This window comes from Mus musculus, chromosome X (genome assembly GCF_000001635.26).
Source record: "Mus musculus strain C57BL/6J chromosome X, GRCm38.p6 C57BL/6J".
Taxonomy (NCBI): Eukaryota; Metazoa; Chordata; class Mammalia; order Rodentia; family Muridae; genus Mus; species Mus musculus.
In genome coordinates, this window is record NC_000086.7 from 10,138,892 (window position 1) to 10,248,806 (window position 109,915).

At 39.4% G+C, this 109,915-nt stretch overlaps 1 protein-coding gene across 6 annotated transcripts; it reads right to left on the minus strand.

Annotated features, from left to right (window-relative positions):
* Positions 1-19,324: 19,324 nt before the first annotated feature.
* Positions 19,325-77,904, minus strand: Rpgr (retinitis pigmentosa GTPase regulator). Of its 6 annotated transcripts, none has more exons than NM_001177950.1 (18): positions 77,661-77,904; positions 74,638-74,763; positions 73,834-73,926; positions 72,907-72,969; positions 71,708-71,866; positions 69,782-69,931; positions 67,232-67,390; positions 63,119-63,274; positions 60,020-60,144; positions 57,081-57,263; positions 55,927-56,092; positions 43,064-43,161; positions 39,380-39,445; positions 37,112-37,990; positions 27,185-27,385; positions 25,831-25,888; positions 23,711-23,799; positions 19,325-19,989 (listed from the first exon to the last, which is right to left on the minus strand). In NM_001177950.1, exons 1-18 carry the CDS (start codon positions 77,800-77,802, stop codon positions 19,783-19,785), a joined length of 3,120 nt encoding a protein of 1,039 aa, NP_001171421.1. In that variant the 5' UTR covers positions 77,803-77,904; the 3' UTR covers positions 19,325-19,782. The 6 variants fall into 6 exon arrangements, with proteins under 6 accessions (NP_001171421.1, NP_035415.1, NP_001171423.1 ...); NM_001177951.1 differs by lacking the exon at positions 19,325-19,989 and adding an exon at positions 21,718-21,889; NM_011285.2 differs by lacking the exon at positions 37,112-37,990.
* Positions 77,905-109,915: the final 32,011 nt, after the last annotated feature.

Below are 109,915 nucleotides of genomic sequence, written 5' to 3' on the forward strand. Positions count from 1 at the left end.
GGAAAAATGCTTTTCCCTTCCAATGATCCTGAAATGTTATGGCTATTTCTCTGCATGCTCAGATTAGAGCTGACACAAAAAGGAGGAGAATGAAGATAGCTGCAAAGTAAACAGAAGCAGAGGCCATGCACAGGGTGCCTAAAAGCCTCACTAAGGCCCTGGACACCTTCATAGATGTAGCTGTGTTTCTACATAGATCTGGTTAGTTTGGCTTTGTTCTCTTAGTTGCCTTTCAACAGCCTAGCTAGGGCATCAGCCAAATATGACCTAGCTTAGAAAACATACAAACACTGAGGGGAAGAAAGAAAAAGTGCAAAAAACCATTGCAGTGACCTCAGCCAAATCTAGTTGGTGGCAGGAATATGGGGCGCAATGGTGGTGTCTTTGCCCCAACCTTACTTGTACTTGGAACTGCCAAAGAAAATGAACAATAGGTTCATTCGTCTGAAAACTATTTTAAGTGATTGCTGTGACAGATGTGTACTCTGTCATAGTCATGTGCCTATTTCAAATGTGTCCCAATTCTTTTTAGGAAACCGTTTATATATATATATATATATATATATATATATATATATATATATATATATATATATACATACAGAGAGAGAGAGAGAGAGAGAGAGAGAGGGGGGGAGGGAGAGAGAAAGAGGGGGGCAAGTGGGAGCTCAAATTTCTTCCTCTCCAAATTGTAGCCCCAAAGAATAAGGATTTTCAGAAAGGTGGCACACATCTGATTTTTTTTCTTATTTTTTCCTATACAATGTAAGATTTTCTTGGCTACTGGACATAGAATCTATGCTCAAAACCAAGAAATGACATGTGGTTATGACTTTAACTCATATAGCAGCATCCCAATTATGTCCATAGAGCTTACATACATATGCCCCTCCCACCACAATGTCCCCTTTTTGCTTATACCAACCCCCCTCCCGCTTTCCTACCAACACAGAACTCTCCTGCAACCCTACCCCCTTCACTAATATCCACGCTTCCTTTCTCTAGTTATATAACTAACTCATTTGTTTTAGCCAGGTTTCTCAACTCAGGATGATATTTCATACTTCTTTGAAATTTGATGTGCTCATGAGACTAAATTTAGTTCACTTCAGGTAAGCAAAAATATGCTGTTTTCAAGGTATCACTCCACAAAGGTAGTTCATGTGTGTGTTTCTGAGAGTTTGCCTTCATTCTTGGCTGGAGCACAATGCTGATAGACAGTTGTCTTGAAAACAGAAAGAGATGCCATACTTTGAGGATCTTGGAGTAGCTTGACTAGGCTTATACTATACATTTTTTGAATGATTTGATACAGAAAAAGGGCATCTTCAATAAGCAAATAAACAGAGTGTGTGGTTAGGTTTTTGTCAACCTGACACAAGTTAGTCGCTTGGGATAAGATAACTTCCATTGAGAAAATGCCTCCATAAAATTGGTTGGTAGGCAAGCCCATAGGGCATTTTCTTGATTCATGATTGAAGTGGCAGAGTCCAGCTAATTGCGGGTGGTGCTACCTCTGGGCACTTGCTCCTGGGTGTATATGTAAGCAAACTATCAAGTGAAGGGGAGCAAGCCAGTGAGCGGTATTCCTCCATAGCCTCTGCATCAGTTCCTGCCTCCAGATTCTTGCCTTGAGTTCCTGCCCCGACTTCCTTGAGTGATGGAGTGTGAGCTAGGAACTGTAAGATGAAATAAATGCTTTCCTCCCTAAGTTGCTTTTTGTCATGGTGTTATCACAGCTGCTGGTATTCTGTCTGGACTCTACCCCTACAGTTACCCTGCAACAGCCAAGTATTCTCCTCCCCACAGTTACCTGGCAACAGCCTGGTAGGCCTGGCCCACTATAAAAGGGGCTGCTTGCCCCCTCTTCTCTCTCTTACTTTTGTTCTCTTGCCTCTCTCTCTTGCCTCTTGCCCTCTTGTTCCCCTGCTCTCCTCATTCCGTTTCCCCCCTCTCTCCACATGGTCATGGCCTGCCTCTATTTCTCTACTCTCTCCCTCTCTCTTCCTTTCTCTGCCTCTACTACCCTCTTAACTCCCATCCCCATGTTATGAATAAACTCTATTCTATACTATACTATAGTATGGCTGGTCCCTCAGGGGGAAGGGATGCCTTGGCATAGGCCTACTGAGATATCCCCTTCCCCCACACCTCTCCACACCCCCGTAAATCATATTCTTATACCCCTTTATCTTTTTATAATCACAACATTGGTGCTATGACTGAGATCTAGAAACTCTGCAGGTTTGCGTCACACCTCAGCCATCACAAGAGATTCATGCTCTCTGGTAAGCCCCCAGCCCCAGAGCAACTGTCCCTGACCCTCATTTTAGGACTCTTTCTCTTGGGTGAGATTTCCCTCTCCTTGGAGACAGTTTCTTTCCTGCGGCTGAGAATTCCAGGCCTGGACAACTAACTGCAGCAGCACCAGCTCTGAGCCTTAGACTTTAGCCCCGATGCATCTCACCCTTGGGTCAGTCTGCTATCATAGCTTAGACCTTCCCCTCCCCCCCCCCCTCTCATTTGCAGCCTGCTGATTCAGCGAGTTTGCCTGAGATGCAGGTTTGGCTCTGCCCCCTGCTCGAGATCCTACTTGTTGCCCTTCCCGCTCTGCAGTTAGGAAAAGTGGGTCCCACACCTTGTGTCCTGCCAGAGGTCCTGTCTGTTAGAACAGACTTTCCCACGTGTGCGACCACCTGCACACTCTCTCGCATGCACGCAGGAGCTCTCGAAGGGTTTGGCTGCCCGCCCCCGAGAGCTCCCCGGAGCTGCTGCCACCCAGCCTCTGCTGTGTGGGCTATGCAGTTGAAAGGGCCCAAATGCTTACCTTTCCATGCTCCCACACCCCTGGCCTGGTCTCATCACCTGCAATGCTCAGTTTGTGTCACAGGACAAACTCATTTTCTGTCACCACGATCTTATGCCATTGCTGCCAGCTTTCTTATTTTGGTCCTAGCCATATGTCTCTTTGCTAAAACAACAATATACTTTTCTCTACCTACACAACCTGTCAAAGTTATCTAAGGTTTTCATCCTTACCCTGTCTGAATATGATTTTTACTACTGTCATTAAGTTCTATTCGGTTATAACCAATCTATATAGTGCTCAATCTTGTTAGAAGTTTGTTAACTATTAAGTTTATGACAGACAGAATTCCCAAAATCCTCTAACAGTTTCTCCCATGAGATCTCAGAAGATGTGGACACAGCTACAGGATGCTGCCTGCATTGTGATATGATAATCACTGAAATACGCAGTGGAAAAAACTGGATACTCTATGTCAAATGACTTGGCTAAAATAAAAGTAAGCCATTTCTCATGACACACGTATCCATTCCACAGAAAAAGCCCTGTGTCTTCTGCACTTGAAAGCCAGAATGACTCTGCCCAAGTTGCCACAGAGACTTCAGGAACTGTTGGCTAGTGGAGTCTGTCATTTTAAAAATAATATAACTGCTAAATTATTGTTTATTTCCCAGACTTCTGACTACATTGACAGCTAAGACAGCAGCTGGAAAAAACTTTCACAGATGTAATCTGTTATCTCCTTACCTAAACTCAGTTTCCATTAATTAAATGCTTCATATTTCCTCTTCTTGCTATGCCACTGTCCTAACATTATCGGAGTTCCTATAAATTTGCCTAACTCTAATAAAATATTCCACTATACGATCCAACTTTTTAATCTTGTTCCTTCTGCCCCACAAAAGGCTCCTCTTAAAGACTGCTCGTGTTGTTAACTCGTGTTATCTCTTTTATAAACTTATAAGGTACAGGAAACCTACTCAGATCTACCTCTCACGGACCAAATAGGCTCCATCCAGATAAATAGATCTGACTAATCTATTCCAGAGGGTGGGATCCCTCTGAGTTTCAATTGTACATCCTAAGAAAAAATTTTCTTTCTCCCAAACATACTTAACCTTATTCTCTATCGATAATTATGTTTCAACATCTTGTCAAGTCCAGGCGCTTGCTACATCCAGGACAGCTCCAGAGAAGCAAACTTCAGATGCTCCAATCTCCTCTCACAGACATAGACGCTCCTACCAGACCTGGTCCTTCTGACCTGTCCTCAGATGGCTCCACAGACCCTGGACAGCAGGAAACAGCCAACTCTCCTCAGACTGGACAAACATCCCCCATATCCATCCTTCTAGCTTCCTTGGAGACACATTGCTCTCAATGCCAGCATGAAGCAGCAAGATGTCATGACAACCGTATTCGTGCTTCACCATCACCTCTTTCTAATTTTTTTCCTTTTTTAACTAAACCAAAATGGGGAAATGTTGGTATTCTGTCTGGACTCCACCCCCACAGTTACCTGGCAACAGCCAGGTAGGCCTGGCCCACTATAAAAGGGGCTGCTTGACCCCTCCTCCCTCTCTTACTCTTTTGCCTCTCTTATCTCTCTCTTTTGCCCCTTGCTCCCCCTCTATCCCCATTCTCTTCCCCCCTCCACGTACTCATGGCTGTTCTTTACTTCTCTACTCTCTCCCTCTCTCTTCCTTTCTTTGCCTCTACTACCCTCTTAACTCCCCTCCCCATGCCCTGAATAAACTCTATACTACACTATACTATACTATACTATACTATACTATACTATACTATACTATTGTGTGACTGGTTCCTTCATACTTCACCACACCCCATATAACATATCTTAATATTTCTTTATCTTTTTATAATCATAATAGCAAGAGAAACCTAGTCAAGACACAGTGGATCCCGTTTGCTGCACATACCATATACTTGAGAATATGAACTGAGTATTGGAAACTGAGATGACAGTTTCCAATAAAAATCTCAGTCATGAACAAATAAAGGTATCTGGCATGAGTGATAAATTAATATTAATAACATAAAATATTAATAAAATTTAAACATCTCTGGGATTTTTTGTAAGTCAAATATTGGTAGATAGGAAATATTTTAACAGTTCTGTAGTCAAGAGAAACTGACACAGACACTGGAATATTTATAGTGGAAGACAGGAAGAATCATGGTATTTGTGTTTCCATAAGATGGAGGAAACATTTTCATCTTGGATCCACTCTAGAGTAATTCTCCTGCCAAAGCCAAACTTGGATAAAATCCTTTACAAATGTCAAGCAGAAGCCATAGGAGTAGAAAATTAAGTTTCCATTGAACAGAGTCATAATTCTGAGATAATATTTTCAGACTTGCATGATAAAAGCAGTGGCTTTTTGGCAGTGTCTTGAAGGGGACAAACAAATATAACAATGTAACTGCTAAGCCATCAGAGCTTTCAGCAATTTCTAATGTGTGCATAACTTTCTATACATTTTCAGAAAGACCTGTGTTCCTTTTAAAAATTCCTTAAATTGTTCATGTATGCATGAGTGTGATGCATTCACACATATGTATTCAAGGTATGTTTGAATCTACATTCATGAAGAGGACATAAGGGGATATTGGGCACCAAACTCCATCACTCCCAGCCTTGATCATTTAAGGCAGGGTTTCTTTCACTGATTTTTCACACTGATGATACAGATTTGAATTCAGGTCTTCGTACTTGTATCATAAGTACTCTTACCAGCTGACTCAGATACTTATGAAATCCAGACCCAACTGGAATTATACTTATCATCAAAGGAAGAGTTTGTATTCTCACCAATTTTTTTTAAGAGTAAGTCTCTGTTCATTCTTATTTCTGATAAGATAGTTTAGCAAGCTAAGCCAAGAAGGAAACATCAGTCCAGAAAAGATAAAAGACCCTTCAAGGGGTTGACAGTTAATACCATATTTGAAGATAAAAATCATTGTCTGTTGTACTGGTTAGATTTTTGTCAACTCAACACAAACTAGAGTCACTTTGGAAGAAAAAACATATATTGAAAATTTATCACCATCAAATTGGTTTGTAAGCATGTCTGTGGGTCATTTTCTTGGTTAATCATTAATGTAATTGCCACTGTGGGCAATGGTATCCCTGGGCATGCATAAGAAAGCAGGCTGACCAAGCCATGATGAGCAAGCCAGTAAATAGCACTCCTCTGTGTTCTCTGCCTCAGCTTTTGCCTCTTGGCTCCTGACCTGAATTCTCTTCATGAAAAACAATAAGCTGTGACATGCATTTTCCTATTTACAATGAATAAAGTGTAAATACTAAATATGGCTCAAATGAAGTACTAAATATTTAGGAGTACTAAATATGACTCAAATGAAATCCTCATATACTGCTAGGGAAAATGGCAAATGACATAGATAAAAGATCTAGGTGGTTTCCTAAAAAGTTAATACATCTGTTTATCATGGGATCCAGTCATTCTACTCACAATAGTTTTGAATGAATGAAGTTGCACAAAAAGGGGTACATGTCTGAGCCCATTTACATGTCGTGGTGGCTTGAATATGCTTGGCCCATGGGAAATGGCATTATTAGGACGTGTGGCCTTGTTGGTGTATGTGTGGCCTTGTTGGAGGAAATGCATCACTGTGGGGTGGGCCTTAAGGTCTGTCTCCTAGTGCTCAAGCTCTTCAGACCCTCCTGGCTGCCTTTAGATGGAGATATAGAACTCTTGGCTCCTCCAGTACATCTGCCTGCATATTGCTAGGCTTCCAACAATGATAATAATGGACTGAACCTCTGAAAGTGTGAACTAGCCATAATTAAATGTTTGCCTTTATAATAGTGGCCATGGTGATGGTGTCTCTTCATAGCAGTAAAACCCTAACAAAGACCCACGTATTCTAGAATCTGCAAATGAATCTATACTCAGAGAACATTTTAGTGATTGCTAAGGGGGGATGAAGAGGTGTAGGTAAAATTTGAGGAGTGATGCATAAAGTATGGACAAGGTATAAACGTGCAGAAATTTGATTAAAATGTGTATTTCAAGTACTTCTGATATATTTATTCGAATTGCACTTCAATAAAGCATCCCTCTTAAATACTGTAAGGTTCAGGATAAGAGTGGAGGTATCAGCAAACCTTCTTACATCTATAAAACTACTTGGGAAAATATGAATGTTGTTATGGCCTTCTTTATCCCTTCTTGTCTTCTTCAGCATTGCGTATATGCAAAGAGGGATATTGTGCATCCACATTCATGATGAGAGGGATAATATCCACTCATTATGTATGAAGAAAGAAAGAAACGAAACCAGCAAAACATGTGCCAAATCTCTAAACTATATCTAAAATAACCACAAACATGGCCATTCATTATAGTCATGTATCATTCCAAGTGTAATTGTATTTTACCACAGTTTTGAACATGTGTGCATTCATGTTTATGTGTTCTGGTGTGAATGTGTATGTGTGTATTTGTACTTGTGTGTGGGGATAGAGGTCAAGCTCACATGTCCATCCTCAGGAACCTCCAGCTTTTTTTTTTTTTTAAACACTGGGTCTTTCACTTGGTTGGAGCTCACCAACTAGTCTTGGGTGACTGGCCAGCATGTCTCATGGAACTTCTTGTCTCCATTCGCTTCACCAGAGCTAGGACTGTATGTGCATAATACAGACTGAACTATATCCACAGCCCTAATATGCTTATATTTTGACATTTGCCAAATAGCATTTACGTTAAAAACTGTAAAACCAATACACTTTCATCATCCCCAAAGGAAATACTATAACAATTAGTGGCCATTTCTCATTTTTTTTCCTTGTCATACCTCCCCAATCACAATTTATGGTGCTTGAGAGATGGCTCAGTGGTTAAGAGCACACACTGGTCTATCAAAGTATCTTTCTAGTTTTGATTCCTAGCACAGACATCAGGCATCTAAAAACAAAAAACAAAATCACTACCATCACCACCACCACCACCACCACCACCACCACCACCACCACAACAACAACAACAACAACAACAAATGTACTCCAAGTAATCTGACATTTCTGGCATTTGTAGGCATCTACATTGTGTGTGTGTGTGTGTGTGTGTATACATGAGAACACACAAAAAATTTAACATAATAAAAATAAAATTACTGTACATTTTCTTTGTGTTTGTGTATTCTGATATAAATAGGACTACACAATCTTAGAACAGTGGCATTGGACTTGTGTCATGTAACATGTTTCTCAGCCTAGTCCACCCTGTAGCAAGTGTTACAATTTCCTTCTGCTTTGGACGAATAATCTTCCATTACAAGAATACAATGGCTTTTGCTTATTCATCTGTTCACTTATCTGCTTCATAAATGCTATTTTTATTTTATGTGCATGAGAGTTTTGCTTATATGTATATATATGTGTGTACTGTGTACATTTCTTGTGCCCATAGAGATCAGAAGAGGAGGGTACCAGATGCCCTGGAACTGGAGTCACAGACAGCTCTAAGCTGCTATTCAGATACTGGGGAATCAAACACTGGTCCTCTGCAATAGCATCAAGTACTAGGAACTGCTGAGCCATTTGTCCCACCCCACTACTAGCCACTTAAGAGTTGCATACCAGGAGAGCAGTCATAATTCTGGGTAAAACAAATGAAACAGTAAAAAAAAAAATTCTTTCACTATTTAAGACTTAATAGCTATCTTGAAACTGTATAATTTTTTCTTTCAAACATATGTATACATACAAAAATATATACATTTAACACTACTTTTGATTACCCAATTTTCAAAAATAAAGCAGAAAAACCTACACATATGGAAAGAGGACATATATGTCCTTCAATAACTTAACCTAGGCATGACAAAGAGCAAAATAGAAAAGAAAGAACTGCTTAAAGGGAGATCTGAGGACTGTAAAGATGAGTGAGTAAAAGGATTTCCCTTGATGTTAGGGCCTGATTCAGAATTTTCTTCATTTAAAACAAAACTGCAGGGTAGAATTTTGGAAGTGCTGTATCAGATGACTACTTCTGTTCCTTTTCCTTTCCAAGTAGGGAAAATGTTTACTGTCACCATCATTTTACGTATGGGATGGAGAGGAAAGCCAGTTAAAGTCTTTTTCTCCTTTGCTCTCTGAACCAAGAAAAAACAAGGAATGGCTCTGCTGTAAAGACACCCATACATCATTGAGATTTAAAAAAAAAATACGAGCCAGATTCATTTAGTAGATGGTACTTAGTGTATTAAATTAGGGAATGGGAGAAGGCAGTTCATATGTGGGAATGTTTCAGATCAGGTTTTATGGAAATAGTATCTAATATTCTTTTTTTTTTTCAAATTATTTACTGTTTTTTTCTCTGAAGAAAGGAATTTAAAGAGTGATCATCAGTCAGGAAGATCTCAATGGTAAATGTGGTGTTACACAGAATAGCTTTAGTTTTGAATGTATAATAATTCTGGATTAGTTGTCTGAACTTTACAGCAAAGGAGATGACTTACAGAACCCCATGTCATTCCATCACTAATGGAAGTTCACCCCTCAAGGGATACAAACATCATCTTCTGTTCACTTTGGCTAAAAGGCAACATTCCATGAGCAGAGTCTTCTCTGGACCACTTCTCAATATGTACTGTGCCTAAGAGTTGTGTGCACCTGTTCAATAAAAGGCATGAAGATAAACCACCAAAAGCATATACTACAAGGAAATGAGAAGCCAAGGGATTCTGGGAGAAATATGAACTGCAGCAGAGGCATCTACTCTTCATTGAATTTTCATGTTCCCCTATGTTCTAAGTACTCTTTATAGGCAAATGCTCAAAGAATTCAAAGAAGTAATGTCATTTTCCTTTAGGGGAGGAGTCTTTTGTGTATATTCACGAAAACCATACCTGATTTTTTTTTTTTTGTGGATTCTTAGGATTTGAATTTGGTTTCTTATGCTTACTCAGCAAATGGTCTGTCTGAGACATCTTTCTAATCCTTAAGCAACTTTTTATTTATTTATTTATTTTTTGGTGTTTTGAGACAGGGTCCCACTATGTAGCTCCTGACTGGCTTGAACTTACATAGATAGACTATGCTGGCCTCGAACTCACAGAAGTCCTCCTGCCTTTGCTTCTCAAGTGTTGGAATTAAAGGCATGTGCCACCATGTGGTATTGAGAGGTTTTGACAAGGAAGTAGGCTCAGGGAAGAATATTAGAAACAGTGGCCATGGGGCTTTGCTTACGACTTTACTTGGTTACTTTCTTGTGTGATCTCTTTGTTTACTACTTTGCTTGATTCCTTTGTCTTTGACCTAAGAACTTACCATGTCTTTTGGATATACCTAGAATAATGTAAATGCAGGCTGGAGAGAAATAAAACTGCTTCAGTCAATGTACTGACTGGAGTCATGTTCTAATTTTGTCCAATTGTTCTTCATTTTCAATCTCCCCTCCCTTGAGACCCTGTTTACTGACTGAGCTGGCTTGGTCAATGTGGGGCTGTCCCACATCAACAAAGTAAGCTAGTATATCAGGAGTAATACAGCCTGCAGCATTGCCTAGCACCTTATACTGATGTTTAGAAAATAGTGATGGTTTATATGTATCTGTGTGTGTGTGTGTGTGTGTGTGTGTGTATGTGTGTGTGTGTGTGTGTGTGTGTGTGTGTATGTGTGTGTGTGTAGCAATACTAATTAAAGAATAAGAGGTTGTAAGTTTGAGGAGGAGTTGGAGTGACATGGGGAGCAGTTGGAGGAAGGAGAAATAATGTAAATACAGTAGTCACGTCAAATTCTCAAAAAAAAAAAAAAGAAATTTTATAATTGGAAGCTGGATTGTTCAGAGACCTAGGTAGAACCAAATATGGCTGACAAAAATAAAAGTCAGTGAACTAATTCCTAATGCCATTCTGCTATATTCATAGGTTGGTGCCTAGCCCAATTGTCATCAGAGAGCCTTCCTTGGACAGCTGATGAAAGCAGATGCAGAGACCCACAGCTAAACATTGGATGGACTTAGGAGAACCCCTCAGAAAAGGGAAAGGAAGGATTGTAGGTGCCCGGGGTGGGGTGTAAAGAACACCAGGAGAACATGACCCACAGAACCAACTTAGCAGAGTTCATATAGGGGTTCATAGAGACTGATGTGACAATCACAGCCTGTACGGGTCTTACCTGGTATGGTTGTGTAGTTTGGTGTTCTTATGGAACTTCTAACAGTGGTAGTTGGGGTGTCTCTGACTCTTTTGCCTGCTCCTGGGTTGCCTTGTCCAGTCTTTATACAAAGGCTTGTGCCTACTCTTATTGCATCTCGTTATGCTATGTTTGGCTGATATCCCTGGGAGGCCTGATCTTTTCTGAAGGGAAACAGAGGAGGAGTGGGAGACAGGGGGTGGGGGGAGGCATGGATGGAAGGGGAGGCTGCGGTCAGGATGTATTGTATGAGAGAATAAATTTAAAAAAAAAAGAAAAAAAGAAGGAAAAAGTGGAAGTTCTGTAAGTTATTTGAAGATTTGTGGTCAGTTTCTTGTCTCAGATAACAGAAACATTTCTAGATCCCAAGTTTCAGCCAATCACAAAATGCTTAGCCAGTCTTTAGCAACTGAGGTTGACTATCAGCTTCGGTTATGTTGATGAAGTTTGTTTCTGGGGTTGGTAGCCCAGTTAGAGCAACTTCTCGTCTACAGTCCTGAAAGGTGGTGTCCCTCAAGACATGGGTCCTTCTGTTAGAGCTTTGGGCAGATATGCACTTCCAATGGAGCACAGCTCAGCCAGCTGTGCAGAAGCCTTCCCATTGCCACCCACTCTGCATACAAATATGTCACTGACACAGGATTCCTGAGCTAGATAAAAGATGTGCTCACATCTGTGAATACTTAGAGAAAAAACCAAAACAGCTTAGAGGACAAAACAAAACAATTAAGTCTTCTAACTTCTTCCACAGGACTGGCTCCCTGGTAAAGCATGCATCTAGCATTTACTAGGTCTTAGGTTCAATTCTAACTACAATTATGAAAATAAAACAAAGCCTTTTGTCCATGTAGAATACATAAAACCAAAGTACTCAGCACGTATGACAAGTGTGGTGTGCTTTATCAGACTTAGGTCTAGATTTGGGGTTTTCACAAGAGAGAGAGAGAGAGAGAGAGAGAGAGAGAGAGAGAGAGAGAGAGAGAGAGAGAGAGAGAGAGAGAGAACACAGAGATAGAACAGAGACACACACAGAGGTGCATTTGTGTATAATCAAATGTTTAGAATCAGAGTTTATATTTGGTAGATTTTTACAACCAACTTGGCCAAGTGTATTTCCTTTAATGCATTCAGTGTTTTTGTTAGAACTACAGAGCCACAATTGGCAAGACCAAAGGTTTTATAGGGCCTTCTCCCTTTCATTAGCATAGATATGGCTAGATCTTTCCTGTTTCTTTTATCAACTATAAGAGAAGTCTGGTGATATATTCAAAATCAGAAGGCTGCATCTGTCGAGTGTGCATGTAGGGTGCCTTTAGTATCTGATATCCATGGATCCCACCATTCACCAGTTGTTTGAAAGGAGATCTCATTTCTAGTGTGCCCTGTAGGAAAAATATTTCTCCTCCCTTGCTCTTTAACTTTTCAGCTTAAATCAGACCAATGAGGATTTTTTTCAGTGTCTTGACGTACGATCCAGATGTTTGTTTTGCACTAACAATCCAGCCTCAGTATCCACTGTGCTGGAATAACAGGTGTGGATCACCATGCACATCTGTGTATTTTTTTAAAGCTGAAATATCAGTAAAACGAAGACTTTTGTTTAATGACCAAGTCTTAAGGGGTTGCCAGTGTAGCTCAGTGGTGGAGTACATGAACAAGCAATGGCATTGATTTCCAGTACTAATTCTTTGGTTTTTAATTAAGGATATTGCATCCAAGACACAAAGACTACACTGTTTGGCTCCCATTGTAGAAATGTAAGCATATTCTTGTGAATGAGAAATGTTGGAATCCGTTTTCCCACATTTGGAGAAAGTTGATAAAGGGATAGAGCAAATTGGGGGTGGATCAGGATTTTTTCAAGTTTCTTTTCATCCTGGAATATAGGTATAACATGTTTTCTTTTTTATTTTATTTTTATTAGATATTTTCTTCATTTACATTTCAAATGCTATCCCAAAAGTCCCTTATACCCTCCCCCGCCCTGCTCCCCTACCCACTCACTCCCACTTCTTGGCCCTGACTTTCCCCTGTACTGGGCCATCTTCTGCTAAAACATGTTTTTAAATCAGTGTGACTGCTGTCTGTTAAAGCCAAGGGAAGCCACGAGATGTGCTGATTATCAAAGAATAGACAAGTCACATTACCCTGCTTCCTCCTTGGTAGAGCCTAGTCAATTCCATGATTCTCTTTCTTCATTTTCTCACCACTGCTCCCAACATGCTTTTCACAATGTCAAATAACTGTTTTTATAGTGTTCAGTGGAGAGTGCGTATGTAAAGTATTTTCTTGGAATATCACCGAGATGCTCTTGCATATAACTACATTCAATTTATGGTATGCACTACAACATATGGTTCATGTTTTGTGTTAGGGATATTTCCACATGGTATAATGATATGTACTGAGTAGATTTTTTTGTTGTTTTTAGCGTGGGAGGCAGAAAGAGTGGAAACACTTCTGTTTAGATAGTCATTGACTAGCCTGCAGCAAAACAGCTGGAAAAGCAAGGAAGCAAGCAAACAAATAACCCTTCTGAGTAAAAGATGTCACTTGAGTCCTAGGAAATAATCGAGGGTTATGCTAGTAGGCTTCAGAGCTCACAATCTCAACATAGTTTCCAGTCTTCTACCTCAGCTAGTTTCTCGTGGTAGCTCACCAAGATATCTGCCTTCCACAGCTGTTGTTTAAATGATTCTCCATGTGACAGCTAGAAGCAGCTGTGGAATGGCTCTACTGACTCACTTACCCTACAAGATACTATGCAGATAGGGTTCAGGAAATCAGCTCAGCCACTGTGGGACTCCAAAGAATTTAAGTCTACTGACCCTGAACCACCCCATCACATTCTCTGCGGAAAAGCTGCTTTGGTGATAATGTCCTAGACCTCAGTAAAGAGCATGGTCCTGAAGTTCCTTTGTCTCTTTCTCTCTCCCCCTCATTGCTGGCAAAACACACATGCTTTGGATGCCCCATCACCATTGTCATGGTGAATGTACTGCCCTCTTCTCTGTAGGGTCTGTAAGTGATGCACTGTGTACTCTGTCATATTGCCTTTTCTGTGCCTCACCAGGCCACACACCTTATCCCAACTCTTCCTAGGTCAAGGCTCTCACAGAGCCTTGCTACAGAGTGGCTTTCTTGCTACAGGTAAGACACAGGTCAGACAAGATCCTCACATATATCTGCCAGTAGAAACAAGCTTCTGGGAGAATAACAAATGGTCAAGTTTGAATACTTGGACAATATTGTCCACCAGGATCAGGAAGTATCTCGTAAAAGACTCACTGTAAACAACCATAGCCATCTTCAATGTAGACCATCAAGCTGTGACTAAGTCTACAGCCATTCTCCAGAGAGATCTCATAACCAAATTAGAGGAAAACTCTAATACAAATATGCTTTGGAAATTAACTGTTTTTTTTTTAATGTTTAGTCATTTAAAATGAAGCTTGTATCATATATAAAATGAGAATTCTGTACTACTTTTTTCAGCTTATTGTTAAAACACATGGATTCACTTCCTTGGCACCTGGAGTAAGAATATTTAATTCTGACAATTGTCTTGCCTTCCTGAACTCACAAACAAACCTACGCTTTCTGATTTTTCTTGCAGAATATTAGGCACATGCCCATGGACTGTGGGCAAAAAGTATACATGCTACTCTCAGGCTTGTAGATTAAGATCTTTGAAAATGCCAAGGTTACTGGATGCTCAGAGTTCAGGTTCCTGAATGATACGGCCATGCTCTTACCTTTGGTCAATTATGACATCCCCACAGTTTCAATATTTCAAGGCAAAATGACTCGGATTGAGAAAGATTGTGTCACAGCATACAAGCAATAAACATTAATGCAACAATTTGTTTTTTGTGGACAACAAGGTGGACATCTTGTTAATTATTAGTAGGAGTCAGCTTGTGAGATACATCATGGAATTTCATGATTCCTATTCAAACTGCTGCATCATAAGATGCTAATGTAAAGAACACAGTCTCCAAAGTGGCTTTATTTGACCTCCTGGACTGGAATCAAGCAAGGCATCGTTGTTGTCACTTGAGTTTTATGACTTGCAGCTCATTGCTTTGGATCCATTTGATTTAAATGTATTGATCTGAGTTAAGATTTGTCTTCTAACCAACGCGTGGATATTTCGTTCCTTCTTAGAACAGGGAACAAAATACCCATGGAAGGAGTTACAGAGAGAAAAAGTTTGGAGCTCAGATGAAAGGATGGACCATCCAGAGACTGCCCCACCCAGGGATCCATCCCATAATCAGCCACCAAATGCAGACACTATTGCATATGCCAGCAAAATTCTGCTGAAAGGACCCTGGTATAGCTGTCTCTTGTGAGGCTATGCTGGGGCCTGGCAAATACAGAAGTGGATGCTCACAATCATCTATAGGATGGAACACAGGGCCCCCAATGGAGGAGCTAAAGAAAGCACCCAAGGAGCTGAAGGGGTATGCAACCCTATAGGTGGAACAACAATATTAACTAATCAGTATACCCAGAGCTTGTGTGTTTAGCTGCATATGTATCAGAGGATGGCCTAGTTGGCCGTCAATGGGAGAAGAGGCCCTTGGTCTTGCAAACTTTATATGCCCCAATACAGGGGAACACCAGGGCCAAGAAGTGGGAATGGGTGATTAGGGGAGCAGGGTGGGGAGAGGGTATAGGGGACTTTAGGGATAGCATTTGAAATGTAAATGAAGAAAATATCTAATACAGGGCCTCCAATGGAGGAGCTAGAGAGTGTAACCAAGGAGCTAAAGGGATCTGCAACCCTATAGGCGGAACAACAATATGAACTACCCAGTACCCCCCAGAGCTCGTGTCTCTAGCTGCATATGTATCAGAAGATGGCCTAGTTGGCCATCAGTGGAAAGAGAGGCCCATTTGTCATGCAAACGTTATCTACCTTAGTACAGGGGAACGCCAGGGCCAAGAAGTGGGAGTGGGTGGGTGGGGGACTGGGTAGGGGAGCGGGTGGGGGACTTTTGGGATAGCATTGGAAATGTAAATGCAATAAATACCTAATTAAAAAAAGAAAAAAAAGAAAAAAAATTTGTCTTCTATATGTTAAAATCAACATGCAATCCAGTACACCAGTTTAGCTTTAGAGCTTTATCAACTGTTTACAGTTTCAAACAGTAAGCACCCGGGTGAGAATAGAGAAAGGTTTCAGGGAAATACTATCCAGGGCTCTTTGAAGTCCCATCATCAGCTCTCCAGGACCATTGATTTGTTTGCCATTGTTGCAGTTTTGGATTTAGGTTAATGCCACAGACACAGAAATAGCCAGTAACGAGGGGAGACAAGTTGCTTTAGCCCCGCATACTTTTCAGATTCACTTGAATTGGAGACTATATCAAGGGTGTGTATCTTTTAAAATTTTTTTAATTTATTTTTTATATTTATTTACATTTCAAATGTCCTACTTCGCAGTCCCCTCTCCACGATGGCCCCTTCTCCTCTCCCCTTTGCTTCTAAGACGGCATGACCCTACCCACCCACTCACCCCCACCTTACCCCTCTAGCACCCCTTTTCTTTGGGGCATCAAGTCTCCGCAAGCCTAAGCACATCCCCTCCCACTGAGGCGAGACAAGGCGGTCCTCTACTAATGAATTCTTTTCTTCTATGGGCAGCCTCATTTTACTTTCCATTCACTGTTGATGATTACTGGGTTCTTTCTGGGTCTGGGCATTATGAACGAAGCGAGTATAAAATATTTCAATGCTTTGTGTGCGAACCTAACTCGTTTTCACTAGGACAGGTCATTTTAAATGCCAGTATTATTGACGTTTTGGAGAGAACTGTGTTCTGCAGGAGCATCTTCCTCCTCTGTCTCCTTGAATTGTGACAACCAAAAGCCTCTCCAGATATTGCTAAATGTCCTCTGGGGAAGGGGAGTGGTCTTCCTGATTCAGAGCTACTGTGTTAGGAGCACGATAATATTTATTGACACTTTAGTGTAAACTTGGTATAGACATAACTTATCTCTTTATTGAAATGCCTCTATTCACATTTATGAAGGAAATTCTCTGCCTATAAAAATTCTAATTTGGAAGTTGTTTTAGTACATTACCTTATTTTTGGGTCTTTTAAAATATATTTTTTCAGATGATAGTTCAATTACATTTCTTCCTACCCTTTCCTCCCTCTAATCCCTCACATATATCCGTCCCCACTCTCCAAATTCATGGTCTCTTTTTTTCACTACTTGCTATTGCATGCACTTGTGTGTATGAATATACATACACATTCCTAAATATAATCTGCTCAGTCTGTATAATGTTACTTGTATGTATATTTTCAGGGTAGACCATTTGGCACTGATCAAGCAATTGGTCTGCTCTTCCTTAGGAAAGGTCACCTCTCCTGTTCGTAGCTTTTGTCAGTTGCCTATAGTTCTTTGTGTAGGGCAGAGGCCTCATAGACTAACCCCCCATACACACACCATGCAGTCTGGCATATTCATGGGTGCCATCTTTGTTGACCTCACATTTGGGCCATCATGTTTGTGAGAATTTATGGGTATAGCTTCTACATTTGCTTTTTGGTTTGTTTATTTGTTTGGTCTGGTCTGGAAGCAGGCTCTCACTATATAGCCCTGACTGTCCTGGAACTCACAATGTATGTATGCACTGAAAAATCTGAAATTATTGCAGATGAATCATACTTTTTCTAGTGAGTTTTAAAGCTATCAATTCCTTATTCAAATTTAATGTCAAATTAGTGATTATTATAGCCAAGATAAATCTAAGGTCTACATATTTCAACATGTTTTCCTTATAAACTTAATTTCTCTTACCAAAACAATGCACTCACTTAAAACAGAGAAGGGGAAGGAAGAGGAGGAGGAGGAGGAGAAGGAGGAGGAGGAGGACAAAGAGGAGGAGAAGAAATAACAGGAGGAGGAGGAGGAGGAATAAGAGACAGCAACTTCATTGATCAAATTTGGTATGTGACTATGGTTTAGTGCTAAGTTTAAGCACACACATACAGAGAGAGAGAGAGAGAGGAGAGAGAGAGATGTTAAAGAGAATCACTATACACTGTGCAGATGGAAAGTCCCTCCATGTAGCCATGGTTTCAGGAGATTTGAAGGGCAGGCATATGAGCACTGCTCCACTGGGTCTTCTGCTCAATTTGCTCAAAAGACTGAATCAATGCCAGCCAGGGCTATGATCTACTCTGCAGACTGTGTTCCTCTCCTGGGCTTTCCTCTCCTGGACTCACTGGTTTTGGGTAGAATTCAGTTCCTAACAGTTGCAGAATGATAAGCCCTCAGATTGGCAAGGCTGTCCTATACTCTCTGGTATAACATGTTTTCCCATTACATCTGCAAAATCTTTCTAAGAGACTCAGGTAACACAAGCAGGGGCGTGGCATCCTACCACAGTCATTGGTATCACCCATACTCAGAGGGAAGGGATTAGTCAAGTCCTGTGGCACCAAGACTAATCTTAGGGCCACCTTACTATTCCATCTACCACCAGTAGCATGTTTCGTTATCATTTTTGAGTTTGACTCCCACTCAGCTCTTAGAGCTTCTGCTTTATATTTATATTTATATTTATAATATTATCCTGGTACTGAGGTTTCAACAATGCAAGTTTTGAAAGTGTATTTACCTTTAATAAAAATAAGAAATCTACTAAGTGTAATATCCATTCAGAAAATTACCTTTTTAAGATTTCAAAACCATATCCACTTTGGATTAACATATTTTTTTAACCTGTAGGTAAAAATAAAAAGATGGGGTTCTGTTTTCTTTGTTTAAATGGGGCAATGGTCACTGCAACTGAAAAGTGACATGTCTCACTGACAAGGGAAGACAGAGGAAGTGAGTATGCTTCAGTTTTCTAAAGCCACAGTGTGAGCAAGCAGGCAGGGCTTCCATCAAAGCAGAATAACAGTTCTCGCATTGCTTTTCGAGTCATGAGGTAGCACACGTCATTGCTAGAGACAGCTAATATGAGCAAGTCTGATTGTTTTGAGGTTTCTTATGATGGCAGGGTTAAATTTTCTAGATGATTCATATATTTGATAAGTGATAAGGATATTTTGTACATTTTAATTCAAACATGTTTAGATTTATTATTTATTTATTCTCAGTATTTTGCCTATAGGTATGTCTGTGAACCATGTGTCTGCCTCATACCTGCAGAGACTAAAAATGGGCACCTGATCCCCTGGACCTGTTGTTACAGGCAGCTGTTAGCCCCTGGGTGCTGGGAAGCAAGCTCAATGCCTCTGCAAGAGAATCAAATGATCCATCTCCTTTCTGCCCCTTATTGATCAATAAATACTTCCAAGCACATATCCATTTTGACAGCAGAACCAACCAGACATAGTTTATTAAAATAAGTTCATTACAATGGTCCCTGTTTTTAAATGTTGTAAATATACTCAAAACTGTTCCAGTGTCGTAATATTGTGAACATTGTCTTAGGAAATTACAAAGTACAATAACTGTGTTGGCAAAACTATGAAATAGCTTCATTCGTCTTTCAAATATAAAAATAGATTGTTTTATGCAACACTGAGCAGTTGTAAGGCCAGAACACTTCAAAGAGAGTTGGAGGTACACATACTTTGGAAACTGTTAAGAATATTAACATAAATAAATATTAAAACTGTTCATATTGTTCAAACCAAGCCAAACATACTAATTTATACCTTTTTAAACAGTGTTGTCAGGGGATTTTCTTCAGAAGTCACACCATTTTTCAAGTATGAAGAACAAATGTGCTCGGTGACCATTGAAACATAAACATGCATTTATAGAATTGTACAGGATTTGGACTTTCCCTCCATATTTGGTGTTGTCGAATCCTGAAGATTTTGACCCATGTGGTTCTGGTTGGCATCTTTCTTATCACTTTGTAAGGCTATCTGATCTCCTATTGGCTTTATCTCTGGGAGTGGATCATTAGTATTCTGCATCAGTTTCTGACCTGTCAATGACATCCGATTAAAGAAGGAAATCTAGCAAAAACACACAAACAAAAAGATTTCATTTCAGTAAGCAAAATATTCAGAAAGTATGCAGGGATGTAATGCTTTAACAGGCATGGGCACAAATCACATCACATTTTGGTGTACGTATATGTACAACAATGTGTCCTTAACTACCTAACAGATTTTTATCCTGTTTATAAGAATGTGGTCATAACTAAAGTAAGACCAGCTTTCAGCAATACCTTTATCATCATGGTATTTCACAGGTGAAAATTAAGATTTCATTGTTTTGTCTTGTAAGAGGAACAAATGAAAACTGGAAAATCACTCACTTATTGTCACCATTTAAATGTAAGAGGACTGGGTCATTTGGGGGAGACTTTTTCTGGTACCACTAGTGTACCTCAACTACAGATCATTTCTGTCATGACACTCTAGAAAAGGAGGACATACCTCAACATCATGACATCAGAAATTCTGAAAAAAAATGCTCCAGTTGGCAAATGACAGCCATGCAGGACTTGTGGGTCAGAGTCAGTAATGGGGAGATGGAGGGGCCATGCTGAGAGACCAGCACTGTGAGCGTGCAGGAGAGATAACAGATGGAAGGAGCCGGGATCCCTGGCACACTCTGAAGAGAGCTGAAGAACGAAGGACGGCTAATGAGGAGCCATGAGTGAGAGTCAGGCACATGTGGCAAGGCATTCCTGAGGACTGAGGTTTGTAAGGACAAAACTGGAAAAAGAAAGCAGCTCGGAAGTCAGGGAAGGAAAACGTACTAGGAAGAATATGGCCAACAAGGCCATGTGCAGGAGACAGCAGCTAAGATCATCATCTTACAACAAAGGTCTCATCTGACTTAAGACCTTTGAAGACTTATCTAGGGAGAAATTAGTGTCCTTCAATGAGCTATTTTACAAGAAATGCTTCTGATGAGATGTCAGAACCAGGAAAAACACAGGAAATGAAAAGTTCATGAGGATGTGGCTGTTTCAGAAGTCAAAATGGAGCTAACAACAACAACAACAACAACAACAACAACAACAACAATTCCTCTTTAACCATAAGATAGAAGCAACATAACCTATAAAGACTTCTAGCAAGAGTTTATAGATTAAAATGGAAGTGATCCTTGACTTGTAACACTGGAGGGTCCACATCTTGAAAACCTGTTCCACTATAAAACAGCAAGCCCCTCCTCATTAAGTTAGAAGTGTAACTTTCTAATATGCAGGTAATTTCTCAAGAATGTAAACTAAAGGGAACTGCAACCCTATAGGTGGAACAACAATATGAACTAACCAGTACCCGGGAGCTCTTTAGCTGCATATGTATCAAAAGATGGCCTAGTCGGCCATCACTGCAAAGAGAGGCCCATTGGACTTGCAAACTTTATATGCCCCAGTACAGGGGAACACCAGGGCCAAAAAGGGGGAGTGGGTGGGTAGGGGGGTGGGGGGGTGGGTATGGGGGACCTTTGGGATAGCATTGAAAATGTAAACGAGGAAAATACCTAATAATAATAATAATAATAATAAAAAGATAGTCCCTGTGTGAGGAAGAAACATGCTTCAGGGATGATCACCAAAAACCAGCATGTGCACACCTTGGAACCTAAACGCTGTGGCTTTAAGAAATCTGAGTTTACAAACCGTAGGGAACTGGACTGAGTCAACCCATAAACTACGTGGGGTTCCGTGAGGGACCGTGTACTCTCTGTAAGTCCACACATAAATACCAGGAGACAAGTGAATAGCATGTGCCACTTGAGCTTTAATGAAGAAGAGGCATGCTGTAGAGGGAGCTGACGTTCCTATGAGCAGTGTGGACAGGCAAGCCTTAACAGAGACCCTGAGCAGCAGCCGCTTCAGACCTAAGCGAGAGTCCAGGAAGCGTTTTCTAGGCATAGACTGACGCTTACCTAGGACTAAGAGGAGGGTTCACATGTAAATGTCCTGCTTGAACATGAATTTAATCCACATCTTAAAACATATACAGAGACAAAGCACTATTACTAGGAAGTGAGCCAAGGCAACTTATAGATTAGTAAAAAGATAGAAAATAAGTATGGTTAAGTTATTTAAAGCAGAAGTCATTATACGAACTTTAAAACAGTAAAAGTTCACTTAAAATGCAAGGGGGAAAGGCTGTAAAGATGGTGTAGTGAACATGTATTGCTCTTGCACAGAACCCAAGTTTGGGTCTCAGTAGCTATATGGCAGCTAACAGTCTACAAGTCTAGTTCCAGGGTTGGTGATGCCATGTTCTGGTGCCTGTACACAACTGGTGTACACCTTCAGAGGACCTAGGTTCAGTCCGCAGCACCCACCCATTGGCTCACTGATACCATGGTAATTCCAGTTTCAGAGTGCTATGCCCTCTTCTAGCCTCCCTGAGCATTGCATGCATGTGATACCAGTTAAACATTCACACACAGAAAATACAAACAAGGCTTTTTTAAATGCAAAAAAATCATTGAAATTCAAACTCAATAGGTATGCTAAAAAGCAGAACAGTTTCAGCAAAAAAGATAATATAAGATCAAGAAAAACCTGGAAATTACCCAAAAGTATCAAGGGACATAGGGAATACTAAACTGATATTAAAAACATGAACAACAGAAACAAAATATTTATGTCATAATCTGAAACAGAGATACAATGTTCAAATACATAATAGATAACACATTTTAAAAATATAAATTGAATGGCTTCTCAGATTCAAGGGTCATATGTTTCAATTAAGTTTAAATTAGAGATACAAATTTAACACTAAAGCACATATAAAATGACAAATCTCCCAACAAGTATATGACAGCAATGTTTGTTTTACAGTGCTGGGGAGGGAACCCAGAGTTTCAAGCACACTAGGCAATTGGTCTACTGAGTAAACCTCTAGTCTATTTCTAAAGTAAAATTCTTAAGAGCAACAACTGTAACAGATACAATACTAGCCAAGTAGCTGTACTATTTGTCAGTGAAAAACTCTGATTACATAGAAATGTATTCAAGTGTATTCACGCCAAATGAAATGCAAGCTGTGAACCACCAAACGACACCTATGAAAAGAATTTGTCTAGGATTTCTTTGGGGAGAACAAGAACCCAGAAAGAACAACGGCACAGTAAAAAGTAATAGTGAGCAGAGCGTATGGTATCAGAGACAAGTAACAACTTGGTTCATGACATCAATAAAATTAAAACAATGGGCACAGCAATTTGTAAAACGGGAAAGAAGGGATAGCAAAGCAGAACTTTCTTTTTTCGAGACAGGGTTTCTCTGTTAGCCCTGGCTGTCTTGGAACTCACTTTGTAGACCAGGCTGGTCTCAAACTCAGAAATCCACTTGCCTCTGCCTCCCAAGTGCTGGGATTAAAGGCATGTGCCACCACTGCCTGGCAGCAAAGCAGAACTTTATTTAAGATTCTATGATTATTTGAGAAAAAGATATGAGCACAATGGTCAGTTCTGGGCATTAGGTATGCACATAAAACATGCAAAGTCAAAATCCAGCTGTCTAGGATATTTACAATGTACCTATTTAAAGTGCATGTTAAAATAAGGAGTTTAATATCTCTACCAGGCAAATGATAACAGAAGAAAGCTAGCTTATTAAAAACATGAACCACCACCTTAAACCTTTTATATACTTTGGGGTTATACAGTTACTATAAGGGACTAACAGGAAAAGTAGAATGTGAATTCAATACTTTGGTCTTAATACCAAAATGAAAAATTCACTTCACTTACTTTTTTAGCTTTTTTTATGTCTTTACTTGTTGGATCATTACCTCCCAGAATTTCTGAAGAGCTGCTCTTTACACGATCATACATGTGTCCTACAAATGGATACATGCCAAAATATTATTCTAACTAAAGAGAAAGAAATTCTCGATGCTTTCAGGGAAACTATCACCTCCGAGTTGTAGGATAGTGCACAGAGTTCACTACAGGACAAGTAGGTGATGTCATACCACACAGTTCTTGAAAAACGGAGTCAGTTACGTTAAGATGCTGGATGACTTAACCAATGCAAAAGTATTTGGATTATGACTATCCAAATATTTCCTATTATGAACAGTAAGCAGGAAATGCAATAGAAGACACGTGAAAACATACATTATTTTAAAAGATTTCTCCTTTTCTCTTCTCTTATCTCCCTTTATCCCTCTCCTCTTTGTGTCTCTCTGTGTCTCTCCATGTCTCTGTCTCTATCTCTGTCTCTTCCTCCCTCTCCCTCTCCCTCTCCCTTTGTCTCTCTGTCTCTCTCTCTGTCTCTCTCTCTCTCTGTGTGTGTGTGTGTATGTGTGTGTGTGTGTGTGTGTGTGTGTGTGTGTGTGTGTGTGTGTAGGCCAGAGGGCAATGATGGATGTTTCCCTTTATGGTCTCCACCTTAGGTTTTGAGACAGGGTTTCCCATTGAACCTGGAGTTCACTGACTGGGCAATGTTATTCGGCAGAGAGTCTGAGAGCCCCTCTTGTACCTGCTTCCCCAGCACTAGGAGTACTGGAGTATGCTGGGAACACAGATTCAGGTCTTCATGATTCCATGGCAGGGCCATTTTCCTGGCCCCTACATCACTTACAACTCCTCACTATTTCTGTGAAACTTATAAGGACAAACTAATCAAGGAAACTATTTCTTCTTCTGTTTAGTTCATACCAGTCAGATATCCAGTCCAATGAATAGTTTATTTCTGAGGTACTGGGGACCAAACCAAACCAAGAGTCTTGACTATGTTAGGCATGTGTTCTACCACTGGGCTACATCCCAAGCTCACAAACAGTTGCTTTTTTTTTTCCTTAATGAAAACACAGTAGAATGTGTATATAGAGCGATGATGGAAAGACATAATGGATAAGGCTTACAGCACAAGCACAGCTGGTTTGCATCTAAAACAAAGTGCACTCACAGTCTCCTGTATTTTGTGGCACCCGCTGCTACACTAACACACTTCAGATACTTTTTCCGTGCCTGCAGTGACATTAGAGACACAAGTGAAGGTCCTGGAGGAAATACCGAGGCTCGAGGATAGTTTTCCTCCAGGACCTTCAATCATATTCACTTGTACCAAGAAGACCCTAGTAGTTGATAAGGATTAAGTTGGGACTTGAGGCAAAGGTTCAAGATACTACTGGTTGGGTAGGAGGGAAGAAGGGGTAGATCTAGTCCTAAATCCTTGAGCAGTGACACATAAACAACCATGGCTAGTAAGTGTAGAGTGCATTTGAAGAAGCGGAGAAGGTAAAGGTGAACATGGAGAAGCCAATTTAAAGGGTCATGTGAAAATAAACCTGAGAATCTCACGCCTTATGATCTTGTGAGCTACTGCTCTCATTCTGTGTATACTGTGGCTTATTTAAGACAATGGCAGTTTCTCTCTACATGTTCACTCAAATGCCCTGGCCCAGTAAGACTATCCCTGTGGACTTCTACCACAAGCCTGGCCCGTACCATTTCTCCTACACTCCATTTCACATGACTAGCTCATGGATCTCCCTATTTCAAGGTTTTCCAGGAATATAGAAAACAAATATAATATAGGAACACCACTTTTGTCCACATCATATATCTGATTGATGATAAAATAGTGATTCTTAAGCAGGTTGCGGGGCTGGAAAGATGGGCCAGCAATTAAGAGTATAGATATATGCTTGGGATGCAGTTAAGAGTATATACTGCTTGGCATTCAGACTCAGCTCCCTCCATCCACAGCAAACAACTTACAGCCCATTTAAAGCTCTGGGTCAAGGAGATTTACAGTGTTTTCTCCTGAACTCATATGCACATACCGATACAGACACAGACATATACATAATTAAAAATAAACTAAATTTAAAATACCATTTTGAAATCAAATGAGCTTATACCTTTTGGATTTTCATTGTACTCACGAAGGGCCCGTTGCAGAAGGCTGGCACTGTCTTCCTATAACCAATAAAGAAACAGTATGGTAAAACACAAACAAAAAGGAACTTTCTTCCCATATTTGTGCTGTTAGAAAACCTAGTTTTGGTTTCAAAACTTGGTTCTAGAGCCTGCATCTAGTGAATGATTCAGGCAAGTGATAATTCACTTTGCTGGGCTTCTGTGCTATGGGAAACCTCAGATGTTCAGTGATTGCTAATGTCCTCAGTGACCATAAACCAGGCACACTGGCACATGCCTGTAAGTCCAGGAAGCAGAAGCAGGTAGTTTCCATGACTCAGGGACAGGGTGGTCTATATAACAAGTTTGATGATGGTTAGGTCTATATAGCGAGACTTTGTCTTTTAAAAATACAACGAACACAAATTGTATGAACTTGTGGAAACTGTATGATCCCATCGTCTATAAGATGACTGAGGAATGGCAAACAATTTCTCTCAAAAATGTATAACAGGAAATGGGTATTTAGTGTTTTCTGTGTTAAAACATTTTACTGGCCACCAAAAACTGGAGTTAATAAAAATTTTCACAAACAGGATTTTTTTCTGTAAGAAAACAATAATTGCCAGAACAATTTTTTTCCTCAATGAAAATAAAGTCTTGAGAAAAACAGAAACCAAGAAAACCTGACCTCTACATGACAATCATCTCTTAAATTAAAATTGACAAGCACATAGTTTGAACGTATCCTTAATACTGGCACTACACATTCAAATATAAGGTCAGTTATGTTTTGGTAGTTGTTTATGTTTGGAGAAAGAATCAATTTCAAAACTAGAGTCTTTTCTAGAGCAGGCATGAGGATATTTCATTAGCTAGAAACCATGGCTACCTTAGTGTTTTGTGTAAGTGTTCTGGAAGGGGAAAATGAGCACAAACCATTCCACTTGGGATACAGCATCTTAACTGCATCTATGACAAACATACATTAGGAACTCAAATATTGCTGTGGCTGTATGCATTTACATGTATGTATGTGTGAATATATGCACATAACACACATCATTTCTGTCACCAGTACTAAGTTCCCAAGTTTAATCTTAAGCATTCCAGCTTTCTGGTTCATTTCCCAAGAGTATACTACCTGGAGCCATTTCCAGTCATATAGGAATAAAATACTACCAAGCAGTGTGAAAAGTGTGCTAGATAGAAGGCTTGCTTAATTCCTAGACTGCACCAAAATCCTTTCACCTTATGATAAAGTGATACATAGATATATCTACTCCCACAGGAAGCTACAATGCACCCTCCCCTTCTTCTCAGGTGCCACCTCAGGACATAACCTTGTCGCGATACCTCTTTAAGGACTTCATCTAGCTTCTCATCAGTAATATCAATAGTTTCTGAGCCTTCTGTTTCAGGTATACTTCCTTCTTCTACAATCTCCTTCTCTCCTTCCTTCCTTTCTTCTTCTACAGTGTCTTCTACATTCAGGATACTAATTTCCTCATCCATTTCCCCTTCTTCTGGTTTCACAGTTTCTGAAAGTTGAGGAGCCTATGACAAAAGTGATCACAAAACATTTTCTTTTTAATGAACAAATGTGTTCTTTTTAAAAATTCCATAGATATAAGTTGCTCTCAGTGAACATGTACATTATAAAAATCATATTTAAAAGCTAAAGACATAAAATAGTGTAGAGCCTATGCTGAACATGAAGATACTGCATCAGTAAGGACTTCATGTCTATTGTTCTGTGTATGTCTGCTGCTGTGTGGCCATGCCTAGTGTTCCTAAAAATTGGTTAGTACATTTTCTTACCTTTCTCTAAAGAGTGATCTTAAGCTTGAAAGAAATTAAGAAGTTTCTTCCTTATTATAGCATGGTAATATAATTATACCTATGTATTATGCTCATTTTTTAAAACATAGTTTCTTCCTTATTATAGCATGGTAATATAATTATACCTACGCATTATGCTCATTTCTTAAAACATAGGGATTTAGAGTTCTCCCCCAACTTTACAATTCATTTACAAGAGAAAGTATAACTATTTATAACTCAGAAAAAGATAAAGAACACAATGCTATTAAATAATGGTATTTTATTTTATTACTAAAAGACATTAACTGTAGCACTTTGAACTTAACCACATTTAAAATCATGAAAATACATCTGGACAACTACTATAAACCACAGAAAACACTTACCTTGACAACTGAGATAATTTAGGAGATATTGGCAGAATACTGGCATTTTATAAAAAAGAAAGGCAAAGTTTCAGTACAGTCTTAAAATGATAGTCTGGAATGGTCACTCTGTAAATGTCCTGTGCTAAGACTATGTTGAAGAAGTGAATGGGCCAACTGGATCATCATTTCATTGGTCACACACCACAGTGAGCTATGGTCTTTGGTTTGGCTCAACACATACTTTGTATGTCTTAGGAGAGATATCAATGTTCCTTGTGATGGTACAGTTTGCCACTGTACTTTGTCTACGTTCATCTCCAAAATCCTTATTCTAGAGTAGTACCCTGGTTCCTAGGAGAGGCAAGGAGAAGGCTCTCCTGTGCCTACCAGAAACTTCTATGGGACCACAGTTATTGCTGAAGACAAAGAACCCTTGGCTAAAGCTTTAGGCCAAGGGAGCCCTAGACTTTAGTGTTCAATGATGCTGAGGCCCTCCAAGAAAAGGCTTATTAGAGAGGTAAATACATAAGGAGAGAAGAGGTTAATTGCCTGGAAAAAACTAAAGAAACTATCTAAAAGAATCTACAATACATGCAATTCTGTATGTAAATATACATATACAGATTAAATGTAAATTTCTCATTTAGGCTAGAATTGTCCCTCTAGAGTCAAAGACTAACAAGAATCCCAATACCACATAGGAAAATCCCTCCTTTAAGTTGTTGGTCAGAGGTGCCCAAGGGACTCCCAGAGGTAGAAGGTTTAAGACCCCATTGCTGAAAACACTATGCACTTCAGAAACAAGGCATAGAGGCCTCAGCAATGGAACCGACTTGAATGTCCCCTCCATGAGGTTGAGCTTCCATAGTACCAGAAAGTACCATGCAAGCTTCTAATATAGGGAAACCAATATTCCTACCCAGCTATGATGCCTATGAACCACAACAATGATCAGCATGACACCACACCCCAAGGGTGCTATAGTGGCATGCATACCTTGGCAGTAAGTAATAGCTTTCTAATAGGACTTAAGACCTGTTCAACAGGGAGGAAACAATGACTGGTACTGAACTCTTAGCTAACTACTCAGTGCTAGTGAAGTCATGGATACTGGAGAATAACCATTACTTTACTAAACTAGCATAATAACTAATAACAATATAGACTTTTGTCCTTATACCCACAGATACGTGTAATCCTCACCATTTATCAAATAAACTTCTTTTTGCAACAGATGGAGACCATTACAAAAATATATATATAGCCAATCAAAATCCAGGGTTGTGGAGTCCAGTTCCAACTGACACATCTGTAATAAACTCTTGTACCTAAGGCTCAGGGAACATTTTGGAAAGGAGGATTAAAAAAACCAAAGAGACAAAAGGATCAGGGAGGTTGCTTTGAGACTGTATCTCTTAGTAGTGTGAGAAGTGACACCCAAAGTCTCACCAACATGACAGCCTAAACATGAGCTAGGCAAAGATACCAATAGATATCCCAAAGAGGGCAGGGAAAAGCTCCCAAGGACTCAACCCTACACAAAGAACTCAAGGTACACTCAAAGTGGAAGAAAGAGCCTTCCCAATGGAAGTGCACAGCAGTTGGTTATCCAATACCAGATGGTCAGCTCTGAAATCATACATATTTTATGTCATGCATAGACTAGGTTTGGTTATATTTAGGAATATATATGTATATAAATACACACATATGCATAGAATAATAATGAAAAAGGAAGCCATGAGATTGAAAGGGGGCAAAGGGTAGTATATGGGAAAGTTTGGGGGAAGGAAGGGGAAGAGAAAAATGTGACTATTTAAATCTAAAGAAAAAAAACCCACTCAATTCTATAAAAATATTTTTAAACATTTTCGGCAAAGTTATGGGGTTTCTTTTAAAGCTTTTAATACGCTAGCACAAGTAGACATTTTTCTTTACAAGTAGACTTTTTGGAGTGTAACTAAAGATTTTTTTGAATGAAATAGGTTCATTTTGTTTTTTAAATTCACCATTGGGTGATCTGATGCTTAATGTAACAAATGAGATCTTGAAGAAAAGTATCTAATTGTTTATATTAAATTCTGTATTTTGGCGCTTTAGAGATGTCTCAGTGGTTAAGAGCACTGACTGCTCGTCCACAAAGGTCCTGAGTTCAAATCCCAGCAACCACATGGTGGCTCACAACCATCCATAATGAGATCTGACGCCCTCTTCTGGTGTTTCTGAAGACAGCTACAGTGTACTTATGTATAATAAATCTTTCTTTAAAAATCTGTATTTTAATGAAAAAAAATTAGAGTTCCTGTGGCTTTCCATCCTTGCCAGTATTTAATATGATGTGTTCTCACCACAAGCATCAGTAACATTTCATTGTTGCTGTGCATAGTACTTCAGTGAGCCAAATCAAATATTTATTTTAATTGATTAGCTATTTTTACTCAGTTGATCTATAGGGCTTTGTTTTAAAAATAATTTGGCCTGCTTTATTATATTTTATTTGAAAGCAAGCCATATGTGTGTGTGTGTGTGTGTGTGTGTGTGTATGTATATATATATATACATATACACACACACACACACACACACACTTGTAGTATTTAAAGCACAGAGAAATTGATCCCACTCATACACACACGCACGAGCGCGCACACACACAAACACACATTCTGTGTTTATGTTTAAATACTGACAATTTCAATGAAAAGAAATTATTTGCACAGAAAGCAAAAATAAAGTCTAGAGGCCAGAGTAGGCCTACAAGCTGCCAGTTTGATGTCTGCATTCTTATCTTCTTATGACACCACTTCATTTAAAGTCTTCCTCCTTTGTATGCATGATTCTGTATGTCATTCCTACCCCATTACTATAACTACTGTATACATTCCAGTTTGAGAAGCAAGACTACAAATGTAAATGCAATATTCTGGGAACTGTACACTGGGGTGGTAGGCATTTTTATTCTCAGTTTTACATTTATTCTATACCATTCTCATGTTTTCTGTGGACAATCTATTTCCTTTCTGTAGGCATACATTTGAGGCTAACCGTATGCATGGGATCAATTTCTCTGTGCTGTAAATGCTACAATTAAAGCTCTTTCCCAGCATCTGCAAGGGTAATCAGTGGAGGGCTGGGATCTGAGTCCAGGACTGTTGGACTACAGGGGCTCTGCTCTTCCTCAAGATCATTAGAGCCATGTTTCCCCTACACACTGACGTTCCAAACATTGAAGGTTATTCTATTTCCTAAATTCCCAACAAGGACATCCTGGTCTGGGGTGTCACTGTTTGCATAAACTGCAAATTCACTCAGCAAGTTTTATCCAAAGAATGCAAGCCTCTGCACTGTACATCTCCCTCCCTAACCTGAGAGCCATGCCAGCAGTTGCCTGATAATTATGAGTGTAAAATGAAGTTCAGATCCTGCTTTTGAGCAAGGCAGACTCCTTGGAGCTCTGTTGCAGTTTTCACGTCAGGGTTAGCTCTGGGCTTCAATCAGCCCACCCACAAGATGCTCCTTTGCTGCCATCAATTCTTCCTCCTTGAAACCCCTTTTTTGCTTGGGTAGCATTTTCTCCTTTCCTAGAATATAGCCCCCAATATTTTCTCTAAGTTTTGTTCCTCAACTTTGTTACTATTCTCTTACTCTAACCTAGTGGTTCTCAGCCTTCCTAATGCTGACACCCTTTAACATAGCTCCTTCTGTTGTGGTGGCCTCCCAGACATAAAATTGTTTCTTTGCTATTTCATAACCACAATTTTGCTACTGTTGTGAATCATACTGTAAATATGTGATATACAGGAAAAATACGCGAAGGGGTTAGGACCCACAAGTTGAGAGCCACCATATCCCACTCCCCGATGTTTCCCCCGATCCCATCTGAAAAGCTCTATTCACAGGAGGGATGCTTTCACTAGCTCCAGAAAGGACAAGGACATGTTACTGATCCCAATGACTTCTACTGAGCTCCAGACAGAGAAGCTGGTCGCCATGGTGAACATCTTCTGGAAACTACTGGCAACTTGCAAACGTGGGTCTCCCTGGACTGACTGCTCCTATGCCCTTGTTTGCAGTCACTGTGAACAGCACTGTTTCCACTCAGTTTTCTAGGCCAAAAGAAAGGTGTCACTTTTCCCTTCCCTCCCAACTACATGCAACTCTGATACATATCCCCATGTCTTCATCCCATGTCCAGTTCATTCTTTACCTGGTCTACTATAACTGGCTCCTCACTGCCATGCCTGACTTTATTCATGCCTGCTTGGAATCATTCTTCATATTGCTACCAGAATAACCTTACAAAACCTCAAGTGTAGTCAATGTATCCTTTTCCCTGCAACATCTTGTATGAGTATATAACGCCCTTTGCTGGTTAAGTTCTACTTAACAAGATTTATTTCAAAGTTTCCCTACTCACTAGTGGCAAGCTCATTTTGAACCTTTCCATATAGAAGCCGAAGTCACTCTGCTAACATACTCTGCTGCAATGATGGATTTCCTGTTGGCTTATAGAGTCCTCTGAAACAAGGGGCCCTGTCTTATGTCTTGCCTATCTAAGACACATATTTTTTTTCTTCTCTTTAATTAGTCTGTTTTTAAAAAGCAAGGTATACATGTAATTTGGAGCTTAATTTTCATCTTAGTGCAGCTTTGGATAAAGATACAGGAGTAGAAAAACAAACAGCACTGTTAAGTTATGCATATAATTAACAAGAAAGAATGATTTAAAAAAGAAAAGAAAAGAAAAGAAAAGAAAAGAAAAGAAAAGAAAAGAAAAGAAAAGAAAAGAACAAGTCGTGGCTGAAGTACATCGGGGTTTCAAGTGTTCTTTGGAGAAACATTTTTAGTCCTCCTGACAGTTAAGACAGAGGAAGAGTGGGCTGGGCCATGGGTGGTAGATTAATTAATACCTGGCTTTCCTTTTAAAGGCATCCTCCTCTGACTGGAGGAAGAGCACTCTTTTGGGGGGACAGGATATATAAATACGTGATTTAATAATATGTACCAGTTATTAAGCTCTATGTTAGGAACTAATCATAACACAGAACATTGAATTTTCACAATGAAAAGAATGAAGAAAAATATGACAATGCCTTCCCTTACTGAAGCATTGGTTGGAGAGAGCACACACGCATGTAAACTCATCTCTACAGTCAATCATTATCAATCAACACACACTTTAGCACTACTCACCTTGAGGGCTGTTGTTGAACAGCCAGAGATGCTCTGCAGAAATCCTTTGCAGCTTACCTGAAGGTCCCTTTCTGACAGAGTCCACATTAGGAAACAGTAACTTAAGAGATTCTACAGGGTTAATGCCTCACTTTTACCCCAGTAATGACCAGTAAACTAAAGCAAGTACTTGAGCACCTAGCAGATTTACCATGCCTGTAATCCCAGCACTGGAGAGGTAGCAACTGAAGTCTCAGAAGCTCAAGGCCATCCTTGGCTACATAGTAAGCCTAGGCTATGAGAGACCGTCTCAGAAACAAACAAGGAAGGACGAACTACTGAGATCTACATAACCAGCTCCCAAGTCAGGAGGGGCCAAGTGGTCTTATTCTTCACTTACGTTTCTAATTCTCTAATGAGATGTATACAAAAATAACCTCTACTTATGAAAGTTTGTGTTCTTTTATACCCTGTCTCAATGTATCACTAACCACCAACAAACTCCTCACCATAAACTTTTGAGTGTATTGGGCCTGCCACAATGTGTGATTTACTAAGTGTTCACTGAACACTGGGCAGAGAAAGTTAGCATGTTAGGGCTAGTGCTCACTTCCATAGAACTGCTTGAAGACTAGGTGATTCTTGTGACTAAACTTAAGGCTTCTGTCTTAAATTAAGGAGTAGGGATAGCAAGAATTATAGTGTGATAAAGCTCTAACAATGCTCTTCCTACGGAATTCCTTAGGTCTCACATCCTAATTCTGTACATTCCTAGAAAACAAAACCAAAACCAACCAAACACACACCAAAACAGACATCGACAAAGCCAAAGAAGCTGGTGTGACTTCATAACAGCCTGAAAGCACAATTTGTCAGTAGGGCCCTGGAGGCAAAATGACTACATAAATGCTCTTTTGACTGTACCTTGTAGGAACTATTACTTCAAAAGGACACCACACGTTTTGGAGCAGGGAAATGTCATGAAACTGGTCAGAAATGCTGCTTCAAAGTGGCTATCTCTATCAGTTCAAACAGTGAAGCAGATGTACTTTTAGAATATAACTTCAGTACTCCTGGGCTAGTCTCTTCAAGGAAAACCTATGCTCCCCCACCCCCACCTTTGACATGACTGGAAGTTTAGCTTCTTATCCTTCCGGCATTCTCTTATGAATTTCCTTTATGCACTTCATGCCTGCCACCCCCTTTATTTAATCATTTCAAAACTATTCTTAAATGATCACCTTTGGTGCACACACCTTATCATACTGCTAATTCTACTCTACAAACAGTAGAATGTGGTCGACTTGGCCAAGGGCTGCAGTGTCAAATCAGTGTAGTCCGATACTCAGGGATACTACCTGCAGGTTCTAATTACAGACTGCTCTAGGAAATGCTACTTCATTGGATTCCTGGCCATCTCATGCTCCTTCTTAGAGAGAATCAGATGTATGGAGTTCAAGCACACAACATTTACAATGAAGGTATGGAACAGGCTGAGAAAGAAAAGCAACTGAAAAAAAGGTGAAAATACACAACCAAAATAGCTACATTATATAGATCTAATCAAATGTGACTTTTAGAAATTTACTATCTAGTTTAGACAGTTTTTCTTCCACAAGCAATACCGAGTGCATACATTTAATCTTTATTTTACCTGAAACATTCTGATAAGCAACAGAATTACAGAAGTCAGTGAAAATCCATTGAGGCTGCATAACACACAATGAGAATGGAAGCTCTGATGGCAAAGTTAGTACAGAAATCACTTGAATTCAGAAATTTCAAATTACAGAAGACAGGAGACATTGAAATTATTACTTTTAAGAGCAGACAAATGAGCATAGGTGCTTAGTTTTATTTCTTGAAACGCCTAAACTTCTATGAGCCCTATTTTATGTGTTTCAGCTACTCAATTCATAAGCTATTTTGTCACATGCCTAGACAGCAATCAAAAGAGATCACATCATTAAGTCTCTAAGACCTGAACATAGCTGTCACGTTATAGATTTCTATCAAAGGGTACAAAAAAGGGAAAGGGACAAATGTCATTTTTTAAAATACCAATTTTCTACCTTAGTTTTAAACTATCATCACTTCTTACAAAAATATTTTCAGTCATAGAGACGGAAAAGGGGTACTAAAATATTTATTAAAAATCAGAAGTTTTGATAGCCCTTAAATATCTGTACTTTTTAAACAGACTGGAATGAATATATATATGTGTGTGTGTGTGTGTGTGTGTGTGTGTATGTGTATATATGTGTGTGTGTATATGTATATATATTACTTATAGTAGGCTTCTAGTATATAAACCATTAATGAGGAATATAAATGTTTATTATAACAAAATGCCTTTTAATAATATTTTAGTTACGGATTAGTAATTTGGGGACAGAACACAAGATATGAGCTGAGGAGGAATCAAGACTTAACACTGTCTCCTGTTGCCTTTGACACCTTAGTACAAATGTCATCAGTTGTCTGTTTTTTCAACCACATTCTATAGTAACAGATGAGTTGAATGAAATGTAATGTCTACCTATTACGCATCAGGCATGGAGATGACTTCCCTGTTACTTCAATTCCAGATAAAGTGGTAAAACATCACTCCAGAATCGTTCGGAGCCTAGGAGGCCATTCTCTACAAGTTGTCTGGACTCCATTGGCATTTTAGACGGCTGTGTTTTCCCTAGGTTAGTAATGGGCTTTTCTGAGTATGTGCCATGTCTGCCATATTTCATAGACCCATTTATTTTACTTACTTTTGGGGATTGTTTTCTGTCTTCCTGACTTTCATTATCAGCAACTTTTCCAATTGCCTTCTTGTATTCCCCTTCTTCCCTGTCATATGTTTTATCTTCCTCCACATCATCCTCACAACTTCCGTGTTCTTCCCTTTCTCTTTCATCCCCTTCTTGTCCCTCTTCCTCCTCCTCTTCTTCCTCTGTAATATCTCCTTTCTTCTTTTCTAGCTCCTCTCCTTCATCATCTTCCCCACCTTCTTCCTCTCCCTCCCCTTCTTCCTCTCCCTCCCCTTCTTCCTCTCCCTCCCCTTCTTCCTCTCCCTCCCCTCCTCTTCTCCCTCCCCCTCCCCTTCTTCCTCTCCTTCCCCTTCTTCCTCTCCCTCCCCTTCTTCCTCTCCCTCCCCTTCTTCCTCTCCCTCCCCATCTTCCTCTCCCTCCCCATCTTCCTCTCCCTCCCCTTCTTCCTCTCCCTCCCCTTCTTCCTCTCCCTCCCCCTCTTCCTCTCCCTCCCCTTCTTCCTCTCCCTCCCCCTCTTCCTCTCCCTCCCCTTCTTCCTCTCCCTCCCCCTCTTCCTCTCCCTCCCCTTCTTCCTCTCTCTCCCCCTCGCCTTCCCCCTCTTCCTCTCCCCCTTCTTCCTCTCCTTCCCTCTCTTCCTCTTCACCTTCCTCTATTTCCTCCTCCTGTTCTTGCTCCTCTCCTTCCTTCCACCCTTCTCTCCCATCTTCTTGCCTTCCCTTCCCCTCCCTTCTCCCTTCTTTCTCTTGCCTATCTCCTTCATCCTCCCTACTTTGATCCTCTGATGTGCCTTCTTCTTCCTCTCCTCCTTCCTCTTTTTCCCCCTCTTCTGGCTCTTCTTCCTCCCCTTCCTCTTCTTCACTTCTTTCATCTCCTGCATCTCTTTCTTCCATCTCTTTCTTCCTTTTCTCTTGGTTTCCTTCATCCCTCTTCATTTTGTCTCCTCCTTCACTCCCTTTCTCCCATCCTTTATCCTCTTCTCTCTCTTTCATATCCAGGATGCACCTTGCTCTTTTATCCTTACCTTTCTTCCTCTCTTGTTTTCCCTGTGCCCTTTGTAAATGCTCTGTTTCTAAACTCACCTTCTCACAGATTTGATCCCCGTCACCCTCAGATCCGTCCTCTCTCTCCCCCCCTGACTCTCTCTCACTTTCACTCACCTCTTTTTCTGTAATGACATCTGATGGGGCTTCTGCTTTTGCCTCCTTTCTGTCTCCTTCAAATTCCAAATTTTCCTTTTGTGCCTGTACTACTTGCTCCACTACTACATTTCCTTCTGAATCCTCTGGTCCTTCCTGCTCCTCTGGTATCCCTGACAAATGATCATGCTTAAGATCGAACTTTGGGAAAAATCTGGTTGCTCTGAATACATTCTCAGTTTCTTGCTCAGTACAGTTCCTGTCGTACCATAAGTTCTCAGTCTCCACTTCATCGTCATCTTTCTCATCTTTCTCATCTTTCTCTTCGCTACTATATTCTACTAGCTTGGGCTGCTCCAACTCCTCAGCACTGTCTTGCTCACTGTGCCTCTCACATTCCATGTAACTGTCTGGTTCTTCTACCAATTCTGTTTCACTGTCAAAGGTCATATTCTGCTCACTGCTTCTCCTTTCCTCAGCAATATCTTTATTGTCTTCACTCTCAGAATTCATGGTTTTATCTGGTAAGTCATCAAAAAGTGAATCTGATTTTGAGTTCTCTTCACTTTCTCTAATCTTTTTCACATCTGCCACTTCCATCACCTCAGTTTTCTTCTCAGAGACTATTTCTTCATCACTTTCCTTTCCTACTTGCTTGCTTTGTAAGCCCTTTCCATCAGTGAAGACCCGCGGCTCCTCCACCTGGTCTAGGCCATTACCCACTTCCTCATCTGAAAATGCTTCCAGAATCTCGGCTGGTCGTATCATGTAGATCCCTTTTGCTAAATATTGTTTGTACACTGTCACTTCTTTTATTTTTGACATTTCTTCATATTCATAACTATCCTCATTTTCAGTGCACGGTGTACTTTCCATCACTTTCTCAAATGTGTCTTGATTCTGTAAAGTTTTTGAAGTAACCATCATACTATTATTAGTTGACAAAGGCATCATAGTTATATAAATTACTGCAAAGATTTTAATCTACAAGCTTATGCATTGAAAGCTCATTAATTCAAACTTTAGAAACTGGGAAACATGCTACATCTAGTGGTTCATAGTATTTGCCAAATAAATTCTTAGAAACAGGAGTTAGGAATTAACAAGCTAATATTCAAAAACAGTATAACAAATGCAATCTTTTTACTCATTAAAGTAGGCCTGACAGCATCTAATATAAAAGATTTGAAATATGGACAATACATCAGTTTTCTTAAAAAAGGATTTCCATTTCTACTGTTTCTAGAAACGTTTTAATTTGAAAGTTGTTTTTATAATCCTAAGGCAGTCAGGCCCAGCTGCTAGAACTTATTTCTAAATGTAGCTACCTTTCTTTTCCAAGCAACTCAGCGAAACTCTGTCTAGCATCTCCTAGAAACTAAGGCCCTGCTTGCGGCAGAGTAAGCCACCAAGACATGGAGTGCTCGCCCATGGTGAAAAGCATGCTATTCCTCACTGTGCCTCTCACCTTTCGAGGGCTGGCTATGCATTTTTATAGTTAAGCAGGATCTTCCTGCATTTTGTAGGATCTGTCTTTAAGAATTTTTAAACAAACAAGGTAGCAAAGGCAGTAGAAAACAGAAATTACACGATTCCCTAAGCCAGAGTCAACTGCTTATTTTATTAACTGCCAAACACCTCTTATTTTTGTTTCATTGGCCCCTAAAGTCATTAAGAGCAAAAAGGCTGCCCAGCATGCCTTCATTTATCTAAGTTGGGAAAATCACAGACTGACTTTTTGTTACTAACACTGTTACTAACTAAACTCTCTTTCTTACCTATTTATAGCCTCTCACTAATTTCCAATTTCATTTTATTCTGTTTTATGCTAATCCTTCCCTATTACAAAATGATTATCAACTAGTGAACACAAAGAAACAATGTGAATATTCTCCAGATAAGTCAGCATAGTGACTCAGGCCAAGTCATTCACAAGCAAATTCTGAGGTCCATTCTGAAAACTACTAACCTCTTCCCCAAAGCAAGAGCTAAGATGACTGAGGATCTAGTGCTCAGTTGAGAAGAATCATTATCATAGGGCAGGTAACTAACTGGAAGAGCAAATTGTAGCAGTTAAAATCTATGAGGAAATAGCTATGAATAAAAGAAACCAAATAGGAATCATCTACGTCGCAATCCTGCCCTTTAAATTTCAATATAAGTCTTCTTTCCAAAAAGTTTTTAAAGAAATAATAAAAAGTTTTTAAAGAAATAATAAAACATTCTTACCCACAACAATAACAGTAATATAACAACAACAACAACAACAATAACAGCTATGTGTTATACCTGTTGTTTTTGAATTGGTGAAAAATCTAATAACTTCTCATTGGAACTCGTAGTCATCATATGTGTCTGAAATAAATAAGAATATGTCTTCTAGGTAAATGGAAAACTACAAATGAATAACGAATGTAAAGAAATCCAGGCATTAATGCAATCTATCCACACTACCATACTAATGATATTAGGAGAGAAAAGCTACTTAGAACATCATGAATAGACTTAATATGCAAAATAGAGCTTAAAGCAAGCCAGTGCCTTTCAACTTTTCCATATTAGAAGCAAGAGAGGAGCCTTTCCTAGTTCTTTAGGAGGATGAAGAAAGGCGGATGGTGGAATGTAATATTGTAGTGACAGACTCTTAGAGGTGGGTTGGGTGGTTGCTCTGGGAGGGTAACAGGGAAAGACAAAATGCCCTGGTGAACACCACTGGGCCAGACTCTGGAACTCAGGGATATGGAACTGCCTAGCAGGAGCTAACAGATTTCTGGTTTCACTCTTTATAGGCCTAGATGTAAAAGGATAAAACTGTTTCCCAATTCAAGAAAATACTATGTCTCCTCATGGCATTCCCATGCATGAACAATGTGTGCTTCAGCCACACACATCCTTCTACCACCTTCGCATGCCCCTGCCCCTGCCCCCTAAAGAGTCCTCTTGCCACTTTCATGTCATCTTTCTCTTTTCAGTCAGGAATCCATGCATGAGAGAAAACAATGAGTCATGTGTGTTCCTGAGCCTAGGAGCTTATATTTGTTTCTTCCTAAGTCTTAATGAGCTTCTCTACAAGTTGGAATGCTTTGATTGGAAGGAAATTGCTACACAACATGGTTGCGAAGATAGAAAAATATAGGAGGCTTTAATTCCTAGAGCTGTTGATCTTAGTAAACCATCCCAAGATGGTTCTCCAGTTACAGCACCTGAGAATAATCTTGGAAATATGGAGAAATTCTTCAGAGAGAGCTTTCTGTGCTAATTTTAAGAGTCTTGACTAGCTAGACTGTGTGTCTTCCCTAGCCCATGAGTGTAATTTCTTATAGTTCTGAAGATGACTGGTGAATAGTAATTAGTGCCACAGCTGAAACAAATCACAAGCCTCAAGGAGTCAGTGAAACTTGTGAGATTCCCCCAATCCCTCCTTCCAGGTTGCATAAGCAGTAAGGACGACTGGTAAGAGGAGGCTCTCTGGCCTGCTGAGCTACCTTTAAGTTATCAAGGGGGTTCTAGAGAGGCAATTGTTGGGCAGCATCACACACACACCCTGAGATGGGATTTTCAGTCATAGCATCTTCATAGACGACCTTGGAGTCATCTATGCATGTGTACTTAACCCCTCACCCTCATTCTTGTAAGTAACCCACAATAAACTCATTGGGTCTCCAAGTGGGACATTGGTAGTACTGTTACTTTAGTCTGTTGTTAGTTCCCTGTATGTAATGAATACATGTCTGTTCATGTCTCCCCAGCAAAAGCTGCACAATAGTTGTCAGGCAATATTGTACTAGCTCAGTGGGCATTAGCCTAGAGTCAGGCTGGCCAGGAAGAAGACATATTGACGCAATGCCCCGAGAATTCTGTGCAGGGGGGAAGTAGAATACAATGTTGAGCTGAAAGGAAAGAGGTTTCCTTGAAAATAGAAATCTTTAGAGCCCAACTGTCAGAAGCTTGAGAAGGAGAATTGTGTAAGATTCTGTGTGATGGCGTTGTGTGACTGCACAGAGAGTGTGTGGGTTTACCAGACTGACACTACACACATCAGGTCAAAAACTGATCACTGCCAGATGTTCTACAAGCTCTTTATACTAAGAAGTTCAATTGCACTTGAAATCAACACTAACAACAAACTGAGACCTCCAGTTATACCGTAAGACTAGGTGTGCTTACTAAGGAGGGTCTCACATAATAGTGTAAGACACAGCCACTCCAACAAATGTGTAGACCTCCATATAAAAACATGTTATGAAGGCTGTGGCCTTTAGGCCATCATAAGTTCAAGGCCAACATGGACTAGAGTGTGAATTCTCAAACAAAATGGCTACAGAATGGGACCCCCACCTCAAAATCAACCACCAACAAACAAGCTATGAGAGAGGCACTCAGTTTTATTTAAAGGCAAATCAATTAGAATAAGATAAAATTTATCAGCAGGACCTAAAGACTAGGGAGAATGGAATGATAATATATTTCATTGCATTAATAAAAAAATAACTGCCAATCAAAATTACCACACCTAGTGTATTGGCTAGTTTCATGTCAACTTGACATAACCTAAAGTCATCTGAGCGAAGGGAACCCCAATCAAGGAAATGTCCCCATAAGATTAGACTATAGGCAAGCCTGTAAGGCATTTTCTCAATAATTGATGTGGGAGGGCCCAGCACATTGTGGCAACTAATCCTGGCTTCTACAAGAAAAGCAGGCTGAACAGGTCGGGGAGCAAGCTAGTAAGCAGCACTCCTTCATGGCCTCTGCATCAGCTCCTGTCTCCAGGGTCCTGCCCTGCTTAAATTCCTGCCCTCAATGCTTTTGATGATGAGCTGATGTAGAGAACTGTGAGTGAAATGTGAAGTAAAATCCCTTTCCTTCCTAAGTGCCAAATACTGAAGCACTCACTTCTTTTTTAATAAAATTGGCTCTAACACAATAATAGTGGTGACTTCAGTAGTACATTCTTATGCAAGCAAACAATCAACACAGTAATGTTATTGATAAATTATATTATAGAATAAGTGGATTTAACAAATATTTCAACAGATGTAGAGTGTACATTTGTTGACATCAGCATACAGAATTTATTCTAAAATAGACCATATATAAGGTCAAAGAAAACTGTACAAAATTCAAAAACATTTTAATGTATGATATCTTATCAGACCATATGGAGTAAAATAGAAAATAATATAAATCAGTAGCAAGGAAATACATGAAAGCTAAATAATAGTTCTCAAAGACTATCAAATCACTACACAACTTCAAGGGAAGGTGAAGGAAGTAGTATTGGCTCAGGACTCCAAGAGCAAGTTCTCAGCACAAAGGAGATGTGTTTGCTTCAGAGAGACAAAGGGAAGGGATAAGAGAGAAAGGCAGGAGGTAGAGGATGAGGGAGAAGAGGAAGGGAACAAGGGAGAAGGAGGAGGGCTATTTGTTGTGGAAGACAAAACATTGAGTCCGGATAGAGGCGACACATACGGCACACAGGAAAAGGGCAGGTTTTAAAGGTACAAGGAGAAAGCTGTGTTAGGATAATTGATTGGGCAGGTTAATTAAGGTAGCCAAAGGGGGCTTTCGATTGCAGAGGAAGAAGCAGCTAAATAAGGGAATAGACCTTGGCTTTAGGAATATAATCTAACAATTTTAAGCAAGGCAGAGGGAATGGGGAGAAGGGCAAGGCCATGTTTGCCATGTTCACTTTGGCTAGAGTCCCTTCAGAGACTGTTAAGTGAAGGATATGGGGTAGCTGAAAGGAACTAGAGTAGGGCAACATGGTGAAAAGGAGGGTACACATGATCAAAGGTTGATTTACGCAGGGATGGAAATAACACAGTGAAATTCACTAATATTAATATGTACTATTAAATAGTAACGAAGTCAGCTTTTAACACATAAAAGATATAAAGAGTATATATACACACCAGTTCACAAGTAATTAAAATTCACATAACTCATATCTAATAGCCAGGAAATAATTACCATATTTAAGATATCATTAGTTTCACCAAAGTTTTCTGAATCCACTGCTGAAGAATTTTCTGTCTCTGTGTCTTTGTTCATTTTATCTTCAAAATAATCTGAATGAGTAGAAGGGAAAAGTCAAACTCAGATCTTAACAGAAGTGAGAAAGGCAAATGAACAAATCTGCATTCTATAATACACCATGGGGTGTAACCGCAGCCAAGGCGCTTTAGTCTTGTGGCTGGAGATGAATGGTAGTCATCCTTAGTAGTAGCAGATTCTCAAATCTCATCTTGAAAGTTAATTACTTTGTTGCCAAGTATGTAGCACCAATTTCATTCACAAGGACAAGCAAACACTATTCCTCTGGAATAAATACTTCTCAGCTTAGCTGTATCAAGTAATGCCAGATAGCCTTAAGACAGCTCCAGTGACCCCAATGCCTCCGGTATTCTTTCCTCAGTGTACTTCTTCATGTGTAAGATATAGGGTTGAATTCCATGGATATGGTCAAGCCAGTAAAATGGACAATGCACAATAACTGACGTCACTCTAATTTCTTGGTCACTGATGTGTGCTTATTTTTCTCTTTGCTCTAGGAGAAGCCATATTGTGAGCATTTCTAAGAAGTCTATATAGTAAGTTTGCGTGATGCCCGCACATGAGTGAGCCAGAAGTCCAGTCAAGCTTCCCAATGCTACCATCTCATCTAACAGCTCAAGTCCAGAAAAAGCCTGAGTCTGAGACACTCAGCCAAGCTCCTCCTGAATTCCTGACTCTCAGAAGTTGTGCCAAATAATAAATAGGTTAATCTGACCAGTTACATTTTGAAATTTTTTATGTAGCAATGAAAAACCAGTGCAAGCACTTCGAATTTCTCAAAATATTAGTTATATCACAAAATATTATAAAGCAGAAAATTCCAAAATGATTAGCTCTGCTTGAACCTTTGTCCATTTGTCACCCTGCCCCTTTGATGACCTGACCATCTATGGGGTACTTCCTGAGGAAATTTCCATTAAAATTGTCAGTACACACTCAATGCTCCCTTTTATTTATCTTTTAATTAGGTATTTATTTCATTTACATTTCCAATGCTATCCCAAAAGTCCCCCATACCCTCCCCCACCCACTGCCACTTCTTGGCCCTGGCTTTCCCCTGTACTGAGGCAGATAAAGTTTGCATGACAATGGGCCTCTCTTTCCACTGATGGCCAACTAGGCCATCTTCTGATACATATGCAGCTAGAAACACGAGCTCCAGGGGGTACTGGGTAGTTCATATTGTTGTTCTACCTATAGGGTTGCAGATCCCTTTAGCTCCTTGGGTACTTTCTCTAGCTCCTCCATTGGGGGCCCTGTGATGCATCCAATAGCTGACTGTGAGCAACCACTTCTGTGTTTGCTAGGCCCCAGCATAGTCTCAAAAGAGACAGCTCTATCTGGGTGGGTCCTTTCAGCAAAATCTTGCTAGTGTATGCAATGGTGTCAGCGTTTGGAAGCTGATTATGGGATGGATCCCTGGATATGGCAGTTTCTAGATAGTCCATCCTTTCGTCTCAGCTCCAAACTTTGTAACTCCTTCCATGGGTGTTTTGTTCCCAATTCTAAGAAGGGGCAAAGTGTCCACACTTTGGTCTTTGTTCTTCTTGAGTTTCATGTGTTTTGCAAATTGTATCTTATATCTTGGGTATTCTAAGTTTCTGGGATAATAGCCACTTATCAGTGAGTACATATTGTATGAGTTCTTTTGTGATTGGGTTACCTCACTCAGGATGATGCCCATCCATTTGTCTAGGAATTTCATAAATTCATTCTTTTTAATAGCTGAGTAGTACTCCATTGTGTAAATGTACCACATTTTCTGTATCCATTCCTCTGTTGAGGGACATCTGGGTTCTTTCCAGCTTCTGGCTATTATAAATAAGGCTGCTATGAACATAGTGGAGCATGTGTCCTTCTTACCGGTTGGAACTTCTTCTGGATATATGCCCAGGAGAGGTATTGCGGGATCCTCCGGTAGTACTATGTCCAATTTTCTGAGGCTTCAATTGAATGATGTATTTAAGGTATAAAACAGATGGTGTGTGTGTGTGTTCACTAAGAAGTAGTAATGTAACTGCTAATTCTTAATGAACTCATATTCTATAAGGGATGAAGAACATAGGATAATGGGTAAAGAAAAAACTCACATATAGATATTGGGAATAAGCAAAGTTTTCACTTGAGTAATACATGAAAGGATTAGGGAGGTAGGGATATAGGGTAAAAGGGAACAGAGCAAAAAACTAATAAAGCAAAAGAGCAGAGAGAAAGATACAAGAAGGTTGAAGATTTCCCATGTATCAGAAGCATATACTTTAGCCCATGTTAGGCTAATCCCATGTTATGGTTTGTATATGCTTAGCCCAGGAAGTGGCACTATTAGAAGGTGTGGCCTTGTTGGAATCAGTGTGTCTCTGTGGGTGTGGGCTTTAAGACCCTCATCCTAGCTGCCTGGAAGCCAGTCTTCTGCTAGCTGCCTTCAGATGAAGATGTAGAAATCTCAGCTCTGTGTGCACCATGCCTGCCTAAAAGCTGCCATTCTCCCACCTTGATGATAATGGACTAAACCTCTGAACCTATAAGCCAGCCCTAAATACATGTTGTCCTTTACAAGACTTGTCTTGGTCATGGTGTCTGTTCACAACAGTTAAACCCTGACTAATGCACCCAATGACAATGAGAAGAAAGCAGACTTTGATGACCTGTCTCAATTCCATCTGAATATAGCCCATGCTCTTTTCGGTAAGTTAAACTGAACCACTCATTTTGATTAATACCAAGGCACCAAGACAATAGAGTTAACATCTGAGGATTTTTTTTTTGAAAGTTTCTTATATTTAGTAAGGACAAGGTCTGTAGGGCTGTCCTTAATATCTGAAACTTTCAAAGATATTATATTACTCTTAGTGTATATGCGTGTGTGTGTGTGTGTGTGTGCGTGTGTGTGTGACAGAGAGAGATACAGACAGAGACAGACACACAGATATATACAGAGACAGAGAAATATGGGGGGGGGGGGAGCAGCTAGAATAGGTTATTTGATTCCCTGCTGCAGAGGACCTAAAAAGCAAGTGCTCTTAACTGCTTGCCTTTCTCTCCATTTGACATTTTAGCATGGAAAGTAGTTACTTACAATATACAAAAGAACTAGGATGGCTGGATTTTCTTACATTTTCACTTATAAAAATAAAATACCAGCTAGATTTAGCTCATGGGCCATAGTTTGCTGTCTCCTAACTCAGATGAATAAGGAAATGTTATTGAGAGATAAAACAAGAAGAGCAGATGGGACATATATGGGAAATTTTACACTTTCATAAAAATCAGGAATCTTCAATGGACAAAGAACAGATAGGCATTAAACTGCACGACAGAAAGACTGATGTGGAAACTATCACAGAAGGATAGATTGTCATATAGAGAATATAGGTTTGGAAAAGATAGCAGCTTATATAGACTGATAGGACCTTGCCTCTGGATTGATTGAGAAAATGTAAAGATGACAAACCATGTCTATTTTGTCCTCTCACCTACCCGCCCCCTGCCAAACACTTCTTCTCATTTTCCTACCAACATGTATCTTCCCTGCCACCACAGGCTGTTCTGCGTGCCAGCCTCTCAAGTGTTACCATGCTCTCCTGTACCACTGGCTCACCTCCGCTTATCCGCTTTTGGTTTGAGCTCTGACCACTGATATTTGGCATTCAAAATACCACTGTCTCAGATACTAATTTCCTGAGATCATTGTTACCGACGAATATTAGTCCTTCCAAATTTACCTTCTAAATTGCACATGTTCTTCCTACTTATAGTCTGACTTCCCAACAATCCACAATGACCCAGAAATGATTACCTTAAAGGGTCAACTGGACTGGAACATATCAGGTAAAAACCCATTAGACCAAAGAAAAATATTCACTGCAAATATATCTCTTCTAACCTATAAAATGAATATTTTTCTTCCCATGCCTTTCTCCAATAACAAATGCATGTGAATTCCTCCCACCCCCACCTCCACATCTTCTATTCATACAGTGGTTGCCTTTTCTTTTCCAAATCTTTGTCTCTACTATGTTCTTAGCCTGGAATATGTATATTCTGTCTCTTTGTGTGGCTGACTCTTTAAGTACTTTTTTTATTAAATTTAGTCATAAAGGTTTAATTTAAACTTTAAATTTAATTCTTATTTACTTCAAGCTACAAAAGTATAAAATTATATATCATTCCATATTGAAGTCTCTTGAAGTGTGAAATAACTTTCCCGAACTATAAACTTGCCTTTTCTCTGTGCACACTGCTTGGCAGAATATGCTACTACTTTGAACACTTTTAAATGCTTCTAAAGTTTTTATTTTTGAGAAATTCAAATATGTATGCAATGAAATATGACCATCTCTGCCCCACACACTCCTCCTCTAATTCTTCCCATGCTACCTCACACCTTCAAATCTTTTCATGTCTAAGGTTAAAAAGCACCATCTGATGTTCATTCTTATTTCAAAGTGAACCTTATGGGAGGTGCATGTCAGACACAGCTCATCATTGGCATCCTGCTTATGCTGACTATCCCATGATCTGCTTTTGGTGGGTTCCTGGCCCTTTATCAATTCCTCAAAGATATAAAAAGTCATTCATCTTTGCCATGCTTTATCCCCAACTTTTAGGTTTTATTTTCAACATTATTGGTTAGTGTGTGTGTGTATGGGTGCTTATATGATATAGCATAGGGTCGGTCAGAAGACTAGTTTGTGAAGTCAGTTCTCTCCTTCTACCTTTATGTGAAAACCAGGAATGAACCTCAGGTCACCAAGTCTTCACATTAAATACTTTTAACCCCTGAGCCACCTCACCTTTGGTTTCATATTTTAATTCCCAGACCACTGTTTCTCTAATCTCTTGGTCATGAGGTTATAGTCAAGTGTACCTTTGCAGTAACAGATGAATTTTCCTGAAAGACACTCAATGTCTACAAATAAAATTATGTAGGAGAGGCACATAATAGAGAAGGGTTAAGAATTTATATGATCTGAGAGCTGATCCCGTGTCACAGAGCTCCATACACAAATAGTGGCCAGAGAGAGTGAGCCTCCGAGGAGTGTGGACAAGCCTATGAGTATAGGTAAGACCACCACTTCTGCACAGAGGGACCTGCCTCAAACCCTCAGGACACAGGAACCAACAAGCAGCCTGGGTGGATAGGAGCCTTCCTGTTTCCCTCTGCGCCCGGGGCTAATCCTATGCCAGAGTGTCCAGAGCTGATTCTGTGCCACAGCACTATATACCCAAATACCAGCAAGAGAGAGCTGGTCTCCCAGGAGTAAGCACAGGTAAGACCACCACTTTGGTTTAAATTCCTGGCCTAATAGAGACTCTAGCAGAACTACCAGGACAATGGAACCAAGGAACAGCAGGGGACAGGATCCTTCTGGTTTCTATCTACATGCCAGAGCTGATCCTATGCCACAGCTCTCCATACCCAAATTCCTCCCAGAGAAAACTGGTCTCCCAGTAATACTGACACACAGGCTTGCAGGAGGGACAAGCCACAGACAGAGACAGCAAGACCAGGTAACAACAGAGATAACCAGATGGCGAGAGGCAAGGGCAAGAACATAAGCAACAGAAACCAAGGGTACTTGGCATCATCAGAACCCAGTTCTCCCACAACAGCAAGCCCTGGCCACACCAACATACTGCAAAAGCAAGACTCTGATTTAAAATCACATCTCATGATGGTGATAGAGGACTTTAAGAAGGACATAAATAACTCCCTTAAAGAAATACAGAAGAACACAGGTAAACAGGTAGAATCCCTTAAAGAGGAAACACAAAAATCCTTTAAAGAATTACAGGAAAGGGAAAACACAACCAAACAGGTAAAAAAAATTGAACAAAACCATCCAGGATCTAAAACTGGAAATAGAAACACTAAAGAACCTGACAGAGTTGTCTCTTGTGAGACTATGCCGGGGCCTAGCACACACAGAAGTGGATGCTCACAGTCAGCTATTGAATGGTTCACAGGGCCCCCAATGGAGGAGCTAGAGAAAGTACCCAAGGAGCTAAAGGGGTCTGCAACCCTATAGGTGGAACAACAATATGAACTAACCAGTACCCCGGAGCTCTTGTCTCTAGCTGCATATGTATCAAAAGATGGCCTAGTTGGCCATCAGTGGAAAGAGAGGCCCATTGGTCGTGCAAACTTTATATGCCTCAGTACAGGGGAACGTCAGGGCCAAGAAGTGGGAGTGGGTGGGTAGGGGATTGGGGGGGAGGGTATGGAGGACTTTTGGGATAGCATTGGAAATGTAAATGAGGAAAATACCTAATAAAAAATAATGAAATGTTAAAAAAAAAAAGAAACACTAAAGAAATCACAAAGGGATACAACCCAGGAGATAGAAACCCTAGGAAAGAGATCAGGAGTCATAGATGCAAGCAAGCATCATCAACAGAATACAAGACATAGAAGAGAGAATCTCAGGGGCAGAAGATACTATAGAAAACATTGACAAAACAACAGTCAAAGAAAATGCAAAAAGCAAAAAGCTCCTAACCCAAAACATCCAGGAAATCCAGGACACAACGAGAAGACCAAACAAAAGGATAATAGATATAGAAGAGAGCAAAGATTCCCAACTTAAAGGGCCAGTAAATATCTTCAGCTAAATTATAGAAGAAATCTTCCCTAACTTAAAGAAAGAGATGGCCATAAACATACAAGAAGCCTACAGAACTGTAAACAGTTTGGACCAGAAAAAATTCCTTCTGTCACATTATAGTCAAAACACCAAAAGCAAAAAACAACAACAACAAAAAGAATATTAAAAGCAGTAAGGGAAAAAGGTCAAATAACATATAAAGGCAGGCCTACCAGAATTACACCAGACTTCTAACCAGAGGCTATAAAAGCCAGAAGATCCTGGGCAGATGTCATACCCTAAGAGAACACAAATTCCAGCCCAGATTACTATACTCAGCAGAACTCTCAAGTACCATAGATGGAGAAATCAAGATATTCCATGACAAACCAAATTTACACAATATCTTTCCACAAATCCAGCCCTACAAAGGATAATAGATGGAAAACACCAACACAAGGAGGGAAGCTACACCCTAGGAAAAGCAAGAAAGTAATCTTCTTTCAACAAATCCAAAAGAAGATAGCCAGACAAACATAGAAAGTAACACCAAAAATAACAGGAAGCAAAAATCACTATTCCTTAATATATCTTAACATCGATGGACTTAATTCCCCAATAAAAAAGACATAGACTAACAGACTGGATACATAAACAGGACCCAGGATTTTGCTGCATTCAGGAAAATGCACCTAAGTGTCAAAGACAAACCCTATCTCAGAGTAAAGGGTTGGAAAACAATTTTCCAAGCAAATGGTCCCTGGAGTAGCCATTCTACTATTGGATAAAATCGACTTTCAACCAAAAGTTATCAAAAAGGATAAGGACACTTCATATTCACCAAAGGAAAAATCTACCAAGAACTCTCAATTCTAAACATCTATGCTCCAAATGCAAGGGCACCCGCATTCATAAAAGAAACTTTACTAAAGCTCAAAGCACACATTGCACCTCACACAATAATAGGAGAGTTCACCATCCCACTCTCAGCAATGGACAGATCATGGAAACACAAACTAAACAGAAACACAGTGAAACTAATAGAAGTTGTGGACCAAATGGATCTAACAGATATCTATAATCATTTCATCCTAAAACAAAGGAAGATACTTTCTTCTCAGTACCTCATGGTACCTTCTCCAAAACTGACCACACAACAGACTTCAACTGAAATAATCCCATGCATCCTATCAGATCACTACATATTAAGGATGGTCTTCAATAGCAACAAAAAACAACAGAAAGCCTATACACACATGGAAGCTGAACAACACTCGACTCAATGATAACTTGGACAAGGAAGAAATAAGAAAATAAATTAAAGATTTTTTAGAATTTAATGAAAATTAAGGTACAACATATCCAAACTTATGGGATACAATGAAAGCAGTGCTAAGAGGAAAACTCATAGCTCTGAGTGCCTCCAAAAAGAAACTGGAGAGAGCCTACTAGTGTTAAATAGCAGTTTAACAGTACACCCAAAAGCACCTAGAAGAAAAAGAAGCAAATACACCCAAGAGGATTAGATGACAGGATAAGCAAACTCAGGGCTGAATCAACCAAGTAGAAGCAAAATGAACTATACAAAGAATCAACAAAACCAGGAGCTGGTTCTTTGAGAAAATTAATAAGGTAGATAAATCCTTAGCGAGATTAACCAGAGGGCAAAGACAGAGTATCCAAATTAACAAAATCAGAAATGAAAAAGGGAGATATAACTACAGAAACAGAGGAAATTCAAAAAGTCATCAGATCCTACTACAAAAGCCTATATTCAACACAACTGGAAAATCTGGATGAAATGGACAATTTTCTAGACAGATACCAAATACCAAAGTTAAATCAGGATTAGATAAACTATCTAAACAGTCCCATAACTTCTAAAGAAATAGAAGCAGTCATTAAAAGTTTCCCAACCAAAAAAATCCCAGGATGAGTTGGATTTAGTATAGAATTTTATTAGACCTTCAAAGAAGACCTAATAGCAATAATACTCTTCAAACTATTCCACAAACTAGAAACAGAAGGAACACTAGCCAATTCGTTCTATGAAGCCACAGTTATGCTGATACCAAAACCTCACAAAGACCCAACAAAGAAAGAGAACTTCAGACCAATTTCCCTTATGAATACTGATGCAAAAATACTCAATAAAATTCTCACAAACTGAATCCAAGAACACATCAAAACAACCATTCACCAGGATCAAATAGGCTTCATCTCAGGGATGCAAGGATGGTTCAATATATGGAAATCCACCAATGTGATCCACTACATAAATAAACTAAAACAAAAAAAAAAACCAATAAAACACATGATCATTTTATTAGATGCTGAAAAAGCATTTGACAAAATTCAACACCCCTTCATGGTAAAAGTCTTGGAAAGATCAGGAATTCAAGGCCCATACCTAAACATAGTAAAAGCAATATACAGCAAACCAGTAGCCATCATCAAACTAAATGGAGAGAAACTTGAAGCAATCACACTAAAATCAGGGACTAGACAAGGCTGCCCTCTCTATCCATTCAATATAATACTTGAAGTTCTAGCCAGAGTAATTAGACAAGAAAGGAGGTCAAATGGATACAAATTAGAAAGGAAGAAGTCAAAAATATCTAATTTGTATCCATTTGATACAAATTAGAAAGAAGTCAAAAAATATTTTTTGCAGGTGACATGAAAGTGACCACTAAAATTCCACCAGAGAACTCCTAAATCTGATAAACAACTTCAGCAAAGTGGCTGGATATAAAATTAACTAAAACAAATCAGTAGCCTTCCACTACTCAAAGGATAAACAGGCTAAGAAAGAAATTAGGGAATTGACACCATTCACAATAGGCACAAACAATATAAAATACCTTGGTGTGACTCTAACCAAGCAAGTGAAAGATCTGTATGACAAGAACTTCAAATATCTGAAGAAAGAAACTGAAGAAATCTCAGAAGATGGAAAGATCTCCCATGCTTATGGATTGGCAGGATTAATATAGTAAAAATGGCTATCTTACTGAAAGCAATCTACAGATTCAATGTATTCCCCATCAAAATTCCAAATCAATTCTTCACCAAGTTAGAAAGGGCAATTTGCAAATTCATGGGGAATAACAAAAAACCCAGGATAAAAACTCTTCTCAACAATAAAAGAACCTTTGGTGGAATCACCATGCCTGACCTCAAGCTGTACTACAGAGCAATTGTGATAAAAACTGCATGGTATTGGTACAGTGACAGGCAGGAAGATCAATGGAATAGAACTGAAGACCCAGAAATGAACCCACAGATCTATGGTCATTTGATGTTTGACAAAGGAGCTTAAACCACCCAGGGAAAAAGGCAGCATTTTCAGCAAATGGTGCTGGCTCAACTGGTGGTCAACATGTAGAAGAGTGGAAATCGATCCATTCTTATCTCCCTGTTCAAAGCTCAAGTCCAAGTGGATCAAGGATCTCCATATAAAACCAAATACATTGAATCTAATATAAGAGAAAGAAGAGAAAATATCAAACACGTGGGCACAGGGAAAAAGTTCTTGAACAGAACACCAACGGCTTGTGCTATAAGATCAAGAGTCAAATGTGTCCTCATAAAACTGCAAAACTTCTGTAAGGCAAAGGACACTGTCAATAAGACAAAAAGGCCACCAACAGATTGGGAAAAGATCTTTACCAATCCTACATCCCATAGAGGTCTAGTATCTATATACAAAGAACTCAAGAAGTTAGGACTCCAGAGAACTAAATAACTCTACTAAAAATGGGGAACAGAGCTAAACAGTTCCCAACTGAGGAAATTCATATGGCTGAGAAGCACCTAAAAAATGTTCAACATCCTTAGTCATCAGGGAAATGCAAATCAAAACAACCCTAAGATTCACCTCATACCAGTCAGAATGGCTAAGATCAAAAACTCAGGTGACAGCAGATGCTGGCAAGTATGCAGAGAAAGAGGAACACTCCTCCATTGCTGGTGGGATTGCAAGCTGGTACAACCCCTCTGGAAATCAGTCTGGTGGTTCCTCACAAAATTGGACATAGTACTACCTGAGGACCAAGCTATACCATTCCTTGGCATATACCTAGAAGATGTTCCAACATGTAATAAGGGCACATGTTCCACTATGTTCATAGCAGCCTTATTTATAATAGCCAGAACCTGGAAACAATCCAGATGTCCCTCAACAGAGGAATGGATACAGAAAATGTGGTACATTTACACAATGGAATGCTACTCAGCTTTTAAAAACAACAACTTCATGAAATTTGCAGGCAAATGAATGGAACTTGAAAATATCATCCTGAGTAAGGTACCTCAGTCACAAAAGAACACACATGGTATGTACTCACTGATAAGTAGATATTAGACAAAAAGTTCAGAATACCCAAATTTCAATTCATAGACCATATAAAGCCTAAGAAGAAGGAAGACCAAAATGTGGATGCTTCAGTGCTTCTTAGAAGTGTGAACAAAATACTCACAGGAGGAAATATGGAGACAATTTGTGGAGCAGAGACTGAAGGAAAAGCCATCCAGAGACTGCCCCACCTGGGGATCCATCCCACATACAACCACCAAACCTAGATGCTATTTTGGATGCCAGGAACTGCTTGCTGATGGAAGACTGATATGGCTGTCTTCTGAGAGGCTCTGCCAGAGCCTGACAAATACAGAGGATGAAGCTTGCAGCCAACAATTGGACTTAGTGTGGGGGCCACCGATTCAGAAGTTGGAGAAGGGACTGAAGGAGCTGAGGGGGTTTGCAACCCCACAGAGGGAGCAACAATGTCAAAAGGCCAGATTCCCTGCCCCCTGGAGCTCCCAGGGACTGGACCACAAACCAAAGAATATGCATGGAGGGACCCATGGCGCTGTCCACATATGTGTCTGAGGATAGCCTTGTTGGACATCAGTGAGAGGAGGCACTTGGGCCTGATGGTGCTTGATGCCCCAGTGTAGAGGACTGCCAGGGCCAGAAGATGTGGGTGGGTGGGTGGGTGAGGGAGCACCTTCATAGAGGCTGGGGGAGGGAGGATGAGATAGGGGGTTTGCAAAGGTGAGACCTGAAAGGGGAAAACATTTGAAATGTAAATAAAGGAAAATATCCAATAAAAAGAATATCAATAATGAATATCAATAATAATAAAAATAATAATCAAATTCATATAAAAAAGGATTTATATGATCTGAAGAGAAAGTAGAGTATAAGAGATATACACTAGTAAAAGAGCTGAAGTTGTAATTTCAATAATAACACCTGTAGGTTATACGGAATGAGGTTAAGTGTATATAGGAAGCGTTTATAGAGGTGCTGAATACGTTACCATGTATTTTTCATGCTGGATCTCTTAACTCATACAACTTCTCTCTTAATTGTGTACTTATTAAAATTTTTTTGAATTATGATTATTAGGTATGCACAGCATATGATATACAGTGTGTCACAGGAGACAATTTTATGCAGTCAATCAGTTTTCTCTTTGGACCTCTATGTGGTTCTACAGATCAAAAGGAGGTTGTCAGTCATACATAGGAAGGACCTTTAGCTTCTGTGATTCTTTCCCAGACATTTACTTTAGTATTATTAAACCCATTTCAAAAATAAAGAAACTGAAGCTTTGGGAAATTACGTCGGTCCCATAGTTTAGAAGTACCCAACCAAGCATGCCACTTAGATCAACTGAAGTGCATAAGCCCTGGTAAGCACAGAACCACTGTGATGCGTTGCAGCTGCATTATAGAATCTCCATCTGCATCCTGTCCACTACATTCATAAGCTCAATGATCACATGAAAGCTACTCCATCTCTTTGAGCCTCGCTTCACTTACCAAGAAAATAAAGACTATCATCCCCATCCACTTCATGAAATACGCAGGCCTAAAATGACTATGTATAGTACCCATTGCTCCAGAGTTGCTGTGCTGAGGGCTGGATGGTACATCTAGATTTTGGCTCCAATTAGAGATGTCAGATTCTATCTAGGAACAGGATAGTATAACAAAGCGGGGGGGGGGGGTCCACATGCTTCATTAATTTCCTAGGACCCTAGGACTCAATCCTAGGGTCTAACCTACATTACACAAGTACTATATTATACCACTAACCTATGTCCCTGGCCCAGGAGAAAACATCTCAAGAAAAGCATGAAAATGGCAGGTGCAGGGCTCGTGTCCTTTGAAAGCAGCCAACATTACCTGAGTCCAGTGGCTCCATTGATTCAGAGGGGCTTTTCTCTGGGTAGTTATTCACAGACAAATGGAAGGGGGGTGAACTGGGGTAAAAATAAGCTGAAGTGGAGGCAGAAGTCCCCTCTAATGGAGGCAGTGTTCCCACCATTGAAGCTGAGCATGGGGGTCTCTCCTTTAAAATAATTTAAACAGACTGTCAAATGCCATTCTATGTAACATCTGCACACACTTTCTTGCACTTACTGAAAATAATTAAAAGAAAGCTTCGAACTCTGCCAATGTCCCTTCTGTTCTTTGTCTTTATATCTTAGATGGTGTGCTAGGAAGTGTGTTTGTGTTTCATCTCTCTACTCCGAGAAACAAAAATTTGCTCATAAGAAACAAACTTGCCACAGACTGGGGACAGTTTTCAGTATTTCCATACATACTTTTCCATAATAAAATATAGACTTGACCTTTTCCCTTCAAAAGGAACATATTTTAGAACTTAAAATAATTTCAAAGATTTTAAGTATTAATATTTTCTTTCAAAAGATGTGCGCCTTATATAGCAATTATAAAGAACAGCAAGAGGGTCTCTAAATGTAACTAGTAGGAAGCCTTTCTTGTCGCCAAGTAAATGGCTTATTTCTTTGTTTTCCGTGGTTCATCATTTAAGTCTATAACTTCTACTGCTCAGGAAGCTTACCACAAAAGGCAGCAGTGTTACACCAAATGATTAAGTCCTCCGTATCTGCTGTATAATAGTACACTGCATCTTTCATGCTAATACTGTACTCTACATTCTAAAAGCTGTGTTACATGGATAGGAATGTTCTTACCACAGTATCAGAACAAAACATGGAACAATCAATCGACATACAGCTTAAAAACAATCAAGAGACCACTCTGAGATAAGGAAGATCTATAAAAATATGCTGTGTGCTTGATAATGATCTATAAACAAAGGCTATCCATGATAATCATTTGTATTGTTTAATAGCTTAACTTTGAACTTCAAAGCCTTTATCTCTGACCATTTTATTACCACTTTCATCTTGAAAGACCCTCCTTTGACTTAAAAAGTAAACAGGATTGTTCCTGCTTCTTTTGCAGTGGTAGATAAGACTATACCCGCTGTACCCGCTAATGCTATCATACAGAATGCAGCCACACTGTACCCGCTCTCTTCGCCGCAGACGTGCTGATAAAGATCTATTCAGTGAACTTCTTGGGGAGAGGTCATTGATGGAAAAAGAACCTGTACTTATATAAGGCTCATATACGTCTTCAAATTTAGGTTCATCTATTGTACCAAGTCGTGGAGTGGCAAAAACTAGCATATGACATCCACCACAGGCAATCTGCAAGCATAAGTCCACAAAAGAATTCCTCAATGTTAACACCAAACACAAATGGGCTAACACTTACCAGATTAGCACCAAGACATTTTCTTAGAAGCAAAATTCAGAGACTGACTGATTCACAGCTTTTCTCTATCACTCTCCAAATTTTATATATATATATATATATATATATATATATATATATATATGTGTGTGTGTGTGTGTGTGTGTGTGTGTGTATAGATACATACACGCACACATACATACACACACATAAACATACACACATGTACATGAATTAAACAAATATTCCTTAAACACTGGCTGAAAATTAAAATCAGTTTGATCCACCATTTACTTTCAATTTAATATAGAGAAAATGCCCTTGTCACAGGTATCTCATAACTTTGAAAATGTTACGTTTGATCTTGGAAGAACATTAAAGTCACAAATATCCAAAGAATAATTAGTAGGGAAATTACTTAGGAATAACTATGTGTCTGACCATTATAATAAATATATAGCAGTTATACATATCTGTAAAACGTCTGCATAAGAGTAGGCCCTTCCACATGTGGTTAAGGAAGAGGGAGAGGTATCCATGAACTCCCACCCTGTTCTAAGGAACTATTAGCACATAATGGTTCCTGAGGGAGAGGGAGACATTCGCGTAAGTGATGTCGCCACTTAAGAAACACTTAAGTAGTGTGTTGGTCATGTTCTAGCAAACAGCCTCTCATCATGCTTATGTAAACAACCCTAAATTCAGTGAACCAAAAAAAAAAAAGGCATGAGAGCAAGAGATGTACTAGTTGAGAGGAAAGCATTAAGAAGGAGAAGGAAGGAGGAGGAAGAGAATATGACAGAGTAATGAGATGAATGCAATCATAACATATATATGCATATATATATATAATATATATAATTGTCAAAAAGAAATAAAAAGAAAAGATTATGTCTCCAAGCCTTTTCCTTTATGAGAACACTTTCTAAATTAAAGGCTTATAAGTCTTTAGAGTAAAATACAAACACATTGGGGGAAATAATAAAAAATATAACCACCAATGAGTTTTAAGAAATAAATCTTTTTATAAAAATGTTGCAAAAACCCTATACTAATAACTGCAGGGAGAAAGAGAATTAGTCGTCTTTAGAAATGAGCCCTCTGATTGCTTATCCAATGCCAAGGAGCCAACCCTACACTATGTACATGCAGGCAACATAGAATAACTCAGCAAGTTATACCTACATATGCATTTGTGCATATATAAGACTAAAGAAGGAGAGGATAGGAATTTTGAAGAAAGGGGGTGTGGTTGGATAAAGGAGAAGTGATATAATTATATTTTTATTAATGTTTTAACTACAAATCTATCTCAATAATAATTCTAAATGTAAATGGTCTTAACTTGTTAATAGAAGTCACACTCAGATTCAAGCCACTTTGCAGGGCTCTTCCTGGTGACAGAAGAACTGCATACCTTCAAAGCATCCTCTCCATAAAGGTCACCAAATTAGCAGTTGGTATTTTGTTCATCACTGAGTAACTTGCATTCCTAATATTTACACCAATATCTTATACACAGTAGGCTTTCATTAAATGGTTATTATCTTATTTTCTCTTCCTGTTCTTGGGATAAAATACCCTGAAAAAAGCAACTTAGGGGAGAAAGGGTTTATTTTCACTCTTGGTTGCAGATTCAGGCCCACCAAAGCAAGCAGGTCCCAGGGACAGGAGCTTCGGGGAGGTAAGCCAGGAGCAGAGAGCATCCATGCCAGTTAGGGCCCAGCCAGCAAACAGCTGCTGCAGGTCAGGATGTGGCTTCAGAGGACAAAGAACCTAGTTTAAATTCCTCAGAGGCAAGCCTGCAGGCCAACTTAATGTAGACAATCTCCAAGTGAGGCTCCCTCCCCAGGTGATTCTAGATTGTGTCAAGCTGGCAACTAAAACTATCCCAGTTATGAAATGAAAAAGAGAGGTACCACAGCGTGAGGCACGATGTCTTTGGAGAGGCAATAAGAGTACCACCAAGTAACAAGAGCTTACATGTCCACTGTTCTTTTTTTTTTTAATTATTTGATATGTAGAGATGTTTTGATGCACATATGCCAGTGTCCTGTCACACATATATTCCAGTGTCACATCCCCTGGAACTGGATTTGCAGAAAGTTGTGGGCTGCTATGTGATTGCTGGGAATTGAGCCTGGGTCCTCTGGAAGAACAGCCAGTGCTCTTAACCACTCAACCATCTCTCCAGCCCACGTCTATAGTTCTTAACTTGCAAAAATACTAGAAACAATAAAACAGAAAGACTGATGGTGATGTTCCTGTGGCACTGAAAAGAGTAATTCTTATCTCAGTGTTCAACCAATATGCAACATTCTTCATTTAGTATCAAGTCTCTTCTTGGGCTGGGTTGGAGAGTGTTCAACCAGTGACATTTCATTTGCCCTGTAGTTACTGTGAGCCCTACTGGTGCTTGCTACATGAGATACGAAGCTTACAGACATGGCACAGTCCTAGTTTCCAAGAAAAGTTAAAAGGAAGCAGAAAACTCAAATTTGTAGAAAAATGTTGTTAAAGGAAGAAAATTAGAAAAGGAGAGTTTTTTTTTTCCAGAGGAATACAATGTCTAACACTTGGCTCTTACAGTTATTATGAGCTGTACCTAGGAAACCCTCACACAAAGATAAAAATACGCATTTTCTATGAAATAACCAGAGTCTCAAATCTAGAAGTATAAAATATACAAGAGGGGATATGAAACCCTTACCAATTGAACTGCAAATCTCAAAAAGTTAGAGCACAAGGTAGGAAAGAACTGATTGGTGAAATTCTCCATCCCAAGTCCTAACTTTCCATGTCGGCCGTCTCCAAAAGTATACAGGAGGCCTAGTTCTAAAATGCAAACAAAACTGATGTTACACAAGGTCCATTTCTACTTAGAGACAAATACATTAAGTTCTACTACAATTATAACCTTGTCATAGAATTGTAAATTAAATTCACTCTGGTCTACTGAGCCAAGCAGTGTATCGTGTTTATGGTTCTACATACAACAGTAGGTAATCGAACTGAGAATAGACCACTACATCTTAGTGGACAAAGTATCCTTGTGTGTCTGCCCTATGCCTTGCCGTCTATTTAGCACCATTACTATCCTCTGTCCACTACTTGTCAGTAGAATAACTCCTTTCTCCAGCAATGAAAATCAGAAATGTCCCTAGACATCATTTATGTCTCCTAGGGGTGCAAATTTGTCGCTGGTGGAGAGCTATGTCACTTAGAATGGGGCTGTCTCTTTCATTAGGTTAGCTCTTGGGCTGTGGAATGCTGCCCAAGCAATGTCAGAGGTGAACCAACCATTCTGACTAATTCCCACATCAGTATCTGGGTTCCATCCTGGTGGGCATACAATGATAAGCAATCCTAGCACTTCTAACTAACCCTGTCACATATTGGCCCAGCAGTTACATTTAACTTTTGCACTTCTTCGCTAGCCCCTCCAGCATATCCTACATTTAATGGGTGTGGGGCAAATGCCATGGAAGCAGAAGCCCATCAGGGCACAGAGAAGGGGAATTTCACTCTAGTCAGGGGAATAGAGAAGGCTGTCACAGTGAATCATAAAAGATAGAATTTCACTATAAGAAAGGAAGAAAGGAAGAAAGGAAGAAAGGAAGAAAGAAAGGAAGAAAGGAAGGGAGAGAGAGAGAGAGACAGACAGAGAGACAGAGAGACAGAGAGAAAGCATCCTCCAGGCAGAGTCAGTACTACATGGGAAGGTTTGTATAATAGAGACCACAGATTAGACAAGAAGCTAAAAGATAATCAGCAAGCCAAATGAATAGAACTGTTAGAGATTCGGGGTCTAAAGCAGGTAGACCCACACTAGGGATAGGAGAATTTGTTTAAATTATACCTTTTTGTATTATATTTGGAGAGTGGTTAGCTTTTTTAAAAAAAGTATAGAGCTTCAAGCTGGGGAACAACCAGCACACTACACATATCTCATTGTATGAGAGAACAAAATCTGTAACACTTGTTCCCTGGGGAGGATGCACGAGCAAAACGGTGAACAAACTTAAAATGCAGTTATTTGTGCCAGACTCTTTTCATCAGGGAAGAAAAGTACTCTGCAAACTTAACTAAATAACCTATAGTGAGACACATGATTCATACAAAGTACAGTGCCCATCAGTGATAATTTAGTCAATGAAAAATGGCACTAGGACAGAGCAGCTATCATTAGGGCACCACTGTTAAGGAGCGCCTATCAACAGCTCCTACAGGAAGGACAATGAATGGATGATACATTTTTTATATACTACATAGTGTTGCTACATGCTAGGCAAAGGAGATCATCAATACTTGATAAGGGGCAGGTCATTTTTCTTGAAGAGTTCTGTGAGAAAGAACGCTTTATGGTAGTAAAACTACCATAAGAACTATTTATGGTAGTAGTTCATGTTTTCCAATTTCTACTTTTTAAAACACTGTTTCATGAGCTCTGCTCTTTTTGGAGAAGGTTTGGATAGAAGGAAAGAAGACAGGAATGCCAGAGTCTGGATTATTCAAATATACTAGAACTATTTCTGACTTTTTCATGTTTTACTTTGTTTTTAGATAAAAAAGTTGAGTAATAGGTCCTTTTGTTACAAAGTGCTAGGTCATTTCAAGGGAGATTTTTTTTTAATTTTTTTATTAGGTATTTTCCTCATTTACATTTCCAATGCTATCCCAAAAGTCCCCCATACCCTCCCCTCCACTCCCCTACCCACCCATTCCCACTTCTTGGCCCTGGCGTTCCCCTGTACTGAGACATATAAAGTTTGCATGACCAATGGGCCTCTCTTTCCACTGATGGCCGACTAGGCCATCTTCTGATACATATGCAGCTAGAGTCAAGAGCTCCGGGGGGCACTGGTTAGTTCATATTGTTGTTCCACCTATAGGGTTGCAGATCCCTTTAGCTCCTTGGGTACTTTCTCTAGCTCCTCCATTGGGGGCCCTGTGTTCCATCCAATAGCTGACTGTGAGCATTCACTTCTGTATTTGCCAGGCCCCGGCAGAGTCTCACAAGAGACAGCTATATCAGGGTTCAAGGGAGATTTTTATTGAGTTCCACATTATCAACAGCATCTAGTTTATGACACTGAGAAGTAAGCAGGCCAAAGGAACATCTCCTTTGGTAACAGAGAAAACAACAAAGAGGAGATGTATCTGCTCAGTAGTTTTTGCAGTGCTCTTCTCCCTACTACTTTGCCAAGAAAGGAAAGGAGTCAGTGTACAACGCCCCTTGGTGGTCACTGCAATGCCCTTCTCTGTCTACTACTTTCCAAAGAGAAGGAAAGAGTCAATCCTGAAACGCCCCCTAGTGGTCAAAGCAACCTAAACTCTCACTGGACATGACTACAGCTTTTCTCTACTGAGGAGATAGAAAAATAAGCTTTTCTTGTATGATTTTTCTCTCTGGCTTGAGAGAATTTTGGAAAAGTTAAGAGTTTTTAAGCAAATACAATTTTAAAAGGATTTTATGGTCTTACTCTTGAGCAAAGGTCTACTTTAAGGTTCTAAATGTGGGTAATTTTTTGGGGGGTGCTGGAGATTGAGCTTAAGGCCTCATAAAGCTAAGAACATGTGATCCCACTGAGCTATACTACAGCATCCATATTCATTGTAATCTGAATTATACCTTAATTTATTTTTAAACTTATTTATAACCTTATATTTAAAATATCAATAACATAATTCCATTTTCTCAGGCAAAAATTCCCTAAGAAGTTAGATACACTCATTCCCACATTATCATTCATATTATGATAAACTATATCCAATTCTAGAAACAAAAATAAGAAAAATTATCCCATACCTGTCATCAAAGCTGTATGGTTTTCTCCACAGGAAATATGACATATTTTCTGATCCTTAATACGCTCAATAATTTTGGGTTCTGATGTTTCAAAGAGAAAAGTGCCAAGGCCCAGTTGTCCAAACTGCCCCAGCCCAAAGGCATACACAACTTTCTCTGAGAGGAAGTGAACACATACATAAAAAGAGTTGCATGGAAGTACATCATATCTGAAATAACTGGCATTCGAACTTTTAGAATGGACATAAAGTGCCTGCAAAAGAACTGTTCATAAAAATACTGATATGAAGTAGAAGTTTTCAATGATGAAGGAGAAGAAAAATAAGTTATAAAATAATGATGTGGGTCTGATTTAGTCTTTTATGAATTACCATAAAAGGAATTATTGTAATCATCAGGTATCTTATAAGATAGATAATTCAGAGAATAACCTAAAATGCATTTATAATTACATCAGTTCAGAAACTCTCCTCTGATATTAAACTATTTCCTTTCACTGCCACAAATTAGAAAACGAGAAATTTCCTACACAGATAATCCCTTACTTGTAAAAGTGGGTTAATAAAATTCCAGGAAACACAACTTGTGAGCTGGAGGTAGAACACATGCCTAGCATACACAAAGCCACAGGTTTGACCTGTTGAACACAGCATGCATGTGCAAACCGACACACATGAACACACACAGACACACATGAACATGGACACACATACATGAACATGTGTGCATGCACACCCAGGCACACACAATATCAGAAAATTATTTGATGAAGAATTAAAATGTACAGTAGATATGCTAGATGTATGTATTCATAAGCAAATTTTCTTTACAATACAGGAGGGGAAAATCTTTCTCTATATTGCTGCTATACTGAGGCAACAGCAAATGTCCTTCAGTATTTCAGTAAATTGAGCTCACTTATCATCTAGAGATGGGAAGTACAAAACAGGATATGTGACTGATGACGAAAGTTACTGATGAAACAATCTCACCAGTCAATGTTCGGAGAAACATGATGGTCATGTTACTTTCTTATGCGGACTCTCATAGAAAGGAGAGCAGAAATGAATCCCTCACTAAAGCCAGAAGCAAATATTCTTATTGCTAGCTGCAGCCAGTGGGCAAGTTCCTCAGATCATCTGATGTTAAAACCCTAGCTAATAAATCCTATAAAAAATCTATCCAGGTAAGTTTTAAAATATTCAGTTGTAAAGAATTATTATTTTGCAAAATATCTAATCAGCTCCTCTGAGAACGAGGGCTACTGATGAACACGTAATAATAATTCTCTCCAATAAGAATGCTGGAAATATAGAGATAAAACTCCTTACAGAAACTACATTCATAACAAGGATATAAAGGCATATTGAGGCAATGACAAGAGATTCTTATTTTAATATAGCTGATCTCCTAATTAGTAGGTTATATATCATATTGCCTGTTCTAAGTGTACTAGTTTTATCTACACTTTTCCTGTATCACAATATCTTCTCCTGTACCTCCCCATTCAATCTTGCCTGCCACAGCCAGACACATAGGAAATGGCTAATTAAGGAGTTATAGAGACAAAGTTTGGAGCTGAGATGAAAGGATGGCCATCTAGAGACTGTTGCACCTGGGGATCCATCCCATAATCAGCCTCCAAACATAGACACCATTGCATACGCCAGCAAGATTTTGCTGAAAGGACCCTGATATAGCTGTCTCTTGTGAGACTATGCTGGGGCCTAGCAAACACAGAAGTGGATGCTCACAGTCAGCTATTGGATATATCACAGGGACCCCAATGGAGGATCTAGAGAAAGTAACCAAGGAGCTAAAGGGATCTGCAACCCTATAGCTGGAACAACAATATGAACTAACCAGTACTCCCCAGAGCTTGTGTCTCTAGCTGTATATGTGGTCGAAGATGGCCTAGTCGGCCATCATTGGGAAGAGAAGCCCCTTGGTCTTGCAAACTTTATATGCCCCAGTACAGGGGAATGCCAGGGCCAAGAAGTGGGAGTGGGTGGGTAGGAGAGCAGGGCCGGGGGGGGGGGGTATAGGGAACTTTTGGGATAACATTGGAAATGTAAATGAAGAAAATACCTAATTAAAAATTTTTTTTCGAGAGCATTTCCAATTCTGGGTTGCTGCAGATTAAGCAATGACTATGTGTGCTTGTGCACCATATGCATGCGGGTGTCTCCAGGGGCCAGAGAGTGTACTAGATACCCTGGAACTGGAGCTACAGGCACTAATGAGATGTCCAATGTGTGTGCTCAGAACGGTACCCCGGTCCTCTGTAAGAGCAGCAAGTGCTCTTAACCACTTAGCCATCTCTCCAGCTCTTATTAGTTTTTTAATTTAAAAATCCATAATAAAAATGTATTATCTAAATATATTACTACAATACTACTTATGTAAATTAAATCTGATGCTTAACAAATTTGGAGACAACTATTTGGTTTTCATATTATAAATTGCTGAGAATAATTTAACATATTGACTAGAAACCCAAATAACCTAGCATATCACACTAAATAAGAAACACACGGAGAGACTCATGTCTCTAGCTGCATATGTAGCAGAAGACGGCCTAGTTGGTCACCAATGGGAGGAAGAGGCCCTTGGTCCTATGAAGATTCAATGCCCCAGTATAGAGGAATGCCAGGCCCAGGAAGCAGGAGTGGGTGGGTTGGGGATCAGAGGGAGGGAGAGTGGATAGGGGATTTTCAGAGGGGAAACTAGGAAAGGGGATAATATTTGAATGTAAATAAAGAAAATTCTAATTAAAAAAAAGAGAAATTCACAAGTCAAATTGACACTATTTTGAAGGTTTCAAATTTCTTTTTCACCTGTAATATAAAACTTAACCTCGGGGTGGTGGTGGTGCACACCTTTAATCCCAGCACTTGGGAGGCAGTGGCAGGCGGATTTCTGAGTTTGAGGCCAGCCTGGTCTACAGAGTGAGTTCCAGGAAAGCCAGGGCTACACAGAGAAACCCTGTCTCGAAAAACCAAAACCAAACCAAAACAAAACAAAACAAACCCACACTTTTTAATGAATTATTATTATAACAGAGGAACAACAATATCAACTAATCAGATGCCCCCAGAGCTCCCAGGGACTAAACCACCAACCAAAGACCTCACATGAAGTGACCCATGGCTCCAACTGCATATATAGCAGAGGATGGCCTTGTCAGGCATTGGTCCTAGGAAGGCTCTATGCCCCAGTGGAGGGGAATGCCAGGGGGTGAGGCAAGAGTGGGTGGGTGGGTGGGTGGATGGGGGAGAACCCTCATAGAAGCAAGGGGAGGGGAATAGGGGTTTTTGGAGGGGAAACCAGGAATGGGGATAACATTTGAAATGTAAATAAAGAAAATATCTAATAAAAAATTTTTAAAAAACACAAAGAATTATTTAAGTTTACACATTATAAATATATAAAACATTATTAACATCAGAAAATAGTATGAAGACAGCTTCTTCAAATCAAATTATTTTAGGAAAAATATTAATTTTAGATGAATATAATTCAGCAGAATTCAGCTTTTCCTACTTAAAAAGGTCTTCCCTGAGCCAGAAGTATGTATAATCTATATAAATGAAAGGCAAGGATCATAACCAAAAGCCATTCAAGCCTGCTTCCATACAGGATCTACAGGAGTCAAAGTCGTGGAGAATGGTAGTTCCCAGCAGCCAAGAAGTGCATGAGGATGCACTGGACAGCAGGCGCCTGTCTGTTATATCTAAGCAAGGTTTCAAAAAAACAGCATCAGATATAGAGATAAAGATCCTACATTACACTTTAAAAGCTCTTTAGAAGTTATAGCTCATGTTAAATTCTCCTCTTTTTAGACTTACCTTATGATTTATGTGTTGTGTGTGGAGGTGCCCACTGAGACCAAAAGAGGGTGTTGGGTCCTTTAGAGCTGGAATTACACAGCCATTTGTGAGCTGCCCAACTCCAGTGGTGGAGTCCAACTCAGGACTCATGATAGAAGAACAAGTGCTCTTAATCACTGGGCCGTCTCTCCAGCCCTGAGTGTTCGTATCTTGGCACAGTAAAAAGGATCATTAAAATGTCCTTACTTAATACAGGGAATGGAGCAGCACGTTCCCCACATACCTGTGAGAACCACAGTGTGCCCTCCACCACAGGCCACTTGAATGACCCTCTCAGGAATGCCCAGCACACGCTGGGGTGATCTGTGATTCATCAGCAGCTCATTGGGAAGGCCCAACTTCCCATTCTCGGGTTCTCCAAATGTGTAGAGCTCCCCATCCACTGTTGGAGGAGAAGCACAATGATTAATGGGGACACATAGAGAAACAGAATACAGATGCTCTGCCACATGTTCTCAGGCTCCATAAAACGTTACCCAGTAATTAAGAAAATCTGATCTTTCCTAAGATGTCTGCCATTGCAAGGTTAAAAAAAAAAAAGACTGGATTGTTTTCCTCTTTACTCCTAGTTATTTTAATCTAGTACCTTTCATAAAGAATTCATTACTATAAAGAATTAGAAAATCATTTTTGCTTTTTCAGAAAACATAGCAAAGACTACCTTACATATTCCCTATACCTTTGTGTGTGTGTGTGTGTGAGAGAGAGAGAGAGAGAGAGAGAGAGATATGGATGGTGGTTCTGGGGATTAATGCCTCACACGTTAGTCCAGAGCTGGAGTGCAAGTTCAAGGCCCAGCACCTCTATACATTTCAAGTTTTGAGAGTGGGTTTTAGTAGGTTGACCAGGCTGCCCTTGAACTCACTCTTGTAGCATGCCTTGAACTTGGAATCCTTATCCCTTAGCTTCCTAAGTAGCTACAACTATAGATCTTTGCAGCCAGGTCAAGATTGTTTGCCTTTGTTTTTTAATGATACTTGCTCTAGAAAGCTTGGCTATGTATGAAATGCATACATCAAATCACTATGACGATTACATTGTATCAGATAGCAAGACCAACTATTTCCACCTTGTCCACAGCAACACTACTTTCTTTCCTTTGCATTAGTTACCCACATGAGTGTGAGCTTCTTGAAAGCAGGGACTTTCTTATTCTCTTACTTCTGAAATCCTCTAACTTCCTCTCTGAGTCCACTAGTAATCACTGATGTTCTGAGATCAGAAGAAAAGAGCCCACATCATGGAGTTGCTGTTTCATACAGAGAAACAAAATAGAGACTAGAGAAGTACTGAGGAGATCTTGGCAGTGCCTAGTCATTCAGTCATTGCTGCTGCTGCTGCGTCTTCCACTTCCTTGTGTATGTCAGGAAACCCCACGCTGAGAGAAACCACGCGGTCTATAAACTGTAAAGGGCGCAGCATCACCTTGACTCTAGCTGATATATGAAACGACAGACGGCACAAGTCTCACACAAAGTTGTTGGGAGAGTCAATAAAATATCTTTGGAGTCTTAAATGCCTTCTAGATGGACAAACATTATATATTTTGTAGCTATAAACCTCTAAATGGTAAGTACTATGCTTTTATCAACTTAATTTTCTACAAAACACTTGAAACTTGATTCTTACTCTTGACAGTTACATGCCTGTATAACCCTCTCTCATCCCCCTCCACCAAGGCCTTTCTCCCATTTCCACCCCTGTGCTCATTTCTTCTGTTTGTTTGTTGATCCACTAACTGGGGATTCTTGCATGAGCACTGGTAAAGGCTTGTTTCCTGGAACACTGGCCACCTACTAGTGGCTACTCCATTGAGAATAACTGACTTCCCCTCTGGCTGTAACCATGAAATTGCTGAGAAGGGATGGTGCCTCATCAGGTCCCCCAATCCATGATGGGCACCCCACCTTCTGCAGATCTTGTATGTCAGTAACCACAGCACACACATGCAGTGCTACATCATGTCCAGAAGACGGCATTTCATACACTCCTCCTATCTTCCAGCTCTTCCATTTTCTCTTCCTAAGCTTTTGAGGCAGTGATTTAGGGCTGGGTACCTGCCAATCACTTAGTCTCAGCACTTTTTTCAGTTATGAGTCTCTGAATTAACTACTGTTCTAAAAAAATTCACTGAACTGTTTCATCTGGGCATCTGATTATTAAGAAACGATTGGTCAGAAGGCAATCCACAATCCTCCTTCCATTGTTAACTAGTACAGCTATGAATGTAGATGTCAACATAGAATTAGACTCTAACAGCTCAACACTTCCAAGCAGAGACTATGAATAGACCCAGGAATGAGAAAAAGCTGCAGATATGGAGAAATGTATTACCAAAGGATCAAGGCCACATCCTTCTCCATCAAATCTTCATTCTGGTTCTCACAAGAATACTCTATGGCTCACTTATTTGAAACAATAAAAGAAGTTAGCAGGACAGGACAAATAGAGCAGGTCAAAGTACAGAAGTGAATCCAGGGGAAAATGGCTCGTGAGTCTTGTTCTTAACACCATACAAGGCTATGAAAGTTGAGAACCAACATTTAGAAAGGTTTCTAAAATAGCAATTTAAAATTTTTATAATAGGCCTAGTATTCACTTTCTAAGAAGTTGGCATGTCAGAGAACATTTGAAATTATAAATTGTCAATACAGAAACAGAGAAATGGTTTTCATTAAAACACATATTACTTCAGTAGTTGAACAATTTGTGAACTGTAAATAATTTTATTAGCAGTAATAACTTGGAAATGAATCAAAACTGTTCATCTTACTTGTTACAAAAGCTGAATGGTAATATCCACAAGAGATCCAGGAAATTGGCTTTCCAACAGTCACTTCATGAGGGATACATACATTACTTTTATCTTCTAGACCAATCTGCCCTTCAGAATTGTCACCCCACATAAAAAGTTTTCCATCCTCTATGAAGAAAGCATAAAGGGAGAAAAGTCTTTAAAGGGCTAGCCAGCTCCCAAGCTATAACATTTCCTACAGACTATCATTTGCCTTCTGGATTATATTTTTTAGTCTTATTTTAGTCTTTATTAATATATAATAACTACAGAATGTTTATGGAATACAATATGATGATACTTCAATGTATGTATATGTGTGTGTGTGTATGTGTGTGTGTAATGGTCATATCAGGGTCATTTGTATAGTATTATTCTTTCCTTGGGTTGAAAACACTCAAAATCCTCTGGCAGTAACTCTGAAAAAAACAATACAGCCAGGTGTATCAGCTCACGTCTCTAATACCAGAGCTCAAGGGCCTGTGACAGGAGGATGGCAGTGAATTTAAAGCCAGTCAGAGCTATGTGAGACATACCAAGCCAGCTAGATTTACAAAGTAAGACTGTCTCAAAATAAACAAAAAGAGAAAAAATAATCCACACTACATTATTATTTTGCTCCTCCTTTGAAACATTAACTCAGTACTGGAAATGATATGTCATAAAAGTCCCAAGACATTTACACTAGCTTGTGACCTGGGAGTTTAATTTCTAATGTCATATGCTCTACAAGGAGAAAAAGCCGAGAAGGATGCTAAATCACTTTAGTTACCATATTTTTCTCAATATTAAAAACAGGACGTCATTTCCTTTGCATCCTTTTAATGTCATCACACAGAAACAATCACCTCTGCTAGGTAGTCTGCCTGCCACTGAACTGAGAGACAACAGAAAGCACCTCCATGTCTCCAGGGCAGAGGAGCGAGTGCCCAGCTTGACAAGCGTGCTCTTCAGCCACAATGGACACAGTGACTCTCCCTAACCTGTTTCCTAATGACTGTATGTCTGAAATACAGCTTCTCCGGCTTCAGCGAATGAGCTATATTAGCATGTAACAGCTTAACATCTTAACTCCTGTCCTGTTGATGAGGTTTCAGTGTGGTGAATAGTTCTGCTAAATGGAGGAGAAGCATTTTTAGGGATTATCAATACTTGTTTACTTCTATTGGTTTTTGAAACAGCATCTTACTTTGTAGCACGAGCTAGCCATGAAGTAGTGATGACCATCATGCCTCTGACCTTGAAGTTAAAGAGACTAATACTGCAACAATACTCAGCAAGTTCATTTGAGTTAAAACGTGGATCCTCAAGCTGATTTAATGATAAGCCAAAATTAAAACTAGAAATAAAAACTGAAGGAGTAAGACTGAATAGTAAATTATTACAGTTGGTGAATCAAATAGAACTGGTTTTCCCAGTGGCCCAAACCCACAGCAGATCTGCAGAGAATCTCCTGCTTGAAGAGCACTGCAAGGCAGCAGCTTCCTCAGGTCACATGGGTCCTGGCTCGGAATCTGAAAGACAAGTTCTTATCTCTCCTTTAGAAAAGGAGAACGCAGGGGTGTGATGACCGTGCCAAGCCACACTTTAACAACATACATCCCAACTGATTCCAATCAGTAGTTCTCATCCTAGGTTCAGCGAATGCCTGAATATGCAATGATGATAACGTTTAATAATATCAAAAAGAATAATGAATAGCTAGCAGAGCTGAGAACTTATTTATCAATCACCTTCTACATGTGCATTTATCTCCCTCTCAAAATATACATATAGCTCTAACAGTGCACTTTTAGTCTTTTGGATGTACACAGAGAGCTGGCACTGTCATGTATTTACTGAGTTGCTGCATCCTATTTGAAAGAAAAGATGTGTCCAGCCAGCAACACAGCAAGTCTTACTCACCAGTAAGAGCAGCGGATGTATTGGCGCCAGCAGAGAGCTGTTTAATGGTATCAGCAGGTGTAAAGAAGACAATTTGATGAAAGGTGTCTCTATCGTCAGTGTCACCAAGCCCCAGTTGACCTTCATTATTTCCACCAGCTGCATATACGCCACCAGTATCTGCACATATGGAAGAAATATTAATTAATACTGTAGCCACCCTGCTTCTGAGACACACTACTAAACAGCACATATCTCCTGTATTAATAGTTAAAAGCATATAAGCAATGGTAAGAGAGGTATAGAGAAGCTACAGCAAAGAGAGTAGCTAGGTAAGGGAGGTATAGAGAAGCTACAGCAAAGAGAGTAGCTAGGTAAGAGAGGTATAGAGAAGCTACAGCAAAGAGAGTAGCTAGGTAAGAGAGGTATAGAGAAGCTACAGCAAAGAGACTAGCTAGGTAAGAGAGGTATAGAGAAGCTACAGCAGAGACTAGCTAGGAGACAGAAGAAAAGCGAGGAAGCCGGGGAGCAGAGGGGACAGTGAATAAGGCACTCCTGTCCTCAGCAGCATGGCCTCCACGCAACTGTCCTCAAACATTAGTTAGAAATCAACTCTTGCGGCTACAGCTTAGGAGGCGAGAACCTAAAAGCAGAAATTCGTCAGAAATCTGTGTTGGCTTGCTTCTCAACACTACTGTGCTGCATTCCACTTTATCTAATCTCCCTCAGTACTGCATTTTCATAGCCATTGTGGCTTTATGACAGAGACTGAATTCAGAATACTGTTAGCCCCAAATTTTGTTGTTTTTGGAAATTGTTTTGACTAGTGTGTCTCTCCTTTGATTTTCTATACAAATTTATGAATCACTTTATCAACTTCTAGATACATTATACTGCCTAGTTAGATTTTGATTAAAACGGAGATGACTGCTATCAGTAGAATTTCCTATGGCTTCCACAAAACACGTCACAGAGAAGGAACAAGAGCAAGACACAAGAGGAAACAATGCACTACTGCTACCCCTTGATCTTTAGGTACTCAGCACTTCTTTGTATGTTTGCGAAGGCAAGCGCATGTACTAAACACCTACATTGTTAAAACTCTAGTCTACCTACCAACAAAGTATCACATGCATCCATTTTGCAGGACCACACGTCCTACCAAAGGGAGACCTCAGTCCTCAAGGCTGGAGAGAAACTGTACAGGGTAAATACTGTACCTGTTGAAACTAAGGTGTGGTTCCTTCCACAGGCAGCAAGTTTCACCTTCTCAGGCTTAAGAGCTAGACACGAGAATATGACAATTACAATATTTTATGGATATGAAAATGATAAGTACTCCTGGTCAAATGATAAGTAACTGGTAAAACTGAGATTCATTCATTTATTGTACTTCCAGGGATGGAACCCAAAGCTTGGAGGATGCTATACACACTCAGAAACTTAACTATATCTGTAACCTACAACTGAACTTTAAAACCCTACATATGTGACTCTAAATCAGTGTTCTTCACTACTAATCCAGGTTTATCCACAGTTTATTGCACATCATAAAATTAATGCACCAAGGTCCAGTCCATTCTCCTGTGTTGCTTCTCACCAGCTGGCCCACTTCACAAAGGGCATAAGATTAACAATCATAGGCACGCACTTGAGTCCAAGTTGCTCATCTACATATTTTTAAACATTTACAAATATCGCCTAATTAATTGGTTGACTAATTGTCTCTATGGTCATGGATCTCACAGTCTGCAGTAATGTTCTACTAGGTATTTCTAAGTCCATGGTGTTTAGTCGTCTGTGCCCAGCTACATGCTTTCTAACCATAACATTAACAGTCCAATAATAATCATATAAATAGCATTGGTTAGGATAAGTTCACACCAACATTTTAAGCTGAAATTGAAATTTGGGCCCTGAAGATAAAGAAGACTATTCTGACCACACCGGCAGAACTCTCCACCGCCTACTAAATGTAGGTGCTAGCAACATTCAAGTAAAACTTACAAAATAAAAACATTAAAGATGTTTCATTTATGAAAATAAAGAGTCAAAGAATCAGTACTAAAGTTACTTCTTGTAATCTGGAAGATATTTTTTAAAAGAATATAAATAATACAATATAAAGAAAAAAAAAAGACCCAAACCTTTGATACATGTTGGCTTGATGATAGCAGCTTTTGATCCTAATCCTAACTGACCCCAGTTGTTACTGCCGAACATGTACAATTTATTATTTCCTAGTGGGAGGGGAAAAGAAACAACAAATTAAAGCAATCCTCACATAGATAACAAGAAATGAATGAATCACAAGGAAATAAGAAAATACACTTAAATATATCAAAGGACAAAAATAAGTGTCTCTTATTTTTAAAAAACAAATCTTGTCTCTATATGGGCACATTCAATTCAGTATAGAGTTTTTAAGACTTATGTTAACAATTTTCTCTTGTAATGAAATAGATTCCAAGAAAGATATGCATGGAGAAAAGCCATTTAACTATACAAAAGTAGTTTAAAGGTGAAAAGCCTCTTGAATCAATTTATAAAGAATTCTCTGACAAGTACAAAACCACATTCTATATACGTATAATATGTTTAACACAGGGTAAATCCTCTTCTCTACATATACAATAACAGTAACGTTTAAGTCATTTTAAAAGTAAAAATATAGTCAAGTGAAATGGTAGACCATCACCTTCTTTGGGGTTCCTGGGTTTCAAATCAGTGATATTTTTTAGACATAAAACTAGAAGTAAGAGAAAAAAAATCAGACTTTTCAAACGTATCTTTCTGTGTTGAAGCACGTTACTTTGTCCTTCTATGTATGAGCTGACTCTGTTAAGTGTAAAAGTTCCTAACATTAGGCAGAAAATTTTATTAAACACAACTCTAGTAATAATTAGGTTTCTCTAAGAATTACTGTCTCCATTTAAGATTATAATACTAACCTGTAACAATAGCAGTATGTTCATCTCCACATGAAAGACATATGGGTATGTCATTTTTAAACCAGAATTTGCTAGGAATATTTTCGGCAAATTTAGTTTTTCCAAACGTAAACACAGCACCTGTATCTACAAATGTAAGACAGTTTTTACTTCACAACTTGAACCACGATGTCTGTTATTAAAACATTTCCAATTACACACATATAAATGCTTTCTTCCCTGACAGCTTTGAATCTGTCTAAACAGTTTAAACCTTCATTCTTTCACCTTAATTCAGTTCTAATTCTCAGACTTCATTTTAGTTTCATCTATGACATCTGTTAATTTGAATATGTGCTATTCCTTGAGTGATATGACGTAAATATATACAATGACAAGATAAGCATCATCCATTACTAATTGTTCTGCTGACACTCGATGGACAGCCAACTCCCGAATGAGCTGATATTTTTTAGACATAAAACTAGAAGTAAGAGAAAAAAATCAGACTTTTCAAATGTATCTTTCTGTGTTGAAGCACGTTACTTTGTCCTTCTATGTATGAGCTGACTCTGTTAAGTGTAAAAGTTCCTAACATTAGGCAGAAAAGAATTTTATTAAACACAACTCTACTCACTCTGGTTAAGACCCCACAGTCTGGTCCCTGACTAAGGACATTTTCCCCACACTCAGAACTGAAACAGTATCACATTTTTTCGTTAATACCACAGGAAATTCATGGGAAGGGTCTAAGTGAGTTTGGAATTTCTTTACCCCTTCCAAGGGATTGCCAGTGTTTGCATACAAGGGAGGGATGTTACTACAAATGCCAAACTCTTACTGACAATGCTTGCGACTGTCCATTAAAGCTAGGTGCAGGGCAGACATAAGCATATTATTACATACTGTTTCACTTGCACTATGGGAACCTATACAAGGCTTTAAAAGTCAATAGACCACAATCAGAGTATGAGCCCCAGCACCCATATAAGAATGAAAAGACTCCCAGAAATTTGGCACACACAGTGAGATAAGGGAGAGAGAAAATGTTTTAAAATGGGAGGGTAATCATGTATTCAAATTCCTAATCTAATACTTAATACAATACTCAATGGGTTACTTTACCCAACCTTAACTTCCTCCTTTAATCATTATGGTTATTTCTAAATGGTGTTTAAAATACCAATACACATTCTTATGCCTTGAATTTAACACAGGTACGAAAAGGTTTGTTGTACACAATCTATTTACAATATTGTAAACACAGGGTTGTATTCTCTCTTTTATAATAAGGAATCTAGTACAGAATCTGTAATCTCCAATGTATTAACTGATGGCTACCTCTGTAAAGTCCTATTACAAACATTGGAAATTACTGGTTTCTCAGAATCTTGCAATGAATAGAGGCCATATGGCAATTAATTATGCTCTACACAGCAATCTCTCTAATTGATTCGCTACCAAAATATTTATTGATAAGTATTTTATTTGCTCAACTGTATTACTGATAGTGTAGGTTTTCCTTGCTACTTATACCCATTGCACAAGACGTTCCTCTAGGAAATATCAGTTACACTGAAGTTTGTGCTAAGTTTCAAACAGAAAACTTCCCTTCTACACTATTTATCACTCTACCACCATTTTCACATCACTAGAATGCTGAGTAGGAAATCAAACACAGCTTTCAATACTTTCAGTGTGAAAGATAGCATATTACCCAGGTTTTACTACGGAAACACCTCGGGTATTCCTGTTCCCATTGAGAAGAAATGAGAGTTCAAGCTACGGATCAGTCCATGGGGATTGGAGATGGAGGCTGAGATTTGACATTCTTCAACTGCCATTGTCTGATCTGAGGAATATTCACAGACTTGGACCAGTATCATTTTCAAAAGACTAAATATCCATTAACATTTCCAAGTAACTATTTAAACACACACACACACACACACACACACCACTCAAATAGAAAGTCAGACCCAGTTTGGGGGAAATTTCCAGAGAAAGCATACTGAATGTAAATATTAATAATATATATCAATGTGCACGGGACTAAACCACTTGAGAACAAGCTTGAAGCAAGCCAGTTCGACTCAAGTCACTGAGCCTTGGGAGGCAAGGACCTCGAAATGATTCAAGGCTTCCCTACAAGGAATTATTTAACGGTGTTTACTCTGGCTCCCCAGAATCTCTCTTCAGACACTCCCCTAACCCAAAAACCAAGGTTGGGTGGTTCCTTTCTGTCCTCTGCCAACTAATGTCAAGCCTATTGTAACTATTTTCTTGCACCCTCACTAAGGTATGAGCTCCAAGTGGTGTAGAATCAAATTCTGTTTGAGCCAAGACCACAGCAGAAAGTGCAATACATATTTAAATGTCCAATTCTGCTCAAATATAGTGGTTATTTTTCATAATGCTAGTAACAGCCCATTAGAGTATATGCAAAAACCAGTTCAGTAGATTATGACCACCATTTTAGCTGAACAACTCTATAACTCTACGCTTATAATAAATGCTGCTCCAGGAAATGTCTACCTGGGCTACCCGGTACGGAAGCCGTACGGAGTCATAATTTTAAAAGACTTCACGACAGTCAGTCTTAAAAAAAAAAAAAAATTCACCGAAGGCCCTCCTCTCTTTATCCAGTTCGTTTCTTCCATTCTTTTTAACCTTTCACCCCGCATTCCACTCGTTACTGAATTCTGTACCTAACCGGGTCCTGGGGACATCCGCTTGCTCAAATGTTTAGAGACCCTGGGATGCTTCGCGAGAGAATAATGGCTGCCGCCGCCTCCAAGAAAAGCCATTATTTCAGCTTGCTAATAACACACACAGGGTCCCTCATGTCCCTGTCCCTTCCTCCAGCCCGACAAAGGGAATTTATTTATTCCCAAACGCAAATCTAAGGCGGTTGACTGAGGCTCAGGTTGCGGCCTGTACCACTACGGGGCCGGCTCGGAGGCGGGGCCTGGCCTGTCGCCCGCCCGCCCGCCCGCGGACCCTCCCTCCAGGCCAGCCGCCACGACTGGGGGCGCGCGACTCACCGGGCACCAGTGACTCAGATTCCGCCATGCCGAAGCCTGCGAACGGAATCTGTGCCTGCTTCGGAAAGATAGCAGGGGCGACTCGATTGAGCCTAAGGTGCTGCCCTACCCCCTGGGACCCCCATCGCGACCCTCTTGGCATAGACCACTACTGTGCTCCCGGAAGTCAACAAACAGACGCTAGGGGCAACGGAGGCGGAGCCTTGCGGGGCGGGGAGGGGCGAAAGGCTTTTGGAAGGAGGCTGGCGGAAGCTGTGTCAGTGAGGCGCAAGCGCAGATGCCATGGTCGCGGCGGTAAGCGACCGCACACCCTCTAGCGGTCGCGATTGGAAGCGGCCATGCTGCAGACTCTGGAGCGCATCTACTTCTGAAGGGATCCTGGCCATGCAGGGACCTAGAGGGGATATGGTGACAACATCATGTCTCACATAGCCCTAACTTCTGTGACTCATGCAAACGTCAACGCACAGCTTTGACAACACACTAGGACTAACAATCTGTAACACAGCAAGGTACTAGGCGGTTTACATCCCAAATGTCATTTGCAATCCTAGGAACAAAACAAATATACTCGATGCACACATTAGATCCTTATTGAATAAATGGTCGTAATAAATGTTATTACAATCATGCAAGTTGAATAATGCCATTCCTGTTTGCGGATATGCCAATTAAACATAGGAAGAGAAGCACAGTTCAGGTTGTTTAGCCTGAGGTCTAAACAGTCCGCCTGCATCTCCTATAAAACTAAAGGGCCAAGATCTATACAATTTCCTCTGAAATATTATATTTTTCTGGATAAACCTTGGTTTTCCACCCATAATAGTTGGCCACAATAAAATAAATAGGAAGAAAATCTTCCAGGATGAGTCCATTTGTATACCTGAGGTAGTTGGGTCTCAATCAAGCACAACTGAATTTAAGGCTCCCAGAATTCGAGAGTTATTACCTACACTTACTCAGGGCACTTTTATTAGGAAGGAAAGAGGGAATAGAATCCAATCACTTGTGTACAAACTAAAGTTGAGGATGAGATTCTAGTAAAGATGCTTAGCAAGGAGCACCGACCTGGGAACAGGGATTTAAGAAAGACAAAAGCTTGTCTGATGACGACAAAGTCAGGAAGGTCTGAAGCCAAAGAAACTGAATGAAATTAAAGAAGTCTGGACATAGTTAACTGTATGCAAAGACTGATAAAGTGATCAGTTCCTCCCAGGACCTTGCTGAGGCTGGTTCGAGGTGAGATGGCATGTCCACAGAATCGGACGCTTTATCCTAAAGACTATGGAAAGTCATGGAGGAGCTTTAAGCTCAGAAGTGATAGGAAAGGACCAGTTATGCATGTTCTTGAAGTGATTCTACCTGTTTGGGCTGCTTTTCTGACAAGCAGTTTGAGCACTGAGAGGCAATTCAAAGGCTATTACAGGTATTTAGGTACAAAAGTGGTCAGGCTGCCCGAAGTTCAGTATTTTGGCACACAGGAAATGGTGTCTAGTTGTCAACTCTTGGAAAATGCTGACCTATCATATAACTTACATCAGCAGAAAGGAACAAAAAAGGTAACTTAACTTATTTTGAGGAGAACTTAATACTCATGTCTAAAGGCTCATAACAATCATGATGAGAAAAATCAGAATATTTAAAGACTTTCTTTGCTTATCCTGTTATTTCATTGACTTCTAAAAATAAATTTCAGAGCATAAGTCAGTGCTGAGCACTTCCACGCTGGTTTCTCACATAAGTATCTAGGCAAGGGTGGTGCCGTTTACAGAGATGGGAAGTGCTATGCAAGGAGCAGAGGAGGTTAGAGTTAGGTCAGTAAGGTAATGGAAGAGATAGTGAGCTCAGCCCTTGAACACATAGGAAAGTCAGGTGGAGTTGCTGAGCACAGCAAGCAACTGATGCACAGAAGGTCCAGATGGAGCCAGACACTTATGGAACTCCTGGATCAACGCTATCATGGCAGTCTCGGGAACAGGTGAAAGAAGGAAAGGGAAGGACAAAGGAATCTAAGGTGAATCGTGAAGAATGCCGAAGTATGATATCCTAGCAATGGGTTATAAGGCTTAAAAGGTGATGAGAGAGAGAGAGAGAGAGAGAGAGAGAGAGAGAGAGAGACTGGAAAATACTGCACCAAACAAGAGTATAATCAAATTGTCCACATAATGTGTACAAATTAAATGACACCGAATTACCTTCTGAAGTTAGAAATATGGTGATCATTCTCTGTGTTATAAAAAGAGCGGTTTGCTGGGGCAATGGAAGAGGAAACAGTATTGGAGTAGGAAGTTGGAGACGCTGAGGGAAAAGCATCCCTTGAGCATCAGCATTCGAGACAGTAAGTGCAGAGGGACCCAGGAAGAGAGGAAGCAGCATTTGAGCCGGGAAGAGGGGTGAAAGGAGGGCTTCTGTTAAACTAAGCAATGTATGATACCACTGGGAGGTCCAATTGAATAGATGCGGAGAGAATCCTTCTTCAGAAAAGTAATAGAATAGAAATCCTGGAAGACAGCAAGGCCTTGCATCCAGAGAATATGGTGGAGACGCTGGCATTAGCTCAGACACACAGCTTTCTAGCAGAGAAGAAGAGAAGAATAAAATTCCCCTTACAATATAATATTGATACTTTTGATTCATCTAATATTTATAATCTAAGGGTGCCACACACACATACAGCTATGATGGCACCTTAGATCATTTATATTATATATTATCTGTTCATATGCTCTATCTCAGGAAATGTCTTAGACATCCGAGGTAATGAATGTCTAGCTTCTATCTTAGTGCCCAGAATACAGTAGCACTTAATACCAGTAGGTATTAGAAACAAGGCAAAGTTGGCTATGCTCACTGTACTGGAAGGCAAAGCCAGGCCATGTGTGCCACGATGGAAATAGCACTCAAATCTTGGCAACGGCTCAAAAGTGTCATTTTTATTCCTGCAGCATGCCTAGCAAGGCTCAGTGGTTTCAGCGGGTCCCATGGGCGCCTGGGATACTGATGGAAGTATAAGCATGCTTTAGCTGCATTGTAAGCGTGACCTCCTTGGTTACCTCATGAAGGCAACAGAATGAGGCTAGAAATTCTGTGTTTTAGATCAGAATAGATGTGTTTTTCCAGTTTTGTGTGCATTGCAAGGGGACTGGAAATTAAAGGAGAGCCACTGGCCCTTCAAAAACAATAAGGGCCTCTCCCACAATCCTGACAGTTGGAGAGCATGAAGTGTCTAAGTTGCAGCTTTCCAAACTGTCATTTGTACTATTTATCCTATGTTGTCATGAAACTGAATATGGAGGGCCACAAAATGTTTGCCAACAGTGGAAGGTTTTGGAACACATAATGACCAAAAGATAAATTTAGAATCAAATGTGTAATGAGCTGAGGGGTTTCTGGCCATCAATCACCTGTGTTGTCTCCTGTGACTTTCCTACAGCCTCACTCCTAAACACAGGACCTGTGCACTTTGAACTGTGTGTGCTCTCATAAACATGCAGTGTGAGCAAACTGCTGCTGTTCTTCAGCTTAGAGGTATTGTTATATGTTTGTTGTATATACAAGAACATGATGCTTTAATTAAAAAAACACGTTTTATATTTTCTTAGTGTCATTTCTTAGCTAGTAATCATCAAATTGTTATATGGATTATAGTGCCTTAGAATACTTGATTTTTAAAACTCACTATTTTAATTGCAGACTGAAATTTCATTTAAAAAAAGTCATTAAATGAAATTTGGTGTGGGATTAGGACAGATTTTTTTCCAAGAATTTTTCAAACAGTTTCAAGATATTTCTACTGTTTTTAATTGTATATTTATGCAAAATAGCATTCTTGGCATTGGTGATTCTAAAATCAAAACATTGATTAATTTTGAAAAAAAAAATGAAGATGCCATGTCCTGAAGTATGAACTATTAGGTCAAAAAGGAATTCTTTATGTAAAAATAAAAGAGCATGGCCGTTTTACTAGGATGGAAATTTGCATGCTTTTTTTAAATAAATGGTAAAAAAAAATCTCTGCTTTTAGGTATATTCATGTCACATATGTATTGTATTCCCTTCTGATGCACACACAGCCAAAAACTCAGATAATCCTTGGGAAATTGTGTTGGTTCTCATGAATTTTACATATCTGGGAAAAAAAAAGTAGAAGTCTTGGCTATTGACTGTATTACATCTAGCTGGGAGTAATTTCTGAGGATGTTTTTGTCAACTAAAAATAAAAGCATGTACGAATAAGAAAGACATTTGATGGGCTGTGTTTCCTCCCTGAACTTCATTTCTTATTTGCCAGCATTGAAGAAACTCTTCCAGGATTTGAATTTTGTGCCACATTACAATGCAACTGCCTTCACTGTTCCTCAAGTTGCAGGAACATAAGCAGGTGTGTCGGTACTTCAAAAAAAAAAAAATACGTTGGGAGATCCCTAAACAGCAGAGCTCACTGAGAGCTTCTGTACTGGCTAGTTTTTGGGTCAACTTGACACCGGCTGGAGTTATCACAGAGAAAGGAGCTTCAGTTGGGGAAATGCCTCCACGAGATCCAGCTGTAAGGCATTTTCTCAATTAGTGATCAAGGGGGAAAGGCCCCTTGTGGGTGGGACCATCTCTGGGTAGTCTTGGGTTCTATAAGAGAGCAGGCTGAGCAAGCCAGGGGAAGCAAGCCAGTAAAGAACATCCCTCCATGGCCTCTGCATCAGCTCCTGCTTTCTGACCTGCTTGAGTTCCAGTCCTGACTTCCTTGGTGATGAACAGCAATGTGGAAGTATAAGCTGAATAAACCCTTTCTTCCCCAACTGCTTCTTGGTCATGATGTTTGTGCAGGAATAGAAACCCTGCCTAAGACAGCTTCTAATGATATATTGGATTTTTGAAATGTTTTAATAATTAAATAAAATATTATAAGATAAAAAAAAAAACCCGAACCCACTGGAATTAGACAGAACCAAAAAACAAAAGGAAAAGAGCCCAAGAGCAGGCACAAGAAACAGAGACCCAGTTGTTCACACACTTAGGAATCCCATAGAAATACTAACCTGGAAGCCATAATGTATATGAAAAGGACCTGTGCAGGCCCTGCACATGCTACTTCAGTCTCTGTACATTCTTATATGATACCTCTAGCAGCTCTTTTATTATTCGGGATAGTTTTATCTATCTTGGACTTTCTGTGGTTTTTATGAAGCTAAAAATTGTCTTTTCAAAATCTGCAAAGAATTGTATTAGAATTTTGATGGGGATTGCCTGGAATCTATAGGTTGCTTTTACTAGGGTGGCCATTTTTGCTGTTGATCCTATAGCCATGAGCATGGGAAATCTTTCCATCTTCTGATATCTTCTTCAAATTTTTCAATGTCTTAATTTTTATCCTATAAATCTTTTACTTACTTGTTAGAGTTACTCCAGGATAGGTTATATTATTTGAGGATATTTAGAAAGATGTTGTTTCCCTGATTTCTTTCTCAGTCCATTTGTCATTTGTTTATAGGATGGCTACTGCATTTTGTTCCAGCTGCTTGCTGAAAGTTTCAGCTATAGGAGTTTCCTTGTAGAACTCTTAGAGTCACTTACCATATCATTTGCAAATAAAGATTGTTTGACTTCATCATTTCCAATTTGAATATCTTTGATCTCCTTCATTTGTCTTATTGTTCTGTGTAAGACTTCAAGTATTATATTGAATAGGTATGAAGAGAGTGGACAATCTTGTCTTGTTCCTGATTTTAGTGAATTGCTTTGAGTTACTCTGCACTTATTTGGCTATGGGATTGCTATAAACTGCCTTTATTATGTTGAAGCATATCCCTTGTATCCTTAGTCTCTCCAGGATAGTTCTTGTATTTTATTAATGGCCTTTTCTGCATCTGATGAGATACACCTGTGGTTTTGTCTTTCAGTCTGTTTAGATGGTGAATTACATTAGTAGATTTACATATGTTGAAACAATCCTGCAACTCTGGGATGAAGACTACTTGATAATGGTGGATGATATTTTTGTTGTGTTCTTGGATTTGGTTTTCAAGTATTTTATTGAGAATATTTTCATCTGTGCTCATAGGGGAAATTGATCTCTAATCCTTTATTTGTTACTGCTTTATGTGGTTTGGGCATCAGGGTAACTGTTGCCTCATAAAACAAATTGGACAAGGTTTTTTCTGTTTCTATTTTGTGGAATAATTTGAGGAGTATTGGCATTAACTCTTCATTGAAAGTCTGGTAGAATTCTGTGCTAACAACATCTGGCACAGGACTTTTCTTGGTTGGGAAATTTTAAGGATTGTGTCTCTTTCACTTGGTTTTATAAGTCTATTTTAATTGCTTATCTGATCTTGATTTAACTTTGGTAAGTGTTGTGTATCTAGAAAATTATCCCTTTTTTTGGTTTTCCAATTTATTGGAGTTCAGGTTTGGTGTTCAAGCAGCTGGAAAAAAATACAGTAGCCATCCTATAAACAAATGACAAATGGACTGAGAAAGAAATCAGGGAAACAACATCTTTCTAAATATCCTCAAATAATATAACCTATCCTGGAGTAACTCTAACAAGTAAGTAAAAGATTTATAGGATAAAAAAATTAAGACATTGAAAAATTTGAAGAAGATATCAGAAGATGGAAAGATTTCCCATGCTCATGGCTCTATAGGATCAACGTCCTTATGATTGTCTGGATTTCCCTAGTGTCTATTATTCTGCCCCCTTTCATCTCTAATTTTGTTAATTTTGGTATTCTCTCTGCCTTTCAGTAAATTTGGATGGTGATTTATCATTCTTCTTGATTTTCTTAAAGAACACTTTGTTACATCGAGTCTTCATTTTTGTTTCTATTCTGTTTATTTCAGCCATGAGGTTGTTTCTTATTTCTTGTCATCTACTCCTTTTGGGTGAATTTTTTTCCTTTTGGCTCTAGGATTTTCAGGTGTACTGTTAAGTTATTTATACAAGGCCTCTCCAGTTTTTTTATGTAGGGACTTAGTGCTATGAACCAGATCCACTGTGTTACAAAAATATAGGGGTGTTGTCTATTCATTTTCATTCAATTCTAGAAAGTATTTTATTTCTTAAGTATTGTATTTCTTAAATGCAACAGAAGGATGGATCTTGTTTTCTCATTCATACTGTAACTCTTTGTTTTTTCAGTGGAGAATTAAGACTAATGATTTTGAGATATATCAACTTGTTATCTCCTCCTGTGTTTGTTGATTCCTGTTATTTGGCTGTTAATGGTGATTTTGTGTGTGTGTGTGTGTGTGTGTGTGTTCACGCACGCGTGCACGAGCACACGTACTTCCCCTCTTTTGATTTGTTAATCTGGAATTACTTATTCCTTGTGCTTTCTTGGGTATACTTAAGCTGTCTTTGGATTAGAGCTTTCCTTAGAACACCTTCTGTAGGGCTGGATTTGTAGACAGCGCTTCAATCTGTTTTTTTTTTGTTTGTTTGTTTGTTTGCTTGTTTGTTTGTTGAATGTCATTTTTTTTCACCATCTTTTATGATTGAAACTTTTGCTGGGCATAATAGTCTGGGGTCGCATCTCTGGTTCCTTAGAGTCTATAGAACATCTTCCCAGGACCTTTTGACTTTTAGAGAATCCTTGTTGAGAATTCGGGTGTTATTCTAATAGGTCTGATTATATTTCACTTGGGCCTTTTCCCTTGCAGCTTTTAATAGTCTTTCTTTGTATCTGTATGCTTAGTGTTTTGATTATTATGTGACAAAAGGACTTTCTTTTCTGGTCCAATCTATTTGGTGCTCTGTGTGCTTCTTATACCTTTATAGGCATCTCCTTCTTTAGGTGAGGGAAATTTTCTTCTATGATTTTGTTGAAAGCAATTTTTGTAATTTTGACATGGATTTCTTCCCCTACATCTATTCCTATTATTCTTAGATTTGATCTTTTTATAGTGTCCCAGATTTCCTGGACATTTTGAGCCAGGCGTTTTTTAGATATAACATTTTCTTTGACCAAGGTATTCATTTCTTCTATTATGTCTTAAATGTCTGAGATTCTCTTATATTCTGTTTAGTAAGGCTTGCCTCTGAGGTACCTGTTTGAGTTTCTAAAGGTTTCATTTCCAGGTTTCCTTCTGTTTGGGCTTTCTTTATTGATTCTATTTCCACTTTCAGGTCTTAAACAGTTTTATTCATTTCCCCCTCTGTGTTTTCATAGATTTCTTCAAGGAATTTATTTATGTCTTCTTTAATAACAACTATCATTTCTAAAGGCTATTTTAAGGTCTTATTTTTGTGCATCAGCTATGTTGTGATACTCTAAGCCTACTACAGTAGGGATGCTGATTGCTACAGGAGTCATATTATTCTGTCTGTTATTGATTTTGTTTTTACTCTGGCATCTGGGATTGGAAAGATGCTACACCAGCTTTTGTCTTTGTTGGGTGAGTGTTTTGTTCCTTGATTTTTGTTGCCCTTTCTGGTTCTTAGGGAAGTGCGGTGGCTATGGAGGCACTGAGCATTCCGGGTCAAATATATTTCTAGGTATTGGGAGCTGACATGTGGGCTTCACATGTACCTTGGCTGGAACTACCAGGTATCTAAATGGATTTAAGACCTGCTCAACAATAAGGAAAATACTTGGTACTGGAAACCTAGCCAACTACCCAGGGCTAGTGACATCATGAAACTTGGAGGAAAACATACAGTCAACAGGTTATTAAATGAGAATAATCCTAAATTACATTCTAAATATTTTTCCTTATACCCACCGATAAGTATCATCTTCATCCTTCGCTGTAGAGAATACATACCAAATTGCATGGATGTATCAATGGTCAATTACAAAGCCTATGGCCTACAAGAAAGGGTAGAATAAAATGTGGGACATCTGGCAAGCAGAAAGAACTCTGGGATAGAGCCAGATGGAAGAACTTCACCCAGGAAGATGTGATGAGACAGACACATGGTAGCTGAGCACAGGTAACCAGCCACATGGCAGAATGTAGGTTAAAAGAAGAGCCTAGCTATATACCCAAGGTATTTGTAAATATATTTTGAGTCTGAGTCTTATTTCTTGGAGCATAGGGCTGAGAGGAAGAACCAGACCTAACTTCTACCTCACCAAGGAAGCTTTTCTTTGCAACAGATGAGAAAACTGCAGAAAACCACAACCTATCAAAGTGTGAAGTTGTGAAGCCCAGCCCAAATGACAACTACAAAACAACACTTGTACCTGAGGCTCAGGAAATATTGCAAAAGAGAGAGTAGAAAAATTGTAAAGACCTAAAGAGCAGAGGAGTTGCTGGGAGACAGTGTCACCTAGAAATTTCAGAAGCTACACACATAAACTCTTACCAGCATGAGCCATGAGTTGAACAAGTACAAAAAGAGATATACTAACGTAGATGGGAGAAAGCTCAGGAGGCCTCAACCCTAGATAAAGACATACAGGCAATGAAAGAGTGCTTAGAACAGAACAAATAGTCTTCCCCAAAGAAGAGCACACCCATTAATTATCCATTATCAAAGGGTCAGCCTTGAAAACATGCATATAAGTAACATTAGACAAACTGAGCAGGTTATGTTGAGGGATATATAGGTATACACATAACACAAGTGTATATAACAACAATTAATGAAAAAGAGAGGCTATGAATGTGCCAGAAAGCAAGGAGAGGTATACAGGAGGGTTTGGATAGGGAAAGGGAAAATAATGTAATTATATTATAATTTCAAAAATAAATACAATAATTTTTTAAAAAGAAAGAAAGAGAAGGCAGCTAGGATTTAATGAACTACTACCCCAGAGGGGAAATCTTGCATTTTTGTTTCTTTTGTATTTGATATACTATTTACCTTTAATTTGAATACAAACCATTTAGTGATTTTTAAATGCAGATTCTGATTCCACACATCTAAATTAGGTTCAATTTACCTGGGAGTTCAAGAAGTCCCAAGGGATTGCTCCTGGTTCAAAGAGCATACTTAGCATTCTCTGTGGAAAGACATATGAACTAGTTTGTAGAAGCCAGAAAAGAAAAGACTGTAAAGACTGTTTGACAAATTGATTATATACTTAAACAGAGGGAGGATGTAGTATGAAGAAGAATATATATTGAACATCAAAGATCTATTAGAAAAAGGCAAAAGGGTAGGGAATTTTAAAATGGGTAAAAGATATTGCTTTTACAGAGGTAAAAAATCCAAATAACAAAATTGTGAAAGGATGTTTGACTCTACTTGAAATAAGAGAAATGCAAATAAATAATAACAAGATAAAATGATAAATTCAGAAAGTTGGCATTGAATATAACATAACAATACAAATAATTTTATGTGCTTTTGAGAACTCATATAGATAGTAATCTTTGCAGGGGATTATTGATGAAGTTAGTATAACCACATTGGAAAAATAATTCACACAACCAGGAAAATTGCAAAGATAATGTGTATCCAAAGAGACATAAATGAAGATCCTCATCATGGTATTTGTCCTGTAAAAATTTGGAAACAACAGGTTAGGTTGAGGTAACTGTCTTCCAAAGGCTTTTGTGTTAAGGTTTGGATGTCATCTTTAACTACTATCAGGAGGTGGTAGAAACTTTAGAAGTTAAGGCTTAGTAGCATGAAGCTTGATTATTTGGAATGTGTCATTGAAAGTTTTTTGGGGGGGAGGTTCTTAGTCTCTTCTTGGCATTCTCTGGAGCAGATTCCTCTGCCACATGCTTCTGCTTTGATGGTAGGAACTACCATGCCTTGCCACAGGTTCTCATGCAATAGTCAACCAGACATAGACTGAGCTCTCTGAAACTGCAAGTGAAAACATTTCTTCCATACAAGCTTCTTAGCTCAGATATTTTGATACAGTAACAGAAAATTGACTAAAAATATAACAATTTATGCATCAGTAAAGGAATATGGATAGACTTTATTTACATAGCAGAATATTAGATAGTATTTAAAATTAAAAAAAAAAACTAGCTCCTTACTCATGAGCAGGAAGAATTGCAAAAATGTAATGTTAATAAAAAACAAATTACAAAATGATGTGCATTATATGGTATGTAAAAATTATCTAAATGAATAGGAAGGTAACTCATTCTTGTTGCTTTTTTAGAGGACCAGAATTATCTTAGTTAGGGTTACTACTGCTGTAATAAAACACCATGGCCAGAGCAAATTGGGGAGGAAAGGATTTATTTGACTTACACTTCCACAGTGTTGTTCATCACTGAAGGAATTCAGGATGGGAACTCAAACAGGGAAGGAACCTGTAGGCAGGAGCTGATGCAGAGGCCATGGGGGCGGGGAGTGCTGCTTACTGGCTTGCTTCCCATGGCTTGCTCTGTCTGCTTTCTTATAGAACCCAGGACCACTAGTGTAGAGATGGCACCACCCAGGATGGGCTGAGTCCTCCCACATTAATCACTAATTTTAAAAATGCCTTACAGGTTTGCCTATAGCCAAAGCATTTTTTTAACTGAGGCCCCCTCCTCTCAAAGGACTCTAGCTAGTATCAAGTTGATTTAAAACTATCCAGTTTAGTTTTAGAACAGAACAAGGTTCAGTTCTCAGCACCCACAAAGCAACTTACTGTTATTTGTAATTCAACTTCAGGAAGGCCAGCGCCCTTTTCTAGCCACTGTGGGCACCAGGCTTGCACACCATACAAACATACATATACATACATACATACATACATACATACACACATACATACAGGAAAACACTCACATACATAAAATACAAGATTTTGCCGAAAGGACCCTAATATTGCTGTCTTGTGAGACTATGCCGGGGCCTAGCAAACACAGAAGTGAATGCTCACAGTCAGCTATTGGATGGATCACAGTACCCCCAACAGAGGAGCTAGAGAAAATACCCAAGGAGCTAAAGGGATCTGCAACCCTATAGGTGGAACAACAATATGAACTAACCAGTACCCCCTGGAGCTCATGTCTCTAGCTGCATATGTATCAGACGATGGCCTAGTCGGCCATCATTGGAAAGAGAGGCCCATCGGTCTTGCAAACTTTATATGCCCCAGTACAGGGGAACGCCAGGGCCAAGAAGTGGGAGTGGGTGGGTAGGGGAGTGGGGGGGGGTACAGGGGACTTTTGGGATAGCATTGGAAATGTAAATGAAGAAAATACCTGATAAAAAAGATTAAAAAAAGAACTATGTCTTAAAAACGAACTCAAAATCTAAGTTATGAGAATGTGCATGCACACACACACACACACACCACCACCACCACCTGAAGTAATCATTCATGCGATTCATTCTGGAATAAGAAGGCAAGAAGAAGACTGAGCAGTGAAACTTGATGCATATCTACAATTGAAGATGAGAGATCTAAAACAAATATGGTGAGATGTTGTTAACTTTTTAATTAAAAAGAAGGCTATGTGTTAATCTCTATATTTTAATATGCATCTGAAATGTTTTACTATGTCAGGGGACAGAAGAGCTGGCCCTGCCTACTCACTGGCTGTGGCAATCAGGAAAGCAGGCCTTACACCTCAAAACGGTGGCCCTGTTGGCAAAGGTGCAGCTGAGCCACCCCCAAGGATGTGAGAGCAGAAGAGCTAGCCCTGCCCCTCACAGGCTGCAGTACTTGGACTGCAAAAGTGGACACTGCACCTTGACTGGTCAGCACAGTGGAGCTTGCTCTGGAGGTGTGAATGTGGAGGACCTCCAGAGCAAGCTGATGAAGGCATTGGATGGCCTAGCCAGAGGAGTGTTGGAGAGCTCCCTGTGGTGGTGCAAATAAGGGAGATCCCAAAGGCTGACCAGCTCAATGGCCACCCAGGCCAAGATCCAGGGATCTGAGTTGGCTCACCCTAAAATTAATATCATCTGCAAAATGTTAGGGTGCTTGAAAGGGCCAGTGCTACAGATCCAAAGCTGCAGACTCTCCGTGACATTGTGCAGCAACAGAATGACTCAGGGGAGTCCCAGTGAGGGTCCAATTTTGGTGGCATCACAGAAGCCTCCCTCCCAGCTCGCATATATGTAGCAGATGTGCAGCTTGGTCTTCATGTGAGTCCTGAACACCTGGAATGGGGATTATCCCAAAAGTTGTTGCCTATACATGGCATACGTTCTAACTGGGCTGCCTTGTCTGCCCTCAGTGAGAGAGAAAGCACCTAGCCTCACAGAGACTTGAAGTGCCAGGGTGGAGAGATACCCAGGGGCCCCCCACATCTGCTCAGAGGAGAAGGGAGAAGGGGAGAAGGAATGTGGGAGGGAGTAACCAGGAGGGGGCAGTGAGCAGGATATGAAGTGAATAACAACAACAACAACAATAATAATAATATAAAAATATCTATATAAATAAAAAATTATGAAATGGTAAGGTAGAATCTGGATTATTGTATTACCTTTTAAAAAACTTTTTCTTCCAAATTCATATTCTTTTATGATTACAGAGAAGCCAGACAGATATTTTAAGATAGAAACTAAGTCATGTATTTCCCTGCCTAACAGTCTTTAAGAGTCTCCCATTTCATATTTTAAAAAGTTCTAAACACCTTTCTTTTGTATTCACATACCCAAGATTTAATTCTATTTCAAATAAACTGCATCACTACTGTGCCTTTGGATGTACGCTGAGGAGTCTATTTTGTTACAGGTTTCCTGGCCTTGTACTTTTCTTGAATGCTTATTTGCTCAGTTGCAAATCGGCAATAAATCTCAGCAAGCAATGTAACCCAACCCAGCCCAGCATGGCTCACGGCCAGTCTTAGCACTAGGGAGGCATCAGTAGGTGGATCTGCAAGGTGGAGGCCAGCACGATCTACAGATACAGAGAGAGTTCCAAAACAGTCAGGGTTATGCAGAGAAACCTTGTCTCAAAAACCAAACAATGAAGGTGATTGGTTTTTTTTTGGGGGGGGGGGATTTGGAGGGGGAGGGGGGTTGCCTTTTAAGTTGGCAAACTAGGTATAGTGATGCATGCCGTTAATTCCAGCACTAGGGAGACAAGGGCAGGTGGATCTCTGTGGGTTCAAGGGCAGCCTGGCCTACATAATGAGTTCCAGGCCAGCCAGGGCTACACAGTGAGATCCTGTCTTAAAAAACAAAAGAAGAGAAATGATTCTCTGCATCAGGATTAGGGCTAGTGAATCTAACTTTTCTGACCTTTCCAAAACAAAATTTGACAATAAAATTATAGTTTTTAAAAATCTTTATAATGTGTACTGAGCATAATTACTTCTTTAGCATAACTCCCTCTCAGCTGTCAAGAAAACAAAATTATGACATTTTCAGGTAAATTAATCTAATTATAAATATTATGATATGTGAGGTGATTCAGTGTCACGATGACATGTGGCTCACATTTTCTCAGATGGAGATGTTGACTTTTAATATGTGCATGTCTTTAAATAAGGAGCAGTGAGAATGGCACAGTATCTGAAACTAAATAGACCAAGCAGGGGCAACAAGTATCTGGAATTAGGGACAAGGGTGTAAAAGGTCACATGAGACAAAAAAGTAGAAAGGATGCTGCTAGGCACAGGCGACACAAAGAGGATGGGAAAAAAGATCATGGGATGGAGAGACAACATTTTTTTTAAACAAAATGTCTTTGTTAGCAAATAATCTTTTTAATAATATGTATTTAAAAGTATATTGTTGGTAGAAAAATATTACAGATATCTAAACCAAAATAGTTCAAGTTCCTCTTCTCTTCTCTTCTCTTCTCTTCTCTTCTCTTCTCTTCTCTTCTCTTCTCTTCTCTTCTCTTCTCTTCTCTTCTCTTCTCTTCCCTTCCCTTCCCTTCCCTTCCCTTCCCTTCCCTTCCCTTCCCTTCCCTTCCCTTCCCTTCCCTTCCCTTCCCTTCCCTTTCTTTTCTTTCTTTCTCTCTCTCTCTCTCTCTTTCTCTCTCTCTCTTTCTTTCTCTCTTTCTTTCTTCCCTTTTTTGTAGTAGGGGGTTGTGGTCCCCGGAATGAAGGCTGGGTCCTGGAACGGAGACTAGGAAAGCGCTCTGTGTCTGAGCTGCTCCACAGCCTTCATTTTCCCTTTCATGGGGGGTGTGGTGGGGGAGGCAATGTCTAACCAGGTCAGCCAAGCAAGGCTTGAATTTGCAATCTTCCTACCTCAGCCTCCCAAGTAACTGAGATTACAGGCTTGCACCACCTGGCGTGACTTAATAAATATGTCCTAGGAACTATTAAATCACTTTCTAGAGGTTAGTGATCTGTAAGTGATTCTATTAGAAAATATTGGCCCATGATTCAGTCCTAGTTTTATTAGACATGGATCACTGAACCCCTTCCATTACACCATGCTCTAATAAAACGGTGCCATTTTTGCAGTACCTGGAGCATTATTTTCTTATAGGCATAACTTATGCATCCAAATGAGACATTAACTGTCTTTTAGTAGGTCACACAGCGTAGCAGGGCTCTGATTGCTAAGAATGTTTTGACTCTTCATTTTAAACGGTTGCTGGAATATGAGATGTGTTCTGATACATTACAAAAAGCTGTAGGTATATAGCAGTGGTTCTCAACCTGTGGGTTGTGACTCTCTGAGGAGGGGGTGTCAAATAACCCTTTCACAGGGGTCACCTAAGAGGATTGGAAAACACAGATATTTACATTGAAATTCATAACAGTAACAACAATAAAATTAACTTACTGTTGGGGGTCACTACAACATGAGGAACTGTGTTAAAGGGTCACAGCATCAGGAAGGCTGAGAACTACTGGGGTAGGAAACACTTAGTCTTCCCATTTAAACACTGTTTTGAAAATAGAATTACTTTATTTAAAGTTTAGAAAACAAGGTTACTTTGAAGAATAATTTGAAGTTGAAGGTGAAGCTGATGGACACTTAAAACACTGTCATGAAGAAGCGAAGAATTGTGGTTTTGGTTAGGTGTTTTGTTTTTTGTTTTGTTTTGTTTTGTTTTTCAACTTGACACAAGCTTGAATCATCCAAGAAGGAGGAATCACAGCTAGGAAAACACATCTATCAGATTAGACTACAGGCAAGCTTGTGGGGGCATTTTATTATTATGGGGGGGGGCACCATTCCTGGGCAGGTAGTCCCGAGTATATATATAAAAAAAAGCAAGTTGAGCAAGCCAGAGGGAGCAAGCCAGTAAACATAGTTTCTCTATGGTCTCTCCTTCAGTTCCTGCCTCCAACTTCTTGCCCTGACTTCCCTGGGTGATGAAGTGTTATCAGGATTAGTAAGCCAAATCAACCCGCTCCTCCCCACATTGGTTTTGCATATGGTGTTTATCACAGTAATGGACAGAAAACTAGGACAGTAAGTAGGCATAGCTAAATGTTCTATTATTTGCTTTCTTCAACCAATGTAGACTGACTTGAACACTTCCCAGGGGAGTCGTCCCTCCCTGCAATGCTCATATAAGAGAACAAGTCTGATAGAAGCCAAGCTTTCCATTCATGCTTTGTTGTTATTTTCTGCCTTAGTATCCCAGGTGAGTTGTTTCTTCACTACTTCTTATTCTACATCTGTTTAATCTGGATCCAAACTTCTAATTTGCAAGACTGTGTGCTTTCAAATGAGAGGGTGTGAACAAATCTCGTACAGTGCCTGGCTTTCAGCAAGCTCTTTACATATTACTTACCTTGCTGCATGTCTTTCATTCCCATTACTTGGGTCTCATGGCCTGGTTTTCTAAAATCGCATGGCTTGTACAAGCTTTCATAATCAAATGGAGGCAGCCCTGCAGTTAAACTTGGCACATCTAGATGGAGCCAGATTAATAGCTTTCTCATGCTGCATCATTCCAAATACAGCACAGCTTTTCTTTTAGACAGCAAAGAACACTGGAGAGGAGACATCTGGAAAAACCTATGTGCTTTTTAAGCAGCATCATAGGATCAGGGAGGGGGAACCTAATGACTGTCAGACTTTTCAAAATAAATGTCCCAACTGTTGACCAACTGTATGTTTGTGAACACAAACCTCCTCTTGTATTAGCTATTAGTCATTGTCATTTATGACTGGAAATCAGGCTTTTAAAGCTTCTAAGTGTCAATTGAACTATTTTCAACTATGCTTTTGAGTGGCGTTTTTATTAACATATATTCAGTGAAATGACAGGTTTCATAAATGATGCTTTCATCCAAGTACATGATACACTTTGACCATATTCATGCCTCATTACTCTCTCTGCTCCCTTCCTCTCCTCTTGGCCACTGACGGCTTTTGCCCAAAAGGGTCCCTCAGATACATTCATTTTCATTTATAACCATTTACTTGAAATTTCACCTTTCATATTAATTCTGAGGTTTTGTTCCTTCTTGGTCCTCTTCCTAGGATGCTGTCTGCTGTGTTTCTTTATGGCAATATTAACCAAGAAAGGATGCACTCACATGAGCAATTTTAGATAATTTTTGAAAAAAAATTACTTAGAAATAGTTTCTTTTGAAGTTGGTTAGAACAAACAGAAAGCAATGGTGCTAGAACTCAGACTACTATCAGTGGGGCTGTTACTGCCATGTAGCCCAGAGCAATGAAGGAAGAGAGCATTGGTTGGAACCCAAAAGGAGAGATCCAAGGTGGGGCAATCTTGAAGAAAACAGTGCATCTGTATTAAGAATAGGTCAAACCAAGGTGTCAAGCAAAGAGTGGAAGAATCAGTTAGAATGTGTAGCTCCACTCCACTCTATTCTTCCATTCCCCTTCTATGACCCCTCCAGTGGCCAACCCCAACCAGAAGCTGGAAGGCATGACAAGTCACTGATCTATGGCATGTGCATGAGTTTCACAGGCACTGTATGTACCCAGATTAAATGAGAAGGCCAGGCTCAGAAAAAGAAAGGACAGGGATCTAGAACAGCAATGTAGCAGGACCAAACTGGATAGGACACCAGTGCCAGGTGCGGCAATTGCTTTCAACATACTGCTAATGTCACTGTCCCATTACATTTTGCTCAAGAACAAAATCCTGAGTGAGAATATCCATTTGGGTGAGGTCAGTCACCCTGCCTTCATCTTTGCTGAGGAATAGAGAGACAGTATCAATCACCACAGAGTGCCCTAGTGGAAACCCATGTGCTTTCTTCTTTAAATATTCATATTTTTTTAAAATCTCATATAACGAGATTTCTAGATATTAAAAAAAAATGAGTTCAGGGATGGGGCTACAACTCAGTGGAAAAGCACTTCTTAGGTATGTATGGGTGCTGGGTTCAAGCCTCAGTAAATAAACGAAATCCAGAAAGAATGTTCTGTCCCTTCTTGAAAAGGAAGCTGTCACTAGTAAATGACCTCTGAAGTCTTTATCAATCTATGGCAGCAAGACAATTGGGAATGCAGTGGGCTGGGGTTTGTATTTGCAATTTTACATCGTCTCTCTCATTTCCTTCCTTCCTCCATTTCCTGTGCTCAAGAATGCCCCTTCCACCTTTATCGTTCTAGATCTTTATACAATAAGGCAGGGAGGGCTAAGTTACATCTAGGTTAAGAGTTCAAAATGTGGGCAGTTGAAATACATATGCAAGCTTACTCAGCTCTTGGGAGTGCTGCTTTCTTCTAAACTTCGATGAACATGACTTTCAATATAATCTTAGGGCTTTTTTTTTTTTTAGCCACAATTTGCACATGAGACATTTCTAAAACGTTTACATACTTAAAATGCAATGTGACATTTGTAAGAGTCAGAGTAGTTTATTTTAGAAATATAGAGTAATAGATAAGGCAGCCTTAAGATTCCTCCATTTGGTATGTCTTCCAATGAACCTTCACAGGACCATCAACAGTCTTAATTTAGGAAAGTCTGTTTCCATCCTTGTGAAAACCTTTTTGCCACCAATCCTTAAATGTATTTATTCCCCTATCCCTACCTCTCTGGAACCATTAACCACTACAAATGAAGATGCATGGATAAGTGGCTCAGCCCTTCTCTCCCTCTAAGGGACATACCCCGTGGGAAGCTTTGCTCACTGGATCCCTCGCCTTCTGTACACCTGGATTTGGAATACCTGCCCAGTCTACAAGGAATTTTGAGGTGTGTTCGATCCACACTGATCTAAGATTGCGTTTCTCAGCCTTGACTAAGCATCCTCGTAGTCTCCATGTGTACTTCTCAGCATACACACTTCTCTGTGCACATACTTTCCCATGTACACTTTCGAGATTTTTTTTTTCAAAAAAAAAAAAATAGAAATCTAGAAATGTGTTGGCTTTCCTCGGCTTTTGACTTTGTTAGTACCTCTTCCCATCTGGGGCATGTTAAATCTGACAGCTGGTAGGGAAGTGAGGTGGGGAAGAGAACCCACTTCACATGGCAGGGCAACTCCCAGGTGAAATACTAGCTTCAAGCAAGGTAACAACAGTTTCATCAGGCAAGGTAGGAGAGCTTTCTTAATCTGGCAAGGGAGATTGGATGAGAATTAAGGATTCAGCCTTCACAGGGCCTACTAAAATCCTCTCATATATTTCTGTGTCAATGCCTCAGCTTTCAAATTAAATCAGATAATACCCCAATATGCACCTCTAAAATCTGTCAGGACTGGAAATGTCACCAATATTATAATTCATCAGCACACTGGATCAAAGTCTGAATTTCTATTTGGCCATCTCAGTTCAACCGAGGCAAATAACTTTTTTATACTATAAAGCTATTTATTATAAAGAACAGCTACCTCATTAGCTGTCACTGAATTCCTCAGGCCCTTCATAGTATTCTATCTGAATCGGATACATGATGGGCATTGCAGGTTACTATTGGCAACTGATAAGCTAGTTTGTAGCTATGTTCCTGAAGAGGGCTGTTAGTGCCTGTCAACCAATTCTGATTTTTATCAAGGTTTTCTGCAGCTTAGTTTATGATAGCAATTTCTGAGTCAGTCAGAGTTCTTGAAAGAAATAAGATTTAGTAAGAAAACACAAGGTAAAGCAAAATTAACAGGAATTCTGAAGAGAAGTGACTGAGTGAGAGTAGTAAACAGGGAAGAGAAGAGCAGGTCTGAATACAATTGATGCCTTAGTGTAGTCTAGAGGAACCTTGGTCTTGCTTGCCAAGACAAGACCAGGCTGAGAACTTGACAAAATCAGCACTGCTCGTTGTTTACAATACTACATCTCATCTCAACAGTACAACATTTTCAATGATCCAAGTTTCAGAGTCCGAGGTGGGAGCATTCACTGGGTCCTCTGTATTGTACAACTTGGCTTTTTCCCCTCTGGGGTATAGAGAAGCATGAAGATAATACAGTAAGTCCCAGGATGGAACCTGGGTATGAGGGTCTGCTGCTACATATTAAAAACTCCTTTTCGCCCAGTCCATGATGGAAGAGCTTTTATTAGGAACCCCAAAGTCAGTTTTGATTGTTCACTTTCTCCCCACCTTTCCTACTTTGGAGAATGCCGCTGTACTTTTCTAGTGTTTCTGGAAAGTAGAATTGGAGTAAGATATCCAGGACCCATCAATGGACACACTATGATTGCAGGCAGCTCCTGGCTGCCCCTTGGAAGATTCTATGCTCATTATTAAGAATATAAGAAATACACCACGTAAGATTTCCCTTCTTTATACAATGGATTGTCTTAAAGGATCATGTTAAGACAGCTCCTCTTTGAATATGAGACTTTTATACATGCTAGATTCTATGTATTTATTGAATTTCTCTATAATATTAAATAAGAAGCATTTTTCTTTACTTGCTTCTTAACACTTTCTTATTGATTTTAGTAGTTTCCTTACTAACCTATCTCCTCACTATCTATATATCATGCATATACAAATCAAGGTGAATCTAACAGAGGTCAACGATAAAGGAAGTTGGCATTTCCGGAGGCCTTAAGGTCTTATCAAGGTTGAGGAATCAGTTTTACTTTAAATCTCTTATCTATCTAATTATTTCACCGCTTTGATTAACTAAAGGTAAAATTGGTATTGACGAAAAGACAGAGCACAATCAGACAAGCAGATAAGCAAATAATTGAACACAAATAACTTTTAATTATACTTACTTAGTAGAGTTAAGGAACAATGTCAGGTGCCAACTTCACTTTAGCAAAACAAAGGCAGTCTCAGGATGGAGACAAGAAAACAACCGAGGATTTGGTTAGTTTCAAAATTGTGAAATACAAAAAAGAGAGAGAGAAAGAGAGAGAGACAGAGAGAAAGAGAGAGAGACAGAGACAGAGAGAGAGAGATGAAAAAAATTGTGAAATACTTTTACATCAATTTGGTCCCAGAGTAGCTCTAAAATAGGAGTGAAGGACATGTTCAAGCCCTTCAGTGAAAACACAAGTTTTTTTTCCCTCTTTTTCATCCTTTCATGCTATGATACACTTCAAATGAAAGCAGGACAACTAGCAAATAGTTTCCGCTTGAGGATATCATATGCTTTCATTTAAACTGAATATTGCTCTTACCCTTTTGTCCCCTTCCTAAACCAAGATCGCATGGATTAGTTATCCCATCTGTCCAGGGTTCATATAAGGAAAGAAAAATACATGGTAGTGAGATCTGTCTTAGCTTGTGATTTATAACTTCACAGTGATATGAAATAATACACATTTAACAGAAAATGAACATGCAATCTAATTTTAAAACCCTTTTTCATTCTAATATCATAAGTCTGATAAGCTCCTGTGTTAGACACTAAGATCAAGCCTTAGAGCCCATTCAACTGCATGATCACAAAGGAAGACAACTAACAGTTTACCGTGCTATGTTGCTAAGCTACGAGTTTCTGCACAGTAGGTATAATTGGATGCATAAGTTTATATGGGCATAACCCCATTATAGATGAGGAGCATTTGATAACTGACCAATACATGCAAAAGAGATGTAAGCAGCACATTCATTAATTACAGAAAAGGACTCCACTCCAGGTTAGGTGATTCAGTGACATGATCAGAACTTGAAGGTGATCTTAATAAATTACTGTCTTCTGATCTTGATGGGGGGAAGCCTACTTTAGAAAAGGACTGAAATGCTTTCATGTTTCTTATTGCTTTGAATAAGTAGGCTTTAATTGCAAATTTTAACTGGAAAAATAGGGCTATGGGCATAGTAGTGAAGCAATTTTGTGACCCATGTTTAATATACTTCTACTTTACAGTGGAAGGCGAGAAAACAATGTACTAGGCATTATACGATGCTTTGTAGTTTTTGAAGCACTTCACAATCATTAAGTACATTATCTCCTTTCTATCTCAAATGAGATAGGTTGATCAGCATGGCAGGGTTATGTTAGAACAATAAGAGATTAAAAACTTGGAATGTTAGGCAGTTGATGTACTGAGTGGGAACAACATTCTTTGTTTTCATATCAGTTATGAAAAAAGGAATGCTGAGAAGACGTCACTTCTCACTGAGAAATGTTGAATTTGTTCCGTTTTCATTTTTCGCTAGTTTAGAGGATGGTAATTTGATTTAAAAGTGACCATTTTAGGGAAGAAATTGAGACTTTAGAGAGACTGAATAATTCATACACAACAAGACTCTCGCCAACCTATAACTGGCTCCAACACCTTTGAGTCAGTTCTCTTTATAGTGATTCCCATGTGACCTGACCTGAATGTTCCTTTATGGCAGTACGCTGTGTAAAAATCCAGGGTGACTAAATATCCATGAACTACTTGATTCCCTCGAAGAAACTTTCCAGCTGAGCTCCACTGAAGAACTGTGAAGGATTAAAATCAGTGATGGTGAATATCTAAATCCAATAAGCAAGCCTTGACCAAATTCTATGCAAACTTTCATATTGGATACAAAAAGTTTTCATAAAATCTATCTTCAAGCTGTGTCTAGGTCCCATTTTACACACAGCACAGTAGTTAGCAGTGGAACAACCTTAAGAAAAGATGCACCAAACCAATAGCTTAAAGCAAGGAAACACCTTTGTTGTGTGGCAGATATTGATCCGAGACAACCCAGAGCAGAGGAAAAAGAGTTCACAAGTAGGTGTTAGTGTCAACCAGAAAGATGACTACAGGATTGTCAAGAACTAGAATTGGGAAAGGGGTCATTCACCAAGCAATGGCCTTTGAGGGTGTTCAAGGACATGTGACCTGCCTGCCCTCCAAGAGTGAAATTCTTATACAGACCGTGCTTTTATACTAAGCACTTGTCAACAGGAGACAACGCCAAAGTTCTCACAGGGCCTCCAATCTCCTGGCCATGGAAGTGTCTGTTAGTGGCTTAGCTGTTAGATGAACTTTAAACCTTTGTGATTTCCTTGTTTGCTTAATGCCTGATAGCCTTTGGTGTGCTAATAAATCTCCTTTATGCACAGGTTGACCTCTGAACTTCTAAGGGGTGGGATAGGAACCAGCCTATGGGAAAGGAGATGGCTCTAGAATTCTCAGTGGGATCATGAACAAACAAAAGGTATCCTGGAAGAGAATTGGCCCTTTTCATCTCGCCTGCCTCAGATACAAACTTGGATCACTGACCGTACTTATTTGCCTTTTTCCAATCTCATTAATTGTGCCGTGCATTTCATAATCTTATCTGCTTTACCAGATCACAAAATAAAAAGCATCTGGAAACAGTTGAGATTTTTCTATCACTTTCTAAACACAGAAAAATTCATAGCTATGCTCAAAATCAAGAACTGGCAGGGTAAGTGATAAAGGGAGATTGACTTCAGTGGTAATGTGCTCTACTAGAAATATTAGAATTAAATCCCTTGATCAGCATTTCACATTGTTCAGAATTTTGGTCTTCCAATGTTTCAGTTGAAAGCGTATGGTGAGAAAGGGGGTGGAAAAAAATCTTTACTGATTTCACAGTTTTCCCTAAGGCTTGCCTATTTAAATAAATATTTTGCAATGACGTAGAAAGAAAACATCCCTGAGTCAATATTTTTAGTTAAAGTCCCATTACCATCTGTTAATTGAACAGTAATTTTCAGATTTTCTATAAATCATGAGCTACTTGGATAACATATTTATACATGAAAAGAAAAATATAGCCAGATGATAGGTAATTTGGTTTTTCACTATCTTGATTCAATTTCATTTCCTATTGCCAGTTCTCATGAACATTCAAGCTCCATTCCAGCTGCTTACGAAGCACTGCCAGATACTAAGAAGTACTAAATTCTCCAGCATGTGGTTTTGACCTAGGACACAGAATTTGAACAAATTACATTTATTTATTTATTTATTTATGATTTATGACCTCTCTTGAGAATTTAAAAAAGCTACATCCAATAAAGGTCTTGTACCAAGAAAACACACATACACACTCGCACATGCACACACACATGCACAAAAAGGTGCAAGTGCACGCATGCACACAAGCAGTAGGTGCTAAGAAAACAAACAAATCAATTTTTGACAGCAGGCAAAAGATTTAACCTATATTTCACAAAAGGAGATATAATAGATAACAACTAATCACAGGAAATTTTTCTTGACATTGTTGGTTTTTAGAGAAATGCAAAATATTACCAATTAGAATGACAACCATGAAAAACTAATGACATTATCATATGTTGACAAGGATGTGTAGCAACTAGACCTTTGTTGTACTCCTTATGATACTAGAAAATCATGCAGTCATCCTAGAAATCACCAACAGTTCCTTCAAAAGTTTAGCCTATATCTACTGCTTGATGAAGTCGTTCTTTGGTAAGTATTTACTTTAGACAAATAATATTTATATTGTTTGCAAAATCTATATATAGATGTTTGCAGAAGATATGCTGACAAGCTCCTTAAACAAGAGATAAATGATATGTTCCTTAATGTAAGAAACTGGAAAATAAATTGATATATCCACACACTACCACTTAACAATAAAAATGAAAACAGTAGTGACAGTACAATAATATGGATACATGATAAATCTCTAAGATGTTATGCTGACTGAAAGAAGCCAGTCTTAAAAGATTATATACTGTATAGTTCTGTTTGCATTATGTTATGGGAAAAAAGCAAAAGTATAGGGAAGAGAGAAATGAGTAGTATTTCATGGCTTATGATAGAAGAGAATGTGATTATAATCTGTTGCATGTGATTACACGTTCATTTAAAAAGGTAGTTTTCTCTTTGTAGAACTGTTCTGTGCCCAGTTGTAGTGGTGATTACCCAGTCTGTACAATTCACTCAATATAGTGGGGTGCTTCAATATCTACTCTCAAATTTAGGTAGGTCTTAAAACACAAAACAAAGTTACATTTATGGTAAACTAATTTACAACTTTTAAACAATAATAAAACGCACCAGACTAGAGAGATGGTTCAATGCTTAAGAGTACATACTACTCTTAAAAGGGACCCAAATTTAGTTCCCAGAACCAACACCAGTAGGTTCACATTCTGTATCTCCAGCTCCAGACAAGCTAATGCTACCTTCTACCCTTCATTGGTGCCTGTATTCCTAAACACACACACACACACACACACACACACACACACACACGAGTTTCTCCACCACATACATATACTAATACATAATTAAAAATTAAATGAGTCTTTAAAGATCAAATAAATTCATTTAACCAAAAATAAAAATGTATATGTGTTGTTTTCCACTTGCAAATGAGGTAACTTTACTTGTCCAAGGCCATTTTAACCAATAAATATGGATCTGAACCAGAATCTACACATCTTGGAAAGATTTTGCTATTTCTATTTTGTTGTAGGAGAAAGAAACATTCAAACCCTTAGATAACTTTGTGTTGTTGGTATTTGGCTTCCAGTGCACAATTTTTTAAAAAAAATCTAACTTCAGGATTATTTTAAATAGTAAAGCCATTTATTATTTTACATTGCAAGGGGTGATAGGAAAGATTGTGAGGTTAGCTGATGTTGAAATTTAATAAGGTCATGAATAAGTGAGATTCATGCCTTCTTCTAAGACTGCTAATCACAGCCTCATTCTAAGGTTGCTTTCCCTTCCTGCTCACATGATGTATGTACATCCTCTCAGACAATAAAACAAGCCTTTCTTGTTCAATTCCAGCTTAAGGTATAACACCCTCAACAATTTCTGAAAACTTTTAGGATCCAAATATATACAACATTCAAATGCTATGTTTTCTAAGGTTCTTTAAAAATTTATTGTTATGTAGGTGTGTCAGAAGGGGTGTGTGTGTGTCTGTGTGTGTGTGTTTGTCTGTGTGTTCCTGCAGATGCCAGAAGCATTTGGATTTCCTGAAGCTGAACTTAAAGGCAGCTCCACTCAAAGCGAGTTCTGGAAACTGATATTGGGTGCTCTGGAAGAACAGGGAATGTTCCTAATCACTGAGCCATCTGTCTGGTCCTCATTTTTAAAAGTCATGAAGATTACAGAGACCAAGCTATAAAATTATTCATGCAGGAGTTGGAGAGATGGCGTAGCAGTTAAGCACACTAGCTAATCTTTCAGAGGTTCTGGGTTCAATTCCCAGAAACAATATGGCAGTTCACAACCATCTATAATGAGATCTGGTGCCCTCTTTTGGTGTGCAGGCACACATGTAAGCAGAATACTGTATACATAGTAGATAAAAAAAAACCTTCAAAAATGATTTATGCTATTAGTAATGCTATGTAGTAAATCAAAACCTAAACCTATCACTGAAGTAATTTAACTTATTTGTACAGAGCTAAAATTTGTAATATTTCAAAAATATTTATTTAATTTAATTTAATTTTAACGTGTATGAGTGTTTTGACTCTCTGGACATCTTTATAGCATGTGCCTGCCTGGTGCCCTTGGATATCAGAAGAGGTCATTAGTTCCCCAGGAATTGTAGTTATAGACGGTTGTCAGCAATCATGTGGGTGATGGGAACTGAACCTGGGTTCTCTGTAAGAGCAAAATTAGCTCCTGAGTGGGTACACATGTGAGATCCACCGTGAGCCAAAGTGATGTAGCAAAAACTCACCAATATAGGTGATGCCTTTAGAGATGCCTGGCAGGTCTCACATGTGTATCCACTCAGGAGCTAATTTTGGATCCACAAATGAAAGACACAAACACATTAGCAGCAGATACTAAGCTCCACAGAAGGGAGAAGGTAGGGAGAATGAATAAACAAATAAAAGTCTTGCAAGGGCAAATTCTCGGGATCTTTGAATGTGGTCTACATAGGATCTCTGAGATTGTATGCCTGGCATGACAAATATTAGAGCCTAGAATTAGGTTTATACAGTAAGTAGAAGGGAATTTAATTAAAGTTAATTATACAAATGTATAAAACATTGAGGCATTCGATCTTTAAAAAATTACATTGAAAGCAGGGGCTAGGAAGCCTAACGTATCTCAGACAGTAAAAGCTGATTCCTTGAGAATTAAATAAAGAGAAAGGGGCATACTACAATATGTACCCACAGCGATATTAATCTCCTCATTATGGAGGACTTAAGTATAAATAGATGTAAAAAATATTGGGGCTTTGATCTTAAATTATGGGTCGAAAAGCAGGAGGTGGTGGAGAAGCACGGTCTCAACAGTTAATATTTGTTTGAATTGCTTTAATTGCCTTTTATTGTTTTAATTATCAAAATACTTGTGGTTATGAGTTTAGTGGTTATATTAAAATTCCTCTGGGAGAGAGGTCAAGCTATAGCTTTAATGATGTCTGGTTACTGGGTCAAGGGTATGTTATTTTGGGAGAGATGCTCTGTATTTGTGACAGGGAAGGAGAAAAGGCTCTGGACCCCTTCCAGAGTGATGATATGGATTAGTTATGACAGTGGAAGACCTCCTGAGGATCTCGAAAAATTCGAGAGAATCAAACAAGACAGGTAAACTGATCTGCTGATTTCTCGGCATGGGAACAGCCCAGTATCTGGCTTAGACATAAAAATATCTCTAGACAAAACTTATGAGACAATAAATCTTGTTGGTTATGGAATATTTAAGATTCTTCATGCCCTTCTTTGTATGAATGAAGATTTATTACAATTGGTTACTGATAAAATTAACTCATAAAAAATACAGTTGTCTTTCACCTGCTCAAAGAAGGAGTGTCACTTCATTCTTAACTGATCTGTGCACCCTGCATAATCCATACGAATATCTTAATGGTACTAAAATTTTGGTTGTGAGCTTCATATACTACAGAATGTAAGCTTTGACAAGATTCATCCTCAGAGATGCTGAACTGACCTGTTTTTCCAGTATCCTGCTTTCTGATGCTGTCCAGAGACTTGCTTCCAGAACCGCTTCAGGAATTGCTACTGATTCCAGATGATCTTGTCTCATCCAACCCTCCAGATCCATTCAGAACTTCAGTCAAGTCCGGAGCCTTCTAAGCATACAGATACTGGATAACAGATGCTAAAGCTAGCTTTCTCATGTCTAACCAATCTTCTAATTTCCCTACCCCTCCTCACCGCGTGAAAGAATTTCTCATTGCCCCTATTCAGCAGGAAGAAGCTATAAAGAGTCAGCCTGATTCCTTGGGTTTGGGTGTCTCGTTATGGTTATTTTACAAATCATAGATAGGTTGTCATTTTAAGGGATACTTTAGGAATGGTCATAATTTTGAACAGGGAGGAAATAGATGGCATGAAGTACTGAATTTATTCTTGAACAAAGCATTGTATACCCATAATCTTACATTGGTAGAAATCTTTGTAATTTATTTAAAAATTGAAGTTATAATTTCTTAAATTTGTAAATAATTTATATATTGATATAGAATTAAGATTTTCATTGGTATAAATCTGTGTGTTGATACAAAATTTGAAATTAATATTGTTACTTTTAGATAGGCATTGTGCATTTAAGAAGACAAGGCTTTCTATAGCTGCTATTACAAACTGTTTCAGAATGATTAGGTAACACAAGTTAAGGGTCAGATAGTAAACTCATGGTAAGGTTAGATTCTAATTTACTTATAATAAATTTACTCAAATAGAAATGGCTAAGAGTAGCTAAGGTTTAACAGTTCAGATATAATTTACATAGTCTTCAAAAACATCATGTCCACAGAATATGACATTTAATCATTCCATTATTATTATTATTATTATTATTATTATTATTATCATCATCAATTTTGACTAGAGATATGACTGCTCCTAACAGTACCACCTTCACAGTTCAAAGAAGCTATTGAGCATCTTTACCTCCAGGTGAGGTTGCTTATTGTGGCAAGGTAACCATGGGGCAGAAATTGCCTAGTTCATCTGCAGACAAAATATTGGTCCAAAGGACAAACAGATGAGGGATAGTCAACTAGTAATCTCTTCCAAGTCAGGATAATCTAGTCCTTTATATTCCTACTTCATTGTTGGATCTGCCAGATGGTTCTGGGCCAAAAGGATGAAGACAGACGTTCCAACTTTATAAGAAATTAGGAGACTGTCTAGGTAGTCAGCTGTCTCTACAATTGTTGAAGTTTTAGAAGATATGTTTGGTGCTTCCTATATACTCAGGTAATATGTAATTCGTTCTCAGATTTCTGACAGGGTTGAAGACTATAGTCCCATTAGCAAACTTAAGTTGTTTAACATTAAAAGATATGATATACAACTAAAAACATGGTTAAGATGATGTTACAAATCAAAACATAATGCAGGTATAGAATTATAAACTCTTTTAGTTAGGAATGATGGTAGAATACTTTATCTAAATTGATAAAATTGGTAGACTGGATGCTTTGAGTGTATATCATGCCTCATAGTTTACATGCCTGTTACATTTATGTTCAATGTATATTGGAAAGAAAGGACCTTTGTAGTGGTCAAAGGGAAGAAAATGGTGTTCTCTTGCTAATTGTGTTACCCAATATACCTGCTTGCAGTGTCCTGCACACAGGGTAAAGGAAGCCTGGCCCCAGCTGGATTTGATTGCCAATAAAGAATTGGCACATAGCCAAAGGCTGGGCAAAAGGAGACGGTGGGACCCTTAGAGTTGCAAGGGCTAAGACGCAGGAGGACGACGAAGGGAGAGAATCACCATGACCTGGGAGAGACAGGCAGAACAGAGGTAGAGCTGCAGAGGGGAGAACATCCGAAATGTAGGAGGAAAAGGAAAGCAGCAGCTACTACCCAGAAGTGTCTTGGACAGCAAAGATCAATGGGCTTCGTATAAGGTCACAGGGCAGCAAAGTTAAAAGTAGATTTAGGAGGTGTTGAGCCAGAAGTACTTGTGGGAGGGGCATGCTAACCCAGGGAGGCTTATAAGTGCTTAACCACTGAGCTAGTAAGGCATGTTAAAAAATAAGCTAATGTATGTGTCTTTCATTTGGGATCTAAAAATAGCTCCTGGGCAGGTGCAAATGTGCGATTCACCAGGAGCCAAAGTGATGTAGCAAAAACTCTCTGCTACAGTCACCCTCCTTTTTAGCTATACCAACTTATTAGATATTGTTTTATGCATAGCTAGTGTGCTAAACCTTCCTAAAGCATTATAACTGGTCACACACACACACACACACACACACACATGCACACACACAAGGGGTGGGGGAGGAGGGGGAGGGAGTGAGAGAGGGAGGGGGAGAAAGAAAGGGAAGGAAGAGGGGGATGAAGAAAGGGAGGAGAGAGGGGAAGGAGAGGGAGGGAGAGCGAGTTAGAGGGGGAGGGAGAGGGAGAGGGAGAGAGTGGAGGGAAGGGGAGAAAGGGGAGGGAGAGAGAGGGAGAGATGGAGGGGGAGAGAGAGGGAGAGGGGGAGGGGGAGGGAGAGGGAGAGAAAGGGAGAGGGAGAGAGAGGGAAGGGAGAGGGAGAAAGGGAGAGGGGGAGGAGGAGGGAGAGGGAGGGGAGAGGAGGAGGGAGAGGGAGGGGGAAAGGAGGAGGGAGAGGAAAGGGGAGGGAGATGGGGAGGGAGAGGGAGAGGGAGGGACAGGGGAGGGAGGGAGAGAAAGGGAGAGAGGGAGGGAGAGGGAGAGAGAGAGAGAGAGAGAACTTTAGATTCAGACTCTGAGAGTTTCATGTGACTGGGCCAAACTCAACTTTCCCGGTAAGTCAGATAGAGGTCACATTTTATTTTCAACATCATTTTCTTCATTTTTTAAAAAATCACATTGGTTCTCTTTTCAGTGTCTGGATTTAACCAGGGAAACATGATGGCAATTTCACAGAAATACTTCAGGTTCATACCTAAGGCTCATAAGATGAAAATACCAGCAAAGTGAGACGCCTGGCATTAATATTTGGTTATTTAAAATTTTAGACTCAGACATCATAGTGCAATTTGAAAACCTGGCATCTTATGAACTTCTCAATATACCTTCCCTTAATTGCTGATAGGTTTTCCTCAAAGATGAGTTATATTCTCTAAATCTAAGTCCCACCAATCCTGTTTGTTTTCTATTTCTTTTCCAGCCTCTCCATATGTTCAGCTCCTTCTTACCCCATACTATTCTCTCTCTTTTTGCCTCCACTTTTCTTCATTACTGAATGTCTCAAAAGACAATACCAGATTCAAGACACAATGAAGATGATGTATGTCCCCTTGTCTACCTGGCTTTAAAACCTCAACCATCATTTCTTAACTATAGATTTAATCATAAACCCCCTCACCTGGTTTTCAAGGCCCTCGACAGTGTGGCTTCAGTAATACCTTCCAAGCCTTTAGACTTGGATAGGATTGGGTTGGAGGCAGCAGTGTGCCGCTGGTGCCTGATCAGAGCAGCTTGCAGGAACAATTCTTTTTTGCTTCATTTTTCCAAACTCTGTAATTATCGAAGTCACAGCCATAGCTTCAAGTTGGTTGTTTTAGGAATGGGACCCAGATAAGAAAGTGGTATGAATTAGAACTTTTTTTTTTTCGAGGGGGTTTCTCTGTATAGCCCTGGCTGTACTGGGACTCATTCTAGACCAGGCTGGCCTCCAACTCAGAAATCTGCCTGCCTCTGCCTCCCAAGTGCTGGGATTAAAGTTGTGCCACCACCGCCAGGCAGAACTTCTTATTTTTAAATAACTCGTTACTAAGCATTTCCCAGTGGTTGCAAGCCAACTTATATTAAATATGAGAATGAATGTGGTAGGTATGGGAGACTAAGATGGTGTCACTGATATCCTCAAAGTCAATGATAGGATGCTTTAAACTCTGAACTTTAAAGGCAAACAATAGAACCAGGGTGTCTTAATGTTGGAAATGTAGATTTGGGATAAAGTTGAATTCCTCAAAAAGCAGACACCAAGATAGAGATTGGTCTTAGTTTGGGTTTCTATTTCTGTGATGAAACATCATGACCAAAAGCAAGTTGCAGGGGTGGGGGATTGCTTGGTTTACACTACCATATCACTGTTCATCACTGAAGAAGTCAGGACAGGAACTCATGTAGGAATCTGGAGATGATACAAAAGCCATGGCAGGGTGCTGCTTACTGGCTTGCTTCCTTCCCATGGCTTGCTCAGCCTGCTTTCTTATAGAACACATAACCACCAGGGATGGTACCGCCCACAATGGGCT

What these genes read in the sequence shown, in the direction of transcription:
- Rpgr (NM_001177950.1), bottom strand. Translation starts at nt 77,802, where the DNA reads ATGCCAAGAGGGTCGCGATGGGGGTCCCAGGGGGTAGGGCAGCACCTT. An exon ending in GCACACTGTGGTTCTCACAG is followed by an intron (nt 63,275 to 67,231) that starts GTATGTGGGGAA and finishes ACTTCCTCTCAG; the next exon opens with AGAAAGTTGTGTATGCCTTT. An exon ending in ACATAAAAAAAGCTAAAAAA is followed by an intron (nt 19,990 to 23,710) that starts GTAAGTGAAGTG and finishes TGTTTTTGCTAG; the next exon opens with ATTTCCTTCTTTAATCGGAT.